This window comes from Hyperoodon ampullatus (assembly GCF_949752795.1).
Source record: "Hyperoodon ampullatus genome assembly, chromosome: X".
Classification (NCBI taxonomy): Eukaryota; Metazoa; Chordata; class Mammalia; order Artiodactyla; family Ziphiidae; genus Hyperoodon; species Hyperoodon ampullatus.
The window spans coordinates 62,283,668-62,427,846 of record NC_136913.1 but is presented as its reverse complement, the minus strand read 5'-3'; positions in this window follow the sequence as shown (position 1 = coordinate 62,427,846).

The window sequence follows — 144,179 nt, the reverse complement described above, 5'->3', positions numbered from 1 at the left end:
TAAAACGGGAGGACACCAAGAACTTTGTGTGCTAGGGTTTGGATTTCTCTTTCTGTTCATTTCAAGGTGGAGCTTTAAAGACATAGGTTCAGATACAGAGACATTCAAAGAGTGTTTGGAGCCGGCCCTGCTCTTCCCATTTTATATGGCCCACCTCCTTCTTCCTTTCAGGAGGGAGTAATAGAAAGGAATGGGGATGCGGTTCAGAGAGCAGGAGAAAAGAATAGAAAATAATGGAAGAAGGTAGGGATGAGGGTGGGTACCAGTGGGGAGAGGGACAGATGAGCTCTATACGTAAAAAATGAATCAAAACACTGAAAACAGGGATCTACATAAAGAAGTCTCTTCCTATGAATTTCTCGTTGACATAGCTGTAGGAAGGATGCTCAGGGGAATAGAGAATGAAAACATACATGTATTTTGTAGTAGGCAAATTGATTGTGTCAATTCACACTGCCCCCAAACTCCCCCGAATGAAAATAATCTTGACATACAGGCCAGCAAAAATAGCAGCCTTAGACTTTTATTTAGGAAGAATTTAGGAAAGTGTTTGGGTGTGTACCCCTGTTATTTAACAAACAAGAACAATGATTATTAAATTGTCTTGAATAAATACAGCACATTTAGCAAATGGTCCTTTGGATCCTCATAAAGTGAAGAGTTAAGGGAGGCAGAGATGTAGGGCAGGGAAGGAATGAGAATTGAGTCAATAGACGTAAGAGCCCCAGGACATCAGGACTTACACACACAAGCATGTTTATCGCCTAAGGATTCACACTGGGCAAACTAGGATACAAAGCAAGCACTCATCAACCAGGGAATGACTGGAGACATTGTGGCACAGCCATTCCATGGATTATTATGCAATCATTACCAAACACGAGTTATGTCCATAGGGTCTGATTTAGGGGGACCTTCAAAATATGCTATTATTAAGTGAGGAAAGCAAATTGCAGAGAGGGGACAGTATATGGTCTCATTTGCATGTTGGGGATCAGGGCACGGGAAGGAAGATAAGAGGTTGTGATCCCATATATATTTGTATGCCTACTTGACATCTCCACCTGGATGTCTCATAGGCATTTCATCCTTAAATGGTATCACCATGCACTCGGGTATTCAAGTGAAATAAAAATGGAGAGGCACCCTTATTTCCTTCCTCTCCCACTCCCACATCTTCCTCTGGCCCCTGCCTCATCCTTCAGCCATTCCTATCACCTCTACCTCCCAAACACCACTTGAACCTCTCCAACTTCACTGGAGTCCACCGTTAAGCCTCTCATGGGATCCTGCCAAACCTCCTAACTGTTCTCCCACTTCCACCAAACTTCCTTGTCCATCCAGTAGCCAGACTGATCTTCCAGAAAAATGAATGGCGCCTTTTGCCTCCCCTACTCAAAACCCCAGAAGGCTTCCCACTTCACTTGGACTAAAAGGCAAACTCCTCAACATGACTTAAATATAATGAGCTGCATGACCTGGCCCTTGCCAACCTCCCCGTTCTCACCTTTCTCTATCTTGGTCACTGTGGGCCTTCTTAGAATACTCTGAGTACTCCATGATCCAATCTCCATCCTTCCTGAGGGCTTCCACCTACCTCAAACTGTCTTTCTCCATCTTTTTAAAATCGTTAACAGGTTTTTAAACATACAAAAATTATAGTGGGTCACAGAACATGCCCCCAAGTACACATCACTCAAACTGAAAAAAATAAAACATTTGTCCTATTTTTGTATCAGTTGGTTAGATTTTTAGGATAATTAAAAAAAACACAAAATACAGCTACCATCCCTTTTGGAGCACCCCCCCCCAATCCCATTCTCCTTGCCACCCCCCATAGGGCACAAACCTTGGTTACTTCTGGGTGTGATTAAAGGCAGGATACAAGTAAGTCCTCAGTTTCTCTCTCTAATTTCTTTTTCTCTCTCTGTCTCTTTCCCTTACTCCTTTCATGAGAATTTCTCTGACCCTTTGCTATTTGTCTCTAAGAAACAGACAGGGTCCACAAAAGGGAACATGATTGGTGATATTTGGGCTCAGGATGGTCATGAGAAATGAAGAAGCCTATACTCCTAGCAGTCCTTGTATGTTCCTGAATTCCTGGGCTTAAATTCCTCAAAGAACATGGGCCTTGGAGTCAAATGGACTCTCTTGTAGGCAGAGTTCCAGAGCAAAACACTTAACCGCTCTGAGCCTCGGTTTGTGCTTTGAGTTTGAATTTCAGAAGTTGTAATTAAGGTTCTTAGGAATTTTTTTAATAACAAGTAGTTTTGCCCAACCCTACTTAGGAACCAAGAACAGAGAACTGACTGATGGTTTTTACATAGAATTTCAGATACTTTTCTCTCTGGGAACCAATTCTCCTCCCAATGTATGCTTAAAACTTTAATGGCCTTCTTTGTCATAATCTTAGGCAGTTTACAGGCATGACCTTATAAAAATATACCTGTAGGTATATCCCCAGTCCATGACTTACTAGCTATGCTTACCTTGGTCAAATTGCTTTGCGTTTTTTGTTTGTTTCCTTAGCTTTGGAGTCCTCATCTGTACAAAGGGATGCATATTTGTAAGGACAAAAAGACGTGATAATGTTTGGAAAATGCTTTTCACAGTGCCCTGCATGCATTCAGTGCCCAACACAAGGGACTCCTTATTAATGTCAGTTCCCTCTGTCCTGAGGATATCCTTGTTCAGCTGGTTTTTGAAGGCCCAGTGTCTCTCCTTTCTGGTGTCCAAGGCAGCTTGGCACTTTCTCTCTAACCAGGAGCAAGGTGTCAGTTCAGAGGGAGTCTGATCCTCTGGGTTATATCCCAGGTTATGGCTGGATTTTACTCTAGGCAAGTGCCTGATTCTCTGGCCTGAACTCACCTAACTTACACTCGCATTCAGGTTTTCCTTTGTTCTCCTGACCTTAGGACATTTTTATGACCCATTTATTTATCTTCCCTAAGATCCAAGGACCTTGCAAGTCAACACATGAACGAATGCCATTTTCTGTCCTCAAGAAAACCCCCTAGAAGATTGGATAATACTGTCTCATAGAATGGGGTGTTGAGTCAGGAGCTGAATTTTCCCTCAGCTGCTATTCATCCCTTTGAGCACACTTTTTGGGGACCATTTTGGAGATAAATTACTATGAGGCACTACGTTCCTTCAAGTTCTTTCCTACAGGACACTTGAATGCATTTTCACGTGTTCATGATGTCTCTGGAACTCTCCTACCAACGTTCATGATTGTGCTAAGACACATGCATGGGTTATTGGCATATGAGTGGCTGATCTTCATTACCATGAGTTGCTGAGCAATTTAAGTTTTCACTGTGTATAATAGATGTAAGATGAAATCTCCTTCCATGTGGTAAAGCCTTGGTAAAGTCATGATGATTAGCTTTGGGACCTCCTTCCATACACACCATCTTTTAGAAACCATGCTCAAAAATAAAAAATTGCTCTTACTGAAAGGAAGTCACACACATGGTAAATAAAATAGTGGTGACCAGAAAGTACAAACAAGCTTGTGATAAAAGGCAAAGGTCTGAGACCCCATCACTTCCCATTTCCCAGTTGTGCTTCCCAGGGTAGATCATTTCAATAATTCCCGCTTGCACTGTTTTGGCAGTTACCATATTACATCTAAATAAAGTGCTTAATCTGCTATTTCACACCATTCATCAACTTTAGCCATCATCAAGTGACCACATTCTTCTTACAGAAGAGAATTTAACTCATTCACTGTGTCTTCATTCTGCCCTCACTTTCTTTCTCTCAGATTTTATACTTTCTTTTGATTTTTAGTTTCTCTATTGATGACTCTAGTAACTTTAAATAATGTACTTAGCCCTCAGTTCCTTGCATACACCTTAGTCACATTAACTTTTCTTTTTTCTTCTATACAATGAGGATATTGGGCTTCCCTGGTGGCACAGTGGTTGAGAGTCTGCCTGCCGATGCAGGGGACACGGGTTCGTGCCCTGATCCGGGATGATCCCACATGGCATGGAGCGGCTGGGCCCATGAGCCATGGCCGCTGAGCCTGCGCGTCTGGAGCCTGTGCTCCGAAACGGGAGAGGCCACAACAGTGAGAGGCCCGCGTACCGAAAAAAAAAATTAGGATATTACCACTTCTATCCTTCCCTTCCTTCAATCTCTCTTCCTCATTTCTACATCCTCTTCTTACCGGGTTCATTATCATTTACATCCATTTTTGGAAACCTAAAAAACACTTCCTGCTTTGAAAAGCAACACAAGTCTTTTACTTTTTATTGAATCTCTAATAATTTTGATCATAGGTCCACATTTCTTCACTGAGTGCAGGCTGGACCAGAGAAGGAGATTAAATCCTGGTGTCAAGTCCAAATCCTCTCTATATCTTTATTCCAGTAATTTCTGAAAGTCCGCCACATTTGAGTTTGACTTATATGGGATCTATGCATCAAACACTCTCTCCTTCTGTCTCTCTCTCTCTCTCTCTCACTCTTTCTCTCTCTCTCTCTCTCTCTCTCTCTCTCTCACACACACACACACACACACACACACAAACACACAAACACCCACACAATTAAATGGTTGCCAGGCAATTGATCATTAAACCACTTAATCTTATAACAATTTATAAAATGCTTGTCCTTATAATCTCTATTTTACACCTGGGAAAATTTGGTAGCACGGACCTAAATAACCAGCAAGGTCTCATATAGTGTAAGCGGTAGAGCCTGGAATTGATTCAAAGAAAGGCAGTCTTGTTCCAGAATTGGTCCTGGTGACCACCATGTTATTATACAATAAGCTTCTCTCTTTCAGTTTTTCAGAATCTCTGACTATTGACAAATTAACCCATGCTGTTAAAACAGGTGGAACAGCTCACAGATGTATGAATAATGGTTGACAATCAATCACCCTACTTTCAAAGCCCCCACCAATCCCAGGCATCAGAGGTTACAGAGAACAAAATTACCTGTTTGATTGTTTTTTTACACTTTCCTCAGGTTCATAGAAATCTATAAAAACAGAATGACCTTATCATGAGTAGATATTCTTTTATTTGGTCAAAAATCATTACAGTTTTCTGTGACTTTCTACATTCACAGAGCAAGTTAACACACATAAATTAAATTAATTTTGTTTTATTAAAATCTGCACTAGGGGAAAAATTGGAATTTATGCAACAATGCCCTGATTGTTTCAAGTGTTTCATTTTAAATTTTTGCAGACAGGAAGAAAAAAGTCATTGTTACCTTTACTCCCCTTTCTGTAGAGCATCTTTTTATTCTCAGTCTGCTTTTAAGTATTTAAACGTGCATTTGTTTTTAAAGCAATTAATTAATGGTGTGCATTAGTGAGATTTTTTTAAAAAAAATCTTTATTGGAGTATAATTGCTTTACAAGGGTGTGTTAGTTTCTGCTGTATAACAAAGTGAATCAGCTATACATAAACATATAACCCAAATCTCGTCCCTCTTACATCTCCCTCCCACACTCTCTATCCCACCCCTCTAGGTAGACAGAAAGCACCGAGCTGATTTTCCTATGCTATGTGGCGGCTTCCTACTAGCTATCTAGTTTACATTTGTAAGTGTATATATGTCCATAGCACTTGCTGAGTTCATCCCAGCTTACCCTCCCCATCCCCGTGTCCTCAAGTCCATTCTCTAGGTATCTGTCTTCATTCTTGTCCTGGCCCTAGGTTCTTCAGAACCTTTTTTTTTTTTTTACTAGATTCCATATATATGTATTAGTATACGGTATCTGTTTTTCTCTTTCTGACTTACTTCATTCTATATGACAGACTCTAGGTCCATCCAACTCACTACAAATAATTCAATTTCATTTCTTTTTATGGCTGAGTAATATTCCATTGTATCCATGGGCCACATCTTCTCTAACCATTCATCTGTTGATGGACACTTAGGTTGCCTCCATGTCCTGGCTATTGTAAATAGACCTGAAATGAACATTGTGATACATGTCTTTTTTGAATTATGGTTTTCTCAGTGTATATGTCCAGTAGTGGGTTTGCTGGGTCGTATGGTAGTTCTCTTTTTAGTTTTTAAAGGAACTTCCATACTGTTCTAAATAGTGGCTGTATCAGTTTACATTCCCACTAACAGTGCAAGAGGGTTCCCTTTTCTCCACACCTTCTCCAGGATTTATAGTTTGTATGTTTTTCGATGATGGCCATTCTGACGGGTGTGAGGAGATACCTCATTGTAGTTTTGATTTGAGTTTCTCTAATAATTAGTGATATTGAGCATCCTTTCATGTATTTGTTGGTAATCTGTATATCTTCTTTGGAGAAATGTCTACTTAGGTCATCTGCCCATTTTTGAATTGGGCTGTTGGTTTTTTTGATATTGAGCTGCATGAGCTGCCTGTATATTTTGGAGAGTAATCCTTTGTCAGTTGCTCCATTTGCAAATATTTTCGCCCATTCTGTGGGTTGCCTTTTTGTCTTATTTCTAATTCTGTGAAAAATGCATTGGTAGTTTGATAGGGATTGCATTGAATCTGTAAATTGCTTTTGGTAGTATAGTCATTTTCACAGTGTTGATTCTTCCAGTCAAAGAACATGGTATATCTCTCCATCTGTTTGTATCATGTATAATTTCTTTCATCAGTTTCATATACTTTTCTGTATACAGGTTTTCGGTCTCCTTAGGTAGATTTATTCATATGTATTTTATTATTTTTGTTGCAATGGTAAATGGGAGTGTTTCCTTAATTTCTCTTTCAGATTTTTCATCATTAATATAGAGGAATGCAAGAGCTTCCTGTGTATTAATTTCATATCCTGCTACTTTACCAAATTCATTGATTAGCTCCAGTAGTTTTCTGGTAGCATGTTTGGGATTCTCTATGTATAGCATCATGCCATCTGCAAACAGTGACAGTTTAATTTCTTCTTTTCCGGTTTGGATTCCATTGATTTCTTTTTCTTCTCTGATTGCTGTGGCTAAAACTTCCAAAACTATGTTGAATAAGAGTGGTGAGAGTGGGCAACCTTGTCTTGTTCCTGATCTTAGTGGAAATGGCTTCAGTTTTTCACCATTGAGAACAATGTTGCCTGTTTTTTTGTCATATATGGCCTTTATTATGTTGAGGTAAGTTCCCTCTATGCCTACTTTCTGGAGGGTTTTTATCATAAGTGGCTGTTGAATTTTGTCAAAAGCTTTTTCTGCATCTATTGAGATGATCATATGGTTTTTCTCCTTCAATTTGTTAATATGGTTTATCACATGGTTTGATTTACGTATATTGAAGAATCACTGCTTTCCTGGGGTAAACTCCATTTCATCTTGGTGGATGATCCTTGAATGTGCTGTTGGATTCTGATTGCTAGTATTGTGTTGAGGATTTTTCATCTATGCTCCTCAGTGATATTGGTCTGTAGTTTTCTTTTTTTGTGACATGTTTGTCTGGTTTTGGGATCAGGGTGATCATGGCCTCGTAGAATGAGTTTGGGAGTCTTCCTCCCTCTGCTATATTTTGGAAGATTTTGAGAAGGATAGGTGTTAGCTCTTCACTAAATGTTTGATAGAATTCATCTGTGAAGGCATCTGGTCCTGGGCTTTTGTTTGTTCGAAGAATTTTAATCACAGTCTCAGTTTCAGTGCTTGTGATTTTCTGTTTAGATTTTCGATTTCTTCCTGGTTCGGTCTCGGGTGGTTGTGCTTTTCTAAGAATTTGTCTGTTTCTTCCAGGTTGTCCATTTTATTGACATAGAGTTGCTTGTAGTAGTCTCTCATGATCCTTTGTATTTCGGCAGTGTCAGTTGTTACTTCTCCCTTTTCATTTCTAATTCTATTGATTTGAGTCTTCTCTCATTTTATCTTGATGACTCTGGCTACTGGTTTATCAATTTTGTTTATCTTCTCAAAGAGGAAGCTTTTTGTTTTGTTTTATTGATCTTATCTATTGTTTCCTTCATTTCTTTTTCATTTATTTCTGATCTGATCATTATGATTTGTTTCCTTTGGCTATCTTTGGGGTTTTTTGCTATTCTTTCTCTAATTGCTTTGGCTGTAAGTTTAGGTTGTTTATTTGAGATATTTCTTGTTTCTTGAGGTAGGATAGTACTGCTATAAACTTCCCTCTTAGAACCGCTTTTGCTGCATCCCATAGGTTTTGGGTCATCGTGTTTTCATGGTCATTTGTTACTAATTGTTTTATGATTTCCTCTTTGATTTCTTCAGTGATCTTTTGGTTCTTTTCTAGTGTATTGTTTAGCCTCCATATGCTTTTATTTTTTACAGATTTTTTTCCTGTAACTGATATCTAATCTCATAGTGTTGTGGTCAGAAATGATACTTCATACGATTTCAATTTTCTTAAATTTACCAAGGCTTGATTTGTGACCCAAGATATGATCTATCCTGGAGAATGTGTCATGGGCACTTGACAAGAATCTGTTTTCTGTTGTTTTTGGATGGAATGTCCTATAAATATCAATTAAGTCCATCTTGTTTAATGTATCATTTAAAGCTTGTGTTTCCTTATTAATTTTCTGTCTTCATGATCTGTCCATTTGAGGAAGTGGAGTGTTAAAATCCCTAACTATGATTGTGTTACTGTCAATTTCCCCTTTTTTATGACTGTTACCATTTTCCTTATGTATTCAGGTGCTCCTGTGTTGGGTGCATAAATATTTACAATTGTTATATCTTCTTCTTGGATCGATCCCTTGATCATTTTGTAGTGTCCTTCCTTATCTCTTGTAATAGTCTTTATTTTAAAGTCTATTTTGTCTGATATGAGAATTGCTAGTCCAGCTTTCTTTTGATTTCCATCTTCATGGAATATCTTTTTCCATCCTCACACTTTCAGTCTGTATGTGTCCCTTGATCTGAAGCGGGTCTCTTGTAGACATTCATTCAGTCTATGTCTTTTGGTTGGAGCATTTAATCCATTTACATTTAAGGTATTTATCGATATGTATTTTTCTATTACCATTTTCTTAATTGTTTTGCATTTGTTACTGTAGGCCTTTTACTTGTCTTGTGTTTCCTGCCTATAGAAGTTCCTTTAGGATTTGTTTTAAAGCTGGTTTGGTGGTGCTGAGTTCTCTTAGCTTTTGCCTGTTTGTAAAGTTGTTAATTTCTCCACCAAATCTGAAGGAGATTCTTGCTGGGTAGAGCAATCTTGGTTGTAGGTTTTTCTCTTTCATCACTTTAAATATGTCCTGCCCCTCCCTTCCCTTCTGCCTTGCACAGTTTCTGCTGAAATATCAGCTGTTAACCTTTTGGGGATTCCCTTGTATCTTATTTGTTGCTTTTCCCTTGCTGCTTTTAATATTTTTTCTTTGTATTTAATTTTTGATAGTTTGATTAATATGCATCTTGGCATGTTTCTTCTTGGACTTATCCTTTTGGGGCTCTCTGTGCTTCCTGGACTTGATTGACTATTTCCTTTCCCATATTAGGGTAATTTTCACCTTTAATCTCTTCAAATATTTTATCAGTCCCTTTCTTTTTCTTTCCTTCTTCTGGTACCCCTATAATTCGAGTGTTGTTGCATTTAATGTTGTCCCAGAGGTCTCTGAGACTGTCCTCAATTCTTTTCATTCTTTTTTCTTTAGTCTGCTCTGTGGTAGTTATTTCCACTATTTTATCTTCCAGGTCACTTATCTGTTCTTCTGACTCAGTTATTCTGCTATTGTTACCTTCTAGAGAATTTAAAATTTCATTTATTGTGTTGTTCATCATTGTTTGTTTGCTCTTTAGTTCTTCTAGGTCCTTGTTAGACTTTTTTTTTTGTATTTTCTCCATACTATTTACAATATTTGGATCATCTTTACTATCATTACTCTGAATTATTTTTCAGGTAGATTGACTATTTCCTCTTCATTTGTTTGGTCTAATGGGTTTTCACCTTGCTCCTTCACCTACTGCATATTTCTCTGTCTTCTCATTTCACTTAACTTACTGTGTTTGGGGTCTACTTTTCACAGGCTGTGAGTCCGTAGTCCCCGTTGTTTTTCGTGTCTGCCCCCAGTGGCTAAGGTTGGTTCAGTTGGTTGTGGACGCTTCCTGGTGGAGGGGATTGTTGCCTGTGTTCTGGTGGATGAGGCTGGATCTTGTTTTTCTGGTGGGCAGGACAACGCCCAGTGATGTGTTTTGGGGTGTCTGTGACGTTATTTTGATTTTAGGCAGCCTCTCTGCTAATGGGTGGGGTTGTGTTCCTGTCTTGCTAGTTGTTTGGCAGAGGGTGTCCAACATTGTAGCTTTGTGGTCAGTGATTCGAGCTGGATCTTTGCATTGAGATGGAGATCTCTGAGAGAGCTTTTGCCTTTTGATATTATGTCGGGCTGGGAGGTCTCTGGTGGACAAATGTCCTGAACTCAGCTCTCCCACCTCAGAGGCTCAGGCCTGACACCTGGCCAGAGCACCAAGACCCTGTCAGCCACACTACTCAGAAGAAAAGGGAGAAAAAAATAGAAAGAAGGAAAGAAAAATAAAATAAAATTATTAAAATAAAAATTAAAAAATTAAAAAGTAATTTAAAAAAAGAAAGAAAGAAGGGAGCCGCCAAACGAAAAACCATATCCACCAACAATCACAAGCACTAAAAACTATACTTAGAAATAAAATAAAATAAAATAAAGACAGAACCCTAGGACAAATGGTAAAAACAAATTCATGCAGACAAAATCACACAAAGAAGCATACACATACACACTCATAAAAGGAGAAAAAGGAAATATATATATATATATGTATTAGAAAAAAAGGAACACAGCAACGAAATGAATAAACAAATGTACCAGTGATAATAAGCTCTAAATACTAAACTAAGATAAACATAAACAAATTAGATGCTGAAAGCCAACCCCAAGTCTACAGTTGCTCCCAAAGTCCACCACATCAATGTTGGGATGATTCGTTGTCTGTTCAGGTATTCCACAGATGCAAGGTACATCAGTTTGATTGTGGAGATTTAATCCCCTGCTCCTGATGCTGCTGGGAGAGATTTCCCTTTCTCTTCTTTGTTTGCACAGCTCCTGGTGTTCAGCTTTTGATTTGTCCCCACCTCTGCTTGTAGGTCTCCTGAGGGCATCTGTTCCCCACCCAGACAGGACGGGGATAAATTAGAAGCTTATTAGGGGGCTCTGGCTCATTCAGGCCAGGGGGAGGGAGGGGTATGGAATGCAGGGTGAGCCTGTGGTGGCAGAGGCCAGCATGACATTGCAGCAGCCTGAGGCACAACGTGTGTTCTCTTGGGGAAGTTTTCCCTGGATCATGAGACCCTGGCAGTGGCGTGCTGCACAGGCTCCCGGGAGGGGTGGTGTGCATAGTGACCTGTTCTTGCACACAGGCTTCTTGGTGGCTACAGCAGCCGCCTTAGTGTCTCATGCCCGTCTCTGGTGTCCACCCTGTTAGGCGCAGCTCACGCACGTTTCTGGAGCTCATTTAGGTGGTGCTCTGAATCCCCTCTCCTCATGCACCAGGAAATAAAGAGGGAAGAAAAGGTCTCTTGCCTCTTCGGCAGGTCCAGACCTTTTCCTGGACTCCCTCCCAGCTAGCCGTGGTGCACTAATGCCCTGCAGGCTGCCGCCAACCCCAGTCCTCTCCCTGCGACCGAAGCCTGAGCCTCAGCTCCCAGCCCCGCCCACCCCAGCGGCCAAGCAGACGAGCCTCTCGGGCTGGTGAGTGCTGGTCAGCACTGATCCTCTGTGCAGGAATCTCTCTGCATTGCCCTCCTCACCACTGTTGCTGTGCTCTCCTCCGTGGCTCCGAAGCTTCCCTGCTCTGCCACCCGCAGTCTCCGCCTGCGAAGGGGCTTCCTAGTGTGTGGAAACTTTTCCTCCTTCACAGCTCCCTCCCAGAGGTGCAGGTCCCATCACTATTCTTTTATCTCTGTTTTTTCTTTTTTCTTTTCCCCTGCCCGAGTACTTGTGGAGTTTCTTCCCTTTTGGGAAGTCTGAGGTCTTCTGCCAGAATTCAGTAGGTGTTCTCTAGGAGCTGTTCCACATGTAGATGTATTTTTGATATATTTGTGGGGAGGAAGGTGATCTCCACGTCCTACTCCTCCGTCATCTTGAAGCTATCTCCTTAGTGAGACTTTTATTCTGTATCCTGCTTGGAATTCATAGGCCTTCTTGGAGCTGTGAGTTAATAGTTTTGCCTCATATTTGGAACATTTTCTACCATTAAAGGCTCAAATATTTTTCTGTGCCTTCCTCACTTCCTCTTTTTTCTTCAGTGACAACAATTACATGTAGGTTTGGTGACTTGATGTTGTCCCACAGGTCAATGAGGCTCTTTCTGTTTTTGTTTGATTTTTAAATGCTTTATTGAGCTATAACTGACATACAAGAAAATGCACATGTTTAAAGGACACAATTTGATATGTTTGGCACATGACCCATGAAATTATCTCTAGAATTAAGAAACATTGCCTCGTGCCCCTTGCAACCCCTCCCTGCGATTCTCCCTGACACTTCCCTCCCCATAACCGGGAACAAACCCTTAGATTACTTTCCATTTTCTAGAATTTTGCACAACTTATGATTGTCACACACAAACACACACACACACATGCATGCACGCATGTGTGCACATACACCATGACATGAACTTTCCTTGGTCTGGCTTCTTTCAATCAGAGCAATTATTTTGAGATTCACTCATGCATCAGTAGTTCATTACAATTTATTGCAAACGAGTATTCCATTTTGTAGATGTACAGCCGTTTATTTATGCCTTCACATGCCGACAGACTTTTGGGATGTTTCTAATTTTTGGCTACTGCATATAAAGCTGCCAAGAACATCCATGTAGAAGTTTTGTGTGGGTGTATTGTTTCATTTGGCTTTGGTGAATACCTAGGAATGGAAAGGCTGTGTAATATGGTAGGTATGCATTTAACTTTTCAATGAACTACAAAAATAGCTTTCCAAAGTGGTGGTGCATTTTACATTTCCATAGTGGTATACAATGGTTTCAGTTCCTTCGAATCCTAGCTCATACTTGCTATGGAGAGTCTTTTTAAATTTTAGCCATTCTAACATTTGTGTAGTGCTATCAAATTGTGGTGTTTAGTTGTAACTCTCTAATGACCAGGGATGTTGAACATGTATCCATGTGCTTATTTCCCATCCATGGATGAATGGTGAAGTATCTGTTCTAGTCTTTTGTCCACTTTTAACTCGGTTGTTTGTATTCTTATTATTGAGTTTCAAAAGTTCTCTCTATATGTTCTGGATAACTGCCCTTGATCAGCTTTATTTATTGTTCTTTCCGAGAATACTTGTCCCAACACAAGGTCACAACAGGTTTTCTTTGAAAGCTTACCTTTAGGTCTGTCATCCATTTTGAGTCCATTTTTGCTGATATATAGTAAGAGATATTAATGCTCATATTTGAGGGGTAGGAATATCCAATGTTGCTAGCACGACTTCTTGAAAAGGCGATCCTTTCTACACTGAACTGTATTTCTAACTATGTCAATAATTAGTTGTCCTTATGTGGGTGGGTTTATTTCTGCATTATCTATTCTGTTCCAGTGGTCCATTTGTCCATGTTCACGCCAAAATCACAGTGTTGTGATGACTATCGCTTTACAGTAAGTCTTGAAATAAGATAGTGTTAACTCTCCAAATTTGTTCATCTTTCTTAAGGTTATATTGGCTGTTCCTGGTCCTTTGTAATCCCATGTGAAATTTAAAATATTCTTGAAATTTAAAATTTCTACCAAAAAAAATCCCTTCTGGAATTTTCAGTGGGTTTGTGTTGTGTCACTTTGGGAAGAACTGACATGGTAAGTATATTGAATCTTCTGAACAATGAGCATGGAATATGTCTCCATTTATTTAAGTCTCCTTTGATTTCTCTCAATAGCAGTTTCATGGCATAGAGCTTGAAGGTATTATCCCTAAGTATATCATATTTTCTGATGTGGTTATAAATTTATTTTAATTTTCCACTGCCTTCTACGAGTACATACAAATACAATTAAGTTTTCTATATTGATATTGTATTATATCCTGCAACCTGGCTAAACTGGCTTATGAGTCCAGTTCCTTTTTTGTGTGGATTCCTTATGATTTTCTGTATATAAGACCATGACATATTCAAAGAGAGATCATTTTTCTTATTCCTTTCCAATCTGTGTGACTTTTATTTCTTTTTTTGTCTTTTTTGCCCTGGCTAGACCCTCCATAAAAGTGGTGAGTGTGGACATCCATACCGTGATCTTGGGGGGCGGGGGGGAAATCATTCAGTGGTTCACCATTAAGTATGGTGTTAGCTGTTAGATATTTGTCAGTGCACATTATATCTGGCTGAGTAAGTTGCCTTCTCTTGCCAGTTTGGTGAGAGCTTTTATCATGAAATGGTGTTGGATTTTTTAAATGCTTTGTGAAGATGATGATATGGTTTTTTTTTTTCCTGGATTTGGTTTGTCAGCATGGTGAATTACTCTCTGATTTTTGAAAATCTGGTGAACCTTGTATTCCATACCCCAAGTGATAATGATGTATTAATTTTAAAATATATTTTGGATTTGACTCGCTGAAATATTGTTTAGTAATTTTGCATCTTGTTCATGAGTGATGTTGGTCTACACTTTTCCTTTCTTGTAAAGTCTTTTTCTGGTTTTGGTGTCAGAGTGATGTTGGCGTCACCAAATGAATATGAAAATTAAATTTAAATTAATGTGAAGTTTTCTGAAGGAGCTTATGTTAAAATGGTATTATTTCTTCCTTGAGTGTTTGGTATATTTCACCAGTAGAGCTATATGGAGTTTTCAACGTGGGAAAATTTTTACTTATGAATTCAATTTCCTTGGTAGATATAAGAATCTTCAGGTTATCTATTTCTTACTGAATGAACTTTGGTAGTTTGTGTATTTCAAGAAATGTGTCCATTTCATCTAAGTCGCCAGATTGATTGGCATAGAGTTGTTCATGGCATTTCTTTGTTATCATTTTAATATCTACAGGCTCTGTCATGATGCCACCTGCCTCACTGTGAGGTTGGCAATTTGTGTCTTCTCTCTCTTTTCCCTGAACTGCTAACCTATAGGTTTATCAGGTACATTGATCTTCTCCAAGGAAATAGTTTTCATTTCATTCATTTTCCCTATTGTCTTCCTCTTTCTGTTTTACTGATGTCTGCTCTGATCCTTACTATTTCTTTTCTTCTTTACTTTGGCTTGAATATGGCCTTTCTTTGGCTTGAATTCTCCCTCCTTTCTTCAAATGGCATCTGAGGTCACTGATTTGAGACATTTCTTCTTTTCTTTATATATAAAGACTATTTCTTGCAGACATTTGCAAGAGTATTTCTGGGGTTTGTTTTTTGTTTGTGATAGTCTTCCTAAATCTTTGATGGATATTGAACTTTGAAAGTTTTAAGATTAATGGCATTTTCTGTATATTTTTATTTATTAATTCTTATTACTTAACCTATCTGTCCAATTTTGAAAGGTTATTTTAAAATCTCCCACTCTAGTTCTTCTTGCGTTTTTAAGATTTCTATGCTACTGGTTTCTGGGGTTTGTTTTTTAAATCCACCCTGACAATATGTCTTTGCATTGGTATATTTAGACCATTCACATTTAAAGTCATTATTAACATAGATGAATTAACATCTACTATATTTGTAATTGTTTCCTATTCATTACACTCGTTCTTTGTCCTTTCTTCCCCTCTTTTTCTGCCTTCTCTGGGTTCACTTGAGCATTGTATATGATTCCATTTTATCTTCGCCTTTAGCATATTGATTATGATTTTAAACAAATCTAAGTGGTTACCCTAGAGTTTGCAATATACATTTATAGCTAATCAAAGTCCACCTTCAAATAGCACTACACCGCTTAATGTGTACTACAGGTACCTTATATCAGAGTCTTCCCCATTCCTTCCTCCTGTTCCTAATGGCAATACTGTCATTCATTTAACTTATCAGTGTGATATAGTTATTGAATACGTTGTTACCATTATTACTTTAAACAAGCAGTTATCTTTTAGAAAAGCTAAGAATAAGAACAGTAAGTGGTTTTATTTTACTTTCATTGATTCCTTCTTCTATGTTCTTCCTTTCCCTACGTAGATCTGAGTTTTTGACTTTTATCATTTTCCTTCTCTCTGAGGACCTTCTTTTAGTATTTTGTGCACAGCAGGTCTGCTGGCAATGAATTTCCTCAGTTTGGCTTTGTCTGAGAAAGTCTTTACTTTGCCTTCATTTTCAAAGGATAATTTCACTGGATATAGATTGCTTGGTTGGTGGATTTTTCTTTCAACATTTTAACTGTTTCACTCCACTCTCTTCTTGTGTGCGTGGTTCCTGACCAGAAGTCTGATATGATTCTTATCGTTGTTCCTCTATAGTTATGGCATTTCCCTGCTTCCCATGGCTTCTTTCAAGATTTCATTCATTGTCTGTTCTTCTGCAGTTTGAATATGATATTCTAGTTTTTTCTGTATTTATATTGCTTGGTGTTTTCTGAGCTTCTTAGATCCATGTTTTGGTGTCTGTCATTAATTTTGGAATATTTTCAGCCATTATTACATCAAATATTTATTCTGCTTCATTCTCTCTTTCTTTCCCTCCTGGCGTTCCAATTATGTTTCTTTTGTACCTTTTAAACTTATCTTACACTATTTCAATGTATGTTATTTTTTCCATGTTTCCTCTTTTTTTTTTTTTACTGTTTTGCAATCTGCTTTTTCTTCTTTTTCTTTATTAGTTTCTGCTTTATAACAAAGTGAATGAGTCATACATATACATCTGTTCCCACATCCCTACCCTCATGCATCTCCGTCCCTCCCACCCTCCCCATCCCACCCCTCCAGGCGGTCACAAAGCCCCGAGCTGATCTCCCTGTGCTCTGCGGCTGCTTCCCACTATCTTCTACGTTACGTTTGGTAGTATATATATGTCCATGCCTCTCTTTCGCTTTGTCACAGCTTACCCTTCTCCCTCCCCATATCCTCAAGTCCATTCTCAAGTAGGTCTGTGTCTTTATTGCCCTTTTACCCCTAGGTTCTTCATGACATTTTTTTTTAATTCCATATATATGTGTTAGCATACAGTATTTGTCTTTCTCTTTCTGACTTACTTCACTCTGTATGACAGACTCTAGGTCTATCCACCTCATTACAAATAGCTCAGTTTCGTTTCTTTTTATGGCTGAGTAATATTCCATTGTATATATGTGCCACATCTTCTTTATCCATTCATCTGATGATGGACACTTAGGTTGTTTCCAGCTATGGGCTATTGTGAATAGAGCTGCAATGGACATTTTGGTACATGACTCTTTCTGAATTATGGTTTTCTCAGGGTATATGCCTATTAGTGGGATTGCTGGGTCATATGGTAGTTCTATTTTTAGTTTTTAAAGGAACCTCCATACTGTCCTCCATAGTGGCTGTACCAATTCACATTCCCACCAGTAGTACAAGAGTGTTCCCTTTTCTCCACACCCTCTCTAGCATTTATTGTTTGTAGATTTCTTGATGATGGCCATTCTGACTGGTGTGAGATGATATCTCATTGTAGTTTTGATTTGCATTTCTCTAATGATTAATGATGTTGAGCATTCTTTCATGTGTTTGTTGGCAGTCTGTATATCTTCTTTGGAGAAATGCCTATTTAAGTCTTCTGCCCATTTTTGGATTGGGTTGTTTGTTTTTTTGCTATTGAGCTGCATGAGCTGTTTATAAATTTTGGAGATTAATCCTTTGACCGTTGCTTCATTTGCAAATATTTTCTCCCATTCTGAGGGTTCTCTTTTGGTCTTGTTTATGGTTTCCTTTGCTGTGCAAAAGCTTTGAAGTTTCATTAGGTCCCATTTGTTTATCTTTGCTTTTATTTCCATTTATCTAGGAGGAGGGTCCAAAAGGATCTTGCTGTGATTTATGTCATAGAGGGTTCTGCCTATGTTTTCCTCTAAGAGTTTGATAGTTTCTGGCCTTACATTTAGGTCTTTAATCCATTTTGAGCTTATTTTTGTGTATGGTGTTAGAGAATGATCTTATCGCCTACTTTTACATGTCCCTGTCCAGTTTTCCAAGCACCACTTATTGAAGAGGCTGTCCTTTCTCCACTGTACATTCCTGCCTCCTTTATCAAAGATAAGTTGACCATATGTGGTTGGGTTTATCTCTGGGCTTTCTATCCTCTTCCATTGATCTATCTTTCTGTTTTTATGCCAGTACAACACTGTCTTGATTACTGTAGCTTTGTAGTATAGGCTGAAGTCAGGGAGCCTGATTCCTCCAGTTCCATTTTTCGTTCTCAAGATTGCTTTGGCTATTCGGGGTCTTTTGTTTTTCCAAACAAATTTTGAATTTTTTTGTTCTAGTTCTGTGAAAAATGCCAGTGGTAGTTTGATAGGGATTGCATTGAATCTGTAGATTGCTTTGGGTAGTAGAGTCAATTTCACAATATTGATTCTTCCAATCCAGGAACATGGTATATCTTTCCATCTATTTGTATCATCTTTAATTTCTTTCATCAGTGTCTTATAATTTTCTGCATACAGGTCTTTTGTCTCCTTAGGTAGGTTTATTCCTAGATATTTTATTCTTTTTGTTGCAATGGTAAATGGGAGTGTTTTCTTGATTTCATTTTCAGATTTTTCATCATTAGTGTACAGAAATGCCAGAGATTTCTGTGCATTAATTTTGTATCCTGCTACTTTACCAAATTCATTGATTAGCTCTAGTAGTTTTCTGGTAGCATCTTTAGGATTCTCTATGTATAGTATCATATCATTTGCAAACAGTGACAGCTTTACTTCTTCTTTTCCAATTGGGATTCCTTTTATTTCCTTTTCTTCTCTGATTGCTGTGGCTGAAACTTCCAAAACTAGGTTGAATAAGAGTGGTGAGAGTGGGCAGCCTTGTCTTGTTCCTGATCTTAGTGGAAATGGTTTCAGTTTTTCACCATTGAGGACAATGTTGGCTGTGGGTTTGTCATATATGGCCTTTATTATGTTGAGGAAAGTTCCCTCTATGCCTACTTTCTGCAGGGTTTTTATCATAAATGGGTGTTGAAATTTGTCGAAAGCTTTCTCTGCATCTATTGAGATGATCATATGGTTTTTCTCCTTCAACTTGTTAATATGGTGTATCACATTGATTGATTTGCGAATATTGAAGAATCCTTGCATTCCTGGAATAAACCCCACTTGATCATGGTGTATGATCCTTTTAATGTGCTGTTGAATTCTGTTTGCTAGTATTTTGTTGAGGATTTTTGCATCTATGTTCATCAGTGATATTGGCCTGTAGTTTTCTTTCTTTGTGACATCCTTGCCTGGTTTTGGTATCAAGGTGATGGTGGCCTCGTAGAATGAGTTTGGGAGTGTTCCTTCCTCTGATATTGTTTGGAAGACTTTGAGAAGGATGGGTGTTAGCTCTTCTCTGAATGTTTGATAGAATTCGCCTGTGAAGCCATCTGGTCCTGGGCTTTTGTTTGTTGGAAGATTTTTAATCACAATTTCAATTTCAGTGCTTGTGATTGTTCTATTCATATTTTCTATTTCTTCCTGATTCAGTCTTGGCAGGTTGTGCATTTCTAAGAATTTGTCCATTTCTTCCAGGTTGTCCATTTTATTGGCATAGAGTTGCTTGTAGTAATCTCTGATGATCTTTTGTATTTCTGCAGTGTCAGTTGTTACTTCTCCTTTTTCATTTCTAATTCTATTGATTTGAGTCTTCTCCCTGCTTTTCTTGATGAGTCTGGCTAATGGTTTGTCAATTTTGTTTATCTTCTCAAAGAACCAGCTTTTAGTTTGGTTGATCTTTCCTATTGTTTCCTTCATTTCTTTTTCATTTATTTCTGATCTGATCTTTATGATTTGTTTCCTTCTGCTAACTTTGGGGGGTTTTTGTTCTTCTTTCTCTAATTGCTTTAGGTGCAGGGTCAGGTTGTTTACTCGAGATGTTTCATGTTTCTTAAGGTGGGATTGTATTGCTAGAAACTTCCCCCTTAGAACTGCTTTTGCTGCGTCCCATAGGTTTTGGGTCGCCGTGTCTCCATTGTCATTTGTTTCTAGGTATTTTTTAATTTCCTCTTTGATGTCTTCAGTGATCACTTCGTTATTAAGTAGTGTATTGTTTAGCCTCCATGTGTTTGTATTTTTTACAGATCTTTTCCTGTAATTGATGTCTAGTCTCATAGCATTGTGGTTGGAAAAGATACTTGATACAATTTCAATTTTCTTAAATTTACCAAGGCTTGATTTGTGACCCAAGATATGATCTATCCTGGAGAATGTTCCATGAGCACTTTAGAAAAATGTGTATTCTGTTGTTTTTGGATGGAATGTCCTATAAATATCAATTAAGTCCATCTTGTTTAATGTATCATTTAAAGCTTGTGTTTCCTTATTTATTTTCATCTTGGATGATCTGTCCATTGGTGAAAGTGGGGTGTTAAAGTCCCCTACTATGATTGTGTTACTGTCGATTTCTCCTTTTATGGCTGTTAGTATTTGCCTTATGTATTGAGGTGCTCCTATGTCGGGTGCATAAATATTTACAATTGTTATATCTTCTTCTTGGATCGATCCCTTGATCATTATGTAGTGTCCTTCTTTGTCTCTTCTAATAGTCTTTATTTTAAAGTCTATTTTGTCTGATATAAGAATTGCTACTCCAGCTTTCTTTTGATTTCCATTTGCATGGAATAACTTTTTCCATCCCCTTACTTTCAATCTGTATGTGTCTCTAGGTCTGAAGTGGGTCTCTTGTAGACAGCATATATGTGGGTCTTGTTTTTGTATCCATTCAGCCACTCTGTGTCTTTTGGTGGGAGCATTTAGTCCATTTACATTTAAGGTAATTATTGATATGTATGTTCCTATTCCCATTTCCTTAATTGCTTTGGGTTCATTATTGTAGGTATATTCCTTCTTTTGTGTTTCTTGCCTAGAGAAGTTTCTTTAGCATTTGTTGTAAAGCTGGTTTGGTGGTGCTGAACTCTCTCAGCTTTTGCTTGTCTGTAAAGGTTTTAATTTCTCCATCAAATCTGAATGAGATCCTTGCTGGGTAGAGTAATCTTGGTTGCAGGTTTCTCTCCTTCATCACTTTAATTATGTCCTGCCACTCCGTTCTGGCTTGTAGAGTTTCTGCTGAGAGATCAGCTGTTAACCTGATGGGGATTCCCTTGTGTGTTATTTGTTGTTTTTCCCTTGCTGCTTTTAATATGATTTCTTTGTGTTTAATTTTTGACAGTTTGATTAATATGTGTCTTGGCGTATTTCTCCTTGGATTTATTCTGTATGGGACTCTCTGTGCCTCCTGGACTTGATTAACTATTTCCTTTCCCATATTAGGGAAGTTTTCAACTATAATCTCTTCAAATATTTTCTCAGTCCCTTTCTTTTTCTCTTCTTCTTCTGGAAACCCTATAATTCAAATGTTGGTGCATTTAATGTTGTCCCAGAGGTCTCTGAGACTCTCCTCTGTTCTTTTCATTCTTTTTTCTTTATTTTGCTCTGCATCAGTTATTTCCACTATTTTATCTCCTACCTCACTTATCCGTTCTTCTGCCTCAGTTATTCTGCTATTGATCCCATCTAGAGTATTTTTCATTTCATTTATTGTGTTTTTAATCGGTGCTTGATTCATCTTTAGTTCTTCTAGGTCCTTGTTAACTGTTTCTTGCATTTTGTCTATTCTATTTCCAAGATTTTGGATCTTGGAAATAGAATCTTGGATCAGCTTTACTATCATTATTCTGAATTCTTTTTCAGGTAGACTGCCTATTACCTCTTCATTTGTTAGGTCTGGTAGGTTTTTATCTTGCTCCTTCACCTGCTGTGTGTTTTTCTGTCTTCTCATTTTGCTTATGTTACTGTGTTTGGGGTTTCCTTTTTGCAGGCTGCAGTTTCGTAGTTCCCGTTGTTTTTGGTGTCTGTCCCCAGTGGCTAAGGTTGTTTCAGTAGGTTGTGTAGGCTTCCTGGTGGGGGGGACTAGTGCCTGTGTTCTGGTGGTTGAGGCTCGATCTTGTCTTTCTGGTGGACAGGTCCACGTCTGGTGGTGTGTTTTGGGGTGCCTGTGGCCTTATTATGTTTTTAGGCAGCCTCTCTGCTAATGGGTGGTGTTGTGTTCCTTTCTTGCTAGTTGCTTGGCAGAGGGTGACCAGCACTGTAGCTTGCTGGTCGTTGACTGAAGCTGGGTGCTGGTGTTGAGATGGAGATCTCTGGGAGATTTTCGCTGCTTGATATTATGTGGAGCTGGGAGGTCTCTTGTGGACCTGTGTCCTAAAGTTGGCTCTCCCACTTCAGAGGCACAGCACTGACTCCTGGCTGCAGCACCAAGAGCCTTTCATCTACCCGGCTCAGAATAACAGGGAGAAAAAGTAGAAAGAAAGAATTAGTAGAAGAAAGAAAGAGAGAGGGAAAGAAAGGAAGAAGGGAAGAAAGGAAGGAAGGAAGGAAGAAAGAAAGGAGGGTGGGAGGGAGAAAGGATGGAAAGAAAGAAAGAAAGAAAGGAGGGAGGGAGGGAGGAATGAAAGCAAAAGGAAGAGTGAATGGAAGAAGGGAGGGAGGGAGGGAGGAAGGAAAGCAAAAGAAAGTGGAAAGAAGAAGGGTGGGAGGGAGGGAGGGAAGAAAGAAAAAGAAAGAAGGAAAGGAGGAGTGGAGGGAGGGAGGGAGGAAGGGAAGGTAGGAAAAAAGAAAGAGCAGGTAAAGTAAAATAGAATAAAGTATGAAATATAGTAGCGTTATTAAAATTAAAAAGTAATTATTGAAAAAAAACGGACAGATAGAACCCTGGGACATATGGTGGAAGCAAAGCTATACAGAGAGAATCTTACACAGAAGATTACACATACACATTCACAAAAAGAGAGCAGGGGGAAAAATCAAAAATCTTGCTCTCCAAGTATACCTCCTCAATTTGGGATAATTCGTTGTAAAAAGAGGAAAAAGGGGGGAAAGTCTTAAATCTTGTCCTCAAAGTCCACTTCCTCAATTTAGGATGATTCGCTGTCCATTTATGCACTCCACAGACGCAGGGCACATCAAATGGACCATGGAGCTTCAATCCGCTCCCTCCGAGGCTGCACAGAGAGATTTCCCTGTCTCTGCTCTCACAGCTCCCGGGTCTCAGCCTTGGACCTGGCCCCGCCTCTGCGCGTAGGTCGCCAGAGGGCGTCCGTTCTTCGCTCAGACAGGACGGGTTTAAAGGAGCCGCTGATTCGGGGGCTCTGGCTCACTCAGGCAGAGGGGAGGGAGGGGCGCGCAGTGTGGGGCGCGCCTGCGGCGGCAGAGGCTGGCGTGACGTCGCAGCAGCCCGAGGCGCTCCGTGCGCTTTCCCGGGAAAGCCGTCCCCGGGTCCTGGGACCCCGGCAGTGGCGGGGTGCACAGGCCCCCCGGAAGGCGGGGCGGACAGTGACCCGCGCTCACACACAGGCCCCGCGGCGGCGGCGGCAGCAGCAGCCCCAGCGTCCCACGCCCGTCTCCGAGGTCCGCGCCTTTAGCCGCGGCTCGCGCCTGTCTCCGGCGCTTCCGCAAGCAGCCCTCTTAATGCCCTCTCCTCGCGCACCAGGAAACAAAAGGGAAAAAAGTCTCTTGCCTCTTCGGCAGCTCCAGACCCTTTCTCCGGACTCCCTCCGGGCTAGCCGTGTTGCACTAACCCCTTCAGGCTCTCTTCTTGCCGCCAGCCCCAGTCCTCTCCCTGCGCTCCGACTGAAAGCCGATACCCCAGCCTCCGCTCCCAGCCCCGCCCGCCCCGGCGGCCAAGCAGACAAGCCTCTCAGGCTGGTGTGTGCCTGAGGGCACGGATCCTCTGTGCCGGAATCTCTCCGCTTTGCCCTCCGCACCCCTGTTGCTGTGCTCTCCTCCGTTACTCCGAAGCTTCCCCCTCCGCCACCTGCAGTCTCCGCCCGCGAAGGGGCTTGTAGTGTGTGGAAACCTTTCCTCCTTCACGGCTCCCTCCCACTGGTGCAGGTCCCGTCCCTATCCTATTGTCTCTGTTTATTCTTTTTTTCTTTTGCCCTACCCAGGTATGTGGGGAGTTTCTTGCCTTTTGGGGGGTCTGAGGTCTTCTGTCAGCGTTCAGTAGGTGTCCTGTAGGAGTTGTTCCACGTGTAGATGAATTTCTGATGTATCTGTGGGGAGGAAGGTGATCTCCGCGTCTTACTCTTCCGCCATCTTCCTCCGGAGTCCATGTTTTCCTCTTTGTATTTCAGTTTACAAAGTGCCTGTGACCATATATTTTAGCTCACTGATTACTTCATCAGTTGCAGTACACATCAAAGGTATTCTTCATATCTGTTAGCATTTTAAATTTTCAACATTTACTTTTGATTCTTCCTTAGAGTTTCCATCCTTCTGCTTACAATACACATCTGTTCTTGCATGCCGTCTATTTCTCCCATTAGGTCACTTAATATCTTCATCATAATTGTTTTAAATTCCCTGTCTCTGTGTGTCTTTTAATGCATAAGTTTTGACTGACGTTAGGCTCAGGGGAAAGACCCTAATCCTGTGACCAGCTGGTTGTGTGTCTAACAAGCCTTTACCCTCTGTTTTGTTGAGTTCTCAAGGGAAAGACTTATACCCTGTGCTATATACAGGCCCATCAGGTGGTTGCTCATGAAAAAGCAGTAATTAGAGGATTAAAAAAAAAAGAAAGAAATGAGTCTAAAAAGCAGCCATGCTGAGCTCTACATTTACAAGTGCAGAAGCTCACTAGGACTCTTAAATCCCTCTGATGCTGCTGCTCAGGTTTCTTTCACACATATCCTGATCCTCAGGCTTGTACATTGTCGGAGAAAACACCCATGTTGTCCTGTGGCACAAATGTTTATGAAAATTGGCACTGAATGCCTTATCTCAGAACCTCCTAATAGGCCAGAGGGCGCTATGATCATACTGCTTAATTGTAAAACAAGCAGTGAATGTGGGTCCTCTTAAGCACTGAAGAATATCAACAAGCCAGAGGGCTACTCTGCACTCTGCTCTCTGCTTAAGACCAAGGCCTCTAAAGCTAATTGTGTGGCAACCACAGAGGAATTTCCTAATCCTGATGATATTAATTGGAACTCCTTGGAGGAGGATGCTGCTGTAGACTGAATAATGGCCACCCAAGATATACACATTCCACTGCTGAGCGTTTGAATATCACCTTATATGGCAAAGGCTTTGCAGAGGCAATTAAGTTAAGGATCTTGAGATTTGGAAACTGTGTCAGATTACCAAAGTGGGAACTTGTGTAAGTGAAGCCACAAGCGACATTATAAGAGGGGGCTTAGAGATATTTGAGACAGAAGAAGAGAAGGCAGTGTGATCACAGAGGCAGAGATTGGAGTGATGTGGCCAGAAACCAGGGAATGCCAGTAGCCATGAGAAGCTGAAAGAAGCAAGAAGACATTGTCTGGTAGAGCCTCTTGAAAGGAGCACAGCAACCCTGCAGACACCTTGATTGTGCTCCAGTGAAACTGATTTCAGACTTCTTGCCTCCAGAACTCAGAGAAAACAAATTTCTGTTGTGCTAAGCCATTAGGTTTGTGGTAGTTTGTTACAGCAGTCTCAGGGAACTAATATAGACGTTTACCAACATGAGTTGGGTAGAGACGATCCCTCTGAAGCATATGTTATAACCACTGCAAAATAAAAAATACAAGGGAGAGGAAACAAAAACAGGGGTCTAGGTTTGATTTGACCAGAAATTCAAATTTCATCAGAAGATTTAAGCAATTATCTAATGGAAAGTGTGCTGATTGGCTTCTGTGCCTATATAATGCTATCTTTGAATTAATTTTAAGTTCTGCCAAGATGAGCCAATTGTCTGTCATATTTGTGTTCCTTAATAATTTATTATGGGTTCCACTAAACTCATGGAAATAGGTGCACGGTGTCCATTCACCTGAACATTCATGGGCATGGTTTGTGGCCTCTTCCTTGCTCCATTGGGTGTCCATAGCATATAAATTAACTCACTCTACCTTTTCAGTAGAAAATGAGCATGCCTTCATGAACTAGAGTACATCGAGGGGGGATGATTATTAAGGAAAATTGGTATAGTTCAATCAGTATATCATTATTCTAAGCACTCCAATGGGCAGGAAACCAAAGCTAGTCCTGAGCAAGCTCCTTTTGAAACCAACACCTGGAGGTTATTTCTCATGGGAGCACCACCAAATTATAGGGCTTCCCCACTGCCTTTGATTATTCGAGTGGTTATTAAGGTGGCCTAGCTGGTCTAGAATCAATTGACTGCTCATGACGAGGGTCCTGAGACCTAGCTCGTTGCTTGCCACGGTAACTACTACTGAGGTGAGATGCCATTTCAGGTTTTTCCTGCACCACCTCCCACCACTGTGGAGCCCTCACCGAAAGACTTGGTATTGGTGAGTCTGTGACCTGGGCTTCCCCACTTATCTGATTTTGGGTAATATCCCTGAGGAGCTCCAGCTCTTCTATGACAAGCTGCACAAAATATCCAATCTCCTTCTCTCTTGAACACATCCCCATGGCACAGGGCCAACTGCCCTATTCTGTAACATAAGGCATGTCCGCAGGTGCCCAGTGACTTCCTGAGGAAACTCTCCAGTGCTAGTCCATTAGTTGTCATACAATACCTTTTATGGCCTTGATTGATACTGGTTCCCAAATTACATTGGTGATCCCCAGAAATCCCACTAAATTTAAAGGAAGAACTCTCTAAGTTTTCCAGGGCATTGCCAGACATAAGATGGAAAGTAAAGAAGTCTGCCTTACATCAACCATTTGCCCAATAATTTGAATAAATTTTCAGTGGTCACAGCTCCCACCCCACATGGATTTCCCCTTAATGGTTTGGATGTTCTAACTAGCTCAGTGGCCTCCTGGAATAACATTAACACTTAAGTCCATAAGGTTAGCCTCACCAAATAGGACCCTGTAGATCTATCCCAACTCCTTACAATTGTTAATATGGCCCAATATAAATTGAAATAGTGCTTTCAAGGATTGGGACCCATTACACAGGATGTATAAAGCAGGGGGATAAGTATCCCCACTGTTTATGTTTCACAGTCCAATTTTGCCTGTTGATTAACCTGAAAAAAATAAATGGTGTCTCACAGTGGATTATCGCAAACTTAATGCCACTGCCTCACCCATTAAGGACCCTACATCTAACGCCATTGATATGACTGAGGCCATTCAATCTTCAACTGACAGATATTTGCTGTTATAGACCTGGCTGATATGCTCTATTTTCAAGGCCTACTGTAACACCTTCTAAGCCTCAGGTCACACTCATCCTTGAAATGACACAATACACCACTAGTCAGTTGTCCATGGGGAACCTCAGTAGCTCAGCCATAGCATACCACCTCTGATGGCAATACTTTAACCCAATCCACTTGTCCCCCGATACCCAGATCTGGAACTACAATGCTGACATCCTCCTGCAAGGAAAATCAGTACAGGCTCTCATAGCAAGATAGTCACCATGGCAGTTACTGAGAGGAAATGGGCTGGCATTTGTGTCAAGGGCTGGGCACCTCAGCTAAGTCCTTAGGTATCCCTTAGCCTGCTGAGGGTTGCTCCATTCCTGATGTAGTTAAAAAGCAACTCTTAGCTTTGTCATCCTTAACTACTCTCATGAAGGCCCAGCACTATTAGGTCTCCAGCTCCTGGAGGTCACATAGCCCTCATTTACAAACACTATTATAGCCTATTCGCTCAATCTCTCATAAGTTGGCCCACTGTGAGTGGGGCCCTTTAAAACAGAAGTCTCTAGAATCAGTGTACCTCATTTAGTGCTCTTTGGAGTCTCTTTTATGGTGGAAGCTCTGGCAACCACCTCCTTTGATTCTTGGAGTTTATGAATCACACATGATAGCCACCACAGATTTCTGGTGCAATAGACTGCCCCTTTGGGCCCCACATTACATATCATTAGAGCAACTTCTGCTTGCATATTAAGCCCTTCTGGAAATGGAGGCTCTCACAGGACTTGAACTTGTGACCCTCTGCACCCAGCTGCCCATTATATCCTGGCTCATGGAAGCAGAACCACACAAGCTTTGCATTGCAACCAAGGCCTTCTTGCTGAAATGGAATTAGTACATACAGAGTAGAGCTATGCCTGGCCCTCTACCGTGCAAGAAGATGTGGTCTCCCCTATTATCATTTCCTTGCCAGATGCCACAGTGCTGGAGGAGGTCACCTCTCTCTCTCAAAACCCCTGGCTACCTGAGGATCCCCTTGCGATCAACTGGGTGAACAGCAAAGGAAGTTTATATACTTTATGACATCAGTGCCATCACCAAATGTGATGGAACTTGTTGGAGGTATGCTGTTTTTTTAATCTCTTAACCAGAACATCCCTGACAAAGGATGGCACCCAGAATTCACACAATTGACCAAACTCCTCGAAGTTGTATTGGTTTTGGAGGATACGCTGACCAACAACTGGTCTCAATTACACATCTTTACAGACTCCTGGGTCACTGCCAAAGGTCTAATGATTTGGTCTGGCCACTGGCAACAACAACAATTTTCCATTCTAGGGTACCCCCATTGAGGTAAATAATATTGTACATTCCCTGCCTTTCAAATAGAAAAGATATATATTAAGGTGATGGATATCTCTGCCCACCCCAAGGGTTATTCTACTGATGCCCAAACTAATGCCCAATCTGATAGATAAGTACAAGTTTTAGAGACTAGGGTCAGACTTCCTTAGACGACACTGCAAATACCATTTTCTTAAATTTGACCCAATGGGCCCATGAGACAGGTCATAGAGGATTCTCTGCCCTTGAAGCTTGGGCTGAATGCAAAAGGTTTATCCCTCTCCTCTGCAATGGCCCACAGGGTGACAAGCTAATTCACTCTCTACAGGAAAACCTAACATTAGCGATATAATCCCTGCAGTGCCACCCCATGGGGAACCTTCCAGTATCGTTGTTGACAAGTAGGTTTTATTGGGCCACTCCCCCCCACACCCCCATCACAGGTGCTGCTCATTATGTCTTGATCATGGTGAAAATATATACTGACATCTTACCCACCCCACTAGACATGCTACTGTTGAAGTGAACAGGGCCTCACAAAAAGACTCCTCATTCCCTATGGAGTTCCAGATGTTACTGACAGTGTTCAGTGCGCTCACTTTAATTTTCAGAATACACAACAAAAATACAAACTCTTGAACAAAGCGTTCTATGGAACTTTCACTTTCTCTGTTGGCCCAAGGCCGTCACTCTTATAGACTGTCACAATCCTGTGCTTAAACCTTATGGAAAGAAGAAGAAGAAATGTGATGATCTAAATGGGTCTCTCTCCTTCCATTGGCCCTCATTATACTTAATCACCAGTCTTGGTGTCCTCTACTTCATGTCAAAATGCACTGAAAACACATCAGTTGCCTTTTCTTGCTCTCTGTGGTGACACTTGGCATATCAGGGTTTGCAAAGTTCATATTGCGGTAGGCATTGCTCTTTGTCTTTCTTCTCCTTTCAGCTACCCCTTTTTCTTTCTCTCCCACATCCCAAGTCAGATGACAGCTCCACCAAGGATGGATGGTTAGTTCTGATCCACAGAGTACTGAATGCCCTCTGGCATCTGCGACAAATAATCTGGCACCCTGATAATGATATTGATGATATACCTAAGGCACAAGCTTTGTCAAAGTTTTCTGGCTACCAAGCATATTTAATTAATAATGACATGATGATCTCACTCAGGAAGTAGAGATCATCACTCCAGGACCCACATCCACAAGAGTGTGAATAGCAGAGAGCGTCAAGAAAGAATAAAATCGTTGTTACTCAAGAGCACCCTCTGCCAAGGAATGCAGGCTATCCCTAACCACACAGACCAGGAATGGGGACATCAAGCGATCCACACTGTGCCCATCCTGGTTCAGCGCCCCACGTGCCCCAGGTTGTAGCATCCACATGGCTCATATGCTATTATCTGGCCTTCTGGCTTTTCACAGCCTAGCTATGCCTACCTTGGGTAAAGTTCTGGGCCTGGGGCTCCACAGGTTATTGAGACAACTACACCTGGAGACAGTAGATACAGCCATTGGACTGAGCTACAGCCATGCTGACTTCCACACTTACATGACCTCTTCAATATCACTGCCATAGCCAATCACTAGATGGAACAACATTTCATCCCCACCTGACTGACAACATTTTCTACAATGTTTAAAGCAGACTCTACAGGCTATTCAAAACTGAAAAGGTGTCATACACTCAGGAGGAAGCCTACATATTTGTGGCATGCCGTACTCTTAAGCTTCTTGAATTAATGCCAAGCCCTCACCTCTCAAAATACATGTCAAAATATAAGCCTCATGTGGGGACATATGAAACAGGCTCCTTGGAGATTATTATATCCCCAATATGATGCCAAGATAGCGATCTCTTTTGTTGTTCATTGTGTGCCTCGTTATCCCAGTACATTCATACATTTCTGTGACTCTGTGACCAACAACACTTTATGCCTTAATGTCTTAAATTGGGCCCAACATTATGACAAACCCAAGTGAGGGTTATGACCTTGCCCTCAACCAACTCCCGGATGGCCTAGTGGATCATCAGGTGACCTCAGCTCAGCTGGTGGACTCATCCCCACTTATTACCTCAGCCCACAAATGGACTCATTCCCCATCCGACTCTTGGACTCATCCCAGATCGAATCTTCCATGACCCCAAGCCCTCATCCCACCTCCTATCAAACATCTCCTGCACCCCTCATACCTCTTGCTGCTCTTCCCAACTTTCATTCTTCCCCAATTCAGCTCCAACCACCACAAGCTACTCTCCCTTCTGCTTTTCTATTCACACCCCCTAATATACCATTATCTGCAAGTAATTTTTATTTAAGCCTCAGTGAGCAAACAGCCCATGTCTTAAAGCATACCAATTGTTGGGCATGCCATAAAGGCACCTCTCAACTGCCTGGCCATATTGCAGTCTGTCCGGCTGATCTTAAGGAAACCTTCACAACAGCACATTCCATCCTTTATCAAACAAAATGCCCGGCCACATCTCCAAACCTAAACGGTAATAGTTCTCCTGGACTTCCCTTTAAAATACTAACTGCAGCTATTCAAAATGGCTCCCTATGATGCCCTGATCAAAATGCTTACTGGCAACACATTAATTCTAGGTTGCTTGTGCAAAATGCGAAATCTAAGATTTAGCCTCTGAGGTTTATTGGTTTCATTGTCCAAAATACTTTTTGCTTCTGCTTTTCCTTGTCCTTCCACCTCAAACTTCTCCTCTTAATTTGACTTATACCATCTGTAATTTGGAGCCAAATGTGCTCTTTTAAGGTCATGCCCCTAAACAAACTGAATCAATCTTGTCGCCATGCGTGAAGCGTGCTATATTCTTACCAACTGAGCTAAATCTGCTGACTACTTTGGGAATCACTGATGCCACCTTAGGAGCCCACAATATTCTACAACACAATTAAATAATGGATGCCATTTACACAATGTTCAAAACAATATCCAACCATGTGATTCAAAGTGCCATGGCCCTCAAAGTCCTAATTGAATGCCAAGCCTCTTTGGCGGATATGGTTGTTGATAATCACCTAGCCTGGGACTCTCTACTGGCCAAACAATGAGGTGTTTGTTTTCTCAATGGTACTACTTGCTGCATGTGGATAAACGACACAGGCAAAGTTACTCAAATAGCTCAACAAATAAGACAACAGGTTAAGGTCGTTAATATCACTCAGATGACTTTTAAATTATGGTCATTTATACAAAACATTAAAAATACCCTTGTAAGCATTTTAAAGTGTAGAATTCAGTGGCATTAACACAGTCATAATATTGTGCAACCATACCCACTACACATTTCCATATCTTTTTTGTCATCCCAAACAGAAACTCTGTATCCATTAACCAATACCTCCCCTTTCACCCCTCACCCCAACCCCTCATAACTTCTACTCTAGTTTCTGTCTGTAATGAATTTGCCTATTCTTGGTATGTCTTATATTAGGAATCATACAACATTTGTCATTTTGTATCTGACTTATTTAATTTAGCCTAAAAATTTCAAATTTCTTCCATGTTGTAGTATGTACCAGAATTTCCTTTTAAAATTTAAATAATATACTATTGAATACATATAGAATATTCTGTTTATCCATTGATCTCTTCATGAACATCTGGGCTGTTGCCATATTTTGGCTATTATTTATAATACTGCTATGACCATTGGTATACAAGTGTTTGAGTCCCTAATTTCAGTTCTTTTGGGTGTATATATAGAGAATTGGAATTGCTGTATCATATGACAATTCTAATTTAATGTTTTGAGGAAAAGCCTAACTGTTTTCCGCAGTGGCTGCACCATTTCACAATCCTACCAACAATGTACAAAGTTTCCAGTTTCTCCAAGTCCTCCTCAGTGCTTGTTTTTCATTTTGTGATGATTACAATTCTAATACATGGGAAGTGGTAGCTCATTGTGATTTGATTTACATTTCCCTAATGGTTAGAGATGTTGAACACCTACCTTTTCATGTGCTTATTGACCATTTGTATATCTTCTTTAGAGAAATGTCTATTCAAATCCTTTGCCCATTTTTGAATTGGGTTATTTGTTCTTATATTGTTGTTGAGTCGTTGGAGTTCTTTATATATTCTGGAAATTTATCCCTTATCAGTTATATGATTTGCAAATATTTACTCCTATTTTGTGGGGGTTTTTGCTCTCTCTTGATAGTGTCCTTTGATGCTCAGAAGACTTTGATTTTTATTAAGTTCAATGTATTTGTTTTTTCTTTTGTTTCCTGTGCTTTTGGTGTCATATCCATGAAATCACTGTCAAATCCAAGGCATAAAGATTTTCCACTACATTTTCTTCCAAGAGTTTTACAGTTTTAGCTCTTACATTTATGTTCTCAATCCATGTTGAATTAATTTTTATAGGTGGTGTTAGGTCAGTGTCTAATTTCATTCTTTTTCCTGTAGATATCCAATTTTTCCTGAACCATTGGTTGAAAACATTGTCCTTTCCTCTTCAAATGGTCTTGGCACCCTTGATGAAAATTAATTGACCATATATGCAAGGGTTTAATCTTAGGCTCTTTATTCTCTTACAAATATGTCTGTTTTTATGACAGTTCCACACATTCTGATTGCTTTAGCTTTGTAGTAAGTTTTGAAAACAAAAATTGTGGTCCTCCAACTTCGTTATATTTTTTTGCAAGATTTGGGTCCCTTGAAACTTCATATGAATATTCTGATGGGGTTTTCTATTTCTGCAAAAAAATCATTGGGGTTTTAATATGGATTGAATTGAATTTGTAGAACAGTTTTCACAGTATTGACATTTTAAAAATATTAAGTCATCCAATACATGAACATGGAATAGCTTTCCATTTATTTCTGTGTTCTTTAACTTCCTTCAGCAATGTTTTATATTTGTCAGTGTGCAAGTCTTTCAGCTCCTTGGTTAACTTTATTCCTAAGTATTTTATTATTTGGGGTGCTATTTTATTTTATTTTATTTATTATTATTATTATTTTTATTAGTTTCTGCTTGATAACAAAGTGAATCAGTCATACATATACATCTGTTCACACATCCCTTCCCTCATGCATCTCCCTCCCTCCCACACTCCCCATCCCACCACTCCAGGCGGTCACAAAGCACCGAGCTGATCTCCCTGTGCTCTGCGGCTGCTTCCCACTATCTATCTACCTTACGTTTGGTAGTGTATATATGTCCATGCCTCTCTTTCGCTTTGTCACAGCTTACCCTTCCACCTCCCCATATCCTCAAGTCCATTCTCAAGTAGGTCTGTGTCTTTATTCTTGTATTACCCCTAGGTTCTTCATGACATTTTTTTTAAATTCCATATATATGTGTTAGCATACAGTATTTGTCTTTCTCTTTCTGACTTACTTCACTCTGTATGACAGACTCTAGGTCTATCCACCTCATTACAAATAGCTCAATTTCATTTCTTTTTATGGCTGAGTAATATTCCATTGTATATATGTGCCACATCTTCTTTATCCATTCATCCGAGGATGGACACTTAGGTTGTTTCCAGCTCCGGGCTATTGTGAATAGAGCTGCAATGAACATTTTGGTACATGTCTCTTTTTGAATTATGGTTTTCTCAGGGTATATGCCTAGTAGTGGGATTGCTGGGTCATATGATAGTTCTATTTTTAGAATTTTAAGGAACCTCCATACTGTTCTCCATAGTGGCTGGACCAATTCACATTCCCACCAGCAGTGCAAGAGTGCTCCCTTTTCTCCACACCCTCTCCAGCATTTATTGTTTCTAGATTTCTTGATGATGGCCATTCTGACTGGTGTGAGACGATATCCCATTGTAGTTTTGATTTGCATTTCTCTAATGATTAATGATGTTGAGCATTCTTTCATGTGTTTGTCGGCAGTCTGTATATCTTCTTTGGAGAAATGTCTGTTTAGGTCTTCTGCCCATTTTTGGATTGGGTTGTTTGTTTTTTTGCTATTGAGCTGCATGAGCTGCTTATAAATTTTGGAGATTAATCCTTTGTCAGTTGCTTCATTTGCAAATATTTTCTCCCATTCTGAGGGTTCTCTTTTGGTCTTGTTTATGGTTTCCTTTGCTGTGCAAAAGCTTTGAAGTTTCATTAGGTCCCATTTGTTTATCTTTGTTTTTATTTCCATTTCTCTAGGAGGTGGGTCCAAAAGGATCTTGCTGTGATTTATGTCATAGAGTGTTCTGCCTATGATTTCCTCTAAGAGTTTGATAGTTTCTGGCCTTACATTTAGGTCTTTAATCCATTTTGAGCTTATTTTTGTGTATGGTGTTAGGGAATGATCTAATCTCATACTTTTACATGTCCCTGTCCAGTTTTCCAAGCACCACTTATTGAAGAGGCTGTCCTTTCTCCACTGTACATTCCTGCCTCCTTTATCAATGATAAGTTGACCATATGTGCGTGGGTTTATCTCTGGGCTTTCTATCCTGTTCCATTGATCTATATTTCTGTTTTTGTGCCAGTACCACACTGTCTTGATTACTGTAGCTTTGTAGTATAGTCTGAAGTCAGGGAGCCTGATTCCTCCAGCTCCGTTTTTCATTCTCATGATTGCTTTGGATATACGGGGTCTTTTGTTTTTCCAAACAAATTTTGAAATTTTTTGTTCTAGTTCTGTGAAAAATGCCAGTCATAGTTTCATAGGGATTGCATTGAATCTGTAGATTGCTTTGGGTAGTAGAGTCATTTTCACAATATTGATTCTTCCAATCCAGGAGCATGGTATATCTCTCCATCTATTTGTATCATCTTTAATTTCTTTCATCAGTGTCTTATAATTTTCTGCATACAGGTCTTTTGTCTCCTTAGGTAGGTTTATTCCTAGATATTTTATTCTTTTTGTTGCAATGGTAAATGGGAGTGTTTTCTTGATTTCATTTTCAGATTTTTCATCATTAGTGTACAGGAATGCCAGAGATTTCTGTGCATTAATTTTGTATCCTGCAACTTGACCAAATTCATTGATTAGCTCTAGTAGTTTTCTGGTAGCATCTTTAGGACTCTCTATGTATAGTATCATGTCATCTGCAAACAGTGACAGCTTTACTTCTTCTTTTCCAATTTGGATACCTTTTATTTCCTTTTCTTCTCTGATTGCTGTGGCTAAAACTTCCAAAACTAAGTTGACTAAGAGTGGTGAAAGTGGGCAGCCTTGTCTTGTTCCTGATCTTAGTGGAAATGCTTTCAGTTTTTCACCATTGAGGACAATGTTGGTTTTGGGTTTGTCATATATAGCCTTTATTATGTTGAGGAAAGTTCCCTCTATGCCTACTTTCTGCAGGGTTTTTATCATAAATGGGTGTTGAATTTTTTCAAATGCTTTCTCTGCATCTATTGAGATGATCATATGGTTTTTCTCCTTCAACTTGTTAATATGGTGTATCACATTGATTGATTTGCGTATATTGAAGAATCCTTGCATTCCTGGAATAAACCCCACTTGATCATGGTGTATGATCCTTTTTTTTTTTTTTTTTTTTTTTTTTGCGGTACACGGGCCTCTCACTGCTGCGGCCTCTCCCGTTGTGGAGCACAGGCTCCCGACGCGCAGGCTCAGCGGCCATGGCTCACGGGTCCAGCCGCTCCGCGGCATGTGGGATTTTCCCGGACCGGGGCACAAACCCGTGTCCCCTGCATCGGCAGGCGGACTCTCAACCACTGCGCCACCAGGGAAGCCCGTATGATCCTTTTAATGTGCTGTTGGATTCTGTTTGCTAGTATCTTGTTGAGGATTTTTGCATCTATGTTCATCAGTGATATTGGTCTGTAGTTTTCTTTCTTTGTGACATCCTTGCCTGGTTTTGGTATCAAGGTGATGGTGGCCTCGTAGAATGAGTTTGGGAGTGTTCCTCCCTCTGCTATATTTTGAAAGAGTTTGAGAAGGATGGATGTTAGCTCTTCTCTAAATGTTTGGTAGAATTCGCCTGTGAAGCCATCTGGTCCTGGGCTTTTGTTTGTTGGAAGATTTTTAATCACAGTTTCAATTTCAGTGCTTGTGATTGGTCTATTCATATTTTCTATTTCTTCCTGATTCAGTCTTGGCAGGTTGTGCATTTCTAAGAATTTGTCCATTTCTTCCAGGTTGTCCATTTTATTGGCATAGAGTTGCTTGTAGTAATCTCTCATGATCTTTTGTACTTCTGCAGTGTCAGTTGTTACTTCTCCTCTTTCATTTCTAATTCTATTGAGTTGAGTCTTCTCCCTTTTTTTCTTACTGAGTCTGGCTAATGGTTTATCAATTTTGTTTATCTTCTCAAAGAACCAGGTTTTAGTTTTATTGATCTTTGCTATCATTTCCTTCATTTCTTTTTCATTTATTTCTGATATGATCTTTATGATTTCTTTCCTTCTGCTCACTTTGGGGGTTTTTTGTTCTTCTTTCTCTAATTGCTTTAGGTGCAGGGTCACGTTGTTTACTCGAGATGTTTCCTGTTTCTTAAGGCGGGATTGTATTGCTAGAAACTTCCCCCTTAGAACTGCTTTTGCTGCATCCCATAGGTTTTGGGTCATCGTGTCTCCATTGTCATTTGTTTCTAGGTATTTTTTTTATTTCCTCTTTGATTTCTTCAGTGATCACTTTGTTATTGAGTAGTGTATTGTTTAGCCTCCATGTGTTTGTATTTTTTACAGATCTTTTCCTGTAACTGATGTCTAGTCTCATAGCATTGTGGTCGGAAAAGATACTTGATACAATTTCAATTTTCTTAAATTTATCAAGGCTTGATTTGTGACCCAAGATATGATCTATCCTGGAGAATGTTCCATGAGCACTTGAGAAAAATGTGTATTCTGTTGTTTTTGGATGGAATGTCCTATAAAAATCAACTAAGTCCATCTTGTTTAATGTATCATTTAAAGCTTGTGTTTCCTTATTTATTTGCATTTTGGATGATCTGTCCTTTGGTGAAAGTGGGGTGTTAAAGTACCCTACTAGGAGAGTGTTGCTGTCGATTTCCCCTTTTATGGCTGTTAGTATTTGCCTTATGTATTGAGGTGCTCCTATGTTGGGTGCATAAATATTTACAATTGTTATATCTTCTTCTTGGATCGATCCCTTGATCATTATGTAGTGTCCTTCTTTGTCTCTTCTAATAGTCTTTATTTTAAAGTCTATTTTGTCTGATATAAGAATTGCTACTCCAGCTTTCTTTTGATTTCCATTTGCATGGAATATCTTTTTCCATCCCCTTACTTTCAATCTGTATGTGTCTCTAGGTCTGAAGCGGGTCTCTTGTAGACAGCATATATATGGGTCTTGTTTTAGTATCCATTCAGCCAGTCTGTGTCTTTTGGTGGGAACATTTAGTCCATTTACCTTTAAGGTAATTATTGATATGTATGTTCCTATTCCCATTTCCTTAATTGCTTTGGGTTCGTTATTGTAGGTATATTCCTTCTGTTGTGTTTCTTGCCTAGAGAAGTTCCTTTAGCATTTGTTGTAAAGCTGGTTTGGTGGTGCTGAACTCTCTCAGCTTTTGCTTGTCTGTAAAGGTTTTAATTTCTCCATCAAATCTGAATGAGATCCTTGCTGGGTAGAGTAATCTTGGTTGCAGGTTTCTCTCCTTCATCACTTTAATTATGTCCTGCCACTCCCTTCTGGCTTGTAGAGTTTCTGCTGAGAGATCAGCTGTTAACCTGATGGGGATTCCCTTGTGTGTTTTTTGTTTTTTTTTTCCCTTGCTGCTTTTAATATGATTTCTTTGTGTTTAATTTTTGACAGTTTGATTAATATGTGTCTTGGCGTATTTCTCCTTGGATTTATTCTGTATGGGACTCTCTGTGCCTCCTGGACTTGATTAACTATTTCCTTTCCCATATTAGGGAAGTTTTCCACTATAATCTCTTCAAATATTTTCTCAGTCCCTTTCTTTTTCTCTTCTTCTTCTGGAACCCCTATAATTCGAATGTTGGTGCATTTAATGTTGTCCCAGAGGTCTCTGAGACTGTCCTCTCTTCTTTTCATTCTTTTTTCTTTATTTTGCTCTGCATCAGTTATTTCCACTATTTTATCTTCCACCTCACTTATCCATTCTTCTGCCTCAGTTATTCTGCTATTGATCCCATCTAGAGTATTTTTCATTTCATTTATTGTGTTTTTAATCGATGCTTGATTCATCTTTAGTTCTTCTAGGTCCTTGTTAACTGTTTCTTGCATTTTGTCTATTCTATTTCCAAGATTTTGGATCTTGGAAATAGAATCTTGGATCAGCTTTACTATCATTATTCTGAATTCTCTTTCAGGTAGACTGCCTATTACCTCTTCATTTGTTAGGTCTGGTGGGTTTTAATCTTGCTCCTTCACCTGCTGTGTGTTTTTCTGTCTTCTCATTTTGCTTATCTTACTGTGTTTGTGGTCTCCTTTTTGCAGGCTGCAGGTTCGTAGTTCCCGTTGTTCTTGGTGTCTGTCCCCAGTGGCTAAGGTTGTTTCAGTAGGTTGCGTAGGCTTCCTGGTGGGGGGGACTAGTGCCTGTGTTCTGGTGGTTGAGGCTCGATCTTGTCTTTCTGGTGGACAGGTCCACGTCTGGTGGTGTGTTTTGGGGTGCCTGTGGCCTTATTATGTTTTTAGGCAGCCTCTCTACTAATGGGTGGGGTTGTGTTCCTGTCTTGCTAGTTGCTTGGCACAGGGTGACCAGCACCGTAGCTTGCTGGTCGTTGACTGAAGCTGGGTGCTGGTGTTGAGATGGAGATCTCTGGGAGATTTTCGCCACTTGACATTATGTGGAGCTGGGAGGTCTCTTGTGGACCCGTGTCTTGGAGTTGGCTGTCCCACTTCAGAGGCCCAGCACTGACTCCTGGCTGCAGCACCAAGAGCCTTTCATCTACCCGGCTCAGAATAAAAGGGAGAAAAAGTAGAAAGAAAGAATTAGTAGAAGAAAGAAAGAGAGAGAGAAAGAAAGGAAGAAGGAAAGAAAGGAAGGAAGGAAGGAAGAAAGAAAGAAAGGAAGGAGGGAAGGAGGAAGGACGGAAAGAAAGAAAGGAGGGAGGGAGGGAGGAAGGAAAGGAAAAGAAAGAGTGAAAGGAAGAAGGGAGGGAGGGAGGAAGGAAAGAAAGAGAAAGAAAGAAAGGAGGGGCGGAGGGAGGAAGGGAAGGTAGGAAAAAAAGAAAGAGCAGGTAAAATAAAATAGACTAAAGTATAAAATATCGTAGCGTTATTAAAATTAAAAAGTAATTATTGAAAAAAAACCGGACAGATAGAACCCTGGGATATATGGTGGAAGCAAAGCTATACAGAGAGAATCTTACACAGAAGATTACACATACACATTCACAAAAATAGAGCAGGGGGAAAGATCGAAAATCTTGCTCTCCAAGTCCACCTCCTCAATTTGGGATAATTCGTTGTAAAAAGAGGAAAAGGGCAAGAAATCTGAAATCTTGCTCTCAAAGTCCACCACCTTAATTTGGGATAATTCGTTGTAAAAAGAGGAAAAGGGGAAAAAGTCTTAAATCTTGTCTTCAAAGTCCACCTCCTCAATTTGGGATGATTCGCTGTCCATTCATGCACTCCACAGACGCAGGGCACATCAAGTGGACCGTGGAGCTTTAATCTGCTGCCTCCGAGGCTGCACAGAGAGATTTCCCTGTCTCTTCTCTGCTCTCAAAGCTCCCGGGTCTCAGCCTTGGACCTGGCCCCGCCTCTGTGCGTAGGTCACCGGAGGGCGTCCGTTCTTCGCTCAGACACGACAGGTTTAAAGGAGCCGCTGATTCGGGGGCTCTGGCTTACTCAGGCAGAGGGGAGGGAGGGGCGCGCAGGGTGCGGCGGGCCTGCGGCAGCAGAGGCCGGCGTGACGTTGCACCAGCCCGAGGCGCTCCGTGCACTTTCCCAGGGAAGCCGTCCCTGGGTCCCGGGACCCCGGCAGTGGCGGGCTGCACAGGCTCCCCGGAAGGGGGGGTGGACAGTGACCTGCGCTCGCTCACAGGCCTTGTGGCGGTGGCAGCAGCTGCCCCAGCGTCCCACGCCCGTCTCCGTGGTCTGTGCCTTTAGCCGCGGCTCGCGCCCGTCTCTGGTGCTTCTTTAAGCGGCGCTCTTAATGCCCTCTCCTCGCGCACCAGGAAACAAAAGGGAAGAAAAAGTCTCTTGCCTCTTCAGCAGCTCCAGACTTTTTCCCCGGACTCCCTCCGGGCTAGCCGTGGTGCACTAACCCCTTCAGGCTCTCTTCCTGCCACCAGCCCCAGTCCTCTCCCTGCGCTCCGACTGAAACCTGATACCCGAGCCTCAGCTCCCAGCCCCGCCCGCCACGGCGGCCGAGCAGACAAGCCTCTCGGGCCGGTGTGTGCCTGAGGGCACCGATCCTCCACCCGCAGTCTCCTCCTGCGAAGGGGCTTCTAGTGTGTGGAAACCTTTCCTCCTTCCCGGCTCCCTCCCACTGGTGCAGGTCCCGTCCCTATCATTTTGTCTCTGTTTATTCTTTTTTCTTTTGTCCTACCAAGGTATGTGGGGAGTTTCTTGCCTTTTGGGGAGTCTGAGGTCTTCTGTCAGCGTTCAGTAGGTGTTCTGTAGGAGTTGTTCCACGTGTAGATGAATTTCTGATGTATCTGTCGGGAAGAAAGTTATCTCCGCGTCTTACTCTTCCGCCATCTTCCTCCGCTCCCCCGATTTGCAGGCTGGGGTGCTATTTTAAGTGTAATCATTTAAATGTAATCATTTTCTTAATTTCCTTTTATGATTTTTTTCTTCCTGGTGTATTGAAATGAAACCAATTTCTTTTGTATTGTCTTTGTATCCTGCAGTTTTGTTGAATTCATTCATTAGTTCTAACAGTTTTATTGTGGAATTTTAGGGCTTCCTACATATAAGATTAAGTGGTCTGTGAACAGAGATGATTTAACTTCATCCTACATCATGTGGATGCCTTTTACTTATTTTCCTTCCCTAATTATTCTGGATAGAACTTCAAATATTCTGTTATATAGAAGTGTCAAAGCAGATATTCTGTCTGTTCCTGGTAAGAAGGGAAAAGCTTTCAGACTTTTACCACAAAGTCTGATGTCATCTGTGGGTTTTTCACATGGCCTTATCTTGTTAGGAATGTTTCTTTGTAGTCACAGTTTATTGAATGTTTTTACCATTAAAGGGAGTCGAGTTTTTCAAACACATTTCTGTACTGATTGAGATGATCAAGTAATTTTTTTTTTACCTTTCATTCTATTAATGTAGTATACTACATTTATTTTATTTTCATGTGTCAAGTCATCCCTGCCTGCATCCAGGAATAAGTCCCACTTGGTCAAGTTGCAGAATCCTTCTAAACTCTTGCTAAATTCAGCTTGCTAGTATTTTGTTGAGGATTTTTGTGTCACTATTTATAAAAGATATTGCTCTGCAGTTTTCTGGTGGTATCCTTGTGTAGATTTGTATCACGATGTTTGACCCATAGAATGTGTTAGGAAGTGTTCCCTCCTCTTCACTTTTGGGAAGAGTTTGAGAACGACTGGCTTTAATTCTTTAAATATTTGGTAGAATTCACAAGTGAAATCATCTTGTCTGTATTTTTCTTTGCTGAGAAATTTCTGGTTAGTGATTCAATCTCCTCACTAGTTATAGAGATGTTTAGATTTTTTATTTCTTCATGATGTTATTTTAGTAGGTTTTGTGCCCTTAGAGGAATTTGTTCATTTTATCTAAGTTATTCAATTTGCTGTACCAATTTGCAAAGCATCCAGTTTGAAGTCTGGTGTACAATGTTCATAGTATTCTCTTATAATCCTTTTTATTTCTGTGAAATCTGTAAATTTCAAAAAATTCTGTAAAGTTCCCACTTCCATTTCCAATTTCAGTAATTCAAGTTTCCTCTATTTTTTCCTAGTTAATGTAGCTAAAGGTTTGTCAATTTTGGTGATCTTTTCAAAGAACCAAAATTTAGGTTTGTCAATTTTCTTTATTGTTTTTATATTCCTGATTTTATTAATCTCCAGTCTCATATGTGTTATTTCCTTCCTTTCTAGTAGTTTTGAGTTTAGTTTATTACACTTCTTCTTGTTCCATAATAGGTAAAGTTAGGGTATTGATCTGAGATCTTTCTTCTTTTGTAATGTAAGTGTTTAGATCTGTACATTTCCCTCTTAGCAATGCGTTCACTGCACCCAATAAATTTTAGTATGTTGTATATATCTCTTCATGTGTTTCCTAAATTATCTTGTGATTTCTTCTTTAACCCAATGGTTATTTAAGAGTGTGTTATTTTCCACATATTTGTGAGTTTTTCAGTTTTCCTTGTGTTATTGATTTCTAGTTTCAATCCATCAAAAAAGATACTTTGTATGATTTCAATCTTTTAAAATGTATTAAAACTTGTTTTCTGGCCTAATATATGGTTTATTCTGGAAAATGTATCATATGCCCTTGAGAAGTTTTTGTATTCTGCTCTTGGGTGGAGTCTTCCATATATGGTTGTTAGGTTAAATTGGTTTATGTTGTTAAGTCCTCTCGTTCTTATTGATTTTCTTTCTGTCTTTTTGTTCTATCCATTACTGAAAACGGGATATAAAATCTCCCTCCAATTCTCTCAACTATTGCTTCATATATTTAAGGGGACTGACGTTTAGTGCATACATGTTTATAATTGTTATATCTTCTTGATAAATGACCTTATTATCAATATAAAATGCCCTTCATTGTCTCTTATAACAGTTTTTGACTTGAAGTCTCTATTGTCATATATTAGTGTAGCCACCCGAGCTCTCTTTTGTTTACTATGTGCATGAAATATCTTTTTTCACCCTTTTATTGGAGAATTTATCCAATCATCATATGTAACACCTCTACTTGTCACTTGTAAAATTTTTGACCCAAAGTCTATTTGTTTGATATTAGTATAGCCACCCCACAATTTTTGGTGACTATACATGGAATATCATTTTCATTCTTTCACTTTGAACCTATTTGTGTCTTTAGATATAATGTGAGTCTCTTCTGGAAAGTATATAGTTGAATTAGGGTTTTCTTCTCCTATTTTTCCAATTTCTGCCTTGTATATGACAGTTTAATTCATTTACATTTATGATGATTACTAATAAGGAAGGACTTACTTCTTTCCTGCTATTTTTCTGTATGTCATATAGCTTGTTTTCACTCATTTTCTCTGTTACTGCCTTCTTCTATGTTAGTTGAGTTTTTGTGGTGACATTCTTCAATTCCCTTTTAATTTCCTTTTCTGACATATTCCATAGATATTTTCTATGTGGTTACCATGGAAATTACATATAACATTCTCACATTATAACTACTTGTTTAAGATTATTACCTATTTAACTTCAGTTGCATACAAAAATTCTACTTCTATATAGCTCCAACCCCCCTCTTGAGGTTATTAATCACTAATTATGTCTTTACACATTGTGTGTGTCCAAAAATATATATTTTGTCATTCCTATAGAAAATAAGAGGTGGAAGAACAAAGCCAGAGACATCATGCTCCCTGATTTCAAGTAATGTTAAAAAGCTATAGTAATCAAAAGAGTATGGCACAGGCATTAAGCAGACACACGGATCTGTGGAACAGTATAGAGAGCCCAGAAATAAACCCACACATATATGTCAATTAACTTATGACAAATGTACCAAGAATATAGGATGGGAAAAGGACAGTCATTTCAAAAAATGCTGTTGGGAAAACTGGACATCCCATGTAAAATAATGAAACTGGAACACTATCTTACACCACATGCAAAAATTAACTCAAAATGGATTAAAGACTTGAATATAAGACTTAAAACCATGAAATTCCTAGAAGAAAACATAGGGGAAAACTCAGTGACATTGGTATTGGCAATGATTTTTAAGATCTGACACCAAAAGCAAAGGAAACAAAAACAAAAATTTTAAGTGAGAATATTTTAAACTGAAAAGCCTCTGGACAGCAAAGGAAAACATCAACAAAATGAAAGGGCAACCTACTGAATGGGAGAAAATATTTGCAAATCATATATCTAACAAGGAGTTACTATCCACAATGTAAGAAGTACTCATACAACTCAATAGCAAGAAAAGAAAAAATCAGATTAAAAATAGGCAGAGGGGGATTCCCTGGTGGCGCAGTGGTTGAGGGTCTGCCTGCCGATGCGGGGGACGGGGGTTCATATCCCGGTCCAGGAGGATGCCATATGCTGCGGAGCAGCTGAGCCCGTGAGCCATGGCCGCCAGGCCTGTGCGTCTGGAGCCTGTGCTCTGCAGCGGGAGGGTCTGCAGCTGTGAGAGGCCTGCGTACCACAAAAAAAATAAAAATAAAAATAATAAGCAGAGGATCTAAAAAGACATTTTTCCAAGGAAGACACACAAATGGCCAATAGATATGTGAAAATGTCCTCAAGATAACTAATCCTCAGGGAAATTCAAATCAAAACCACAATGAGATATAAACTCAAACCTGTTAAAATGACTACTATCAAACAGACAAGAAATAGTAATTGTTGGCAAGGATGTGTAGAAGAGGGTACCCTTGTGCACTGTTGGTGGAAATGCAAATTGGTGCAGTCACTGTGGAAAACTTCATGAAGGTTCCTCAAAAAATTAAAAATAGGGCTTCCCTGGTGGCGCAGTGGTTGAGAGTCCGCCTGCCGATGCAGGGGACACGGGTTCGTGCCCCGGTCTGGGAAGATCCCGCATGCCGCGGAGCGGCTGGGCCCGTGAGCCATGGGCGCTGGCCCTGTGCGTCCGGAGCCTGTGCTCTGCAACGGGAGAGGCCACAACAGTGAGAGGCCCACATAACGCAAAAAAAAAAAAAATTAAAAATAGAAGTAGCATATGAACCAGAAATCCCACTTCTTGGTATTTATCTAAAGAAAACAGAAAAGTAATTCCCATGTTCATTGCAGCATTATTTATAATATCCAAATATGGAAATAACGTAAGTTATTTTAGTGGATGAACGGATAAAGAAAATGTGGGATAGATACAATGGAGTATTATTCATCAATAAAAAAAGGAGGAAATCTTAATATCTGTGACAATATGAATGGACTTTGAGGGCATTATGCAAAGTGAAAAATGTCAGACAAAGTTAGGTACTGTATGTTCTCAGTTATATGTGGAATCTAAATAAACCAAAAATCAATTTTTAAAAAAAGAACTCCAGATACAGAGAATAAATTGTTGGTTGCCAGAGGCAGGGAGTAGAGCAATGGGCATATATGAGTGGAGGAAGTCAAAAGGTACAAACTTGCAGTTATAAAATAAATAAGTCACAAGGATGTAATATACAGCATTAGGACTAGAGATAACAATAGAGTACTCTGTATCTGAAAGTTGTTATGAAGGCTAATCTAGCTGTTGGCCATTTGTGTGTCTTCCTTAGAAAAATGTCTTTTCAGGTCCTCTGCCCATTTTTAATCTGATTGTTTCTTTTCTTGCTATTGAGTGGTATGAGTACTTCTTACATTTTGGATAGTAATTCCTTGTTGGATAAATGATTTGAAAATATTTTCTCCAATCAGTAGGTGCCTTTTCATCTTGTTCATGGTTTCCTTTGCTGTCCAGAGGTTTTTTTGTTTCTTTGTTTGTTTTAAACATCTTTTTTGGAGTATAACTGCTTTACAATGGTGTGTTCGTTTCTGCTTTAAAACAAAGACAATCAGTTATACATATACATATATCCCCATATCTCTTCCCTCTTGCATCACCCTCCCTCCCACCCTCTATATCCCATCCCTCTAGGTGGTCAAAAGGCACTGAGCTGATCTCCCTATGCTATGGGACTGCTTCCCACTAGCTATCTACTTTATATTTGGTAGTGTATATATGTCCATGCCACTCTCTCACTTTGTCCCATCTTACCCGTCCCCCTTCCAGTATCCTCAACTCCATCCTCTAGTAGGTCTGTGTCTTTATTCCCATCTTGCCCCTAGGTTCTTCACGATGACTTTGTTTGTTTGTTTTTTAGATACCATATATATTTGTTAGCATACACTATTTGTTTTTCTCTTTCTGACTTACTACACTCTATATGACAGACTCTAGGTCCATCCACATCACTACAAATAACTCAATTTCGCTGCTTTTATAACTGACTAATATTCCATTGTATATATGTGCCACATGTTATCCATTCATCTATCGATGGACACTTATGTTGCTTCCATGTCCTGGCTATTATAAATAGAACTGCGATGAAGATTGTGGTACATGACACTTTCTGAATAATGGTTTCCTCAGGGTATATGCCCAGTAGTGGGATTGCTGGTTTGTATGTTAGCTCTATTTTTAGTTTTTGAAGGAACCTCCATACTGTTCTCCATAGGGGCTGTATCAATTTACATTCCCACCAACAGTGCAAGAGGTTTCCCTTTTCTCCACACCCTCTCAGCATGTATTGTTTGTAGTTTTTTGATGATGGCCATTCTGATCGGTGTGAGATGATATCATGTTGTAGTATTGATTTGCATTTCCCTAATGATTAAGGATGTTGAGCATTCTTTCATGTGTTTGCTGGCAATCTGTATATCTCCTTTGGAGAAATGTCTATTTCGGTCTTCTGCCTATTTTTGGATTGGGTTGTTTGATTTTTTGCTATTGAGCTGCATGAGCTGCTTGTAAATTTTGGAAATTAATCCTTTGTCCGTGCTTCATTTGCAAATGTTTTCTCCCATTCTGAGGGTTGTCTTTTGGTCTTGTTTAAGGTTTCCTTTGCTGTGCAAAAGCTTTTAAGATTCAATAGGGCCAATTTGTTTATTTTTGTTTTTATTTCCATTTCTCTAGGAGATGAGTCAAAAGGATCTTGCTGTGATTTATGTCATACAGTGTTCTACCTATGTTTTTCTCTAAGAGTTTTATAGTGTCTGGCCTTACATTTAGGTCTTTAATCCATTTTGAGATTATTTTTGTGTATGGTGTTAGGCACTATTCTAATTTCATTATTTTACATGTAACTGTCCAGTTTTCCCAGCACCACTTATTGAAGAGGCTGTCTTTTCTCCACTGTATATTCTTGCCTCCTTTATCAAAGATAAGGTGACCATATGTGCGTGGGTTTATCTCTGGGCTTTCTATCCTGTCCCATTGATCTATATTTCTGTTTTTGTGCCAGTACCATACTGTTTTGATTACTGTAGCTTTGTAGTATAGTCTGAAGCCAGGGAGCCTGATTCCTCCACCTACGTTTTTCATTCTCAAGATTGCTTTCGGTATTCGGGGTTTTTTCTGTTGCCATACAAATTGTGAACATTTTTGTTCTAGTTCTATGAAAAATGCCAGTGGTAGTTTGATACGGATTGCATTGAATCTGTACATTGCTTTGGGTACTAGGGTCATTTTCACAATGTTGATTCTTCTAATACAAAAACATGGTATATCTCTCCATCTATTTGTATCGGATTTAATTTCTTTCATCAGTGTCTTATAATTTTCTGCATATAGGTCTTTTTACTCCTTAGGTAGGTTTATTCCTAGATATTTTATTCTTTTTGTTCCAGTGGTAAATGGGAGTGTTTCCTTATTTTCACTTTCAGATTTTTCATCATTAGCATATAGGGAATGCAAGAGATTTCTGTGCATTAATTTTGTATCCTGCTACTTTACCAAATTCATTGATTAGCTCTAGTAGTTTTGTGGTGACATCTTTAGGATTCTCTATGAATAGTATCATGTCACCTGAAAACACTGACAGCTTTACTTCTTCTTTTCTGATTTGAATTCCTTTTATTGCTTTTCCTTCTCTGATTGCTGTGGCTACAACTTCCAAAACTATGTTGAATAATAATTGTGGTAGTGGGAAACCTTGTCTTGTTCCTGATCTTAGTGGAAATGGTTTCAGTTTTTCGCCATTGAGAAAGATGTTGGCTGTGGGTTTGTCATATATGGCCTTTATTATGTTGAGGTAAGTTCCCTCTATGCCTACTTTCTGGAGGTTTTATCATAACTGTGTGTTGAATTTTGTCGAAAGCTTTCTCTGCATCTATTGAGATGATCATATGGTTTTTCTCCTTCAATTTGTTAATATGGTGTATCACATTGATTGATTTGCATATACTGAAGAATCCTTGCATTCCTGGCATAAACCCCACTTGATCCTGGGGTATGAACCATTTAATGTGCTGCTGGATTCTGTTTGCTGGTGTTTTGCTGAGGATTTTTGTGTCTATGTTCATCAGTGATATTGGCCAGTAGTTTTCTTTTTTTGTGACATTTTTGTCTGGTTTTGGTATCAGGGTGATGGTGGCCTCATCGAATGAGTTTTGCAATGTTCCTCCCTCTGCTCTATTTTGGAAGAGTTTTAGAAGAAGAGGTGTTAGCTCTTCTCTAAATGTTTGATAGAGTTTGCCTGTGAAGCCATCTGGTCCTGGGCTTTTGTTTGTTTGAAGATTTTTAATCAGAGTTTCAATTTCAGTACTTGTGATTGGTCTGTTCATATTTTCTATTTCTTCCTGGATCAGTCTCGGAAGGTTGTGCATTTCTAAGAATTTGTCCATTTCTTCCAGGTTGTCCATTTCATTGGCATATATTTGCTTGTAGTAATCTCTCATATCCTTTTTATTTCTGCAGTGTCAGTGGTTACATCTTCTTTTTCATTTCGAATTCTCTTGATTTGAGTCGTCTCCTTTTTTTTCTTGATGAGCGTCACTAATGGTTTGTCAATTTTTTTTATCTTCTCAAAGAACTAACTTTTAGTTTTACTGATCTTTGCTATCATTTCCTTCACTTCTTTTTCATTTTTTTCTGATCTGATCTTTATGATTTCTTTCCTTCTGCAAACTTTGGGAGTTTTTTGTTCTACTTTCTCTAGTTGCTTTAGGTGTATGGTTAGGTTGTTTATTTGAGATATTTCTTGTTTCTTAATGTAGGACTGTACTGATATAAACTTCCCACTTAGAACTAGTTTTGCTGCATTGCATAAGTTTTGGGTTGTCGTGTTTTCATTGTCATTTGTTTCTAGGTATTTTTTGATTTCCTCTTTGATTTCTTCAGTGATCTCTTTGTTACTAAGTAGTGTGTTGTTTGGCCTCCATGTGTTTCTATTTTTTACAAATTTTTTTCCTGTAATTGATATCTAGTCTCCTAGTGTTCTGGTTGGAAAAGATACTTTATACAACTTCAATTGTCTTAAATTTACCAAGGCTTGATTTTTGATCCAAGATATGGTCTATTCTGGAGAATGTTCCATGAGCACTTGAGAAGAATGTGTATTCTGTTGTTTTTGGATGGAATGTCCTATAAATATCAATTAAGTCCATCTTGTTTAATGTATCATTTAAAGCTTGTGTTTCCTTATTTATTTGCATTTTGGATGATCTGTCCATTGGTGAAAATTGGGTGTTAAAGTCCCCTACTATGATTGTGTTACTGTCGATTTCCCCTTTTATGGCTGTTAGTATTCACCTTGTGTATTGAGGTGCTCCTATGTTGGGTGCATAAATATTTACAATTGTTATATCTGTTTCTTGGATTGATCCCTTTATCATTATGTAGTGTCCTTCCTTATCTCTTGTAATACTCTCTGTTTTAAAGTCTATTTTTCTTATATGAGAATTGCTAGTCCAGCTTTCTTCTGATTTCCATTTGCATGGAACATCTTTTTCCATCCCCTCACTTTCAGTCTGTATGTGTCCCTAGGTCTGAAGTAGGTCTCTTGTAGACAGCATATATATGGGTCTTGTTTTTGTATCCATTTAGCCATTCTATGTCTTTTGGTTGGAGCATTTAATCCATTTATGTTTAAGGTAATTATCTATATTTATGTTCCTATTACCATTTTCTTTATTGTTTTGTGTTTGTTATTGTAGGTCTTTTCCTTCTCTTGTGTTTCCTGCCTAGAGAAGTTCCTTTAGCATTTTTTGTAAAGCTGGTTTGGTGGTGCTGTATTCTCTTAGCTTCTCCTTGTCCATAAAGATTTTAATTTCTCCATCAAAACTGAATGAGATCTGTGCTGGGTAGAGTAACCTTGGTTGTAGATTTTCCCCCTTCATCACTTTAATTATGTCTTGCCACTCCCTTCTGGCTTGCAGAGTTTCTTCTGAAAGATCAGCTGTTAACCTTATGGGGATTCCCTTGTATGTTATTTTTTGTTTTTCCCTTGCTGCTTTTAATATTTTTTCTTTGTATTTAATTTTTCATACTTTGATTAATATGTTTCTTGGCGTGTTTCTCCTTAGATTTATCCTGTATGGGACTCTCTGTGCTTCCTGGACTGGACTATCTATCTCCTTTCCCATGTTAGGGAAGTTTCCAACTATAATCTCTTCAAATATTTTCTCAATCCCATTCTTTTTCTCTTGTTCTTCTGGGACCCCTGTTATTCAAATGTTGGTCCATTTAATGTTGTCCCAGAGGTCTCTGATACTGTCCTCAACTTTTTCATTCTTTTTTTCTTTATTCTGCTCTGTAGTAGTTACTTCCACTATTTTATCTTCCAGGTCACTTATCCGTTCTTCTGACTCAGTTATTCTGCTATTGATCCCTTCTAGAGAATTTTTAATTTCATTTATTTGTTGTTCATCACTGTTTGCTTGCTCTTTAGTTCTTCTAGATCCTTGTTAAACATTCCTTGTATTTTCTCCATTCTATTTCCAGGATTTTGGATCATCTTTACTATCATTATTCTGAATTCTTTTTCAGTTAGCCTTCCTATTTTCTCTTCCTTTGTTATGTCTGGTGGGTTTTTACCTTGCTCCTTCATCTCCTGTGTGTCTCTCTGTCTTCTCATTTTGCTTAACTTACTGTGTTTGGGGTCTCATTTTCGCAGGCTGCACATTCGTAGTTCCCATTGTTTTTCGTGTCTGCCCCCAGTGGCTGAGGTTGGTTCAGTGGGTTGTGTAGGCTTCCTGGTGAAGGGGAGTAGTGCCTGTGTTCTGGTAGATGAGGCTGGATCTTGTCTTTCTGGTGGGCAAGTCCACACTTGGTGGTGTGTTTTGGGGTGTCTGTGGCCTTATTATGATGTTAGGCAGCCTCTCTGCTAATGCGTGGAGTTGCGTTCCTCTCTTGCTAGTTGTTTGGCATAAGGTGTTCAGCACTGTAGCTTCCTTGTGGTTGAGTGGAGCTGGGTCTTGGCATTGAGATGGAGATCTCTGGGAGATTTTTGCCATTTGATATTATGTGGAGCTGGGAGGTCTCTTGTGGACACATGTCCTCAACTTGGCTCTCCCACCTCAGAGGCACAGCCCTGACGCTTGGCTGGAGCACCAAGAACCTGTCATCCACACGGCTCAGAATAAAAGGGAGAAAAAGAAAAGAAAAAAAGAAAGAGGGAAATAAAATTAAATTGAATTAAATTAAGAAGTTATTAAAATAAAAAATAATTATTAAAAAACATTTTTAAAGTAATAATAAAAAGAAAGAATGAAAGATGAGAGCAACCAAACCAAAAAACAAATCCACGAATGATAACAAGTGCTGAAAACTATACTAAAATCAAAGCAAATCAAAAATCAGATGGACCAAACCCAGGACAAATGGTAAAAGCAAAGCTATACAGACAAAATCACACACAGAAGCATACACATACACACTCACAAAAAGAGGAAAAGGGGAAAAATATATATATATATATATCGTTGCTCCCAAAGTCCACCTCCTCCATTTGGTATGATTTGTTGTCTATTCAGGTATTCCAGAGATGTAGGGTACATCAACTTGATTGTGGAGATTTATTCCACTGCTCCTGAGGCTCCTGGGAGAAATTTCCCTTTCTCTTCTTTGTTTGTAGAGCTCCTGGCGTTCAGCTTTGGATTTGGTCCTGCCTCTTCATGTAGGTCGCCTGAGGGCGTCCGTTATTCACTCAGGCAAGACGCGGTTAAAGGAGCAGCTGATTCGGGGGCTCTGGCTCACTCAGGCCAGGAGGAGGGAGGGGTACGGTGTGCAGGTCGAGCATGCGGCGACAGAGCCTGGAGTGACGTCGCAACAGGCTGAGGCGTGCCGTGTGTTCTCCTAGGGAGGTTGTGCCTGCATCACGCCACCCTGGCAGTGACGTGCTGCACCGGCTCCCAGGAGGGAAGGTGTGGATAGTGACCTGTGCTTGCACACAGGCTTCTTGGTGGCTGCAGCAGCAAACTTAACGTCTCATGCCTGTCTCTGGGTTCTGTGCTGATAGCCGCGGCTTGCGCCCGACTCTGGAGTTCCTTTAAGCAGCGCTCTTAATCCCCTGTCCTCAAGCACCAGGAAACAAAGAGGCAATAAAAAGTCTCTTGTCTCTTCGGCAGCTCCAGACATTTTCCCCGACTCCCTCCCGACCAGCTGTGGTGCACTAGCCGCCTTCAGGCTGTGTTCACGCAGCCAACCCCAGTCCTCTCCCTGGGATCCGACCGAAGCCCAAGCCTCAGCTCCCAGCCCTGCCTGCCCCGGCAGGTGAGCAGACAAGCCTCTCGGGCTGCTGAGTGCTTGTTGGCACCGATGCTCTGTGCGGGAATCACTCCGCTTTGCTCTCCACAAGCCTGTTGCTTTGCTCTCCTCCGCAGCTCTGAATCTTCCCCCCTCCGCCACCCGCAGTATCCGCCTGCAAAGGGGCTTCCTATTGTGTGGAAACCATTCCTCCTTCATGGCTCCTTCCCACTGGTGCAGGTCCTGTCCCTATTCTTTTGTCTCTGTTTTTTCTTTTTTCTTTTGCCCTACTCAGGTACGTGGGGAGTTTCTTGCCTTTTGGGAGTTCTGAGCTTTTCTGCCAGTGTTCATTAGGTGTTGTGTAGGAGTTGTTCCACATGTAGATGTATTTCTGATGTATCTGTGGGGAGGAAGGTGATCTCAACGTCTTACTCTTCCGCCATCTTGAAGCTCCTCCCTGTCCAGAGGCTTTTTAGTTTAAAGTATTCTCACTTAAAATTTTTGTTTTTGTTTCCTTTTCTTTTGGTGTCAGATCTTAAAAATCACTACCAAGACCAATGTCACTGAGATTTTTCCCTATGCTTTCTTCTAGGAGTTTCATGGTTTTAAGTTTTACATTCAAGTCTTTAATTCATTTTGAGTTAATTTTTGCATGTGGTGTAAGATAGGGTTCCAGTTTATTTTACATGTGGCTGTTAACTAGATATACTGTGGTGATCATTTTTCAATTTATACAAAGATCAAATCATTATACTGTAAAACTGAAACCAATATAATGTTTTATGTCATTTACCACTCAATTAAAAAAATAAGTAATGACATTTATTTCTATCATGTGATTACATTTACCAAAGATCTTTATATCTTCATACAGATCCTAGTTATTGTCTAGTGTGTTTTTTACCTTTTATTTAACCTAAAGGACTCCCTTTAGCATTTCTTTTAGGGTAGTTCTAGTGATAACTCCTTCAACATTTGTTTATCTTGAGATGTCTTAATTTCTCCATCTTTTTTGAAGAACATTTTTGCTGGTTATAGAATTCTCCATTGACAGGTTTTTTTGCTTTTTGTTTTTTTCCATTAAGCACTTTAGTTTCTGATAAGAAATTGGCTGATAATCTATTGAGAAGCCCTTGTATGTGATAGGTCACTTCTTGCTGCCTTTTATATTCTCTGGTTTTGGCTTTTGACAGTTTTATTATAATGTGTCTTGCTGGGTTCTCTTTGTGTTCATCCCGCTTGTATTTGTTTGTGCTTTTTGAATTTGTAGATTCATGTGTTTCATTAAATTTGAGAAGATTGCAGCCATTATTTCTTCAAATATTTTTTCCACCCTTTCTCTCCCTCTTTTACTTCTGGGACTCCCATAATACATATGTTGATCTAGTTGCTGATATCCCACTCATTTCTTAGACTTTGTTTCCTTTTTTCTTTTTTTTCCTCTCTGCTCCTTAATATCAATAATTTCAATTTTTGTGTCCTCAGGTTCCCTGATACTTTCTTCTGTCTGTTGAAATCTGCTGTTTGTCATTTCAGTTATTTTACGTTTCAACTTCAGTTTCCTTTTATAATTGCTATCTTTTGGTTGATATTCTTATTTTGTTCATAAATCCTTTGTGCAATTTCCTTTATTTTTTTGTCCACGTTTTCCTTTGGCTCTTTGTGCATATTTAAGATAGACGATTTAAATACTTTGCATAGTAGGTACAGTGTTTGTGCTCCATCCAAGATAGTTTATTTCAATTTATTAAAACCATTTATCTTTTTGATAAATTAAGAATAAGAAAAAGTTACAAATTTTATTTTACCTTCATTTATCCCTTCACCAATGCTCATTTATCATTCATGTAGATCCAACTATTTGACTTTTTGTGGTGGCTTCTGGAGATTGGGATCAGCTCTTATTTACACAAAATTGGATCTAATGTGGCAACTGAGGATATCATAGATATATAAAGTAAAAATTAATAGGTTGATTCTTCACACACTGTAACTTTCTGAGGATAGTAGGGTAGGCAGTCAAGATGGTCTAGATTGGCTTCAGTGAAAGGAGGAGCAAGCGACCTTGTTTTTTATTGTGTTTAGGGAGTGGGACCAGATGAGGGTTTCCACACATGGGCTGGGGTTTTGCATAGTTTGAACATCCCCACAGGCACCATGGCACAGAGCACTCAGACATTCTTACTTGTTTGCCCAGATGCAGGGCAAGAGGGAGAAGGAGAGGTGTGGGGCCTAAATATTCTCAGTAATCAAACATGAAAAATGAAGTCAGATTATTTATTAAAATTCACCTCTGATATTTTACTTATGACTGAAATGTGTTATATTGCATTTAATTGAAGTCAAACCTGTTTAACTAAGCATTATGGCACTCTATGGGACTTGTGGCCTGAGGCCAGTAAATGTTCAAGTTACTCTTTTAACTTCTCAAAATATACAACATTGAGTTCTTGAATAAGCCATTCAATAGAACTTCTACTTTCCATCAGTGATGTCTGGAACTCTGAAGGGAATTAGAAGAGTTTTGGTATAGTTTTGTGTTCTGACTCCACTATGTACAGAGAAATGTGCAACCTTGATTTATATTTTGGTTATCTGTATCTATAAGGCAAGAAATTTGCAGAGTTCTTTGCCCCAATTGGGGCAACTTTGGACCAGGAATTGTTGCCATTGCTCAGACAAGATGGCCAGCAAATGACTGCCTGAAGTTTGGCCAATTATCCTGACCTTTAGTTACCATCCTTTATCAGTGATATCTCAGTTATGGGATGGATAGCATCAGTTCTCCAGCAGGCACTATCATATGCAATGGCAGCAATACCACCATGTAGCACATCGACTCCCATTTCTAATCATTCAGTTGTTCCCAACGGGGTCCCCAGGTGGCCAATGTGTTCTAAGAGAAGTGGACCCCCTCTGGCACCACTGGATCTGTCAAGGGACTGAGGAGAAGGAAATCATTTCCTCTTGTCGGTGTGATACACCAGAGGGCTCAGGTTTGGATCTATCATGTAAGTACCACTTTATTTCAATAAAAGGGCCTCTGTGGCCATATAAGTTCTGTAGAGTTCCTATATCCATGAATTGAGGCATAATGGGTAACTAGATGTAGAAAGTCATAAGTGCAGTCCTGTGATACCCTCCATTCCCAGAAGGGTTCAGTATTTGGCCAGCAGTAGTCACTTTAAGGCTGTGTAGCATGGGTTGGAGAAGAGCAGATTTTTGCACCAGAAATGTGTGGGAAACTTATGGCCATCTTTGTCAGAGACTCCAGAAGGCATGAAAGGAATGTACACAAGCCTCTATAGTGAAGAAGTTTCTGCAGTCACTAATGGGAATACCTGTTGTATTGCAAATTGTATAGAGTCTAGAACTTTTTATTATAGGAGGTTACACTTTGTAGTGAGTTTATTTGCAAATAAGAGAACAAATGAGCTTAAGTAAAACTTGTAAATGAGATATCTGTTGCTTCTAGAACCAAAAGGACCTAAAAGATGTTGTGTTTGTCTTAACATTGTGAGTGCTGAGTGCCAATAGCTGTTTTTTTGACAATGCCAGAGATAGAGCAGCCCTCAGCTTATCAGATAATTTTCAAGAATTTAACTGAAGTAGTGAGACCCTGTTATGTGTGTGACAATGGCCCATCTCCTTTTTTGTCCTCCTTTATCAATGTTTTATGTCCTGAATGAGTCAAATGATATGCTTGGAGGAGTATGACATCGTTGTAATGTCACACCTGTGCTCTTGGAGAAAATTGGATGTAGTTAATATCTTGCACTCTGGTATGCAGTACCATGGCTCCCCCCACAAAATGTCCATGTCCTAATCCCTAGAAACTGTGAATATGTTATCTTGCATGGCAAAAGGTTCAGATATGGGGATACATGTATATGTATATGTATAGCTGATTCACTTTGTTATAAAGCAGAAAATAACACACCATTGTAAAGCAATTATACTCCAATAAAAATGTTAAAAAATGATTACTGTTAATTAAAGAAAACCAGACATCTCAAAAAAAGGGGGGAGGGGGTTTCAGGTGTGATACAAGTTACAGATATTGAGATAAGGAGGTTATCCTGGTTTATCCATTTAGGTGGGCTCAGTGTAATCATTTATTTATAAGTAAAAGAGGGATGTAGGAGAATCAGAGTCAGAAAAGTTGTAATAATAGAAGCAGTGGTTGGAGTGATGCTATTTCTGATTTTAAGATGGAAGGGGGCCATGAGCCAAGGAATGTGGGCTGCCCCTAGAAACTGTAAAACGCAAACAAACAAACAAAAAAACCCCACAGATTATCCCCTAGAAAGAATGCAGCCCTGCTGGCACCTTGATTTTAGCCCTGTGAGATACATTTTGGAAATCTGACCTCTGTAACTGTAAGGTAATAAAGTGTGTATTGTTTTAAGCCACTAAATTTATAATAATTTATAATAGCAGTAATGGGAAATAATACACCTGAAAAGATTGTGTATGATGGCAAAGCTGTTGAGGTGTCCATGGATAGCCAGGTAAATTTGTACTGTGTCCCTTTGAAGGTGAATGCAAACTGCAGCTGAAAAGCTGTTAAAATAGGCATTAAGCAGAATATATTAGCCAAATCTGTAGTTGAAAATTATTTACCAGTTTTTGGTTGGATGGAGTCAGTAGTTTCAATAATATCCGGTGTTGGGGCCTTATTAGGTGGGTCGTGGAAATTCACCAAAGTGTACCATTTGTATTTTCCAGGTTTAAGAACAGGCCAAATTGGGCTGTTAAGTGGAGAAACAGTAGAGATAATGACTCCTTCTCTAAATAGGTGTTGTATAGTGAATTTCAATCCTGAAGACCCTACACAGCTAAAAGCATAAGCTTGCCAGCAGATAGCAACATAACTCAAAAAGCATGCTAGCCAGCAGATAACAGAACCAGTTAGCAAGCCAAAGTAAGAGAAGAAAGGCCTAGTGGTGATGGTCATCTTCTAGCTACCCTTCTCACGGTGTCAATTGTTGTGGTCATCCTGAAGAATCAGGGTGAACCCATTCCATCCAAGACTGGTTTAGATGGTGAGACTGATGATGCCACACGTGCATTAAGAGGGTATAAAGAGATTTTTTTTTTATTCAAACAATGGACTTTCATGGGAGAACAGGGCAGGCTCCCATGTAGGTCTGGAAATGACTTGATGGAGCAAATATAAGAGACTGGTTTTGTGGTAAAAGGGTGAGACTGGGGTGAGGGTCCCCTGCATGGTTTAAACTTCCCACTAGCACAAAAGGAGGGAGCTCCTAGGCTTTCTTAGCACCTTGCCCAGATGTGGAAGAGGAAGAGGTAAGTGTGGAGCTTGAAAGATGTAAGCAGTCAAACATCAGACTCTTTATTACAGTAAGCATACTATATTTACATCTTAACTTTTGGAATTCTGACTTATTTGAGATTAGCTTTATTGTATAGGCACATGACCTGTTGGTAGTTGTTTGCTTGGGCTATATGATACTTCCCAATGTAAGTAGTCAAAGGAATTAATTCTACTCATCTAAAATTTATAAGAATATAGATGTGTGTTTGTTTGGGTATGTGTGTGTGTTTCTGCATGTGTGTGTAAAGCTTGACATTCTAGCACAAACAGTGTAAATCATTCCTTCCACACCTTGCTTATAATGGGTCTCCCTAACTTGCTGTACTTGAGTTGACACATTAACAAGTGGTTATATCTAAACAAGTCATTTGAAAAGAGTAAAATTATTTAATTCAAATCAATATTGTAGAGTCTTTGGCCTTCTGGAGAGGCCCTAGAACCTTGGAATAAAAAGGAGATTCATAGAATCACCACCACCCACTCAACTACTACCCACATCTGTGCTCAGGATTACACAAGTATGTAGTATTTGTGCAAAGCTTTCATCAGGATTTGAACAAGGAAAAGAGAAAAGAGGTGCCAACCTGGAAAAGTGGCAGTTAGTCAACCTTGAGAAAAAGGAATAAGAAAGACATCTGAGCAAAGAGACTTCTTTTGACCTATGTGTGACAAAGGAATGACAGAGAAGGCTCACATTAAGGTAAGTGTATAAAGACACTTGTCTTAGTTTGGGCTGTTAGAATAAAATACCATAGGGTAGGTGGCTTAAACAACAGATATTTATTTCTCACAGTTCTGGAGACTGGGATGTACAAAGTCAAGGATCTGGCAGACTCAGTGGGTAATATCCCACTCCCTGGCTTCTAGACAGTTGTTGCCTTCTTGAAATATGCTCACATGGTTTCCTTGGTGCATGCATATGGAGAGAGAGGGAGAGATCTCTTCTCTCTTCCTCTTCTTACAAGGGCACTAATATTATTATGAGGGTCTCAACCCTCATGACCTCATCTAAGCCTAATTACCTCCCAAAGGCTCCGTTCCGAATACCATCACATTGGGGATTAGTGCAAGACATGAACTTGGTGGGGGGATACATTTAGTTCATAATATTTTATACCTGGCTCCCCAAAATTCATGTCCTCACGTATTAAATACTTTCATTCCATCCCAATAGACCCAAAGCCCTAACCCATTCCAGCATCAAGTCTCAAGTCTGAAGTCCAAAGGCTCATCTAAATATTATTTAAATCAAATATAGATGAGACTCAAGGTATGATTCATATGGATGAAAATTCCTCTCCGGCTGTGAACATATGAAACCAAACAAATTACATGCTTCCAAAATGTAACAGTGTCATGAACATAGGATAGACATTTCCACTCCAAAAGGGAGAAACAGGAAAGAAGGAAGGGGTGATAGGTCCCAAGCAAGTCCAAAACCCAGCAAGGCAAATATGATTAGATCTTAAGGCAGGAGAATAATCCTCTTTGGCTCCACCCTTCAGGCCCAATGGGGAGGCAGCATCACCCCTATGACTCATTGGGGAAGCTCCCCCCCCTTCAGCTAGGCAGGACACAGCCCACATGGCTCTCTATGAAGGCCCAGCCCATGCTGCAGCTCTCTGTAGTGATCCTGCCCTTTGAAACCAAGGTGGAGACAGCTGTATACTCCGGGCCTGTGCACTCTGGGCCTGTGGTGGGAGTAGCAGCCCTGATGATCTCTGAATTGCCTTTAGGATCCTTCTTCCTTTTTCGTCAGTTCTTGGTGAAGGCCTACTTCCTGGCTTGTGGGCAGACACCTTCTTTTTTGATGATTGATTGAAGTATAGTTGATTTACAATATTGTATTAGTTTCAGGTATACAGCAAAGTGATTCAATTATTCAAAACATATAACTGAATATATATATATATTCTTTTTTCCCATATTTTTGCATCACAGTTTATTACAAGATATTGAATCTAGTTCCCTGTGCTATACAGTACATCTTGATTGCTTATCTATTTTGTACATGGTAGTGTGCATCTGTTAATACCATACTCCCAGTTTATCTCTCCCCCACTTCCCCTTTGGTAACTATAAGTTTGTTTTCTATATCTGTGAGTCTGTTTCAGCCAGCCACCTTCTTGATGTGTGTTCACATGGACATTCTTCAGTGCGTGTGTGTAGAGAGAAAGAGAGAGAACTTTTCTCTTTTCCTCTTCTTATAAGGGCACTATCAGATTCATGAGGGCTCCATCTTCATTACCTCATATAAACCTGATTATCTCCCAAAGGTCCCACCTCCAAATACTATCACAATAGAGATTATGGCTTTAATGCATGAATTTGGGGAGGACACAGACATTCAGTACATAACAGTGCCTCGGAACCTAGAATGAGACAGAGGGCTGAACCAAGAGGAGGAAAACCAGAGACAGGGTGAGATGCAATAGGCATGCTTGTGAGTTTCAGTGATGGGAGCAGGGAGGAGGAAAATAGGGCTGTCCGATGAGCTATCTGATTCTATCCATATGGTCAATCCTCTTGTGATTCACAATTAGAATCCCCTTCACCCCCAGCATGGTGGGAGACCCTTATTTATGGGGATCAGTGCATTGCTACAGCAAGAGACAGTAAAAAGATTCCTTCCTCCTTCATTCTAAGAGGGAGAGAATGAAAAATTGCCTAACCTGCCAGTATGAATCTTCTTGCATAAGCTATCTGTCCACTTTGCCACAGTCATAAGGCTGTCAGATTTTAAAATAACCTCTTCTCTAATTTCTACTTGAAGGTTTTAATTATAAATTTAAGCAGCGACACAGGCACTGACTTACCTCCCTGTTTATCAACCAGCAACTCAGGAGAGCACTGTGGTGCAAAGCATCAGCTTTAGAGTTAGACATATCTGAGTTTGAATCCCACTTCAGCTATCTTCCAGCAGTGCACCCTTGTGCAATTTCCTTTAATCTTCCAACCAGAGTTTCTTTATCAGTAAAGTGACAGGTAAAATAAAATGTAGTAGCAGATTTAAAATCCACGCTTGATGCAGCAGAAAAAAACAATGTACCATGTATAAAAAGGAAAAGCATATATTAATGGTGTCAACGAAATTAAACAATCTGTTGCAAAAAGTAGATAGGTGAAAAGGATGACAAGAACAATGATCACAAGGGAGAACAGGGAAAGAGCCATAGATTAGTGGTGTCCTGAGGAGGATTCACACTTGCTGCAACTGGAGCAATACTCAAAAGTGTAAGTAAGGAACATCTGGCCAAGTCAGAAAAAGTTGTGAACATGCAGGGATTCAAGAGAACTAAACGCATTCTAGGGGAAAAAAATCAATGAAAGAGCCATTCTTGGACATATTAGACACACCTTTAAAAATCTTCATGTGTAACCCTATAGCAAATCAAATGAAAACAGCACCCACAGATTATCTGAATATCATTAAGGATATTTTAGGCAGCAAATAACAAAAAATCACTCAAATTGGCTTAAACCATGAGGAGAGTATTATCTTGAATAATAGGAAGTCCAGAGGTTAGGAAGGATTTAGATTTTGTTGCTCCAGTGGCTTGATGAAACCTTGGAGGGCCAGGTTCCTGAAATCTTTCTCCTTTGCTCTCCACCATATCTACCTGGGTTGCAAAGTGACTGATAGTAGTATTAAGAGCAATATAACATCCAGCAAGGGATGAAGGCCAGCTTTCAATGTCACCTTTTTTTAAATTAAACTTTTATTTTTAGATAAATGTAGATGCCTTTTTTAACATCTTTATTGGAGTATAATTGCTTTACAAAGTTGTGTTAATTTCTGCTGTATAACAAACTGAATCAGCTTTATGTATACATATATCCCCATATCTCCTCCCTCTTTAGATGCATTTTTAAGAAATAATACAGAATGGTCCTTTATGCATTTTGCCCAATTTACCTCAATAATAACATCTTGAAAAACTATAGTACCCTATCACAAACAGGATATTGTCATTGATGCAATCCACTGATCTTAAACACATTTTCCTAGTTTTACATCTACTCGTGTATGTGTGTGTATGTGTGTGTGTGCGTGTGTGTTCGTTTCTTTTAGATTTTGCCACATTCGATTTCAATTTTTTAAGTTCACGAGTCCACACTACCACAGTCAAGATACAGGGTATTTCTATTATCACCAGGATACCACAAGTTGCTCTTGTATAGCCACACTTCCCTGTCCGCCACTCTACCCATAACCCCTGGCAACCACTAATTTGTTCTTCATTTCTATAACTTTGTCATTTTGACTTTCATAACTTCAAGAAAATTATATAAATGAACTCATACAGTATATGATCTTTTCAGACCAGCTTTTACTTTGAGCATAAAGCCCTTAGATAAATCCAAGTTGTTGTGTATATAAACAGTTCATTCTCTTTTATTGCTGACTAGTATTCCACAGTATGGATATACCACACTTTATTTACTGTGGCATTTATCTACCTAGGACATTTTGGTTGTTCCCAATTTGGGGCTATTATAGAAACTTCCAAACTGTTTTCAAGAGTAACTGTTCCATTTTACATTCCTACCAGCAATGTATGAGTAATTCAGCTTCTCTGCTTCCTTGTCAGCATTTGTTGTTGTCACTAATTTTATTTTAGCCATTCAGAAAGATGTGTAGTGATATTTATTGTGGTTTTAATTTTCATTTCCCTAATGGCTAATGAACATCTTGTCATGTGTTTACTTGCCATTTATATATCCTTTTCAGTGAAAGGTCTGTTCATGTCTCTTGCCCATTTTCTAATTAGAGGATTTTTTTACTGTCAATTTTGAGTTTTAAAAAAATATGTATTCTAGATACAAGCCCTTTGTCAGATATGTGCTTTGCAAATCTTTTCTCCTAGCATGTAGCTTTCTTTTATCCTCATCACAGAATCTTTTACAGAGCTGAAGTTTTCTATTTTGATTTTTAATGTTGAACCAGTCTTCCATTCTGAGTTAACCTTCACTTGTTCATGATGTATTATCCTCTTTTATGTAATAGTAGATTCAATTTGATAGTATTTTGTTAAGGATTTTTGAATTTATGCTAATGAGTAATATTGACCTGTAGTTTTCTTTTAATATCTTTGTGAATTTTAGTATCAAGATAATGCTGGTCTCATAAAATGAGTTAAGATGTGTTCCCTCCTTTATCTTCTTATAAGTTTTGTGTATGTTTGGTATTAATTTTTGCTATGTATTGATTGAATTCTCCAGGGAAATTCTGTGCAAAATATCGTGGACTGCCTATGAACTGTTCTGTGATGAGAGTTCATAGTTTGCATCAGATTATTGAAAGAGTTTTTTCTGTGTTCTCCAAATTGTAAATAACTGCTACTCATTTACAGATTTATATGTATAAGTGGCTGATTGTGGCATGTGCTTTTGGCTTGTTAATTTTATCTAGTAAGTAATATACATGTTTACTCTGGAATATGTATTTTGAAAATTCCTAAAACAAATTCTCTGGAGGTCTCCTCCAGGTCTGTGGGAGTTAGGTTCAGTCATGCTCCAAATTCTTTCCTCTTTCTTTGGAAAATATTATATTTCAATACCTACCAAGGGCAGCTGAGGAAGGGGAAAATCATCCTAATATGAGAAAGAACAACCTGATGTTGGGGGTGGTGTGCTATGTTGGTGGGGTTCAGTTTAAGGATATAGTGGAGATGATTGTCAACTGATTACAATAAAAAGTTTAAGGCCTTTCTCTAGAATCCTGAGACAACTTGTCTCCTAATGGCCCCCTCAAATCACAGCTTATCTGCCTACTATATGATGTGCTGGTATATCTAGAGAGTTAAGGGTTGGGGAGAGATTATTTCTTCCTAACTTCTACATGGAATGGTCATACTCAAGGTGAGAACTGACATCTGTGGGAAAAATAAACACTGCCTACTGGTCACAGTCCTAATCCATCAATGACTCAGGAACAGGCAGTACTGCCCCTAGATGGTGGAAGTATAGCCTCATAGGGCTAAGTAAAGTGGTAGCTCCTGATGGTTAACTCCCCACCCTCACCAATCCTGACAACCCCATCCCACCTGAGGTTGCTGCCTGTATTGATAGACACTACAAATATGATGAAGCAAAAATAAGCAAGCATGCCAGCATTTATTATAAAACAACCGATGGAACAGAAGAGGGGAATGTGGCTGTAGAGGTGTATTTATATCCATTCATGGGTCTGTGTTTGCAGCATGCATGGTTTCAGGCCATGGAATTTTTATGTGTATTATATCCTACAAAGGAAAACAGAAGGTCAGCTGATCCAGGAGAACCTTGAAGTCAGGAGACCTGGGAATTCTCCTGTTTTATCAGAAAGGGGAGACATTTTGGAAGGGAGAAATCAGAGAGTTAGAAGTTGGGGCATAGCTCTCACCCAGAGCATCTTGTGAAGCAATCCAGGATTCTCCTGAATGGGGTCTTCCAAGACTCATGGGGAGCATCAGGTTGGCTTGACAAGCCACTGACTTGAGATTTGCCCTCAATAATATCAATCAAAACAATAAAGGCCACGGGTTCCTCATCTGGGTCATTGACAGCCTGCAGAAAGAAAGGAAATATCATCACTCTAGTAGTCCCTATAAGCCCTATTATTTGTCTCTTCACTCAACCATGGAGAAGACTCCCAGGGTTCTTCCTTAAGTGATGTCCCAATGCATATACAGGGCATGGTCTAGGGTTGAAGTCTGTGGTGGGTATTAAGATATGAACATCTGTCCTCTCCTTAACCCCCCCATTAGATCCTCGAGCTAGGAGACCCTTTTCACCCCACTCTGTTTGAGCTTGGGTTGCTTTTATTTGGAAATTATCTTCAGAAACACAATGTGACAAGTAGGTGAACCCATTAAGTCTAAATCTCCTAAATAATATAATTGCTACATTTAATAGCTTCATCCTACTTCTACGCTCCTAAGTGAAGAGGAAAAGTCCTCATGCCATTTCCATTAGCTCAGAAACTATCCTAACAAATAAGGAGAAACATTAATTTCTATATTTGTCTTTATTAAAATAGAAAAAAGTTTTGTGACAATTGTAGGATCTGTCCCAACAAATTGAATAATGCTATGATAAAATAAACCTTTCTTAGAGAGTGTTCAGCTAGGCAATTCAGAGCTCTTTGAATGATCCAAGATGTCACTGCCAGATGTAGACAACCCTTTTTATACTTGCTCCTTCATTTGTCAACAAATGTTTATTGAGTGCTTACCATGTGGCAGTCTGTCATTGTGAAAGTCAAAAGGCTGTTTCCTATTGTATAAATTAAAATGTCTTAGATAATTAGGAGGTTTGAACATTTTTCCTCTGTTTACTGAATTTCTTCCTTTATCAATTTTCTATTCTTTCCATTTTCCCTTCCTGGGCAGTAGTAAATATCTGTTTTTTCACTTCATTTATAATGTTGCATACACCAGACCACGTCTGTCTAAATGCTTATTTACTGTTCAGTCTTGTCTGGTTCAGCTGCTATTCTCTGATTCACTTAAGCTGTCTTTTGGACAGTGACTGCACTAGCACTGTTGATCTTGCCCTATCAGGCTGTCCTTTCTCTCTGTTCCATTCCTTTCTGTTCACACAGTGACTCTCCACGATGTTAGAAACATATTTAGCCAGATCCCAAGGTTCATCTTGTACTTAAACAATGACATGCCACTTTTCTTCAACAAGAAAAATTAAAGGGGAAAGATGGAGAACTAATCAGTTCAGTTCTTTCTTCTATCCACTGTTAGTATAAGTACAAAACTCAGGTTACACAACATGAAATGAAAAAAAATACCATGAATTAAAATACTAAAACATCATATCCTAAGTTTAAAGACAAAGGGCTCAGTTCATTGTGCTCCTCGGTCCCCTTATTTTAACCTGTAGTTGTATACCTTGGAGGTCCATGAATTGCGTGGATGTCTTCTCCCTCCAGCTCCTGAAACACAAGACACTGATTAAGAAAGCCTTTTCCTTTAATCTCATGTACTTTGATTTTTGCTCAGTTTTATGTCCTATGTTGTAGTTGAACCCTTGGAAATCAAGAAAATGAAGAGGCACAAAGTATAATGATGAGTCTACTAGACAGAACATTGGTGCCAAAGTCAAGAGATCTGAGTTCCCAGGGTGTGGCCAATCATGAACAGCACCTTGAATAAAACAATATCACATCATCTGGCCCTTGCAACCCAAGAAGAACTGGGTTGCCATACTCACACTGCCATATGTAAACATGCATTCATCTTGACACAAGGCCTGTGAGTAGAAGCTAAATACAAGAAACAGTAGCAACATCACACAAGTATTAGCAAAATGATAAATAAGACATTTTCAATCACTGGGGAGAATAAGCATTATTTCAGTAAATAGTTTTGTAACCACTGTTTAACTATATGGGAAAAATCAAGGTGACTTCCCAAAGCCATGAGACAAACCTGAATCCAAATATTGTTTAATAATTAAAATCTCAGTTTTCATGGCTACACAGCAGAAAGAAGAGAAGAAACTATCAGTATCTTAGCAATGATTTATTTTTGGTGTGTGTTGGTGAAGGAGAATAGATAATTTGTGTCTTCCTATTTAAACTTTCCTATGTTTTTAAATAAAAGGAAAAAATGGAATTTTAACATCTTCAATAGGTTAATTAAAGGTAATTAAAAATTTTAAGCATACTTTCCAGTTTTATAAAGAATTACCATTTCTTGCCTTCTTGACAGACAAGGAGAATCTTTGCTAAACCATGGACACTAGAGAAAAAATATAGGTAATTAAATAAAAATCACTTCAATTCCACTGTTCAATAGTATCACTATCGACATTCTCTATTGCCTCATTGCACCTCTGCATTGTGTGTGTGTTGGGGGGATGCGGGGTGTATGTATAGTAAGATTTTTTTTTCAGTTTCTAGTTTATTATTTTCATTGCCCTAATATCTTACATTTTATTTTTGTTAAAGTGCTTGTTCTTTTAAATTATTTTTCCCTATTAAATAATAAAGTATAAGAGGTTATGTGTTTGCCTCCATATAACTTTGCCATATCTTCTACATTTTAATAGAACGAGTTCTTATTTTTAAAAATGTTCTCAATATTCTTTACCGGTAGCTTGGGATTTCTTTTAACCAAACAATTACTTAGGACATGTTTTTTTTTTCCATTTTACACAATGGTGAGCCTTTTTGTTTAAACTGTTGTCATTAAATTACAGCTCTATTATTGATACATTGTAGTCAGAGAATATGACTTTTACCATTTCCACCCAGGCTTAGTTGAGGTTTTGTGTCCTAGTAGTTGATTAGTTTTTGTTTCATGCATTCTTTTTTTTGAATTTTATTTTATTTATTGTTTCTATACAGCAGGTCCTTATTAGTCATCAATTTTATACTCATCAGTGCATACATGTCAATCCCAATCGCCCAGTTCAATGTATAGTAAGATTTTATACATTGAGATCTCAATGCATATAAAACATAAAAATCATTTTATAAGGTTCTTTGCAAGTATACTTCATTTACTTGCTCTCCTCCAGACAAATCAACTCCCTTTTGTGATACAATGCCATGTACTCTGGGTGTTGGAAAAGAAACAAATGCTTTAGAAATCATGAGAGAATATATAAAGATGTGAACATAACTAAAATTTTCAAATTTCATCCAGTAATCTTCTTCTCAAGTGATATCTGTTAGCAACTATGTAATGATGACAACTCTGAATGTGGAGGCTGAAAAAAATCTACAAACAATAAATGCTGGAGAGGGTGTGGAGAAAAGGGAACCATCTTCCACTGTTGGTGGGAATGTAAATTGATACAGCCACTATGGAGAACACTATGGAGGTTCCTTAAAAAACTAAAAAAAGAACTAGCATATGACCCAGCAATCCCACTGCTGGGCATATACACTGAGAAAACCGTAATTCAAAAAGAGTCATGTACCACATTGTTCACTGCAGCTCTATTTACAATAGCCAGGACATGGAAGCAACCTAAATGTCCATCAACAGAAGAATGGATAAAGAAGATGTGGCACATATATACAATGGAATATTACTCAGCCATAAAAAGGAACGAAATTGAGTTATTTGTAGTGAGGTGGATGGACCTAGAGACTGTCATACAGAGTGAAGTAAGTCATAAAGAGAAAAACAAATACCGTATGCTGACACATATATATGGAATCTAAAAGAAAAAAAGAGAAAAAAATGGGCAGAAGAACCTAGGGGCAAGATGGGAATAAAGATGCAGACCTACCAGAGAATGGACTTGAGGATATGGGGAGGGAGAAGTGTAAGCTGGGACAACATGAGAGAGTGGCCTGGACATATATACACTACCAAATGTAAAACCGATTGCTAGTGGGAAGCAACCGCATAGCACAGGGAGGTCAGCTCGGTGCTTTGTGACCACCTAGAGGGCTGGGATAGGGAGTGTGGGAGGGAGGGAGATGAAAGAGGGCAGAGATATGGGGACATATGTATATGTATAACTGATTCACTTTGGTATAAAGCATAAACTAACACACTCTTGTAAAGCAATTACACTCCACTAAAAATGCTGAAAAAAAAAGAAAGAAAGAAAGAGTCATGTACCACAATGTTCACTGCAGCTCTATGTACAGTAGCCAGGACATGGAAGTAACCTAAGTGTCCATCGACAGATACATGAATAAAGAACACGTGGCACCTATATACAATAGAATATTACTTAGCCATAAAAAGAAATGAAATTGAGTTATTTGTAGTGAGGTGGATGGACCTAGAGTCTGTCAAACAGAATGAAGTAAGTCAGAAAGAGAAAAACAAATACCATATGCTAAAACATATATATGGAATCTGAAAAAAGAAAAATGGTTCTGAAGAACTAGGGACAGGACCGGTATAAAGACGCACATGTAGAGAATGGACTTCAGGACCCAGGGAGAGGCAAGGGTAAGCTGGGGCGAGGTGAGAGAGTACCATTGACGTATATACACTACCAAATATAAACTAGATAGCTAGTGGGAAGCAGCCGCATAGCACAGGGAGATCAGCTCGGTGCTGTGTGACCACCTAGAGGGCTGGGATAAGGAGGGTGGGAGGGAGGGAGATGCAAGAGGGCAGAGATATGGGGACATATGTATATGTATAACTGATTCACTTTGTTATAAAGCAGAAAGTGACAGACCACTGTAAAGCAATTACACTCTAATAAAGACGTTAAAAAAAATCAGTGTGGTACACCATATTAAAAAATTGAAGAATACAATCCACATGATCATCTCAGTAGATGCAGAAAAAGCTTTTGACAAAATTCAACACATATTTGTGATAAAAACTCTCTATAAAGTGGGCATAGAGGAAACTTACTGCAACATAATAAATGCCATATACCAGTGGTCCCCAACAACATTTGTGGCACCAGGGACCAATTTCATGGAAGACAATATTTCCACGGACAGGGGGTGAGGGTGGTTCAGGCAGTAATGTGAGCAATGGAGGGGATGGTTCAGGTGGTAATGTAACAATGGTTCAGCTGGTAATGCCAGCAATGGGGAGCAATGGGGAGCGGCAGATGAAGCTTTGCTCACTCACCCACCGCTCACCTCCTGCTGTGCAGCCGGGTTCCTAACAGGCCATGGACCGGTACTGGCCCACTGCTGGGGTTGGAGACCCCTGCCATATACGACAAACCCACAGCAAACATCATTCTCAATGGTGAAAAACTGAAAGCATTTCCTCTAAGATCAGGAACAAGACAAGGATATCCACTCTTGCCACTATTATTCAACATAGATATGGAAGTCCTAGCCATGGCAATCAAAGAAGAAAAAGAAATAAAAGCAAACCAAACTGGAAAAGAAGAAGTAAAACAGTCACTCTTTGCAGATGACATGATACTATACATAGAAAATCCTAACGATGCCACCAGAAAACTACTAGAGATCATCAGTGAATGTGGTAAAGTTGCAGGATACAAAATTAATGCACAGAAATCTCTTGCATTCCTATACACTAACAATGAAAGATCAGAAAGATAAATTAAGGAAACAATCCCATTTACCATTGCAACAAAAGGAATGAAATACCTAGGAATAAACCTTCTTAAGGAGGCAAAAGACCTGTACTCAGAAAACTATAAGATACTGATGAAAGAAATCAAAGTTGACACTAACAGATGGAGAGATATACCATGTTCTTGGATTGGAAGAATCAATACTGCAAAAAAGACTGTACTACCCAAAGCAATCTACAGATTCAGTGCAACCCCCATCAAATTACCAAGGGCATTTTTCAGAGAACTAGAACAAAAAAATTTACAGTTTGTATGGAAACACAAAAGACCCCAAATAGCCAAAACAATCTTGAGAAAGAAAAACGGAGCTGGAGGAATCAGGCTCCCTGACTTCAGACTATATTACAAAGCTGCAGTAATCGAGACAGTATGGTACTGGCACAAAAACAGAAATATACATCAATGGAACAGGATAGAAGGCCCAGAGATAAACCCAGGCACCTATGGTCACCTAATCTATGACAAAGGAGGCAAGAATATACAATGGAGAAAAGACAGTCTCTTTGATAAGTGGTGCTGGGAAAACTGTCTTCACTGGTTTCAGCCATGATGATTAACAGGCACAGCCAGCTAACTTCCTGAAATTTTGTAGGGGTGTGACAGAAATTGGAAAGGAAAGTTAATCAGTGTTCTTGTAATGTGAACTTATTGTTTCCTTCAGAAGTGTACCCATGACACTTAAAGAATGTTTTGGTCCCCTGGTAGGGTTTGGGTATTATAGGGGCCATTGAAGAAGTGTATGCTGGTTGTATCTCTTTGGGTCACTTCTGCCAAGGGCTGAAAACTTTTTTGGATCATTTTTAGTTTAAACTAGTTTGGGTGACATGCAGCTAGGCCAGTCTGCAGCTGACCCCAAGAGTTTCTAGAAGATCAGATATGATTCATAGGCTAATAAGACTGCATCAGCAAAACAGATATCCCTGCCTGGGGTGGTAGGTACCTGTGAGTTCTCTGGCAGCTAAGAGGACTGCATAGCCTGCACTGGTCAACATTAAGGGTTTTGAATTTCAACTAATTCCCTTGGGTCATGCTTCACCTCACCCTCCTCTATGTCTGGTATACCTAAGCCCACAGCTTCCCTAAATAAATCTGTCCAGAACGTAAACCTCCCATGTTCCCCTGGGTTCAGAGAGGAGCAGTTATCTGACTGAGTAGGTCATAGAAAGGATGTGGGGGTCTAAATACCCCTTTAATAAATTGGTGTTCGTACTTACTCCACACCCCTGTCCTCAGAGATGCCTGGTTCCTCCACTTCCTTAACATTTCTGAGGTATTCTGGCTCCAATCTGCTTGCTCCTCATTGGCTGTAGAACTACATTGCATCATAATGGGTCTGCTGGAGAGGACACAGGAGTACTGTCAGGAGATATGGGTCGCTGTGCCAGTATCATTAGGGTCTTGGCTTAGGTTTTCCCTCTGCCCTGGTGTCTTCTGTGAAACAGAATAATACCTAACCCTGCCATCCACCTAGAAATGTTGAGAGGCATAAGAAGATGTCAGCTGTGAAAACCATCTGTGTTTACAGAAAGGAATGAAAGTCAAATTCAGTCACCATCAGCAATAAGTGAAGCACAAAGACAGAGACTTATCTTAGGCATATCAATTGAACACAATGCTGACTCTCTATATTTTAAATAATCCACTGTTGGGCTGAGACAGATGTCTGTACCATAAGATTCCTATACAATATCACTGCCCCTTTTGTTTTTGCCTTATACATCAGTTGACTGGCAGTGTTTTCCTTCCTACTGTGGGACATCCCATGAGACACACCTACCTCTTCCTAATGTCTCTTTATTTTAACCTAGCATATACATGTATCCAAAATAATTGTTAATACAAAGAAAATTTCCATAGGCTATGATGAAATACATAGGACCATATGAAGGTTAATTTAATGTGTCAACTTGGTTAGGCCACGGTACCCAGATATTTGACTGAAGAGTATTCTAGATGTTTCTGTGAAGGTATTTTTAAGATGAGATTAATATTTAAATCAGTAGACTTTGAGTAAAGTAAATTACACTCCATAATGTATGTGGGGCTCATCCAATCAGTTGGAGGCTTTAATAGAAAAAAAAAAAGATTGATCTCCCTGGGGAAGACGGAATTCTGCCAGAAGACTGCCTTTTAATTCAAACTGCAACTCTTCCCTGGGTCTCCAACCTGCCAGCCTACCTGCAAATTTTGGACTTGCCAGGCCTCATAATCACATAAGCCAAATCCTTAAAATCAATCAGTCAATCTATATATAGATAGATATTGATGATGATATATATATGTGTATCAATCAATCAATTCAATCAATCAATTTTGATAGGTAGATAGATACATATCTCTCTATATCTATATATACCTATATGTATCTATCTATATCTAGTATCTATCTATATCTATATCTATCTATCTAGAGAGAGAGACAGAGAGAGAAACTATTGGTTCTATTTCTCTGGAGATCCCTAATACAGACCACAATTCCTGACTATCACAAATGAACTGTTAAATACACTTCTCGTTCTTTTATTCATATTAAGTGTCCCTCAGCAGCTTTCCCAATGGAAGTAAATCCCATGATGATATGGATTTTTGATGATCATCTCTCTATATAGGTGATAGATTCTTGGAGCCAATATCACACAAAAAAATATCTTCTGTTTGGTTTAACATGTGTATAGCTATGCTCATTCTCATCCTGTTGTGACTGTAGCAATCAAACGTTCCTATACTCAATAGCCATTGATCAACCCATAACATATGAGTCTGGATTGGGAATACCTATATTTTCTCACTGAAAAATCATAGACATGAACATGAACTCATATCTTCCCATTCTTTAAAAAAAATTCAAAACAGTCAAAGAAGGCAGAGTGACAATCCCCCTATAATTAACCACCTGGTTATTATAATCCCTGTTTCCTTTCAATGTATTGCTGTGTAAAGTGTCTGGCACATTGTAAGCCTTCAAGAAATATTGTTGCTTCCAGTCCTGTCTTGCACCTCCCATAGAAGACATAAGTTCTGTCTGAACTAAATATCAGAGTTTGCAAAACAAGCACTTGAAAATATAAGCCCAAGAAGTGAAACAAACATATGTTAACATTATACCTGTCCCTCTGGCAGGCACTAGAGTGAAGCCCAAGACAGACCTGCTTTAGAGAAACCCACAACTTGATGAGTATTCTTAATTCCTGCCTTATGTCTCAGCTCTCCTTTCAAGGCAGAGAAATTATTTCCTACTGTATTACATGACAGGAAGAATGGCTATGTACAGCATTATTTCATTCTCTCCCAGATAAAAGGCAAGCAGTCTCAAACAGGCTGTCTCAACCTTCCTTTAAAATCAGGACTCATCTATAAATGTAAGTATGCACCCAAACTATTTCACATGTTAAAACAGCAGCAGGTCCCAGAACTTTGGTTTTCTTTATTATGTATTGCAGAAATTTGAAAAGGAAGAGTAAAACACACTATGTGGTATTGAGTGGAGGAAATAGATTCTATCTACTCTGACATTATTTCAAACTAGTGGTTCTGCATTGGATACCTACAATGTTCCAGGCACTGTGTGATCTTTTTCCTGCATGACCTCAACTACTCCTCACAACAACCCAATCTAGTGGGTTTTAGTATCCTTATTCTCCTAATGAGGAAGTTGAGTTTTGTGCTGGTGAAGCAGTTTGCCTAAATTCACCCAGAGCTAGGCAATGCCTGAACCAAGAATTATCTAAAGTATTTTCTGCCTGCAAGTTCTATGTACTTTCCTCTAAGATGTTCTGCCTGAAGGACACATGGGTCCATATGGTAACGAGATGAGATCTCTCAGTCCAGGGAGACACATGGGGCCTCCATCATCACCATCAGCAAGAAGTTGTGTTGAGTGGGATCCACACATGTGTGAATGACACACTATGATCAGAGGAAAGATGGTGTAATTGGGGACATCCAGTAGACCCCGAGGCTATATATTCAAGGAAAGGGCCAGTTGTTTCATTCTTTCTTGACTTTTGATATTGTCAACATGCCTAAAAAATGTTGAATGTGATAATACAGTGTATTCTTCTCACTTAAAAAATTTTAACAGGAATAGATTCAGTATTTTGTCATTTGAAAGGCAGTTAACTCATGGATTCTGGTATTTCCATCCAGATAACCTACCTGACCACTTGAAGGTTTCTTTAGGATTAGCTGTTGGTAGTTTTCCAGAGAGGCAGTACAGTGTAGTCTTTGGATGCACAAATGCTAGAACTGAGGTGCCTGTGTTACTATATCAGGATCTGCCACTTAGTTAGCTGTGTGGGTTGGCAAGTTACTTATTCCTCCACTCTTCCATTTCTTCATTTCCAAAATAAGGATAAAGACACTACCAACGTCATAGGATTTTCGTGGGGATGAAATTAATAAATATATAGAGAGTTTTTATTAATTAGAGCTCTATAAAAATGTTAGGTCCTGTTATTATTGAATGCATTTACATTATGTATTGACATGTGTATGATTTTCCTCCTTTTACTTGTTCATCAAGTGAATTACCTTGCATAATTTCCAAATGGTCTATCATGCATTGATTTGAAAGACATTTATTGTACACTAATATGATCTAGCTGGAGATGCTAGGATAAAATAGTGAGCAAAGTTGGCACTCTTGAACGTTGGCCTTTTGGAGCGTTCAGGGGAAGGGGTCAGTTGTGAATCTTTTATTGAGGATAGCCTCAGGTTTCAGGATATCAGTCCAGCTCAATATAGCAGATACCTTTTGAGGTCTTCTGTGTTTTAGTCATTCTTCTAAGCACTTGAGGTAGAGCACTAAACAAGATGGACACAAATCACTGCCCTCATAGAGCTTACATTCTAGTGGAGTGAGAGAGAAGCCATAAACAAACTAAGTCTTTAAGGTAAAAATTATATTAGATGGTAAGTGCTATGGAGAAAAGAAAACATTTAGCTTTCTAAACATAGAAAATTTTATAAAGCCCTTCAGGATCCTTGCCAGTCTGGTCAGAGAGTATTATGCTTTAGCTGACAAATTAAGGCAGCAGTGTGATGAGACAATGAAGAGAACCATAAATGTGAAAAGTGTACATAGCTATTACACATGTGCTGCAACCTACACTTTGCATTTTGTAAAGGCAGTAAACTTTGGATGGTTTCTCAACTATTTGTTGACCCATCAGAAAAGATCACTATATCATTTCCAAAAAGTCAGTATAAACCTCATGAAACAGCTTGTCTCCTATTCTGAACTACCTGTAATGCAAAAGCAAATGGAGAGAAACAGGGCTCTCGAAATGGGATGTTCCTGAAAGAGTGATGTCATGTCAACAAGAGGACAGACTAGGAAACTCTAGGCCATTGCTTTCATATGGAAATACTAAGTAAACAGCAACATACAGACCAAAGCATCTTTGTAGGAACTTTAGAAACAGGTTAAAGAGTTACAACAACAAAGTAAACCCCCAAATTAAAAAAAAAAAGTCCCACTAAAAATTATAGGAAAGTCCATGGCATTTTTTCTTACTCTTGCACAACCACCTTCCCAACAGAGCACAAGATGATCAGGAGGTAGCCTCCCAAATTCTCACTGAAAGATCACAAAGCATATGAAGATACACAGATACCTGGCCCATTCAAAGGAATAATATAAATCTCTGGAAACTCAACATAAAAAACCACATGCCTAAGTCTTGCTTGACAAAGAATTTAAAGCAACCACTTTAAATGCTTGATGAGCTAAAGAAGAACACATACAGTAGATTAAAAGAAATCAGGCCTCTAGAATTTCTAGTGCTGTTTGTCAAGTTATGGCCCTGTTTGTCCACTGGATCATTTGGCGAGTGGCAGCATCACAACCAGGGGGCCCCTTCCAAAAACTGTCCTGAAGTGAAAGAGGGAGTGAAGAAGCCTCAGAACTTTGTCCCCTGGGCCTGGGATCTGTCAGCTGTGGTGGCAGCTACGCCCATCTCTGTATCCCCTGTGGTCACACACCTCTGCGGTCTGCCCTACCTACATTGGGCCAGACCAGATTAATTTCAGGAATGCAGGAAAGCTCTTGACACCTCCAGGAAGGCTGATCTCAGCCCAGACTTGGGAAACATCTAGCTCCTGTCGGGCAGGAGGCTCTGGACTCCATGCTAGAGGAAATAAAAGGATACTGCTCAACATCGTCCCAGATCAGAGAGTATAGGCACAATAAAGACTTAATGAAAACGTTCTCATTGACTCATTGCTTTTTCAATAAACATTTATTGGGTCCCCACTGTATGTGAAATCCCTGTGTCAGGTACTGGGTGTTCCAGAACAAACAAGGCACAGCTCCTGCCCCAGAGGTGAGAGTTTGGGTGGGACAGTCATGCAAATTAACTTACCAGAGGTGACAGTTCAGTTGTGCAAAATGTTGTGATGGGGAAAAGTACCTGGCATGTTTGTGTGCACAGCAGAGCGGGGACAGGTGACCAAAGGGCTGGGGTGATCTGGGAACAAGGAAGGGTTCCTTATGGGGGTAGGAATATCAGAGACCAGAAGGACAAGTGGAAGGTCAAATAGGGAAATAGTGTTTTCAGAGGAGAGCTGTAAGTGCAAAGGCCCTGAGGCAGGGCAGAATTGAAAGGTTTGGGGGTTTTTTTTGGTGGGGGGGGCGACTGAAGGCAAATTTTAGACATGCTGTAGAGAGAGATGAAGCTGTAGGAGAAAAGCAGAGTCGAGATGTTCAGGGGGAAGGTCTGAGGGATGAGAGACAAAAACCTGGATGGAAAGGGGCTCTAACCAAATCATCTCATTTGGGATCTGGGTGATCCAGAAAGAAGTCTCCACTCCTGGTCTAGAATGTGTCTTGAGCTCCTGTCCTGTACAGATTTCTATCCCGTATAAACTGGGCCTTCTAAATGCACCGTCTCTAGGGGATAATGGGGAGGCCAGGGTGATATCCACCTCAGCTGTTCCCCAGAAGTCAGTGGCCAGGGACTTTCCTCTGTGGCCTGAGGGAGCCAGAGACCAGTGCACAATAAGAATGCTGATATGAGTTTATCCAGACTACAACAAGGAAAACATAAGGAAGTGTTGTGTATTTAGTAGACATGAAATGAGTGAAAAAAGGCAGACTTGCGGAGATAGGATCTTGAAAACAGGCAACTGAGAGAGAGGAATGGAAGGAGGGAGGGAGGGTGGAAGGGAGGGAGGGAGAAATGCAAGTATTTATTCCTTTGTATAAGGGCCTGCCTCTCTCACCCCAGAATTTTTAGAAAAGTATCTACTCAGATAAGCCTCTCTTCCTGGGAGGAACAAATGCTTCTGTACTACTTGATAGGGAGATACTTTTCCTTGGATTGGGTTTTTGAGTACTGGAACACTCCAGGATCTCTGGGGAGCTTCTGCGAGGTGTATGCAGGGTTCCAAATTAACTATGTTAATACTCATGGCTGCCATTCACTGAGGGCCTGGTATGTATCAGACATTCTGTCATGTGAATTACAGATAAATTGACAGTTATCTTTCCAACAGTCCTGCAAGTTGAGTATCAGTTAAATGTTACAGAAGAGGAAACTGAGCCAGAGACTTCAAGTGATTTGCCCAAGGTGACACAGATGCTTAGTGACAAAGCAGGAGAAGCCCCCAGGCTAGACCAAGATGTGGGCACACGCTGCACCACCCCGGCCTCTAAGAAGCTCTCTCAGCCTGAGTCAGGCCTCTGTCTCCTGCCCCCAGTCCCCAGAGATTCCTGCTGTCTTCATTATTATTGACTACTGCATAACAAATTACCCCAAAACGCGGCGGCCTAAAATGATACGCAGTTATTATCTCCAGTGTTTGTACGTTGGGGACCTGGGCATGATTTAACCAGATCCTCCTTTTTTCCATCTCTCACGAGGCTGCAATTGAGGTGTCAGCTCATGGACTGTGGTCTCATCTGAAGGCGTGACTGGGGGAGGGTCGACTTCCAAGCTCACTTGTGTGGCTATTGGTAGGATCCAGTTCCTCGTGGGTTATTGAACTGGGGGCCTCAGTTCCTCTCTGGCTGTTGGCCAGAGACTATCATCAGCTCTTTGCCATGTGGCCTTCTCCATCAGAGCAAGAATGCAAAATGAGCCAGAGAGAAAGAATGAGTGCCAGCAAGACGGAAGACACAGTTTTGTTATAGCCTAACTTTAGAAATGACATGCCATCATTTTTGCCAAATTCTGTTGGTTAGAAGCAAGTTACTAGGTCCAGTCCACACTCAAGAGGAAGGGATTATACAGGAGCAGGAGAGCCAGGATGCAGGGGTCTTCAGAAGGCCTTTTAGAAGGCCGCCTACCACGCCCGCCTACCACGCTTGCTCTCTGTATCCACCTCGGTATAGTGAGCCCCTGCCGGAATCAGCTGCTTTGATGGAGCTAATGGTTGATGGGTCACCTTGGACAGTGCTGCATGGTCTGGTGATCCCAGCTGGCTTCCAGTAGACCCATTGGATGGGTCTCACCAGGACTTGGGCCTGCATGGTCCTGCCTTCCTCCCTATCCCCACCAGCCATACCTGGTCATTGAGCCCATGGGGTATGACAGCAGTTGGCAAGGGACCAGCCCCCTGTGTGAATGGAACACTCCTATCCCTTGAGCAGGGCTGGGACTGAGGGTGGTGCTCTTGGCCTCTCTTGGTAAAACAGATGAAGAGCTCAGCTCCACCACTGAGACAGGGCCCACCTCAAGAGAAGAAAGTTATAGATGGGAGGGGGCTGAGTCCTCGGTTATCTGTAAAAGCTGCTGAGGTGTTATTTCTTTTGCCCTCTGAGTTGGGATTCAGGGGTGTAGAATCCCCCACATTCACCAGAAGGCATCAGGGGACCTTTTCTAAGGCGATGTGGTGTCAGCCATACAGGAGGGGGAACTGCTCTGAAGCTGCATGAAGACCTAGGATTATTCAGAGACCTGGGAGGGGGACCTACTTTAGGGAGGAGATGAGTGAGTATGAGTCGGGGGTGCTTTATATGTGTTCAAGATATTTAATTCAAAACTAGAGAGAGTTCTGAAGCACTTATGGCAAAGTGTTATTAAATAGGGGTGGTAGCTGTTGTACTAGTCTGTTTTTCTGCAGGTTTGAAATATTATAGTAAAAATACTGTAAAAAGTGGAAAACTGAAGAGGAGAAACTCTCAGAGCCCCTGCACCCCACATTTCCTTGGTGTGGCTCAGAGCCAAAGGCAGAAAGTCAAGGGGCCTGGTGGACTTGGAGTTTCCAAGGAAACAATCGGTTCTGTCAGGCCATCGGGGTGTGGACTGCTTGCGGCTGGACTTCCCAGCAGAGCCTTAGCCAGGAGAACAGTCCCAGAAAAGCCCAGGCTCTTCTCAGTTCTGGGAAGCACTCGTCAGACTCAGCTCTTCCCGTACTGCTATTTTACTGCAATATATACCAAGAGCAGCTTACAAAAGGACATGGTGTCATAATATGAGATCAACAACCTGAGGTTATGGATGAGACCATGTGCTGGAGGGATTCTTTTTAAGGGTGGGGTGGGGGTCATTGGGGTCAGTGGCTCTAATGCCTCTAAAAGCCTTGAGTTCTATGACATCTTCTCTCCTTTTGACCCAGCCTCCCTGTCCCTCTACTCATGATCCTTGACCCCTCCCCCCACGGCCCCTGGCCCCAATGGCTATCACTCAGTCACACCCAACAGCCACCCTTTTTGAAACGTTTGAAACCAGTAGAACCATTACTGTCCATCAAACACAGTCCTATCCCAACAGTGGCTGAGAAATAAGCAGTTCTGCTCCAAGGTACAGGAGTACTGACTCATATGGCTAAGTAATGTGGTAACTCCCTCCCCCAATGCATCCCCCCTCACAATGCCCCCACCAAAAGAGGCAAACCATAAACCACAGGAGGTGGATGTTGGTGTGGAAAGGGACAATAAATATCATGGAGCCAAAAGAATCAAGAGTGCCACATTCATTTTAAGTCCAGTGACAGAGAAACTGGGGGAAGCAGGGACAGGTAGCAGCAGAGGGGGCTTGATCACTGTTCATGGGTCTGTGTCTGTGGGTCCTGAGGTCTCATCTTCTGAGTGTCTGATATCCTCTCCTACAAAGGAAAGCAGAGTGACTGCTGGACCCTTGGGAACGCTGAGGGAAGTCAGGCGTGGCCTGGGGACTCTCTGGGTCGGGGAGGAAGGGGGAGCATGTTGGCTTGGCTGTGGGCAGTGACAGAGGCAGAGGCTTGCTCTGAGCTCTCACCTGAAGGACTTGGTGAAACAGGCCAGGGGTCTCTGGAACTGGCTCCTCTAGCAGGCTCCCTAGGTGAGCCTGTGTCATTGAATGGATTCTCCATGGTGCTGACAAAATACATGAAGGGCACAGTGCCTTTAGCTGAGCCAGTCCTGTTCTGGAAACTAGAGAAAAACCATCCTGGCTAACACTGACATTCATTCCTTCTTTCAGCGAGTGTGTTGAGGGCCTGCTATGTGCACACCAGGGTCACTTCTAGGCACTGGGGATACAACAGTGAACTCTAGAGACCTAGATCCAAGCCTTCCTGGAGCTGATGATCTGGGATGTTGGAGAGAAGCCATAGTCACCTGGTCGGGATTCAGCAGCAGCAAGATGCCAGTGAAGTTCATGTTTTCTGTGAGGTTCAATGGGCATGTCATGTCTGAAAGGGCTTATTGTCAGAGGCCAGCAGAGCTCTTCATCATTTTACTGGGTGTAAAGAGGCCTAAGAGTCTGAAACCCCATCCCTGCCTCCCTCGCCCGGATTTCCACTACCCCATCCTGGAGAGGAGTACACTGTGTTCAAGCAGTTGATACATTCTCTGGCTCTCCTTCAAGTACTGAGATGCCTCATTGACTAATATCATTGTTTCCCTTTCCTCTTCCTCGCTCTCCCTCAAACCGACTCTAATCAGGCTTCCAGCCCCACCATTGCACTTTAGCATAGATGCTTAAATGACTAATTGAGAGTGATGCCTCCCAATTTTTACATTACTCTATTTATGAATATATAAGCCTGAAGGCTTAAGGAAAGACTGACGTGTGCCTTATTTTATTCAAACCCAGTTAATTGTAGATTGTACTTCTCTTCACCAGACCCATCCTCATATCCAGAAACTCAGTTTGTAGACAGGAAGGCGCTGCCAAATCCCTGAAACTGACCTTGAATTCGCAAAGAGTGGAGCCACAGCTATGCTGGGGATGCATAATCAAACACCAGATTTCTCTTGCATACGGTAGTGGAAGCCAAGGTAGTGCAATCGAGGGAAACACGGATCTAGAAATGTGTGTTTCCCAGAGGCCCGGAGAATTTTGGCTGTAATTCTTAGAAGTCAGGCAGCTCAGTCAAGGCTCAGGCTCAGCCCTGGGGACGGCCCCAAGGTCCTGAACTTGAGGGTGCCCAAAGGTGTGTCCAGGGCTTGAAATAGGTTTTGTAGAACACTGCGATGGGTCTTAAGGCCATGACACCTAAGCCTCCAGGGCTCTGGTCTAGGAAGTAACGGTTGCCCCAGTCTGCTTCTACTTCTGGTCTGTGGCAGGAGGAAGAAGGAGAATGTGGAGATGTACTGTAAGGTCAAGAGATTAGAGTCAATCAACCCCTGCTTAATGGCTCTCCAAACAATCTACACCAACGCACACTCACAACATCAGTGTATGCTACTCTTTTGATATCATTAATTTTTAAATGTTTGTCAATTTGCAGTTCGAAAAGTGTAACCCCATTGTTATTTTGTTTCCATTATTGCCTGTGGTGTTGCGCTCCTATTCCTTTTGTATCGCCATTTGTATTTCTGTAAACAACCTGTTCAGGTTCTCTGCTAACTTTCCTATTGTTATTTGTTTGTGGGTGTGTGTTTCTTGAGCTGTTTCATCAGAGTTCTCTGTATAATGTAACTATGATTCTTTAATGTGTTATAATTGAAGAATGTGTTTACTCCCAGCCTCTCACTTCTCTTTTCGTTTTATTTCCTATGTCTTCTCATATGGCTTTTCATTTGGGCTGTACATACTGGCTGCTTTATGTAGTCCTCACCACAACCACGCAAGGTTGGTAAGACTCACCCCAATTTTTAATAACCAAAAACAAGTCTTTGAGAAGGTGCAGAGATGTGCTCCCTGATGCCAACCTGAGATCCTAACTTATGTGTGTGCAAGAATCGAAAACTATGTAATGAGTTGGGCCCATGATGGGTTGTCAGCCAACACTAAAGACCCTTCACACCTGTCTCCTCCCAGGCATAGAGGGAATAAAGTACATAGCAAAACTAGACCGTTATACCCGTAGAGGAACATGCCTATTTTAAGCCCCCACGACAAGGTATTTCAGAAGAACGGGACATGACAATGGGCCAGCTGGACAGAAGAACACTGTACTGAGGGTCTGGAGATCTGGGGGCCAGGACCAGACCCATCCCTGACCGTGACTTTGGCTGACTGTGATTCTCTCCTGGTCACTTCTCTAAAACCAAAATGACAGTTCTGACCCTCACTTCACAGAGTTGGGGTGGGGAGAGTTCTTTGACCCTAGCTGGGTTAAAAGGGAAGGAGATGTGCTGTATCGCCAGCAATCATTTCAGCAGTCCATAGCCCTCCTCGTTGCAAGCTCTCAGCTCTTGCTAGTGTATTCATGATTTTCATGCAAATGGCTGCTGGGGCAGGTTGGGGGGAAGGGGGGACAAATGAGATCCAAAGTCTACCCCAAAGTGCCTGACCTCGAAGAAACTGCTCTGTCGGCTCTGGGCCCGGTTCAACACCTGCTGCTCTGTGGAAGGGGCATCCCACTCAATCCTCACAGCCCTTCTGTGAGACAGAAGCTATTATTCCTATAAGCCCCTGGACTCATCACCGCCCACCAAAGTCCTTCTCAACCCTTCAGGAATGCTGTGGAGATTGATGAGGTAAATCCGACAGCACTGGGAGATATTAAGAAAGCACTGAGGGTGATACAAGTCCAACCCAGTTCAGTCAACTGCAGAAAAAACAGGGCTGCTTCTAGTCCACTGAGATGAATGGTAACTGTTACAAATATTCATTATTAAATGCCTTGTAGAGTTACCGCAGAGTTTGAGCCCTATCTTCACAACATACACCAAAACATAACACACTTATTATGTGGATAATCATGCATGTAAAAAACTTAAATAAATGAAACAGCATACGTATCCACTCCCCAATTGGCATAGGATTTTGTTGATCTCCTTTGTCATCGTGAGCATATTTAAGGTAGCTTCCCACCATCCCATCGGCTCTGTGAATTTTAGCAGTGTCTACATCCAGACTTGATGTCTTCAGCTTCCCGCTGAATCCTGCTTCTCCACTTGTGATCCCTATCTTGGTGAATGGCAACCCCAGGCCACAGGTCACTCAAGCTGGAGACCTGGGTATCATTCTCGGCCCCTCTTTGCCCCTCCGTCCTGGTCTACCTCCAACCTACGACTATCCGGATGGGTCTTTTGTGGTTGTGGTCCTTGAGAGTGTGCTCTCCATTGGGAAGGCTGAATGACTGAGCTCCCTGCCTTGGGAAGTTGAGGGCTACACACATTATTCTGTGCTTGAAAGGCCCACCATTAGACTCCATCTTTTGCACGAGACCAGTGGTTTTCAGACAATGCTCAGGAGTGTCCCGGAGGTCTGTAGAATTGCCTCAGGGAGCAACAGGTGAAGGGTACAGCAGATGTCATTCTTTTTCCATTGGATGACCACCATCATTCTATTAATATAAATAATTCCCCAGTGGGGTGTGGCATGGTATGAGATTGGACCTTGAGCAGTGGCAACTGTCTCCAGGTGATCCTGTCACCTAGGAACCCTGATCCCCTTAGTGTTTTAGCTTTGTTGGGTGTAGGACTGCATGTACAGAATCCCTGTCCCTAAGAGGATGAACTGTGACACAGAGAACCCAGGGCTCCTAGCTGGGGCCAATGGCGTGTAGGCTGCACTGCTGTAATGGAAGGGCCCTTGCCTCAGATCAGCCAGGGACTGAATCCTGGCTCTGTCCCTTGCTGGTGATGTGACCTCAGAATGGCGTTCACACCACTCCCCTTGTTTTGGAAGACTGGAGAATAAACTGTCCACGTGTGAAGCCCCTGTAACACAGCAGGCTCTGTAATGTTTGGCAGAGCTGAAGACAAATGTTGCCACCTTCCAAAGGTTGCCCAGGATTTCACTGGGACACAGCACCAGAGAGAATGAGGGTGGATGGGGTGGGAAAAGAAAAAAACCAATCAAACCAGGCTTAATCTCTTCTATTTTTTTAATTTTAATAATATATTTTATTTAACTCACTATGTTAAAATATCATTTCACCATGCAAATGATATAAAATTATTAATGAGATATTTCACATTCCTTTTCTTAATCATAGGCTCCAATGGTCATCTGTTCACCACAAGAGCTGGGAGATCCTGCTGACCCATGCCCTCTCCTGAGGAACTGTCCACTTTCTTCACCTACCTGAGCCATCCCTAGGGTTCAGGGATTGTGATATGATGTACTTGGGTTTGGGGGGAAACATATGCAAAGGAGGAGAGCTCAGAACTTGGGCTCAGTAATGTTTGAGAACCAAAGATGGAAAACTGATGACCCACACCTCTCCCTACTGCTGAACTGTCTGTCCACTTCCTCCACACAACTGTCCTGTGTGCTCTGACTGTTCACCTGACTGTTCAAGGGGTAATGAGGCCCCTCTTGAGATGCACAAGTTCACGTGTTCCTAATCATGGCTGACAAGAAAGGGAGGCATATTTCCGGCAGATTCTGAGCCCTGCACAAACAGGCAAGGATCAGAAGGCTTAAGGATGCACACAGGTAGGAGAACATGACTTACTGAAAACACAGGCAATCACTTCCGGAAGTGCCAAGCCCAAAGGAGAGGAAGGAGTTGCCCAAGGTCAGCCAGAAAGATTATGGTTCTCCCAGGCAGGGAGTGTTCTTGGGGAGGCATATGGGGAATACCTTATGAATCTGGGGCTGGCAGGGGAAACTATCTCCTGCTGTGAGGCTGCAGAATGCAAAGGCCTGTACAAAGTGGGATGCAGGTAAGGCCATGTGGTGCATCAAAGCCCCAAGAGGGTCTGAGAGTGGTGTTGGCAGCCTGAGGTCAAATCGACAGCAGAGGTGTTCCTTCCAGGAGATTATGTATAGTGCTGTGTGGGTGTCAGTCGGAGTCTGGACAGTAGTGGGCAGGTGGCTCTGGGCCCAGGGGGCTTCAAAAATGTTAGGGTCAGATTTGAGAAACCTGGAAAGGGTGAGGTTGTTCTGAGGGTGAGGATCAGAAGTGAGGACTCCTTGATACCACATCCTGCTACATAAAATCCCATCTCTGCTGCTTGGATTTCAATTGTGGCCGCTGAACCCCTCTCCATGTTTATCCACCAGATTTCTTTTACCAGATTTCATCATATAATGCCTTGTTTCCACAAATATTCACATCCTAAACACACACACACACACACACACACACACACACACACGCATGCATGGGCAGACATTCTCTGTAACCCTCAGTCGTGTCTAGTGACTGATGTGAGAGGTAACAGCAGCTACAAAGGAGTGAAAGGCCAGCAGGCTCCCCAGACCCTGGGAGTTGGAGATACTCTCATCTTTTGGACAGGATAGAGCCCCAGGATGTGAGATCCCAACCTCTTTTGGAGAAGCAGCGATATGGAACTGAGCATCCCCATGAGACAGGGCCCAGCCTAGGAGAACACAGCCATGTGGGGAAATGGGTGGTTCCTAGGCCACCAGGAATAGCTGCTGAGACACTAGACCTAAAGAAAACCAATCACACTAAGATTCTGTACCTGTGGGTTCCACCTTCGCTGCCCTCCAGGGACGTAGGAAAAGGTCTATAAAACAGCTATCTATTTGGGACTCCCAAATGTTTCCTACCGGAGCCCTATTCCACCTGGGATTCATTAGTGCTTAAAGACACTGGACCTCTGAACAGCTAAAGGACAATTAATTCACACAGCAGGCACTGTCCAAGGCCTTTTTCCACTCCTGGCCTTGAATAGGGGACTACGTGGAGAAAAGGATATTTTGGTGTGTGTCAGTTAGGCTCTTTGATATGAAGAGCACATCCTGTATCTTTATCTGTTGCCTGTTGATTTTTGGTGTTGCAACATCTAACAGGGCCTTCACATGTTGTTGGGCTAAAGGGACAAATATGGTCCAACCCCCGAGATAGACTTTCCCTGCTGATATTATGTTGCAATACATATCAAGGTCACCTTAGAAAGGGAAAAAAAAAACACAATCATCTTATGAAAATGAATAATCTGTAGTTAGAGACCAGGTTGCCTTTTGGAGGGGCTGTCTTGTGGTGTAGTGGGGGTGCTTGGGATCTGACTCTATGTGTGCGGGGCTAAGAGTTTTTCTTCGGATCCAGAGATTCTTTTTCCATGTGTACCTCTCCCATCCACTTCTATACAACCACTGCCCAGTGGTCCTCAGATATGAAGACTCCGTGTGGTGTTAGGAGAAGAGAGATGTTATTCCTTTCTCATTCCTGCAGTCCTTTCCCCTCAGGCTCAGAGCTGTCGGCTGTGGAAAATTCACTCCTCATTGGCTGAAGTCTCTTGCAACCATGACTGAGGAACTAGCGGCACTGCCCCAAGAATGAGGGTGTACAGCCTTATAGGGCTAAGTGAGATGCTAGCTCCCTCCCTCCGCCACGGCCCCACACAACTGACAGCCCCCAATTCACCTGAGGCTGGTGTCAGTGTTGAAAACTACACTGTTGAAAAGATGAGGTGAAAAGAGTCGAGTGTGGCAGCATTTGTTTCGGGCCCAGCGACTGAGAAACTGGGGAAAGCAGGGACAGTTGGCAGCACAGGGGGCTTGATCACCGTTCACGGGTCTGTGTCTGTGTCCTGAGGTCTCAGCTTCTGAGTGTCTGATATCCTACCCTACAAAGGAAAGCAGAGTGACAACTGGACCCTTGGGAACGCTGTGGGAAGTCAGGCATGGCCTGGGGACTCTCTGGGTGGAGCAGGAAGGGGAAGCCTGTTGGCTTGGCTGTGAGCAGTGAGAGAGGAAGAGGCTGGCTCTGAGCTCTCACCTGAAGGACTTGGTGAAACTGGCCAGGACTCTCTGGAACTGGCTCCTCCAAGACCCCTGGGGACCAGCAGGCTCCCTGGGCAATCCTGTGCCATTGGATGGGTTCTACATGGTGTCAGACAAAACAACAGATTCCTCAGTGTCTTTAAGCTGACCTTTCCCGCTCTGCAGAGGGAGAGGGAGAGAGGGAGAAGAACAGCCTCATCCTAATGGTCCCTGCCTTCCCTGATATTCAAGTTAGTATGTACATCTCGGCCTTGTTCCAGGTGCTGGGTATATAGCAGTGACCTCTACAGAGCACATCCCAGCTCCTGGGGCTGACAAACCATGACACCAGAGGGAAAGCAGACTCACCAGGTCAGGAGGTGGAAGGAAGGGAATGAAGATCATGCTTCTAGGAGGGTGTGATGTGCTTGTAGTGACCGACGGGACTTCCTTGAAGAGACCAGCTAAGCTCCTGACTCTGCTGTGTGCAAAGAGGCTGAGGGCCTGGCCCTCCACACCCCTCCAGCCCCTCTGACCCCGCCCTGTCTTTCCTCCCTCCTGCAACCACCGAGTGCACTGTGCTCAAGCAGTGGATACATTTCTGGTATGTGACATTCCCTCTGTTCCTTTATCTCTTACTCCCACCCTTCCCCTCTCTCGGTCTCTCTTTTTCTTCTTTCCTCTGAACCTCCCAGCAGGCTTAAGCCAGGTTTCTGATTGCTGAACAAATAAAGCAGAAGTGTTCAGGCGGATGGTGAGTTGTCTTTTGGTGGGGATGCCATGGACAGGGGTGTTCGTGTGGACCCTCTCCACATTTAGATTCATAGGATTGTGTACTTTAAAGCCCTGGGGAGGTGTATGGGTCTAAATGGGTTATGAAAGCAAGGAGGGTGAGCTGGGTGATGGTATCCACAGTCCAAATCAACAGCAGAGGTTTACCTCTCAGTGGGTCATATGAGATGCTGACTGTGGGACAGTCAGCATCTGATGGGTAGTGGACAGGTGGTTTGGGGACTGGAGGGCTTGAAAAATGTGAGGGACAGAGGGGAAGGACATGGGCTGGGCTAAGTTGAAATCAGAACAACTGAGGTGAGAGCTCCTTGTTACCTAGTCCTGTTATATGAGAGCCCATCTTTGACGCTTGGGTTTCAAGAGAAGCTGCTTAGTTTTGCCCCCTGTTTATCACCCAGAACTATGAGGTTCTGCTCCACTGACTTCAAGGGAGCTCTCTGCAAACAGTACCTGGAAGGAAGAGTGGAAGTAGGTGGCCTAAGGGTCTTTACTTGGTTTTTGAAATAATAATGTTGCTTAGGGAGGCATCTCTTATATACATGTGAGGATACAGGACTGATTGTCTCTCCAGGAGTCTATCATGGGACATGCATGGCCTGACGTTATAAAAACAGATGAGGTTTTGTTGCTGCTTCAAGTCATTCCATGGGAAAGAAGCCAAAGAAAAAAGGATGATTACAATAGAGAGAGACAGAAGGAAGTTTATATGGCTATGGGAGGATGGAGGAGGGACAGCCACCCCGCCTCGAGTGTTGGAATATAGTCTTGGAGATTTCCCAGAGAAGATATGCCTGAAATGAGTGAGGAAAGAAGTTGGCCAGGAAATAGACAATGGGGGGAGCTTTGCAAGAAGATGCTCAAGACAATAAAGTACGTTTTTGCAACTGAAAATAAGTAGACCCAGTTTTCTCTTCTAGGGGTTAAGTAGAAGTCAAGGTCAGTCATGAGGTTCCAGCATAGGAGTAAAAAGTGGTGCCACACAGAGATACTGAACCCTGGACTTTGAGAAGCAAACGTTTTCAGGTTTTGTTTTAACTTTGTTAATGGTACATTGATTGTTTTTTCTTTATGATTCATAGTTTTTGAATGAATGTTCTACCTAAGATATCTTTGCCTAACCTCACAACATGGAAGTTTTCTCCCATGTTTTCTTGCAGGTTTTCTATTGTAGGTAGCTCTATTATTTATTTGGAGGGTTTTTTTTTTGCCTATAGTGTGAGGTATTCATGTTTGTTTGCGGTTTCCATATGGAGATCCACTTTCTCCAGCTCTGTTAGTTAATTATCAGTTAATTGAATTATCTTAGCACCTTTGTCACAAATCAACTGACCATATTTTTGTGTACATCTATTTCTAGGCTTTCTATTTTATCCATTGATCCATACGTCTATTTTTATGGTAATACCACACTGTCATGACTACTATACCTTTACATTAAGTCAGGGAATTTGGTAGTGTAAGCCCTCCATCTTTGTTCTTATCCAAATGGCTTTGGCTATTGTATGTCCTTTGCATTTCCATATAAGTTTTAGAAATAGCTTTTCATTTTAATTATGATTATGGCAAATGTAGAGATGAATTATTAGAGACTTGACATCTTAAACCTTTTGGAGTCTTCTGACCCATGAACATAGTATATCTCCATTTATTTGGGTCTTCCTTAATTTCTCTCAGCAATATTTTATAGTTACCTGCATACAAGTCTTGCACATATTGCGTTCAACTTCTTAGTAGGTCTTTCATTCATTTTAGTGCTATTGTTAGTGACATTATAATTTTTTTCTTCATCTCCAATTATCTGTTCCTACTATATTGAAATAGGACTTTTTTATATTGAATTTCTGTCCTGTGACCTTGTGAAATTGCTTATCTGATCTGGGAGATGATTTTTGTTTTTTGTAGACTACTAAATATTTTCTATGTAGATTATCATGCCTTTTGAAAATGAAGATCATTTTTTACTTCTTCCTTTTCTATCTGTATGCCTTGTATTTCTTTTTCTTGCCTTAACTCATCAACCAGGGCCGCAAGTATAATAGTGAATAGACATGGTGAGAGTGGACATCCTGGCACAGTCCTAATCTTATGGGAGAAGCATTCAGTCTTTCACCGTTAAGTATGATGCCAATAGCAGGTTTTTGGTAGAAGCACTTTATCTGGTTAAGTATGTTCCCTTTGTTCTTAAGTGATCAGGTTTTTGTTTGTTTGTTTTAATCATGAATGGATGTTTTATATTACCAAATGACTTTTCTGTCTTATATTGTGATAATCATTTTTTTTCTTTCATTCCCTTAATATCACAAAAAATACATCGATGCACTTTTTAATGTTAAAATGACCTTGCTTTCCTAGGATAAATCTGCTTGGTCATGGATTATACTTATTATATATCACTGGATTCATATTTCTAAAATTTTATTAGGTAGTTTTACATGTACATTCATCAAGGATATTGGTCTATGGTGCTTTTTTCCCCTTGTAGTGTCTTTTTCTATTTTTTTCTGTGAAAGTAATGCTGCCCTCATAAAATGTATAGGCAAGAGTTCCTCCTGTATTTTCTGGAAAAGTTCTGCCATGCTGTCACTATTTTTTCTTTTAAATGTGTGATCTTGTTCATCAGTGTAGCCATGTAGAACTGAAGTTTTCTTTTTGGGAAAATTTTGAAATACAAATTCAATTTTAAAGATTATAAATGCATACACTATCATTGGTAAATCCCTACCTATATTCCTAATGAAAATTTTGCCTTTGATACATAAGAAATTTCCTGACAGGGCAAAGTAATTTTCCATGAGACTGAGTCTTTCTTTCTTTCTATATTTTTACTGTGGTAAAATATACATAACATACGTAAAACTTACCATTTTAACCATGCTAAGTATAAAATGCAATGACATTAAGTACATTCACGTGGATGTGCAATCATCCCCATCATCCACATCCAGAACTTTTTCATCACCCCAACCTGAAACCCTGTACCTATCAAACAATAATTCTCCATGCCTCTCTCCCACCAGACCCTGGCAATCACCATTCTACTTTCTATCTCTATGAATCTGACTACTCTACTTACCTCATATAAGTGAAGTCATAAGATAACTGTCATTTTGTACCTGGTTTATTTCATCCAGCACAATGTCTTCAATGTTCATCCATGTTGTGGCACGTATCAGAATTTCATTTATTCTTAAGCCTTAGTAATATTGCATTGTGTGTATATACCACATTTTGTTTATCCTTTCATTGCTGATGGACACCTGGGTTTTTTCACCTTATCTGATTGAGCCCGTTTTTGCAATTCCTAGAAGTGTAATTGCTGAATCATATGGTATTCCCAAACCTAATTTTCTGGGGATCCACCATATGGTCTTCCACAGCAGCTACAGCCCTACCAGTAATGCCCAAGGGTTCCCATTTTCCACCTTTTGTCAACAGTTTTGTTTTCTGTTTTTCTTTCTTCCTTCCTCCCATACTCCCTCTCTCCCTTTCCCCCCCACATTATAAAATAATAGACATCTAGATGGCTCTGAAGTTGTATCTCGTTGTGCTTTTTATTTGAATTTCCCTATGGAATTTTAAATTGTATTGAGCCAATTTTCGTGATCTTATTGGCCATTTCTATATCTTTTGGGAAGAAACACATCTTTTGCCCATTTCTCAATAAGGTTATATATTTTATTATTGTTTTTCTAAATTAATTTTTATTGGAGTATAGCTGCTTTACAATGTTGTGTTAGTTTCTCTTGTACAGCAAAATGAAGCAGCTATACATATACATATATCCCCTCTTTTGGGGATTTCCTTCCCATTCAGGTGCCCACAGTGCATTAAGTACCATCTCCTGTGTTATACAGTATGTTCCCATTCGTTGTCTATTTTATACATAGCATCAGTAGTGTATATGTGTCAATCCCAATCTCCCAATTCCCCCCACCCCCACTTTCCCCCTAGGTATTCATACATTTAAAGCCCAGAGATAAACCCACCCACCTATGGTCACCTAATCTATGACAAAGGACACAAGAATATACAATGGAGACAAGACAGCTTCTTCAATAAGTGGTGCTGAGAAAACTGGACAGCTACACGTAAAACAATGAAATTAGGACACTCCCTAACACCATACACAAAAATGAACTCATAATGGATTAAAGACCTAAATTTAAGGCCAGACACTATAAGGCTCTTAGGGGAAAACATAGGCACAACACTCTTTGCCATAAATCACAGCAAGATCTTTTTGACCCACCTCCTAGAGTAATGGAAATAAAACCAAAAATAAACAAATGGGACCTAATGAAACTTAAAAGCTTTTGCACAGCAAAGGAAACCATAAACAAGATGAAAAGACAACCCTAAGAATGGGAGAAAATATTTTCAAATGAAGCAACTGACAAAGGATTCATCTCCAAAATATACAAGCAGCTCATGTAGCTCAATATCAAAAAACCAAACAACCCAAACCAAAAATGAGCAGAAGACCTAAATAGACATTTCTCCAAAGGAGACTACAGATGGCCAAGAGACACATGAAAAGATGCTCAACATCACTAATAATTAGGGAAATGAAAATCAAAACTACAATGAGGTATCACTTCACAGTGGTCAGAATGGCCATCATCAAAAAATCTACAAACACAATAAATGCTGGAGAGGGTGTGGAGAAAAAGGAACCCATTTGCCCTGTTGGTGGGAATGTAAACTGATACAGCCACTATGGAAAACAGTATGGAGGCTCCTTAGAAAACTAAAAATAGAACCATCCTATAACCCAGCAATCCCACTACTGGGCATATACCCTGAGAAAACCATAATTCAAAAGGACACATGCACCCAATATTCACTGAGGCATTATTTACAATAGCCAGGACGTGGAAGCAACCTAAATGTCCATCGACAAATGAATGGATAAAGAAGATGTGGTACATATATACAATGGAATATTACTCAGCCCTTAAAAGGAATGAAATTGGGTCATTTGTAGAGACATGGATGGACCTAGAGAGTGTCATACAGAGGGAAGTAAGTCAGAAAGAGAAAAACAAATATTGCATATTAACCCATATACGTGGAATCTAGAAAAATGGTATACATGATCTTATTATTATATTTTTTGTGTGTTTTTTTTTTTTTGCGGTACACAGGCCCCTCACTGCTGTGGCCTCTGCTGTTGCACAGCACAGGCTCCGGACGCGCAGGCTCAGCGACCTTGGCTCATGGGCCTAGCCGCTCTGCAGCATGTGGGATCGTTCCTGGACCTGGGCACGAACCCATGTCCCCTGCATCGGCAGGCAGACTCTCAACCACTGCGCCACCAGGGAAGCCCTTATTATTGTTTTTTAAAACTAATTTATAGCATCCGGATATACGTCCCTTATAAGTTACATGATTTTCCAACACTTTCTCCCATTCTGTAGGTGCTCTTTCCGTATTTATTATGGTATGATTTGCATCAAATAAAGTTTAAGATTTGACCAAGTCCAATAAATCAGTTTTCCTTTTGTTCCTTGGGCTTTTGGTATATATCTAAGAGGCCATTCTCTAATCCAATGTCAGAAATATTTACTGCTATGCTTTCTTCTAAGAGGTCTATACTTTTGGTGTTTATATTTAGGCCTATAATCCAATTTGAATTAATTTTTGTATACGGAGTGAAATGAGGATCAGGTCCAATTTCATTATTTTGCATGTGGATATCCAGTTGTCCCAGCATCATTTGTTGAAAACACCCTTCCTTAACCCATAGAATTATCTTGCCATCCTGTTTGAAAATTCAATTGACTATAAATGTGAAAGTTAATTGATGGGTTTTCAATTCCATTCCATTACTCTATATAACTACCGTTATGCCAAACCCACACTCTCTTGATTGCTGGAGCTTTGTAGCAAGATTTGAAATTGGAAAGTGTGAGCCGTCCAACTTAATATTCTTTTTCAAGATTGCTTTGGCTATGCTTGGATGCTTCAATTTCCGTGTGAATTTTGAGATCAGCTTATTTATTTCTTCAAAGAAGTCAGCTGAGATTTTGTTGGAGATTGCGTTGAATCTGTAGATAATTTGGGGGTGTATTGCCAAATTAACAATATTAAGTTTCCCAATCAATGGGCAGGGGATGTTTCTCCATTTTTTCCTTTTTATAAAGAAAAAAATAAAATAAAACATAACATAAAATTTAACATTTAACCATTTTTAGGCATAGAGTTCTGTGTCATTAAGTATATTCACACTGTTGTGTAACGATCACCACATTCATCTCCAGAACATCTTCATTTTCCCTAAATGAAGCTCTGTTCCCATTTAACACTAACTCCCCATTCCTCCCCTCTCCCCCCAGCCCCTGGCAACGACCATTCTGCTTTCTATCTGTATGACATTCTGCCAATATCTGCTTTACCTTTTAGTGTTCATTCTAGTTACACTTAATGTGATTACTGTTAAGGTGGGATTTATGTCAACCATTTTTGTTTTTTTCCCTTGTGTCTTTATGTTCCTCTCTCTTACCACTGAGGTGCCATTTTGTGTTAAATAGATATTTTCTGACATACCACTTTCATCCTCTTATTGTTTTTGAATTATTTTCTTAGTGGTGAGCTCATAGTTGAAAATTAAGGTCTTAACTTAAAAGAACCGAACTCAGAATAATAGCAACTTAATTTTAATATTATACAAAAACTTTGCTCCTGTATACCTCTGGACCCACCACCTCCTTTGTACTATTATTGCCCCCCAAATTTGCATCTTTATACCTTAACTTTAAGCCCATCCAGATTGTTTTATAATCATTGCTTTATGCACTTCTCTTCTAAACCAGACAAAGGTAGAAAAGAGTTACAAACAACAATACACTGATGTTGTCTTTTATAAGTGCCCACTTAGTTACGCTTAGTGATGCTCTTTGTTTCTTCAGGTGGATTCAAGTCACTCTCTAGTGCCTTTTGGGGATTTCAGCTTAGTAGTTCTTCTAGGGCAGGTCTGCTAGCAATACATTCACTCAGCTTTTCTTTGTCTGAGAATGGCTTTATCTTCCTTTCGTTTTTGAAGAGAGAGTTTTGTTGGATAGAATAGTCTTGGTTGATGGGATTTTTTCTTTCAGCACTTTGAAGGTGACTTCCTGCTCTCTTCTGTTCCCCAAAGTTTCTGATGAGAAGTCAGCTGCTAATCCCTTGTATGTGATGAGCTGCTTGTCTCCTTGCTTTCAACATTCTTTCATTGTCCCTGACTGTCATCAGCTTGAATAAGCTGGTTCTAGGTACAGATCTCCTTGAGTTTATCCTCCGTGGCGTTTCAGATCTTTTTGTTTAACTAGATTAATAATTTTAATCAAATTTGGGGAGTTTGGGGCCATGTTTTCCCCTTATTCTTTCTTCCCCTTTTTCTCCTCTTCTCTCCTCCAGGGACTCTCATTATGCATAAGATGGTGTGCTTAATCATGCCCTACAAGGCCTCTGAGGCTCTGTTCATTTTTCTTCATTCTTTTTTCTTTCTTTTCCTCAGAGTGCACAATCTCAATTGTCTCTAAATTTCATGCTTGATGATTTTGTTTCATCATGCCAGTTCTAATTTCTGTAGAGACTCTTTAGTGAATTTTTCATTGCAGTTCATATATTTTTGAGCTCCGGAATTTCTAGTTGGTATTTTTAAAACGATTTCTATCTCTTTGATGATATTCTCTATTTGATGAGCTATCATTCTCATGCTTACCTTTAATTCATAAGACATGGCTTCCATGTTCATTAGATGTTTGAACATGTTTACAATAGCTGATTTAAAGTCTCTTTCTAGTCAGTCCAATGTCTGGACATCCATGTGGTGTATCTCCCACACTTTCCTGCTTCTTTGCATGTCTGATACGTTTTGGTGGAAAGCTGGACATTTTCAATGATAGAATGTGGCAACTCTGGAATTCAGATACTGCCTCCTTTCCAGGTTTTGTTGTTGCTGTTTGTTGTGGGTATTTTTGCTGTCATTTGATGTTTTAGTGGCTTTTCTGGACTTCTGTATCCTCTGTTGTGTGTGGTTACCAAATTCACCACTTGGTTAGCTTGGTGGTTACCAAACGATTGCACAGAAATGTCTTCAAATGCCTGTAACTGCTAAGTTTCCCAGCCTTTGCCAAGGAGGTCTGTGTGTATGGCTTCAAAACTCTGCCTGCTATTTGTCAGTTCTGTTTTAGCTCTCATTTCTCCTCGTTTTTGGGTCTTTCCAGAGCTTGCCATCATCCTGGAAAGGTACCAGGCCTCCAAGTTTCCTAAGGATATGTCATAGCTTTACAAACTCCCTATGGACATCTCATTACCTAGGTTTCCCTTATAAGATATTGGTTTGTCTATTGTTTGCCCCAAGTGTGGCCCACTGCCTGAGGCAGCTGCAATGATAATTAATTGCCTCTAAATGTTTTTTTTCCCCCTCAAGATTGTTTTGACTATTCAGGGTCTTTTGTGTTTTCTTACAAATTAAAATTTTTTTTGTCCTAGTTCTGTGAGAAATGCCATTGGTTTTTTGTTTTTGTTTTTGTTTTTGTTTTTGTGTGTGGTATGTGGGCCTCACTCTTGTGGCCTTTCCCGTTGTGGAGCACAGCCTCTGGACACGCAGGCTAAGCAGCCATGGCTCACGGGCCCAGCTGCTCCACAGCATGTGGGATCTTCACGGACAGGGGCACAAACCTGTGTCCCCTGCATCGGCAGGTGGACTCTCAACCACTGCGCCACTAGGGAAGCCCTGCCATTGGTATTTTGATAGGGATTGTGTTGAATCTGTAGACTGCCTCGGGTAGTATGGTCAATTTAACAATATTGATCCTTCCAGTCCAAGAACACGGTGTACATTTCCATCTGTTTTTGTTGTCTTCAATTTCTTTCTTTAGCATCTTATAGTTTCTGGAGTACAGGTCTTTTGCCGCCTTAGTTAGGTTTATTCCGAGATGTTTTATTCTTCTTGTTGCGATGGTGAATGGGATTGATTCCTTAATTTCGCTTTCTGATACTTCATTGTTAGTATACAGAAATGCAACAGATTTCTGTGTATTAATTGTATCCTAAAACTTTACCAAATTCATTGAGAAGCTCTAGAAATTTTGTGGTGGTGTCTTTAGGGTTTTCTATGTATAGCATCAAGTCATCTGCAGACATTCGCAGTTTTATTCCTTCCTTTCCAATTTGAATTTCTTTTATTTCTTTTTTTCTTTTATGATTGCTGAGGCTAGGACTTCTAAAACTATGTTGGATAAAAGTGGTGAGAGTGGGCAGCCTTGTCTTGTTCCTGATCTCAGAGGGAACGCTTTCAGCTTTTCACCATTGAGTATGATGTTAGCTGTGGGTTTGTCATAAATGGCCTTTATTATGTTGAGGTATGTTCTCTCTATGCCCACTTTCTGGAGAATTTTGATCACACATGGGTGTCGAATTTTATCAGAAGCTTTTTCTGCAACTTTTGAGATGACCGTGTGGTTTGTATTCTTCAGTTTGTTAATGTGGTGTATCACATTGATTGATTTGTGGATATTGAAAAATCCTTGACCACCTGGGATAAATCTCACTTGATCATGGTGTATGATTCCTTTAATGTATTGTTGGGTTCTGTTTGTGGCTCTAAATGTTTTTGACAAATGCCCTCAGGGAAAAAGAATTTCAAACGGGGTAAGCTCTGAGTCAGAGACAGCCAACCAAGTGGGTTGTTCCAGGGAACGACCAGACAGGTCAGATGGTGACAGTTCTCTGGGAATGAGGCTTTGCAGGAGGCCCATGCCATTTCTCTCCCTCTGGTGGCTGCCAGGCGGCCAGTTTTCACCATGATTGCAGGCTGTTAGTAATCAAAGCTACCACAGAGTTGGATAGAGGGACATGAGAACAGGATTAGTTGAAATGCCACCTAGCTCACTCTTCCTACTGAGATTCAGCTGTTTTTCTAGAATAAACATATCTGTGGTTGTTGCATACTTTTGGTGAATTCCTAGAGTTCTGAAAACATTGATTCTGAACATTTTGGCGAGTTTTCTCATTGCTTTAAGGGAGCAGAGAATTTTCAGAGGTCCTTCTTCTGCCATTTTGGCTGACTTCCTGTACAATCTTTCACTGTGCTTGTCTATCAGGGTGCTTGTTGCTGGGCAGTAAACTGTGCTTGTACTTACATGTCTCCCAAGGAATAACTTTTTGGGTCACCAACCATGTGAAACGGACCACAACAGGTGCATTAAGCAAAGGTGTATAAGACACCATCTTTGCTCTCAAAGTTGTCACTCTCAAATAGATTCACTTTCAGTGGAACCTTTGAGGCATAATGATTGCCAAGCCAGTGTTTGGTCACCAAATTATCTCCTAATTCGGTTTAATGGGGAGTATTTTTGGCCACCATGGCTTAAATATAACCAGGTTTTCACCTGGATATTTGGCAGCTAGCCTGACTAATACCTCCAGGTCACAACTAATTTCACCTCTAGTCACTTCAGGAAGCTGAGAGCTTCAAGGGAGTAAGAGTGCAGATGGGGGCGGGGGCGGCGGTGGAGCTGCAGCTATCTCCCATATGAAGAGTGAGAATCAGATTCATTTGAACAACCAATCTTGGTTTTCATAATTCCATAGCACCAAGTTAGTATTTTCCACTGAAATGGCTTGTTTTTATATTGACGCAGCCCACAACCCTTTTGGTTACTGATAGAATTTGGGGTAAAAAGTAGGAGGGACCCAAGAGACCACTCTTCACACTATGGTGTGGAAATAGAGCTCCGTCCTTCTCCTTTTGAATCAATCTCTGCCTATCCAACAAATATCACTTGGTCATTGATCAAAGATCCTCAATGGCAGCCTAAAACCCGAGTTTACATACAGTATGTGGGCCTGTAAAGCCCTTTGAACTGTAGGGGATGCCTGCTAATTTATTCACAGCCAGTTTGTTCAGGGCTTGACTTCTCAAGATATTCTGGTGTCTTCGATAAATATGTCTGGAAAGTTGCCAGGAGCCCCCAAATAACACTATAATATTTAAGAGAGGCAATTTTTAATTTGAAACTTGGCTCTACCACTACTTAGCTATGTGACTTTGGGCAAAGTACTTAGTCTCTCTCAGCCTAAGATTCCCAATTGGCCAAACTGAGGATAATAATAGGGGGGTTGTAGGGATTAAATGGGACAATGTTTGCAAAGCATTTAGTGCGTTATCTACACTAAATAGCAAAGAGCTAAGGCCTACCCGAAATATTAGCTCTCATTACTATTGATCAATGTCCGAAAGGCCATAAACACAAAATCTACAAGAGTGACCCACAGTAAGAGGTTCAGAATCCATTTGTCACATTTGGCCAGCAGTGAACTCCTCCTTCCATGCATTTTCACAGATGAACAGTGGCTCGGAGAGACAGAGAGAGCCCCTTTGTTCAGAATTTTCCCTGTTAAGTTTTGTGATGCTGGGTGACCACAAAATTTGCGTCTCTACTAAAATTAGTGAGTTTACCAAATGACCAATCTGCCACATTTACTGGATTTCCTGATTGTCATGTTCGCAGCTTTTACAGGCATAATCATTTTTATTTTGAAGATGAAGTGTATATTTCTGAATATTAACTCAACAAAGCAGATATACCTTAGAAATTTGGTAAAACATCCAAAATTAAGGACTGAACACTATCCCCAGGAAACTATCATTCCAACACAAAATTTGGGTTTTACCTATGATGAAGTTCGTTTAATTATTCCTGATTTATCTGGGAATGTTCTGAATGTTATTTTCTATTTTTTCAAGCCACACGTTTGTTTGTTCTGTGTATTTTCAAATGGATTCTCAGAGAGAACTGCTTACTTCTTGTTATAATTTTTAATCAAAGATAGATGTATTAAACTCAACACTATATTTAATATTTTTAACATCTTTATTGGAGTATAATTGCTTTACAATGGTGTGGTAGTTTCTGCTGTATAACAAAGTGAATCAGTTATACATATACATATGTCCCCATAACTCTTCCCTCCGGCATCTCGCTCCCTCACACCCTCCCCATCTCAGCCCTCTATGTGGTCACAACCCACTGAGGTGATCTCCCTGTGCTATGTGGCTGCTTACCACTAGCTATCCATTTATCATTTGGTAGTGTATATATGTCCATGCCACTGTCTCACTTTGTCCCAGCTTACCTTTCTTCCTCTCCGTATCCTCAAGTCCACTCTCTAGTAGGTCTGAATCTTTAGTCCCGTATTGTCCCTATGTTATTCTGACCATTTTTTTCTTTTTTCTTTTTTTAGATTACATATATATCTGTTAGCCTACGGTATTTCTTTTTCTCTTTCTGACTTACTTCACTCTGTATGACAGTCTCTAGGTGCATCCACCTCACGACAAATAACTCAGTTTCGTTACTTTTTATGGCTGAGTAATATTCCATTGTATATATGTGCCACATCTTCTTTACCCATTCATCTGTTGATGGACACTTAGGTTGCTTCCATGTCCTGGCTATTGTAAATAGAGCAGAAATGAATATTTTGGTGCATGACTCTTTTTGAATTATGGTTTTCTCAGGGTGTATGCTCAGTAGTGGGATTGCTGGGTCGAATGGTAGTTCTATTTTTAGTCTTTTAAGGAACCGCCATACTGTTCTCCATAGTGGCTGTATCAACTTACATTCAGATCAACAGTGCAAGAGGGTTCCCTTTTCTCCACACCCGCTCCAGCATTTATTGTTTGTAGATTTTTTCCCCCTCTTACTGCTGTGGCCTCTCCCACCACGGAGCACAGTCTCTGGACACGCAGGCTCAGCGGCCATGGCCCATGGGCCCAGCTGCCCAGCGGCACATGGGATCCTCCCGGACCGGGACATGAACCCATGTCCCATGCATCGGCAGGCGGACTCCCAACCACTGCGCCACCAGGGAAGTCTGGTTTGTAGATTTTTTGATGATGGCCATTCTGACCGGTGTGAGATGATATCTCATTGTAGTTTTCATTTGCATTTCTATAATGATTAATGATGTTGAGCATTTTTTCATGTGTTTCTTGGCAATCTGTATATCTTCTTTGGAGAAATGTCTATTTAGGTCTTTTGCACATTTTTGGATTGGATTTTTGTTTTGATATTGAGCTGTATGTGTTGCTTGTATGTTTTGGAGATTAATCCTTTGTCAGTTGCTTTATTTGTAGACATTTTCTCCCATTCTGAGGGTTGTCTTTTCGTCTTGTTTATCGTGCCTTTGCTGTGCAAAGGCTTTTAAGTTTCATTAGGTCCCATTTGTTTATTTTTGTTTTTATTTCCATTTCTCTAGGAGGTGGGTCAAAAAGAATCTTGCTGTGATTCATGTCATAGAGTGTTCTGCCTATATTTTCCTCTATGAGTTTGATAGTGTCTGGCCTTCCATTTAGGTCTTTAATCCATTATGAGTTTATCTTTGTGTATGGTGTTAGTGAGTGTCCTAATCTCTTTCTTTTACATGTAGCTGTCCAGTTTTCCCAGCAGCACTTATTGAAGAGGGTGTCTTTTCTCCACTATATATTCTTGCCTCCTGTATCAAAGATAAGGTGACCATATATGCATGGGCTTATCTCTGGGCTTTCTATCCTGTTCCACTGACATATATTTTTGTTTTTGTGCCAGTACCATGCTGTCTTGATTAGTGTAGCTTTGGAGTATAGTTGGAAGACAGGGAGCGTGATTCCTCCAGCTCCGTTTTTCATTCTCAAGATTGCTTTGCTTATTCAGGGTCTTTTGTGTTGCCATACAAAGTCTGAAATTTTTTGTTCTAGTTTTGTGAAAAATGGTAGTAGCTTGATAGGGATTGCACTGAATCTGTAGATTGCTTGAGGCAGTAGAGTCATTTTCACAAGTTTGATTCTTCTAATCCAAGAACATGATATATCTCTCCATCTACTTGTATCATCTTTAACGTCTTTCTTTGGTGTCTTATAATTTTCTGCATACAGGTCTTTTGTCTCTTTCGGTAGGTTTATTCCTAGATATTTTATTCTTTTTCTTGCAATGGTAAATGGGAGTGTTTTGTTGATTTCACTTTCAGATATTTCATCATTAGTGTACAGGAATGCAAGAGATTTCTGTGCATTAATTTTGTATTCTGCTACTTTACAAAATTCATTGATTAGCTCTAGTAGTTTTCTGGTAGCATCTTTAGGATTCTCTATTTACAGTATCATGTCATCTGCAAACAGTGACAACTTTACTTCTTCTTTTCCGATTTGGATTCCTCCTATTTCTTTTTCTTCTCTGATTGCTGTGGCTACAACTTCCAAAGCTATGTTGAATGATAGTGGTGAGAGTGGGCAACCTTGTCTGTTTCCTGATCTTAGTGGAAATGTTTTCAATTTTTCACCATGCAGGATGATGTTGGCCGTGGATTTGTCATATATGGGCTTTATTATGTTGAGGAAAGTTCCCTCTATGCCTACTTCCTGGAGGGTTTTTATCATAAATGGGTGTTGAATTTTGTCAAAAGCTTTCTCTGAATCTACTGAGATGATCATATGGTTTTTCTCCTTCAGCTGTTTCATATGGTGTATCACATTGACTGATTTGCGCATATTGAAGAATCCTTGCATTCCTGGGATATATTCCACTTGATCATAGTGTATGATCCTTTTAATGTGCTGTTGGATTCTGTGTGCTAATACTTTCTTGAGGATTTTTGCATCTGTGTTCTTCAGTGATATTGGCCTGTAGTTTTCTTTCTTTGAGTCATCTTTGTCTGGTTTTGGTATGAGAGTGATGGTGGCCTTGTAGAATGAGTTTGGGAGTGTTCCTCCCTCTGCTATATTTTGGAAGAGTTTGAGAAGGATAGGTGTTAGCTCTTCTCTAAATGTTTGATAGAATTCTCCTGTGAAGCCATCTGGTCCTGGGCTTTTGTTTGTTGGAAGATTTTTAACCACAGTTTCAATGTCAGTGCTTGTGATTGGTCTGTTCATATTTTCTATTTCTTCCTGGTTCAGTCTCGGAAGGTTGTTTATTTCTAAGAATTTGTCCACTCCTTCCAGGTTGTCCATTTTATTGGCATCGTTGCTTGTAGTAATCTCTCATGATCCTTTGTATTTCTGCAGTGTCAGTTCTAACTTCTCCATTTTCATTTCTAATTCTATTGATATGAGTCTTCTCCCTTCTTTTCTTGATAAGTTTGGCTAATGGTTTATCAATTTTGTTTATCTTCTCAAAGAACCAGCTTTTAGATTTATTGATCTTTGCTATCGTTTCCTTCATTTCTTTTTCATTTATGTCAGATCTGATCTTTAGTATTTCTCTCCTTCTGCTAACTTTGGGGGTTTCTTGTTCTTCTTTCTCTAATTGCTTTAGGTGTTAGGTTAGATTGTTTATTTGAGATGTTTCTTGTTTCTTAAGGTAGTCTTGTGTAGCTATAAACTTCCCTCTTAGAACTACATTTGCTGCATCCCATAGGTTTTGTTTCTTTGTGTTTTCATTGCCATTTGTTCCTAAGTATTTTTTGATTTCCTCCTTGATTTCTTCAGTGATCTCTTGGTTATTTAGTAGTGTGTTGTTTAGCTTCCATGGGTTTCTATTTCTTACAGATTTTTTCCCTGTAATTGATATCTAGTCTCATAGAGTTTTGGACAGAAAAGATACCTGATATGGTTTCCAGTTCCTTAAATTTACCAAGGCTTGATTTGTGACCCAAGATATGATCTATCCTGGAGAACATTCCATGATCACTTGAGAAGAATGTGTATTCTGTTGTTTATGGATCGAATGTCCTATAAATATCAATTAGGTCCATCTTGTTTAATGTATCATTTAAAGCTTGTGTTTCATTATTTATTTTCATTTTGGATGATCTGTCCATTGGTGAAAGTGGGGTTTTAAAGTCCCCTACTATGATTGTGTTACTGTGAATTTCCCCTTCTATGGCTGTTAGTATTTGCCTCATGTACTGAGGTGCTCCTATGTTGGATGCATAAATATTTACAATTGTTATATCTTCTTCTTGGATTGATCCCTTGATCATTATGTAGTGTCCTTCTTTGTCTCTTGTAATAGTCTCTGTTTAAAGTCTATTTTGTCTGATATGAGAATTGCTACTCCAGCTTTCTATTGATTTCCATTTGCCTGGAATATCATTTTCCATCCCCTCACTTTCAGTCTGTATGTGTCCCTGATAGAAAGCAGGTCTTGATTTTGGATCTATTCAGCCAGTCTGTGTCTTTTGGTTGGAGCATTTAATCCTTTTACCTTAAAGTTAATTAACGACATGTGTATTCCTAGTATCATTTTTCTTAATTGTTTTGAGTTTATTATTGTAGGTCTTTTCCTTCTTTGTGTTTCCTGCCTAGAGACATTCCTTTAGCATTTGTTGTAAAGCTGGTTTGTTGATGCTGAATTCTCTTAGCTTTGCTTGTCTGTAAAACTTTTAATTTCTCCCTCAAATCTGAATGAGATCCTTGCTGGGTCGAGTAATCTTGGTTGTAGGTTTTTCTGTTTCATCACTTTAAATATGTCCTGCCAGTCCCTTCTGGTTTGCAGAGATTCTGCTGGAAGATCAGCTGTTAAACTTTTGGGGATTCCCTTATGTGTTACTTGTTGTTTCTCCCTTGCTGCTTTTAATATTTGTTCCTTGTATTTAATTTTTGATAGTTTGATTAGTATGTGTCTTGTCGTGTTTCTCCTTGGATTTACCCTGTATGGGACTTTCTGTACTTCCTGGACTTGATGAACTATTTCCTTCCCATATTAAGGAAGTTTTCAACTATAATCTCTTCATATATTTTCTCAGTTCCTTTCTTTTTCTCTTCTTCTTCTGGGACCCCTATAATTCGAATGTTGGTGCATTTAATGTTGTCCCAGAGGTCTCTGAGACCGTCCTCGATTTTTTTCATTGTTTTTTCTTTCTTCTGCTGTGCAGTAGTTATTTTTACTGTTTTATCTTCCAGGTCACTTATCCGTTCTTCTGCCTCAGTTATTCTGCTATTGATCCCTTCTAGAGAATTTTAAATTTCATTTGTTGTCTTGTTCATCTCTGCTTGTTTGCACTTTATTTCTTCTAGGTCTTTGTTAAACCTTTCTTGTATTTTCTCCATTCTTTTTCCAAGGTTTTGGTTCATCTGTACTATCATTATTCTGAATTCATTTCCAGGTAGACTGCCTATTTCCTCTTCATTTGTTAGGTCTGGTAGGGTTTTGCCTTGCTCCTTCACCTGCTGTTTCTTTCTCTGTCTTCTCATTTTGCTTAACTTACTGTGTTTGGGGTCTCCTTTTCGAAGGCTGCAGGATTGTAGTTTCCATTGTTTTTGGTGTCTGTCCCCAGTGGCTAAGGTTGGTTCAGTGGGTTGTGTAGGATTCCTGATGGAGGGGATTAGTGCCTGTGTTCTGGTGGATGAGGCTGGATCTTGTCTTCTGTTGGGCGCTATATTTAATTCTAATTTTCATTTAAAATACAATTCAGTTGGATTCAAATTGAATTTAAATTTAATTTTAAATTCAGACTGATGCTAAAGATTAGAATTTATGATTAAATTCATATAGGCAATTCTGCTTCATGGAAAATAGAGTGGATGTGCATTTCCCTATTCTCCCGTGTACAACTTAAAACCCTGGGGGCCATATATAAAATAATCATAAGACTCTGCAGTGTGGGTAGGAGAAGGCAGAACAACTAAGGATCTCAGAACCAGAGGAAGGACACAGGTGGTGTGTTCCCTGGGTTTTCTTTCTGCATCGCATATCCCAGGCTTGGAGCTGAAGCCAGGTAGGGAGAGAAATGCCAAAAGGCACAGACAAAACAACGACAACAACAATAACAACAACAACAACAACAACAGCAACAATAACGAAACCCAGCCGAAACAAATGTCTGCTCTCTCTAGCATAAGAATCAGGAATAGGGAAGCCAGCAAGACAGAAAGGTTTTTTTTTTTTAACATCTTTATTAGAGTCTAATTGTTTTACATTGGTGTGTCAGTTTCTGCTTTATGAAAACGTGAATCAGTTATACATATACATGTGTCCCCATATCTCTTCCTTCTTGCATCTCCCTCCCTCCCACACTCCCTATCCAACCCCACTAGGTGGTCACAAAGCACTGAGCTGATCTCACTGTGCTATGCGGCTGCTTCCCACTACCTATCTCTTTTACGTTTGGTAGTGTATATATGTCCATGCCACTCTCTCACTTTGTCCCAGCTTACCCTTCCCCCTCCCCGTATCCTCAAGTCCATTCTCTAGTAGGTCTGCATCTTTATTCCCGTCTTGCTCCTAGGTTCTTCTGACCCTTTTTTTTTTTTTTAGAGTCCATATGTATGTGTTAGCATACGGTATTTGTTGTCAGAAAAGGTTTTGACTGTAACTGCTCTACACCAGCCAAATGGTACGGGGTTAAAAAAAAAAAAACAGATTATGGCCTGACACCCCTCAAGCCAGCAAAGGTCCAGTGGGGAGCCAAGAATTTTACAATGTACTGGAGGAAACAGGGACCAGCCTGCCCGTGCCCCACAAGTCAGTGGAAACCAATCACGTGGAGATTCTGGAATTATATATACCTCCACTAGGTAGTAAGACAGAACCCCTCCCCCTCCCTCCTGGGATGATTTCAGGACTTTCACTACCACTCAGTGGTAAGGAGTCCACTTGATCCAGCACATCACGAAGTGAATTGAACTGAATGGAAATGATTACAAAACATATCCAAATGTGTGGGATGAAGATAAAGCGTTCCTGGAAGGGAAATTTACATCATTAAGGGCGTACCTTAAGGAAAAGGAAAAGTATCAAGTCAGTAATCTAATTTCTCACCTCAGGAAGCTAGAAGAAGAAGAGCAAAATAAATCCAAAACAAACCGAAGAAAGGGGATACTAAAGATAAGTCCAGTAATCAATGAAATTGAAAACAGAAAAACAATAGAGAAAATCAATGAAACAAATATCTGGTTCTTTGAAAAGATTAGTAAAAGTTACAAACCTCTAGTGAGACTGACAAAATAAACCTACAATGATTCACTGCATTTACTGAATGACTTCAATAACTATATTCATGACATAGTCTACTTTAGAAACCTAAGTACCTATGTTCTCCATATGTATCATACATTGGAAAGAAAAATAAGAGAAAAATCGGACCCTTGATTTAAAACATCTATGAAATTTGATTTCTGAGATAAGAGCTGGATTGCTGTCCTTCATACAGACACTACATTGGGGGAATTTTTTGTGTATGTGAGATTTGCTCAAATTCTTTTCTAAGTGATAGAAATGATTCCCTGGACGTTACGCCACAAGTTCAGATTTGTAGGATACAATCATATCTATGCAAATTGGAAAGTCCTTGGAGAAAACTTAAAGTATTAATTGGCCAAGGTTTCATGTCTCATGACTCATGAGAAGGTATTTGAAAAATAAGGTATTTGAATTTTTTTTCATGTTTTGAATCAATTACTCTTTCATATTGGTGCAAAGTTGCTGTATTATATGGGCTTAGTTGCAGATCTTGTGCTTTCCGTAAAATGTTGCATATGGTTTCGCTATTCTCTAGCATACATTCTGTAACTGTAATAATACTGTATTGATTTATTTATTTTTACTATATCTCCATTTAAAATGTCTGTGTGTGAGAGAGAGAGTGCATGTGTGTGTGTGGGCACGCCCAAGATCCAAGCTACTTTATAGCTGGCCAAATTTATAACCTCAGGTTCTCTTAATAACTGTTAAGAACTGTTTTTAGTTGTTGCTGAACAGTTACTTCCAATTTCAGGCAACAGATTTTGCCATTCTGTTTGCACTGTTAGAGGAAATTCTTGTCAAATTCATCTTATAATTGCTTACGTTTCTCTTAATATTGTTCACTTTGTTTTCTTCATATTTCTTTGAACACAACAAATAAACAGGTTTTCATCTTTTTTGTTGCTGCAGACACAGCAATGCGACAACAATAAGGGAGGGTCTTGGGAGGCTGGGATGCTCATCTTTACAGCAAAATGCCCACTAACAAAAATAGAAAGGAATGCTAGAAATAGAGAATCACCACGGTTTCAACCACCAAAGTAATATAATCAAACCGGACCCAGAACCCTGAAAGAAAATTAAGGCCAAGAGCTGAGAATGATTTTGGAGAACAGGATATCCACATGGTATCAAAATATAATGCCACAGACTGCTTATTCTTGCCAAGAATATTAAACCTAAAGACATAAATCTAAACAAGAGGAAAATATCAGGCAAACACATATTGCGGACACTTTACAAGCAAACAAGCTGAGGCTCTTGGAAAATGTCATTGTCATGGAAGATTTAAGTTGAGGGACTGCTCGGGACCACAGGATACTAAAAAGACATGACAGTTGAATGCAATGTATGATACTTGATAGAACTGTTGGTCCTCAAAAGGATATTATTGGGACAATTGGGGAAATCTGAATATGGACTGTACATGGACTTTGATAACATTATCATGTCATTGGTAAATCCCTTCGACCTGATAATAGTACTGTGGTTAGACAGGAGAATATCCTATTACTTAGGAGATACATTCTGAAATAATTGGATAAAATGTTTGGAACTGTTAAGTGATTAAGCAACAAAGAAGAAAAAAAGAGAGAGAAACCAATGGGATAATAAGACTCTGAGTAAAAGAATGTTCACTCTTAAACCTGGTGCGTTTTCAAAATGAAAAGTTGAGGAAAATGGATTGCTCATATTTTACAGCTATGCGTTGAAATAGTTCCCAATAAAATAAGATGAGTTCTGATGTTTTCCTGAAAATAATCTGGGAGAGGGGTAGGGGAGAAGATATATGTGAATTGAGATTGGCTATGAGTTATTGATGGTTGCGGTTGGGTGATGGATAATTGGAGGCTCCTTTGCTCTTCTCACTTGTACAATGGTTCTCAAAGTGCAGTTCCCTTCCAGCAGCATCTGCATCACCAGGGAGCTAGTCAGAAAAGGAAATTCTTTGTCTCACCCCAGAATTTTTCATCTGAGACTATAGATGTGCAGCTCAGCAATCTGTGCTTTAGCAAAACCCTCTGGGTGATTCTGATTCAAGCTCATGTTCCAGGACCACCGATCTACTGCCATGAAGTTGGAGATTTTAAGTTTGTGTACAAACTCTAAGTGTATATGTTTGACATCACCCACAGTACAATTTTTTAAGTAAATAAAACAAGCATCCTAGCTGTTTAATGGTCAAGTCTTAATAAAAAGTGTCATTCTATGAAACATTTAGAGAGGAGCTAACACCTATGATTCTCAAACTCTTCCATACTATAGCAGAGGGAGGACCGCTCCCAAACTCATTCTACAAGGTCATCATCACCCTGATACCAAAGCCAGACATAGATGTCACAAAAAAAGAAAAGTAGAGGGCAATATCACTGATGAACATAGATGCAAAAATCCTCAAAAAAATACTAGCAAATGGAATCCAAAGGCACATTAAAAGGATCATGCACCATGATCAAGTGGGGTTTACCCAGGAATGCAAGGATTCTTCAACATACGCAAATCAATCAATGTGATATACCATCTTAACAAATTGAAGGAGAAAACCCATATGAAGATCTCAATACATGCAGAAAAAAGCTTTTGACAAAATTTAACACCCATTTATGATAAAAACTCTCCAGAAAGTAGGCATAGAGGGAACATACCTCAACATGATAACGGCCATTTTTGACAAACCCACAGCCAACATCATTCCCAATGGTGAAAAACCGAAACCATTTCCTCTAAGATCAGGTGCAAGAAAAGACTGCCCACCCCCACCACTCTTATTAAACATAGTTTTGGAAGTTTTGGCCATGGCAATCAGAGAAGAAAAAGAAATCAGAGGAATCCAAATTGGAAAAGAAGAAAAACTATCACTGTTTGCCGATGACATGATACTATACATACAGAATCCTAAAGATGCTACCAGAATACTAGTAGAGCTAATCAATGAATTTGGTAAAGCAGCAGGATACAGTATTAATGCAGAGAGATCTCCTACATTTCTATACAATAACGATGAAAAATCTGAAAAAGAAATTAAGGAAACACTCTCACTTACCATTGCAACAAAAAGAATAAAATACATAGGAATAAACCTACCTGAGGAGAAAAACGAACTGTATGCAGAAAACTATAAGACACTGACGAAAGTAATTAAGCACAATACAAACAGATGGAGAGATATATTATGTACTTGGATTGGAAGAATCAACATTGCAAAAATGACTATACTACCCAAAACAATCTACAGATTTAATGCAAAAGCTATCAAACTACCAATGGCATTTTTCACAGAAGCAGAACAAAAATTTTCACAATTTCTATGGAAACACAAAAGACCCCAAATAGCCAAAGCAATCTTGAGAAACAAAAATGGAGCTGGAAGAATCAGGCTGCTGGACTTCAGAATATACTACAGAGCAACAGTAATCAAGGCAGTATGGTACTGGCACAAAAACAGAAACATAGATCAATGGAACAAGATAGAAAGCCCAGAGAGAAACCTACGCACCTATGGTCAACCTATTTTTGATAAAAGAGGCCAGAATATGCAATGGAGAAAAGACAGCCTCTTTAAAAAGTGGTGCTGGGAAAACCCGAGAGCTACACGTAAAAGCATGAAATTAGAACACTTCCTAACACCATACACAAAAATAAACTCAAAATGGATTAAAGACTTAAATGTAAGGCTAGACACTATAAAACTCTTAGAGGCAAACATAGGTAGAACACTCTGTGACATAAATCACAGCAAGATCCTTTTTGACCCCCCTCCTAGAGAAATGGATATGAAAACAAAAATAAACAAATGGGAACTAATGAAACTTAAATGCTTTTGCACAGCAAAGGAAACCATAACCCGGATGAAAAGACAATGCTTCGATTAGGAGAAAATATTTTCAAATGAAGCAACTGAGAAAGGATTAATCTCCAAAATTTACAAGCAGCTCATGCAGCTCAATATGAGAAAAAACAAACAACCCAATCCAAAAATGGGCAGAAGACCTAAATAGGCATTTTTCCAAAGAAGATAAACAGATTGCCAACAAACGCATGAAAGAATGCACAACATCACTAATCATTAGAGAAATGCAAATCAAAATTACAATGAGGTATCACCTCACACCTGTCAGAAGGGCCATGATTAAAATATCTACAAACAATAAATGCTGGAGTGGGTGTGGAGAAAAGGGAACCTTCTTGCACTGTTGCTGGGAAAGTAAATTGATACACCCACTAAGGAGGTTCCTTAAAGAACCAAAAATAGAACTACCATACGACACAGCAATCCGACTACTTGTTGTATACCCTGAGAAAACCATAATTCACAAAGAGTCATGTACAATAATGTTCACTGCACCTCTATTTACAAAATACAGGAGATGGAAGCAACGTAAGTGTCCATCAGCAGATGAATGGATAAAAAAGTTGTGGCACATATGTACAATGGAATATTACTCAGCCATTAAAATGAACGAAATTGAGTCATTTGTATTGAGACAGATGGACTTACAGTCAGTCATACACAGTGAAGTAATTGAGAAAGAGAAAAACAAATGCTGTAGGCTAATATATATATATGGATTCTAAAAAAAAAATGGTCCTGAAGAACATAGGGGCTGCACAGGAATAAAGACGCAGACCTACTAGACAATCGACTTGAGGACACAGGGAGAGGGAACGGTAAGCTGGGACAAAGTAAGAGAGTGGCATGTACATATATACACTACCAAATGTGAAACCCATTGCCAGTGGGAAGCAACCGCATAGCACAGGGAGATCAGCTCGGTGCTTTCTGACTACCTAGAGGACTGGGAAAAGGAAGGTTGGAGGGAGGGAGATGCAAGAGTACAGAGATATGGGGACATATATATATGTATAACTAATTCACTTTGTTATAAAGCATAAAGTAACACACCCCTTTAAAGCAATTATAGTCCACTAAAGATGTTAAAAAAGAAAAAAGAAAAAGAAAGCGTCATGTACCACAATGTTCATTGCAGCTCTCTGTACAATAGCCCAGATATGGAAGTATTCCAACTGTCCATGGACAGTTACATAGATAAATAACCTCTGGCACCTATGTACCATGGAATATTACTCAGTGCTAAAAAGAAACGAAATTACATTATTTGCAGTGAGGTGGATGGACCTAGAGTTTGTCATACAGAATGAAGTATGTCAGACAGAGGAGAAAAAATAACATATGCTAATACATATATATGAAATCTAAAAAAAGCAAAAATGGCTCTGAAGAACTAGGGACAGGACCTGGATAAAGATTCACACGTAGAGAATGCACTTCAGGACCCAGGGAGGGACAAGAGTAAGCTGGGGTGAGGTGAGAGAGTACCATTGACGTATATACATACCAAATATGAACTAGATAGCTAGTCGAAGCAGCCGCATAGCACAGTGAGATCAGCTCGCTGCTTTGTGACCAACTAGAGGGCTGGGATAGGGAGGGTGGGAGGGAGGGAGATGCAAGAGCGCAGAGATATGGGGACATATGTATATGTATAACTGATTCACTTTGTTACAAAGCATAAACTTACACACCTTTGTAAATCAATTCTACTCCACTAAAGATGGTAAAAAAGAAAAATCATGTACCAAAGTGTTCATTGCAGCTCTATTTACACTAGCCAGGTCACTGAAGCAGCCTAAGTGTCCATCAAGAGATAAATGGAAAAAAATTATGGCACAGATATACAATGGAATATTACTCAGCCATAAAAAGAAACGAACTTGAGTTATTTGTATTGAGGTAGATGGATCCAGAGTCTGTCATACAGAGTGAAGTAGGTGAGAAAGAGTAAAACAAATACCGTATGCTAACACGTATATATGGAATCTAAAAAAAAAAAATGGTCCTGAAGAACGTAGGGGCTGGGGACTTCCCTGGTGGCACAGTGTTTAAGAATCTGCCTGCCAGTGCAGGTGACACGGGTTTGAGCCCTGGTCCGGGAAGATCCCACATACCGCGGAGCAACGAAGCCATGCACCACAATTACTAAGAGAATGCTCTACAGCCCATGAGCCACTAACTACTAAGCTGGTGTGCTACAACTACTGAAGCCCGTGCACCTAGAGCCCATGCTCTGCAATAAGAGAAGCCACGGCTCGAAGCAACTAGAGAAAGCACGTGTGCCGCAAGTAAGACCGAACACAGCCAAAAAAACAAACAAACAAATAAATTTACTAAAAAAAAGATGCTAAAAAATAAAGAACCTAGGGGCTGGAAAGGAATGAAGACACAGACCTACTAGAGAATGGACTTGAAGACACAGGGAGGGGGAAGGGTAAGCTAAGACAAAGTAAGTGAGGGGCATGTACAAATATACACTACCAAGTGTTAAACAGATTGCTAGTGGGAAGCAACCACATAGCACACGTAGATCAGCTCGGTGCTTTGTGAGCACCTAGAGACCTGGGATAGGGAGGGTGGGAGGGAGGGAGATGCAAGAGAGCAGAGATATGGGGACATATGTATATGTATAACTGATTCACTTTGTTATAAAGAGTAAACTCACACACCCTTGTAAAGCTATTACACTCCACTAAAGATGTTTTTTTTTAAAAAAAAAAAAAGAGTCATGTACCACAATGTTCATTTCAGCTCTATTTCCAATAGCCAGGACATGGAAGCAGCCTAAGTGTCCATCAACAGGTGAATGGATAAAATACTTGTGACACATACATACAATGGAATATTACTCAGCCATAAAAAGAAACTAAACTGAGTCATTTGTATTGAGGTAGATGGACCTACGGTCTGTCACACAGAGTGAAGTAAGTGAGAAAGAGAGAAACAAATGCCATATGCTAACACATGTATATGGAATCTAAAAACAAATGGTCCTGAAGAACCTAGGGGCTGGACAGGAATAAAGACGCAGGCCTACTAGAGAATGGACTTGAGGACACAGCGAGATGGAAGGGTAAGCTAGGACAAAGAAATAGAGTGGCATGTACATATATAAACTACCAAATATAAAACCGATTGCTAGTGGGAAGCAACCGCATAACACAGGGAGATCAGCTCGGTGCTTTGTGACCACGTAAAGGGCCGGGATAGGGAGGGTGGGAGGGAGGGATATGCAAGAGGGCAGAGATATGGGGACATATGTATATATATAACTGATTCACTTTGTCATAAAGCATAAACTAACAAACCCTTGTAAAGCAATCATACTCCATCAAAGATGTTAAAAATAAAAAAGAAAGAGTCATATACCACAATGTTCATTGAAGTTCTATTTACACTAGCCAGAACATGGAAGGAGCCTAAGTGTCCATCAACAGATGAATGGATAAAAAACTTGTGACACATATATACAATGGAATATTACTTAGCCATAAAAAGAAACGAAATTGAGTCATTTGTATTGAGGTAGATGGACCTAGAGTCTGTCATGCAGCGTGAAGTAAATAAGAAAGAGAAAAACAAATTCCGTATGCTAACACATATATATTGAATCTAATAAAAAGAAAAATGGTTCTGAAGAACTAGGGACAGGACCAGAATAAAGACGCTCACATATAGAATGGACTTCAGGACCCAGGGAGGGGCAAGCATAAGCTGGGGCAAGTTGAGAGAGTACCATTGACCTATATACATTATGAAATGTAAACTTGATAGCTAGTGGGAAGCAGCCGCATAGCACAGGGAGATCAGTTTGGTGCTTTGTGACCACCTATAGGGATGGGATAGGGAGGGTGGGACGGAGGCTGATGCAAGAGGGCTGAGTTATGGGGACATATGTATATGTATAACTGATTGACTTTGTTATAAAGCAGAAACTAACACACCCTTTTAAAGCAATTATACGCCACTAAAGATGCTAAAAAAAAAAAGGAGTCATGTACCACAATGTTCGTTGCAGCTTTATTTACAATAGCCAGGACATGGAAGCAGCTTAACTGTCCATCAACAGATGAATGGATAAAAATGTTGTGGCACATATATTCTGTGGAATATTACTCAGCCAGAAAAAGCAATGAAATTGAGTCATTTGTATTGAGGTAGATGGACCTAGAGTCTGTCATACAGAGTGAAGTAAGTGAGAAAGAGAAAAACAAGTAAGAGAGTGGCATGGACATATTTACACTACCAAATATAAACTAGATAGCTAGTGGGAATCGACTGCATAGCACAGGGAGATTAGTTCGGTGCTTTGTGACCACCTAGAGGGCTGGGATAGGGAGGGTGGGAGGGACATGCAAGAGGGAGAGGATATGGGGATATATGTATACATATAGCTGATTCACTTTGTTATACAGCAGAAACTCACACACCACTGTAAAGTAATTATACTCGAATAAAGATGTTAAAAAAATTGTTGTGATGAACCTAGGGGCAGGACTGGAATAATGATGCAGGCATAGAGAATGGACTTGAGGATACGGGGAGTAGGAGGGGTAAGCTGGGACGAAGTGAGAGAGTGGCATGGACATATATGCACTACCAAGTGTAAAGTAGATAGCTAGTGGGACGCAGTTGCATAGCACAGGGAGATCAGCTTGGTGCTTTGTGACCAACTAGAGGGGTCATATAGGAGGTTGTGAGGGAGATGCAAGAGGGAGGGGATACGGGGATATATGTATACATGTAGCTGATTCACTTTGTTATACAGCAGAAATTAACACAACATTGTAATGCAATTATAGTCCAATAAAGATGCTAAAAAGTAAATAAATCGTTTCAAGACAGATAATCCTAATCTTATATGAACACTGCCAGAGGATAGCAAAGAGGGACTTTTGTCCAACTTAGTCTATGAAACAAGAAATCCTTGACCCTGGAACCAGCAAAGATGCTATGAGGAGAGAAACATCAAGTCAATCTTCCTCGTGAACAGAAGATGCAAAAAATTCTAAGCAAACCTTTAGCAAACTGAACCCACCAGTGTACACGAAACATGATACACCATAACTAAGTTACATCTATCCTAGGAGAGCAAATCTGGTTTAACATTAGAAAAACTATAGATGGAAGGGGGCATGAGAGAGGTTTGTGTGTTGCCAATATATTCTGCTGTTTGCTCCAGGTGCTAACTGGATGCTTATGTTTAGTTTTTGGAAACTCACTAAGATGTGTACTTCACTAAAGATTTTGAAAAAAAAATCTTATAAATAACCCTCACTGTGTTAACAGATTAAATGATTAGAGTCTTGATCATTTCAATGGAGGCCAAAAAAGTATAATCCTATATCTATTCATGATTTTTAAGAGAATCTTATTAAGCCAGAATACAAGGGATGTTCCTTAATCTGATAAAGGGAAAGAAAGAAAGAATGAGAAAAGAGAGAGAGAACAGAAGAAACAAAAGAGAGAAGGAAGGAAAGAAAGAAAGAAAGAAAGGAAGGAGAAACAGAGAAAGAAAGAAAGAATTGAAGAATTAAAGCAAACAATGAAACACAGCAAGCCCATTTTAATATGGAAATGTTGGCATCATTCTGTTTAATATTAGGAATAACCCAAAGATGTCCAATTTTGCCATCTTTATTTGACCCTGTAGTGGATGTCCTAGCCAGCCAGGAAGAAACCTGTAAATTGATTACCTTACTTCTGTTACTCACAGATTCACAGAAAACTGTGCACCACTTATAGGCACATGATTCGATATCACAGAGTTTAGCATGGTGGCTGACTTTGAGATCACTATATACATATATTTTGTGTGTGTGTATGTGTCTGTGTGTGTGCGGTATGCGGGCCTCTCACTGTTGTGGCCTCTCCCGTTGCGGAGCACAGGCTCCGGACGCGCAGGCTCAGCGGCCATGGCTCACGGGCCCAGCCGCTCCGTGGCATGTGGGATCTTCCCGGACCGGGGCACGAACCCGTGTCCCCTGCATTGGCAGGCGGACTCTCAACCACTGCGCCACCAGGGAAGCCCAAGCATAATTGTTGATGTTTGGAGAAAGAGTGCCAAATGTTCCCTGGGGCTGCAAAATCTGACTGTGAATTAAGAACCCCTGCCTGAGAATCCCTGACATAGGAATACGGAGCGACCGTAGAAACACACGCTGAATTTTGTAAAAGTAAGTTACAGAATACCAAGGACGTGTGTTTAAAAGGCATGCGTGTACAATATTTCACATCCAACAAGGTTTGGAAAGCACAGAGCTCTACTTCACTCCCGGAGTTAAGTGGCCGGCCGCCCAATAAAGCCAGCGTGAGGAGAACGGGGAGGGAAGCGACGAATCGGGGGGGACTTTGGTCAGCGACCTTTGAATAAGCATGAAGCTCATTGGTCGCTGGCCATAGCAGTGGGAGGTGAAAGGCAGAGCTGGAAGCTCATTGGCCTTTGAAGGCAGAGCGGGAAAGGGAGAGACGGGTGAGTCTTCCTTCGGGTCTACTGTCCCAGCAGATTGATTCTGACGTGGTGGAGGCTGGGGTAACCGCAGACTGGCATCAGGAATAGGACCGTCATTCTCCACACCTCTTCTTTCCTCCCTCCCTCCTGCTATGGATCCCCAACCCCTTCTCTTCTCCTCCACCTCAGCCTGGTACCTCATATTCCGCCCCGCCCCACCCCCACCCTCACGTCCTACTCCTCACCCAGCCCCTCCCCCCTTGGCTGAAGCCCTGTGGTATGACCCCTCGCTGAGGCCTCCTGAACCCTGGCCTCTGGCCCCTGGGGCAGGGCTTATGCCCCTCCCTTTGATTCTGAGGTGGGTGTGGCAGGGAATGGTCCGGCAGCCTGAGAGGAGGTGGTGCACTCTGGAGGGGAAGGTGTGCTCAAGCATAATAGCATAATTGTTGTAGTTTTTTGTGTGTGTGTGTGTGTGTGTTTTATGTTTTTTTTTTTTTTTTGCGGTACATGGGCCTCTCACTGTTGTGGCCTCTCCCATTGCGGAGCACAGGCTCCGGACACGCAGGCTCAGCGGCCATGGCTCACGGGCCCAGCCGCTCCGCGGCATGTGGGATCTTCCCGGACCGGGGCATGAACCCGTGTCCCCTGCATCAGCAGGCAGACTCTCACGCACCGCGCCACCAGGGAAGCCCAAGCATAATTGCTGAAGCTTGGAGAGGAGCATGGAAGATTGTTGGGAGGCTGTGGAGGGAATGCACGGGTTTGCATGAAAGCTGAGAGGGTGTTTTGGTGCAAGAGAACAATTAGTATAGTGAGGAGTTGGCTGTTGACTAGATCAGGGTCTGGCATTCAATAGGGGGGATCAACAAACATCTACTCGATAAATAATTGAGGGAATGAATGAAAATAATGATTGAAACAGGGGCTTGAGATCCAGCAGAATGATATGATTTCATGAGATGCAAAGGGGTGTCAGTTTAAAGAGGGAGCAAGAGAATAATTAAGATTTCGATGGGGTGCAAGAAAAAAAACTCGGAATGGAGGGTGAGAGGAAGATTGAATGTAGGGCATACAGGAGACTAATAATAGAATTGAATGCAGAGGGGCATAGAATCATGAGTAGGGAGTGAATGAATGCAGGAGGTTAGGAAGACAATTGTGGAAGTGGATGCCAGGAATAATAGCTGGGCATAGCAGAGTACAAGATGATACATAAGAAAGGGAAGTAGTAATTCTCGAAGGGGGCATGAGAGTGCATGTGCATGCCTGAAAAGGGTGTCTATGTGGAGTGAAGGTAAGCAGAGGGACTAGTAATTGGATTGAAAGTATACAAGACCCATGCCCACAGTTTCTTGGAACCTGCCTATGCATGAGTGGAGCTCCCTGGGAAGGAGGCTACACAAAGTAAGAAGGGAGGGTACAATCTCATTTCAGCGGTGAGCTGGGTGGAGAAGAATCCAGCCACCTCAGATGGGGTTTTCCAAGGGCAGAGGAAGTACGTTGTGGGTAGGGGATCATGTGGCCACCCTGACCTCCACTCCTTGCTCTAGAACCATGGATCCCTATGAAATGCCTGCTGTGCCCTGCGGCACCCCCGACTCCAACACTGGACTTGAGACCGGAGCCCCATGGGGGATTGAACTTGACCCCAGAAGAGCTATATGTCGCTGTTCCCGCTGCCACAACCACGGCACCACTGACCAAATCAAGGACCAGGAGCACTTCTGCCTCTTCGAGGTCTGCGAGTGTCACAAGTGTGCCCTCTTCTCGTGAGTATGGTGTCTGACAAGCGGAGGGGAGTGGGCCTCCTCTAAAGGTGACTGACTTTAGACCTGCAATCCCCCACTTTAGGGAACACTGCAGCATCTTGCCTGCTGAGAGTGCCTTGAAGTCGGAGCAGGGGCCACGCCGAAAGAGGCACCTGACTGAAGGACTGATAAAGAGTGGGACCACCTCTCCCAAAGCTCACAGCCATGTCAACAAGTTGGCCATTCAAGCAGGAGTCCCCGGTGAGTATCTCTGGCCAGGGAGGGGGTCTGAGTTTTGGGTGTAGAGAGCATGAGTAGTTCTGTCACCAGTCCTACCACCCAATTTCGATGTGGCTTTGGGCAAGTTACTCCTTGGGCCTTAGCTTCCCCAACTATAAAACCTCATCAATATTATCTACCAAGTGTTGGTGGGCTGGAGAGATCTGAGTGGGGGGCTGTGCGGTCAAAAAGGTCCACAGTGGGATGAGGCCTCAGATTGGGAGGGAGGTAGGGTCAGGGGGGATGTTCAGGGGGAAAGGCTCACCTAAGCAGTCCCCAGTCTCTCACAGTTGGGAAGGAGAACATCAGCTTGAGGCCCACCCCTGTGCAACCCCTGGGGAGGAGTCTGGGGACAGTGTGGGAAGCTTCCACCTCAGCCACTGCCCAGACCCCTTCCTGTGTCCTGAAGACCTGGGTACCATCTCTAACCCTACTGAAACTTGCCATATGACACTGGGGAAAAAATATTTCTCTCTGGGTCTCATAGTCCCCAGTCCCAACATGAAGAGTAGGACTATCTGGTCTTCAAGGTCTTCCCAACTCTGACATCCTGGGCTCCTATCCTTGTCCTAAAACATGCCCACATCTCCTTTCCATGGCCGGCTTGGTCCCTGACTCCAACCTGTGCTCTCTGCTCCTGCAGGCAAGCTCCCAAGGAGCTCTGCTGATCGGTCTGGTCTCGGAATCTTTGTCTCTATCCTGGACTCCAGCACCCTTGAAGAAGCAACTAACAATTTCTCTTTCCAGGAAGTCACACAGAGCCCCTGCCCTGCCCAGCAGGTGAGTAGAGTGAGAAGGACCATGGAGCTAGTTGTATATTTTGTTGTTGAGTGCCCAAACTTCTTGTTAAAGCCATGGGAGCAAGAAAGAGGAAGTGGAGGCAGTGCGGTGCAAGTGGAGGAGGAGCAGGAGGAGGAGGAGGAGGAGGAGGAGGTGGCATCTCAGACTATGGGGCAACGACAGAGCTCTCCCAGCTTTGCCGTTTCCAATTTGTGAGACTTTGGACAAGTAACTTTACATCTCTGAGCCTCTATTTTCCTATCAGTGTACTGAGAGGGGACAATATTCTACACCTATAACATTGACAAGAGGACTAGCACAAGGCCTGCCACATAGCAGGCCTTTGACAACTGGAGGCTGTTATTCCACATGAAACAAATCGATGGGATAGAAGCTCCTGCTGAGAAGGGGGGCCATGATGGTGAGGCCCACCATCTCACCCAGGCGAGAGTCTAATAACGGCCAGAGAAAAGTTCCTGGAGATGAGCCAAGCTGGCCCTTCAAGTGCCTTGGGGAACTTGATTGGGGAATATGGAGGCAAGAACCAGTCCTTGGACAGGGACAGTAATCACGTCACTCCAGGTGCCTTGCAGATTAAAACACACACACCTCTGACTTCCCATAATCTTTACTGTTGCCTTAGGAGTTTTGAAAAAGCTGGGAGGAATTAGTGTCTCAGGAAAGATATAGAAAAATAAGATACAGAAAAGAAGACAGTCCAAGCAGGGGAACCGACTTGTCCAAGCCACGACGATTAATGGCCAGCTGGCATCCAGACTCCCACATGCAGATATTGCAAAATCCTTGCTCTTCTCTCTCTACTGGTAGTATGTGCCTGCCAGAGGGATAAATCCCCTGGCCTCTCCTTTCCTTGTTCCTAGATGCTCAACTCTGATCCTCCAGCCCTGTGCCACCCTTAACCCCCTTCTACTGCAGCCATGGATTCTGGGGAAATTGTGGGGTCCAGAACCCTGGCAGGGGCCAAGCTTAGTGAAGGAGAAGAGCAGAAGGCCTCAGGGTGGCTGGGGACTGAAGGGGCATGGGGCAGGTGTGGGTTCCCAGCTCCCATTCTCTCACATCCTTTGCTTTGCAGGCTCCCAAAGCTTCCGACCAGGCCTCGGTTGCTGCCTCCTCAGAGTGGCAGCAAAAACTGGAAGCGGCCGTGGCTCTGCTGGCTCTGCGAGAATCATCCCAGGCCCCTTCTGGCTCCATCTCCGTGCTCCAGCCCTGTGTTGCACCAGGTAGCCTGGTCTTTGAAAGGAGAACATGGGGGGTTGGGGATAGTTGGGAAATGGGAGGCGGTTGTGTTAAGCAGGGCCTGACTGGGAAGTCAGAGTTGGAGGGGGGTTGGGGGTTGAACCTCTTTGGGCCCAGGCAGCCAAGCTCCTCAGTCTGACTCTTGAAGTGGCAGTAGATGGTTGTTCAGTGAATCATCGGTTCATCGAGCGTTGTGCTCAACAGCAAATGTGCAGTGCCCTGATGTCAAGAAATAAGGAAACCAAGTCCCTAAGAGTAGCAGGAACTTACCCTAGGGCATGCAGCATATCAAGTGGAAGAACCAGGTCTCCTGACTCCCAGCCCAGGGCTTTCTATCCAGACCCCTGAAGTCTGCTGTGACCTGGGAAGGACATACATAGGTGGTAAGAGCCTAGTCCAGAAGGAGATCTTGTTCCTGCCTTCAGGGAGCTTCCAGTTTCAAGGTGGAGCACGGATGCCTTCACAAGTCGTGTTTTTTGGCTGCATCTCACTGATGAGCCTGGGGAGGAAGGACTGGAGGCGAGATAGACACTTGGGTAGGCTGAGAGGGTAGGCTGGGCACGACCAGACCAAAATGGTGCATTCGGTATGGAGTGTGAGTGAAGCAGCCACCCTGAGGGAACTGCTGGAACAGAGGGGATGAGGGTGGAGAGGCTACCAGTCACGAAGGTCTGGCATGCCAGGCTTAGGTGGTTAGATCAGCAACTGTGGTTGATGAGGAGCCAGGGAATGTCTGAACTAGGGAGGAGCATATTCAGAGATGCTGGGCTTGACAAAAAGAAATGTGGTGGCTGTGATGGAGGGTTTGGAGGAGGCAGGACTTGAGATGGGCAAACCAGCAAGGAAGAGCTCTGTGCAATACAGTCCAGGTGACAAAGCCTTGATTGGGTGGAATAAAAAAGAGGGGAGAGCCGGGAGGGGAAATGGATGTGACCGGACCCTGACCCCTTGCTTTTTGTCTACAGCTCCTGCTGGAGATAGAGGACTTCAGCCTCCTAACCCCTCTCTTGGACCCGCACCGGCCAGCTCCGTTTCTCTGCCTGATGGACACCTGGGGTGCATCTCCCCCTTGAGCTAGAAGCCCAGAGGGGGAGAACTCACTAAAATACTGCCTATGTATGCATTTGCAAATTGCTTAATGTCCAAAATTCTTACTGTCTTTTTTTAAGCCTGTAGGCGCTTATATAAACTTTCAGACCCGTTTTTTTATATGGGGCAATTCCTTGACTGAGGATGGATATTCTTGTACCTCCATCCTTTACTTTCTTGGATCCCAGGGCCTTTTAATGTCTCTTATGAAAACAGGGTTGTACAATCTAAGCTGATCAGTCTCTAAATAGGGTTCTGTGTGAGTTCATATGTTCATCTGCCAGAGTTTTTATTTGATTCATGATTGTGAACATACTGGCACGCTCATATACTTATCCATGCATGTGAAAATCTGAGGATGTTTTCATTTTGTGTCTAGGTTTGTGTGTGTGAGCAAATAATAAACCCTTGTTGTAAGGCACTAAGATATAGGAGTTGTTTGTTACCACAGTATAACTTAGACTCTCCTGACTCTAACAGACTTGTTCAATTCACTTTTCAAAGGGAGAAGCTCTTTACTCAATAACTGGGATTTCTTAACATGGCTAGATAAGCAAATGGTAGAGAGAGAAAAAAAAGGGGGTAGGAGATTTATTCATTCCGCCAGTAAGTGCCTATGCCTTTCCTGGCATAGACTGCTTCCAGTTGTCCAGAGGGCCACAAATTGAGATGTCTGCAGAATCAAGCAGTAGAGCAGGCCAGATGGGGTCTGGCCAATTGACAGTGCATGCTCTACCTAAGGGGGCAGCTGTCACTTGGCTCTAGCCAATTGTTGCCATGCAGGAATGTGGACTCATTGTTGCCCCATCTCCTGATTTTTCAAGAGAAGATGAAATTCTAGATTTCTATGTAAAATATCTCAATTTTCAAATGTTGGCTCTGGTTTCCTCTTTAAGCCCTTTACATGGGCCAAACAACACGTCCAAGCAGGCCAACTTTGGCCAACGGAATGCCGGTTTGATTCTACTCCAGTATGTATTTTACAGTGGGGGGAAACTGAAGCCAATCAGGACAAGAAGAATCAAAGAGCAGAGATGAATTAGACCTGGGGACTACTTTTGAAGGACCCAGGAAATACAAGGAAGAATCATTATCATTTCGTTATTCTGTGTTCACTGTATGCTAAGCACATATAACCTCACAACAGCTCTGTAAGCTAAGCATTATTATCACCCTTTTACATATGAGGAAATGCGCTCAAAGAGTTGCAGAAGTGTTTGAAGGGAAATGTTTAGCCAAAGATGCGTGGAGACTCCCTTCTCTTTGCCTTGCCCTAAATTAGCTAATAAGTTTACTTTTTTACAAAGTGTCAAGTGAGAAGTTCAAAACTTGAAGCCGCAGACACCCAGTCAGAAGGGTCTTTCAAAAATTATCCCTTTATTTCATACTCAAAGTAACAATCTATAGGAATTGGTCAGATCTTACCTGCACTTGCCTCTCAGTCCTCTGCTGATGTTCATGATCCTGCCCACCCACCCCCACCACATCCCAACACGTGTTGAGCTATACCTTTTTAAAAAGTCTCTTAATGGCATAGTATGGGCGTCTTAGGACATTGTTATAAATGGCAGACGTTAAACATCTTTTGTGAACTATCCTTTGGTCACAGGTTTAAAATATCACTGTACATAACTGTGTGAGTTAGCTCTTGTCTCTGGTATGGTATATAACAACACTGGTTGGATCTGAGGATATCCACCACACCAGGGTATCTGCAGAGTGGATCAATCTCAACCAGTGCCATGCAGGTAAATATTTAACCACAGGCTCTGTGGGGGAGGACGAGGGTTGGAAGAATCGCCCTGTGTTGTAGCATTTGCTGATTTCAAGCTACCAACTTGATGTCCTTTGATGCAGAGTTGGGAAGAGATGCATTTCCATCATTCAGTTACGATAAATATGCACAACCTCAAGAGCATAGCTAATAGTAAAATGTAGGAAAATAATTAGGAATCGATGACTTCTGATCATGTATTATGTTCGTTTTCAATATAATGTATGTAATGTAATTGTTACCGTATACGATTTAGTTTTAGTAACAGCTGTGTTTAAAAGCTGGCTCACAGAATTCCCGACAATGTGATAGTCGCCTCTGGAGTTCCAGTAAGAGTACCCTCCAGCACTCCATTGCTTGAGGCTCTTGCCCAGAGAGGCACCTCCTCCAAAACAGGTCACACTAACACCACAGGACTTTAGAGGGCTGCTACCACTGCTTTTTGACCAAGAACAGCCTAAAGTGAGGGGAGAGTATTCGTCATTGATTTCTTTTTCTTTTTTTCACATGTTTATTGGAGTATAATTGCTTTACAATGGTGTGTTAATTTCTGCTTTATAACAAAGTGAATCAGTTATACATATACATATGTTCTCATATCTCTTCCCTCTTGCGTATCCCTCCTTCCCACCCTCCCTATCCCACCCCTCTAGGTGGTCACAAAGCACCGAGCTGATCTCCCTGTGCTATGCGGCTGCTTCTCAGTAGCTATCTATTTTACGTTTGGTAGTGTATATATGTCTATGCCACTCTCTCACTTTGTCACAGCTTACCCTTCTGCCCTCCGCATATCCTCAAGGCCATTCTCTAGTAGGTCTGTGTCTTTCTTTTTGGTTATTTATTTATTTTTTACATCTTAATTGGAGTATAATTGCTTTACAATGGTGTGTCAGTTTCTGCCCTACAACAAAGTGAATCAGTTATACATATACATATGTTCCCATATCTCTTCCCTCTTGCATCTCCCTCCCTCCCACCCTCCCTATCCCACCCTTCCAGGTGGTCACAAAGCACCGAGCTGCTCTCCCTGTGCTATGCGGCTGTTCCCCACTAGCTATCTGTTCTAGGTTTGGTAGTGCATACATGTCCATGCCACTCTCTTGCCCCGTCACAGCTTACCCTTCCCTCTCCCCATATCCTCAAGTCCATTCACTAGTTGGTCTGTGTCTTTATTCCTGTCTTACCCCTAGGTTCTTCATGACATTTTTTTCTTTAATTCCATATGTATGTGTTAGCATATGGTATCTGTCTTTCTCTTTCTGATTTACTTCACTCTGTATGACAGACTGTAGGTCCATCCACCTCATTAAAAATAGCTCAATTTCGTTTCTTTTTATGGCTGAGTAATATTCCATTGTACATATGTGACACATCTTCCTTATACATTCATCCGATGATGGACACTTAGGTTGTTTCCATCTCCTGGCTATTGTAAATAGAGCTGCAATGAACATTTTGGTACATGACTCTTCTTGAATTATGGATTTCTTAGGGTATATACCCAGCGGTGGGATTGCTGGGTCATATGGTAGATCTACTGGTAGATTTTTAAGGAACCTCCATAGTGGCTATTCCAATTCACATTCCCACCTGCAGTGCAAGAGTATTCCCTTTTCTCCACACTCTCTCCAGCATTTATTGTTTCTAGATTTTTTAATGATGGCCATTCTGAGTGGTGTGAGATGATATCTCATTGTAGTTTTGATTTGTATTTCTCTACTGATTAATGATGAGCATTCTTTCATGTGTTGGTTGGCAGTCGGTATATCTTCTTTGGAGAAATGTCTATTTAGGTCTTCTGCCCATATTTGGATTGGGATGTTTGCTTTTTTGTTATTGAGCTGCATGTGCTGCTTGTAAATTTTGGGGATTAATCCTTTGTCAGTTGCTTCATTTGCAGTTATTTTCTCCCATTCTGAGGGCTGTCTTTTGGTCTTGTTTATGTTTTCCTTTGCTGTGGAAAAGATTTCAAGTTTCATTAGGTCCCATTTGTTTATTTTTGTTTTCATATCCATTTCTCTAGGAGGTGGGTCAAAAAGGATCTTGCTGTGATTTATGTCATAGAGTGTTCTACCTATGTTTTCCTCTAACATTTTGATAGTTTCTGGCCTTACATTTAGGTCTTTAATCCATTTTGAGCTTATTTTTGTGTATGGTGTTAGGGAGTGATCTAATCTCATACTTTTACATGTACCTGTCCAGTTTTCCCAGCACCAATTTTTCTGTTTTTTTTTCTTTTTTTTTGCGGTATGCGGGCCTCTCACTGCTGTGGCCTCTCCCGCCACGGAGCACAGGCTCCAGACACGCAGGCCCAGCGTCCATGGCTCATTGGCCCAGCCAATCCATGGCATGTGGGGTCCTTCCGGACTGGGGCACGAACCCGTGTCCCCTGCTTCGGCAGGTGGACTCTCAACCAGTGCGCCACCAAGGAAGCCCCCAGCACCACTTTTCAAGAGGCTGTCCTTTCTCCACTGTACATTCCTGCCTCCTTTATCAAAGATAATGTGACCATATATGCGTGGGTTTATCTCTGGGCTTTCTATCCTGTTCCATTAATCTATATTTCTGCTTTTGTACCGGTACCATACAGTCTTGATTACTGTAGCTTTGTAGTATAGTCTAAAGTCAGGGAGCCTGATTCCTCCAGATCCATTTTACGTTCTCAAGATTGCTTTGGCTATTCGGGGTCTTTTGTGTTTCCATACAAATTGTGAAATTTTTTGTTCTAGTTCTCTGAAAAATGCCAGTGGTAGTTGGGTAGGGATTGCATTGAATCTGTACATTGCTTTGGGTAGTAGATTTAGTTTCACAATGTTGATTCTTCCAATCCAAGAACATGGTATATATCTCCATCTATTTCCATCATCCTTAATTTCTTTCATCAGTCTCTTATAATTTTCTGCATAGAGGTCTTTTGTCTCCTTAGGTAGGTTTATTCCTAGATATTTTATTCTTTTTGTTGCAATGGTAAATGTGAGTGTTTTCCTGATTTCACTTTCAGATTTTTCATCATTAGTATATAGGAATGCCAGAGATTTCTGGGCATTAATTTTGTATCCTGCTACTTTACCAAATTCATTGATTAGATCTAGTAGTTTTCTGGTAGCGTCTTTAGGATTCTCTATGTATAGTATCATGTCATTTGCAAACAGTGACAGCTTTACTTCTTCTTTTCCGATTTGGATTCCATTTATTTTCTTTTCGTCTCTGATTGCTGTGGCTAAAACTTCCAAAACTATGTTGAATAAGAGTGGTGAGAGTGGGCAACCTTGTCTTGTTCCTGATCTTTGTGGAAGTGGTTTCAGTTTTTCACCATTGAGGACGATGCTGGCTGTGGGTTTGTCATATATGGCCTTTATTATGTTGAGGAAAGTTCCCTCTATGCCTACTTTCTGGAGGGTTTTTATCATAAATGGGTGTTGAATTTTGTCAAAAGCTGTCTCTGCATCTATTGATATGACCATATGGTTTTTCTCCTTCAATTTGTTAACATGGTGGATCACACTGATTGATTTGTGTATATTGAAGAATCCTTGCATCCCTGGAATAAACCCCACTTGATCATGGTGTATGATCCTTTAAATGTGCTATTGGATTCTGTTTGCTAGTATTTTGTTGAGGATTTTTGCATCTATGTTCATCAGTGATATTGGCCAGTATTTTTCTTTCTTTGGGACATCCTTGTCTGGTTTTGGTATCAGGGTGATGGTGGCCTCGTAGAATGAGTTTGGGAATGTTCCTCCCTCTGCTATATTTTGGAAAAGTTTGAGCAGTATAGGTGTTAGCTCTTCTCTAAATGTTTTATAGAATTCGCCTGTGAAGCTATCTGGTCCTGGGCTTTTGTTTGTTGGAAGATTTTTAATCACAGTTTCAATTTCAGTGCTTGTGATTCGTCTGTCCATATTTTCTATTTCTTCCTGATTCAGTCTTGGTAGGTTGTGCATTTCTAAGAATTTGTCTACTTTTTCCAGGTTGTCCATTTCATTGGCATAGAGTTGCTTGTAGTAATCGCTCATGATCTTTTGTATTTCTGCAGTGTCAGTTGTTACTTCTCCTGTTTCATTTCTAATTCTATTGTTTGAGTCTTCTCCTTTTTTTCCTGATAGGTCTGTCTAATGCTTTATCAATTTCGTTTACCTTCTCAAAGAACCAGCTTTTAGTTTTATTGATCTTTGCTATTGTTTCCTTCATTTCTATTTCATTTATTTCTGATCTGATCTTTATGATTTCTTTCTTTCTGCTAACTTTGGGTGTTTTTTGTTCTTCTTTCTCTAATTGTTTTAGGCACAAGCTTAGGTTGTTTATTCGAGATGTTTCTGGGATAAAGATGCACACTATGAGAATGGACTTCAGGACCCGGGGAGGGGCAAGGCTAAGATGGGGCGAGGTGAGAGAGTACCATTGACGTATATACATTTCCAAATGTAAACTAGATAGCTAGTGGGAAGCAGCCACATAGCACAGGGAGATCAGCTTGGTGCTTTCTGACCACCTAGAGGGCTGGGATAGGGAGGGTGGGAGGGAGGGAGATGCAAGAGGGCAGAGACATGGAGAAATATGTATATGTATAACTGATTCACTTTGTTATAAAGCATAAACTAATACAACCTAGAAAAGCAATTGTACTCCACTAAAGATGTTAAAAAAAAAAGAAAAAAAGAGAAAGAGTCATGTACCACAATTTCATTGCAGCTTTATTAACAAAGACCAGGACATGGAAGCAACCTAAGTGTCCATCAACTGATGAATGGATAAAAAACTTGTGGCACATATATACAATGGAATATTACTCACCCATAAAAAGAAATGAAAGTGAGGCATTTGTATTGAGGTAGATGGACCTAGAGTCTGTCATAAAGAGTGAAGTAAGTGAGAAAGAGAAAAACAAATACCGTATGCTAACACGTACATATGGAATCTAAAAAAAATTAAAATGGTCCTGAAGAACCTAGGGTCTCGGGACTTCCCCGGTGGCACACTGGTTAAGAATCTGCCTGCCAGTGCAGGGAACATGGGTTCAAGCCCTGGTCCGGGAAGATCCAACATGCCACAGAGCAAATAAGCCATGTGCCACAACTACTGAGCCTGTGCTTTAGAGTCCACGAACCACTAACTCCTGAGCTCGTGTACTGCAAGTACTGAAGCCCATGCACCTAGAGCCGGTGCTCTGCAATAAGAGAAGCCACTGCTCAGTGCAACTAGAGGAAGCACGTGTGCCACAATGAAGACCCAACATGGCCAAAAAACCAAACAAAAAATAAATAAATTTACTAAAAAAAAAAAAAGAACCTACGGGCCGGACAGGAATAAAGATGCAGATTTACTACAGAATGGACTTGAAGACAAAGGGAGGGGGAAGGGTAAGCTAGGACAAAGTAAGACACTGGCATGTATATACATACACTACCAAATGTAAAACGGATTGCTAGTGTGAAGCAACTGCATAGCACAGGGATATCAGCTTGGTGCCGTGTGACCACCTGGAGAGCTGGGATAGGGAGGGTGGGAGGGAGGGAGATGCACGAGGTCAGAGATATGGGGACATATGTATATGTATAACTGATTCACTTTGTTATAAACATAAACTAACACACCCTTGTAAAGCAATTATACTCCACTAAGGATGTAAAAAAAAAATTATGAGTCATGTACCACAATGTTCATTGCAGCTCTCTTTGCAATAGCCAGGACATGGAAGAAACCAAAGTGTCCATTGACAGATACATGAATAATGAACAAGTGGCACCTATATACAATAGAATATTACTTAGCCATAAAAAGAAATGAAATTGAGTTATTTGTAGTGAGGTGGATGCACCTAGAGTCTGTCATACAGAATGAAGTAAGTCAGAAAGCGAAAAAAAAAAGACCATATGCTAACACATATATATGGAATCTAATAAAAAGGACAATGGTTCTGTAGAACTAGGGATAGGACCGGGATAAAGAAGCACACGTGTAGAATGGACTTCAGGACCCAGGGAGGGGCAACGGTAAGCTCTTGCGAGGTGAGAGAGTACCATTGACATATATACACTACCAAATGTAAACTAGATAGCTAGTGCGAATCAGCCACATAGCACAGCGAGAGCAGCTCAGTACTTTGTTACCACCTAGAGGGCTGGGATATGGAGGGTGGGAGGCAGGAAGATGCAAGAAGGCAGAGATATGGGGACATATGTATATGTTTAACTGATTCACTTTGTTACAAAGCATAAAGTAACACACTCTTGTAAAGTGATTATACTCTACTAAAGATGTTAAAAGACAAAATAAAAAAATAAACAAAGAGTAATCTACCACAATGTTCATCGCAGCATATGTACAGTAGCCAGGACATGGAAGTAACCTAAGTGTCCATCGACAGATACATGGATAAAGAACATGTGGCACCTATATAAAATGGAATATTACTCAGCCATAAAAAGAAATGAAATTGAGTCATTTGTATTGAGGTAGATGGACCTAGAGTGTGTCATACAGAGTGAAGTAAGTGAGAAAGAGAAAAACAAATACAGTATGCTAACACGTATATATGGAATCTAAAAAACAAAAACAGGTCCCGAAGAACCTAGGGGATGGGGACTTCCCTGGTGGCACAGTTGTTAAGAATCCGCCTGCCAGTGCAGGGGACATGGGTTTGAGCCCTGGTCCGGGAAGATCCCACATGCCGCGGAGGAACTAAGCCATGCACCACAATTACTGAGCCTGTGCTCTAGAGCCCACAAGCCCCTAACTACTGAGCTGGTGTGCTGCAACTACTGAAGCCCGTGCACCAAGAGCCTGCGCTCTGCAATAAGAAAAGCCGCCGCTCGAAGCTAATAGAGAAAGCACGTGTGCCGCAATGAAGACCCAACACAGCCAATAAAACAAACAAATAAATAAATAAATTTACTAAAAAAATAAGGGGCTAAAAAAAAAAAAGGACCTCGGGACTGGACACAAATAAAGATGCAGAACTACTAGGGAATGGACTTCAAGACACAGGGAGGGGGAAGGTTAAGCTACTACAGAGTAAGAGAGTGGCATGTACATATATACACTATCATTTGTAAAACCAATTCCTAGTGGGAAGCAACTGCATAGCACAGGAAGATCAACTCGTTTCTTTATGACCACCTAGAGGGCTGGGATAGGGAGGGTGGGAGGGATGGAGATGCAAGAAGGCACAGATATGGGGACATATGTATATGTATAACTGATTCACTTTGTTATAAAGCATAAACTAACACACCCTTGTAAAGCAATTATAATCCACTAAAGATGTTAAAAAAAAAAAGAGTCATGTACCACAATGTTCATTGCAGCTCTACTTACAATAACCAGGACATGGAAGTAACGTAAGTGTCCATCGACAGATACAGGCATAAAGAACACATGGCACTTATATACAATGGAATATTACTCAGTCATAAAAAGAAACGAAATTGAGTCATTTTTACTGAGGTAGATGGACCTAGAGTCTGTCATACACAGTGAAGTAAGTGAGAAAGAGAAAAACAAATATGGTATGCTAACACAAATATATCGAATGAAAAAAAAAAAAGGTCCAGAAGAACCTAGGCTCTGGGGACTTCCCTGGTGGCACAGTTGTTAAGAATCCGCCTGCCAGTGCATGAGACACGGGTTCGAGCCCGGTCCCAGAAGATCCCACATGCCGTGGACCAACTAAGCCATGCGCCACAATTACTGAGCCTGTGCTCTAGAGCCCACGAGGCACTAACTACTGAGCTCGTGTGCTGCTACTACTGTAACCCGTGCACCAAGAGACCATGTTCTGCAATAAGAGAAGCCACCGCTCGAAGCAACTGGAGAAAGCCCATGTGCAGCAACGAAGACCCAACACAGCCAAAAAAACAAACAAACAAGTAAATAAATTTACTTAAAAAAAGTTGCTAAAGAAAAAAAAAGAACCTAGGGGCTGGACAGGAATAAAGACACAGACCTACTAGAGAATGGGCTTGAAGACACAGGGAGGGTGAAGGGTAAGCTAGGACAAAGTAAGAGAGTGGCATGTACATATGTACAGTACAAAATGTAAAACCGATTGCTAGTAGGAAGCAACTGCATAGCACAGGTAGATCAGCTCGGTGCTTGTGACAACGTAGTTGGCTGGGATAGGGAGGGTGGGAGGGAGGGAGATGCAAGAGGGCAGAGATATGGGGACATATGTATATGTATAACTAATTCACTTTGTTATAAAGCATAAAGTAACACACGCTTGTAAAGAAATTATACTACACTAAAGATGTTAAAAAAGAAAAAAAAAAGAGTCATGTACCACAATGTTCATTGCAGCTCTATTTACAATAGCAAGGATATGGAAGTAACCTAAGTGTCCATGGACAGATACATATATAAAGAACATGTAGCACCTTATACCATGGAATATTACTCAGCCAAAAAAAGAAACGATATTGCTTTATTTGTAGTGAGGTGGACGGACCTAGAGTCTGTCATACAGAATGAAGAAAGTCAGAAAGAGAAACACAAATACCATATGCTAACACATATATATGGAATCTAAAAAAAAGAAAAATGGTTCTAAAGAACCAGGGACAGGACTGGGATAAAGATGCACACATAGAGAATGGACTTCAGGACCCAGGGAGGGTCAAGGGTAAACTGGTGCGAGGTGAGAGAGTACCACTGACGTATATACACTACCAAATTTAAAGAAGATAGCTAGTGGGAAGCATCCACATAGCACAGGGAGGTCAGCTCGGTGTTTTGTGACCACCTAGAGGGCTGGGATAGAGAGGGTGGAAGGGAGGGAGATGCAAGAGGGCAGAGATATGGGGACATATGTATATGTATAACTGATTCACTTTCTTATAAAGCATAAACTAACACACCCTTGTAAAGCTATTATACTCCACAAAAGATGTTAAAAAAAAAAAAAGAAAGAGTCATGTACCACAATGTTCACTGTAGCTCTATGTACAGTAGCCAGGACATGGAAGTAACCTAAGTGTCCATCGACATATACATGGACAAAGAACATGTGGCACCTATATACAATGGAATATTACTCAGCCATAAAAGGAAATGAAATTGAATTATTTGTAGTGAGGTGGATGGACCTAGAGGCTGTCATACAGAATGAAGTAAGTCAGAAAGAGAAAAACAAATATCTTATGCTAACACGTATATATGGAATGTAAAAAAAAGAAAAATGGTTCTGAAGAACTAGGGACAGGACCGGGATAAAGACCCACACGTAGGCAATGGACTTCAGGACCCATGGAGGGGCAAGGGTAAGCTGGGGCGAGGTGAGAGAGTAGCACTGACGTATATACACTACCAAATATAAACTAGATAGCTAGTGGGAAGCAGCCGCATACCACAGGGAGATCAGTTTGGTGCTTTGTGACCACCTAGAGGGCTTGGATAGGGATTGTGGGAGGGAGGGAGGTGCAAGAGGGCAGAGATATGGGGACATATGTATATGTATATCTGATTCACTTTTTTATAAAGCATAAACTAACACAGCCTTGTAAAGCAATTATACTCCACTAAAGATGTTTAAAAAAGAAAAGAAAGAAACAGTCATGTACGACTGTGTTCATTGCAGCTCTATTTACACTATCCAGGACATGGAAGCAGCCTAAGTGTCCATCAACAGATGAATGGATTAAAAACTTGTGACACATATATACAATGGAATATTACTCAGCCATAAAAGGAAACGAAATTGAGTCAGTTTTATTGAGGTAGATGGACCTAGAGTCTGTCATACAGAGTGAAGTAAGTGAGAAAAAGAAAAACAAATACCGTATGCTAACACAAATATGGAATCTAAAAAAAAAATGGTCCTGGAGAACCTAGCTGCTGGGGACTTCCCTGGTGGCACAGTGGTTAAGAATCTGCCTGCCAGTGCCCGAGACATGGGTTTGAGCCCTGGTCTGGGAAGATCCCACATGACGTGGAGCAACTAACCCGTGTGCCACAATTACTGAGCCTGGGCTCTAGAGCCCACAAGCCACTAACTACGGAGATCGGTGCTGCAAATACTGAAGTCCCTGGACATACAGCCCGTGCTGTGCAATAAGAGAAGCCACTGCTTGAAGCAACTAGAGATAGCCCATGTTCAGCAACGAAGACACAAAACAGCCCAAAAAAAGGAAAAAAAAGAAATAAATTTCCTTAAAAAAATAGTTGCTGAAAAAAAAAAGAACCCAGAGGCTAGACAGGAATAAAAACGCAGACTTACTAGAGAATGGACATGAAGACAAAAGGAGGGGGAAGGGTAAGCTAGGACAAAGTAAGAGAGTGTTATGTACATATATACACTACCAAATGTAAAACCAAGTGCTACTGGGAAGCGACCGCATAGCACAGGGAGATCACCTTGGTGCTTTGTGACCACCTAGAGGGCTGGGAGAGGGAGGGTGGGAGGGAGGGAGATGCAAGAGGACAAAGATATGGGGACATATGTATATGTATAACTGATTCACTTTCTTATAAAGCATAAACTAACACACCCTTGTAAAGCTATTATACTTCACTGAAGATGCTAAAAAAAAAAAAAAAGAAAGAGTCATGTACCACAATGTTCATTGCAGCTCTATGTACAATAGCCAGGACATGGAAGTAACGTAAGTGTCCATCGACAGATACATGGATAAAGAACATGTGCCACCTATATAAAATGGAATATTACTCAGCCACAAAAAGAAACAAACTTGAGTTATTTGTAGTGAGGTGGGTGGACCTAGAGTCTGTCACACAGAATGAAGTAAGTCAGAAAGAGAAAAAGAAATACCATATACTAACAAATATATATGGAATCTAAAAAAAAGAAAAATGGTTCTCAAGAACTAGCAACAGGACCGGGATAAAGATGCACACGTAGAGAATAGACTTCAGGACCCAGGGAGGGGCAAGGGTAAGATGGGGCGAGGTGAAAGAGTCCCACTGACGTATATACACTACCAAATATAAACTAGATAGCTATTGTGATGCAGCTGCATATCACACTGAGATCAGCATGGTGCTTTGTGACCAACTAGAGGGCTGGGATAGGGAGTTTTATGAGGGAAGGAGATGCAAGAGTGCAGAGATATGGGGACATATGTATATGTATAACTGATTCACTTTGTTAAAACGCATAAACTAGCACACCCTTGTAAACCAATTATACTCCACTAAAGATGTTAAAAAAAAAAAAGGAAAAGTCATGTACGACAATGTTTTTGTAGCTCTGTTTACACTAGCCAGGACATGGAAGCAGCCTAAGTGTCCATCAACAGATGAATGGATAAAAAACTTGTGGCACATATACATATATGTGTATATACATATACAATGGAATATTACTCAGCCAAGAAAGAAACGAAATTGAGTGATTTCTATTGAGGTAGATGGACGTAGATTCTGTCATACAGAGTGAAGTAAGGGAGAAAGAGAAAAACAAATACTGTATGCTAACACATATATATGGAATCTAAAAAAAAAATGGTCCTAAAGAACCTAGGGGCTGGGGACTTCCCTGGTGGCACAGTGGATAAGAATCTGCCTGCCAGTGCAGGGGACACGGCTTCGAGCCCTTGTCTGGGAAGATCCCCCATGCCGCGGAGCAACTAAGCCATGTGCCAAAATTACAGAGCCTGTGCTCTAGAGCCCACAAGCCACTAACTACTGAGCTCGTGTACTGCAACTACTTAAGCCCGTGCACCTAGAGCCCGTGCTCTGCAAAAGAGAAGCCACTGCTCGAAGCAACTATAGGAAGCCTGTGTGCAGCAATGAAGACCCAACACAGCCAAAAAAACAAACAAACCAATAAATAAATCTACTAAAAAAAAAAAGGTTTCTAAGAAAAAAAAAACCTAGGGGCTAGACAGGAATAAAGATGCAGACCTCCTATAGAATGGATTTGAAGACACAGGGAGGGGGAAGGGTAAGCTAGGAAAATGTAAGAGGGTGGCATGTACATATATATACTACCAAATGTAAAACCGAGTGCTAGTGGGAAGCAACAGCATAGCACAGGGAGATCAGCTCAGTGCTTTGTGTCCACCTAGAGGGCTGGGATAGGGAGGGTGGGAGGGAGGGATACGCAAGAGTGAAGGGATATTGGACCAGATGTATATGTATAACTGATTCACTTTGTCATAAAGCAGAAACTAATAAAAATAAAATAAAAACAATCTACAGATGTAATGCAATCCCTATCAAAATCCCCATGACATCTTTTGCAGAACTAGAATACTCCTAAAATGTATATGGAACCACAAAAGACCCAAAATTGGTAGAGCAATCCAGGTAAGAATGAACAAAGCTGGCGGTATAACTCTTCCAGACTTCAGACTATGCTACAAAGCTACAGTAATCAAAACTGCATGGTATTGGCAGAGAAACAGACATATAGATTAATGGAACAGAATAGAGAACCCAGAAATAAACTCACACACCTACGGTCAATTAATCTATGACAAAGGAGGCAAGAATATACAATGGAGAAAAGATCTCTTCAATAAGTGGTCTTGGAAAAGCTGGACAGCTACATATAAATCAATGAAACTAGAACACTACTTTACACCATATACAAAAATGAACTCAAAATGGTTTTCTTTGTTTGTTTGTTTTTTTAATTCTTTGGCCTTGCTGCATGGCATGTCAGTATGTGGGATCTTAGTTCCCCAGCCAGGGATTGAACCATGCCCCCTGCAGTGGAAGTGTGACGTCCTAACTACTGGACCTCCAGGGAATTCCCTCAAAATGGTTTAAAGGCCTAAATGTAAGACATGACACCATAAAACTCCTAGAAGAGAACACAGGCAAAACATTTTTTGACTTAAATCATACAAATATTTTTTAAATCAGTCTCCCAAGGCAAAAGAAATAAAAGCAAAAATAAACAAATGAGACCTAATTAAAGTTAAAAGCTTTTCCACAGCAAGGAAACCATCAACAAAACGAAAAAATGACCTATGGACTGGGAGAGGATATGTGCAAATGATGCAACTGACAAGGGACTAATTATACAAACAACTCATAAACTTCAATATTGGAAATACAAACAACCCAGTCAAAAAATGGGCAGAAGATCTAAATAGACATATTTCCAAAGAAGACATACAGATAAATGGCCAAAAGGCACATGCAGAGATGTTCAACATCACTAATTATTAGAGAAATGCAAATCAAAACTACAATGAGTACATGCTCAGGCCACTCAAGATGGCTGTTCTCTTGTTCTCTGTATATCACCTGCACGACCAGTGCCTGCTCCACCTAAACCCTACTCACATGACTGACCTTCCTACATGCTTGCCTTAGGCCCCAGCTGGTGATTGTTCTTATCAAAGGTGGGGTGAGGGGCGTGTCCCACCCCCTCTACTGGTTTCCCTGGTAACTAATGAGCCCACCTGATGTCAATTCCCTTATAACTGGTAATCTCCCCTTCCCCCCACCCCCACCCCCAGCAAAGACTGCCACCATGCCCTATGTGCAGTCAGCCCCACATGGTGCGGTGTCACTCCAGGACCTTGCTTCAGATGTGTAATCTCCCCTATCCATTAAACCACTGATGTCTCTGTTACTGACTCCAGGCTCTTTCTTCAGTCTTAAAGCTGGGTGAGCACAGGCCCTGTAGGCCTGTGGGGTGCAGCCCAACAATGAGGTATCACCTCACACTGGTCAGAATGGCTATCATCAAAAAGTCTACCAATAACAAATGCTGGAGAGGGTGTGGAGAAAAGGGAACTCTCCTACACTGTTGATGGGAATGTAAATTGGTGCAGCCACTATGGAGAACAGTATGGAGGTTTATCAAAAAACTAAAAGTAGAGCTACCATATGATGCAGTAATCCCACAACTGGGTATATATCCAGAAAGAATGAAAACTCTAATATGAAAAGATATATGCACCCTAATGGTCATAGCAGCACTGTTTACAATAGCCAAGACATGGAAACAGCCCAAGTGCCCATCAACAGACAACTGTCTTAAGAAGATGCTGTATACATATATAATGGAATATTACTCAACCATAAAAAAGAATGAAATATTGCTATTTGCAGTAACATGGATGGACCTAGAGAATATTATACTTAGGGAAGTAACTCAGACAGAGAAAGACAAATACTATAGGATTTTGCTTATATGTGGAATCTACAAAATAATACTAATACTAAGTACAAAAAATACAAAAAAATACTAATACAAAACAAATAGACTCACAGACATAGAAAATAAACTTATGGTTACAAAAGTGGGGGAGGGGCAAATTAGGAGTATGGGATTAATAGATACAAACTACTATACATAAAACAGATAAGCAACAAGGATTTACTGTAGAGCACAGGGAATTAGACTCAATGTCTTATAATAACCTATAATGTAATATAATCTGCAAAAAAAAACCTGAATCACTATGCTGTAATCTGAAACTAATGCAATACTGTTAGTCAACTAAACTTCAATAAAAAAATTAAAAAGACAAAATGGGTTTGGTAAAACCAACCCCACAGTGTTGATCTGTATGTAAAGCACAAAACACACTGCTGACACATATAAACAACAGCTATTTGGGAAATATTATAAAAAGCGAATATTAACAGACATAAAGTGAGAAATTGGCAACAATACAATAATAGTAGGGGACTTTAACCCCCTATGGACATCAATGGACTGATCAAACAGATGTCAATAAGGAAAGAGTGGCCTTAGATGATACAGTAGACCAGTTGAACTTAATAGATACCTACAGGACATTCCATCCAAAAACAGCATAAACACATTCTTTTCAAGTACACATGAAACATTCTCCAGGATAGATCACATGCTAGCCACAAAACAAGTCTCAACAAATTTAAGAGGACAGAAATTATATCAAACATTTTTTCTGACTGCACAGTATGAAAGTAGAAATCAATTACAGGAAGACAAATGGGAGAAACACAAACACATGGAGATTAAACAACATGCTACTAAAAAACCAGTAGGTCAGGACTTCCCTGGTGGTCCTGTGGTTTAGACTGAATGCTCCCAATGCAGGGGGCCTGGGTTCGATCCCTGGTCAGGGAACTAGATCCCACATGCCGCAACTAAAAGCCCGCATGCCACAATGAAGATCCCGCATGCCTCAATGAAGAGCCTGCGTGTGGCAACTAAGACCCAGTGCAGCCAAATAAGTTAATATTTTTTAAAAATTAAAAAAATAGGTCAATGAAGAAATCAAAAAGGAAATCAGAAAATACTCGAGACAAATGAAAATAAAAACACAACTTTCTAAAATATATGGGACACAGCAAAAGCAGTTCTAAGAGGGAAGTTTATGGTGATAAAGGCCTACCTTAAGAAACAAAAAAATATATAAAATAACCTAGCCTACCATCTAAAGGAATTTAAAAAAGAAGCACAAACAAAGCCCAAAATCAGCAGAAGGTAGTAAACAGTAAAGATCATAGAGGAAATAAATAAAACAAAGACCAAAAGAAACAATAGAAAAGATCAATGAAACCAAGAGCCAGTTTCTTGAGAAGATAAATAGAATTGATAAGACTTTAGGCAGGCTCATCATGAAGAAAGGATTGAGGACCCAAATAAACAAAATAGGAAATGAAAAAGGAGACATTACAACCCAATATCACAGATACAATAAATCATAAGAGAATACTATGAACAGTTACATGCCAACAACTTGGACAACCTAGAAGAAATGGATAAATTTCTAGAAACACACAATCTCCTAAGACTAAATCAGGAAGAAATAGACAGTGTGAACAGACCAATCACCAGGAGTGAAATTGAATTAGTAATAAAAAAAAATACTCCCAGAGGGACTTCCCTGGTGGTCCAGTGGTAAAGAATCCGCCTTACAATGGAGGGGATGCGTTCGATCCCTGGTCAGGGAACTAAGATCCCACATGCCTTTGGACAACTAAGCCCGTGCCCCACAACTACTGAGCTCACACACCTCAACTAGAGAGCCTGTGTGCCACAAACTACAGAGCCCACGCACTCTGGAGCCCGTACACCACCACTAGGGAAGAGAAAACCCGCACATCGCAACTAGAGAGAAGCCTGTGTGCCTCAACGAAGAGCCCGCGCACCGCAACGGAAGACCTGACACAGACAAATATATAAATAAATAAATGAATGAATGAATGAATAAATAAATAAATAAATAAATAAATAATCTTTTAAAAAATACTCCCAGCAAACAAAAGTCCAGGACCGGACGGCTTCACAGAGGAAGTCTACCAAATACATAAAGAAGAGTCAATACCTATCCTTCTCAAAAGGACACAAAAATTGAACCATAGATCAACAGAACATAATAGACAGCCCAGAAAGCAACCCACACACTTATGGTCAATTAATCTATGACAAAGGAGGCAAGAATATATCACTACGATGGATAAAAGATAATCTCTTCAATAATTGGTGCTGGGAAAACTGGACAGCTACATGTAAAAGAATGAAATTAGAACATTTTCTCACACCATATACAAAATAAACTCAAAATGGATTAAGACCTAAGTTTAAGACCAGAAACTATAAATTTCCTAAAGGAAAACATAGGCAGGACACACTTTGACATAATATTTTTTTTGGATTTGTATCCTAAGGCAAAGGAAACAAAAGAAAAATAAACAAATGGAACCTAATTAAACTTAAAAGCTTTTGCACAGCAAAGGAAATCATCAACAAAAGGAAAGACAACCTAATGAATGGGAGAAAATATTTGCAAATGGTATGATTGATAAGGGGTTAATGTCCAAAATATATAAACAGCTCATACAACTTTATATCAAAAAACAAACAATTTGACTGAAAAATGAACAGAAGACCTGAATAGACATTCTTCCAAAGAAGACATACAGATAGCCAACAGGCACATGGAAAGATCCTCAACATCGCTAATCGTCAGTAATAGCTATTAGGTGTACCATAGAGGGTGCTGTGAAAACAATAGGTGGGGCACCCATCCAAGATTCAGCTGAGGAACTATGGAAGTTTTCCTAGAGAAAATGAGGTCTAAGCTTAGACTTGAAATGAATAAGAGGTATAAAGTGAAGGGGGAACCCTAAAACGGAGTTAGCGGGACTCCCCACACATGGGGGACAGTCTTCCTGGGATATTTCTCCTTTGTACTCTGCCTCTTGGTGGGGCAGGATTTGTAAATATCTGGATGAGAGTAGCCCACCACTTTCAGGTACAACCTAGACTGTCCAGCTTATTTGTCACACCAGGGTAAACCTCCCCTATTCCCATAAGCCACATCTGTCCCCATGGGCCAGTGTTCGGCTGTGGGAAGGCTTGGCAGGCAGAAGTCAGATCTCAGTCTGACTGAAACAATTGGAGTACCTTTTGCAAATATGAGAGTGAAAATGCCTGGGGTTCCCTAGCCTCTGGGAAAGGAAATTCTGGTAAACTGAAAAATACCCCTCCCCCAAGTATCCACATCCTGATTCCAGACCTGTGGATGTTACCTTATATGGCAAAAGGGACTTTGCAGATGTGATTAAGTTAATGATCTTGACATGAGAAGATTATACTGGGTTAGCCAGGTGGGCACAGTATAATGACAAGGGTCCTTATAAGAAGGAGAAAGAAGGGTCAGTGAAGAGAAGATGTGACAATGGAAGGAGAGGGGGGAGGGAGAGCGAGAGGGAGGGAGAGGGGGAGAGAGAGAGAGACAGAGAGAGACAGAGAGAGAGAGGGAGACAGAGAGAGAGAGAGACAGAGAGAGAGAGACTATGCTATTGGCTTTGAAGATGCAGCAAGAGGTAGGCAGTCTTTAGAAGTTGCAAAAGGAAAGAAACAGATTCTCCCCTAGAGCATCAAAAGGAACTTAGCCCTGTGGATCCATAAGTGTGAAATAATAAATTTGGGTTATTTTAAGGCACTAAGATTGTGGCAATTTGTTACAACAGCAATAGGAAACTATGCTAGAATCCCACAGCCTTTCTTGACCATCAGGCCCAACTCAGTCCTCAGTGAATGATATGAAGTTATCAAGGACATGATAACTAAGACACTCATCTGGAGAGAAATTAGTCTGATAAAAGTGAGTAGAGTTCAGGTGCTACTCCTGTAAAGCCCTTGAAAGTAGTATAGCAGTTTTGCCTGCCCCACCTGTCTGGAGGACACCTGATGGCTACTGACCTCAATGATAGTAGTGGGTGTTGGAGCAACAGTTGCTTCTGTTTTGCTCCCAAGTTCATGGCTCCTCTTGGGAATCCTGTTTCCTTTTTGGCGACCCATCTCAAGTCCATCCCAGTCTTCAACCTTTTTCTTTGTGTCTCTCTTGTGCAGTCTCACAATACCCCTAAAAGACTGATAATTCTCATGTAAAGCCTTTTCTTGTAATTTGTGTGTCTGCCTACCACACTAGACTGGAGAAAAAGGATCAAGCTATGTTGGCTTTTATGCATCCAGCATCCAGAACACTTCCTGAATCTTGGCACTGCAGGAAACTAAAATAAATCCAACAAAAGTTTTAAAACTTAGGAAGTTATTGGAAAATGAATTTAGAAATAATATAGTCATAATAAATCCAATTCCCTTCTGCTGTATTAAATAGTACTTCAAATACATTTTTGACTTTACTACCCACCACTTCAGAATATAGCATATTATTCCCCTTTTCTCATATGAGATAACTGGGAGCCAAGAATTTCAGGACCATTTCCATGGTCGCAGGGCAGATATGTAACAGAATGGGCATGGATACAGGCAATCTCCAGGTGTGTATGGATGATCTAAAAAATCTCTTTGGAGAAAGGGCTACAATATACAGTTCGCCAAAATGTTACAGCAGTAAAGTTGTTTTAGGTTCAGGGTGATGAGCCTCTTGGCCTCATTTCCAATAAGTGGTCAATCTTGGTAGTGCAGACAAAGGGGCGACCTGGTAAGTTCTTAGAACCTGAGCACACCCCCCACCCTGTGCTGCAGGGTGACGCCCTGGCCAGATTTGCTTTTATGGATGAGGATGCCACAGGCAAGGTAAGGAAGAGAACTGCGGCTCAATCGCACAGCCAAGAGCAGCCAGGGATCCCTGATCCCCTTGCTCCCCGCCCCCCAACCACACCCTCACCCTCACTGCCCCCACCAGCGCAGCCACTTTGGTCTTGGTGCCAGGCGCGTGCAGCCACCGGCTTGTCTAAGGTCAGGAGCCCGGCGGCGGCAAAGAACACTACTGAAAAAAGTCGGCAGGCTAGGGAAGCGGACTCCAAAAGATCCATAGCCACATGCGCCACCCTGGCACTCGCCGTGTCCTCAAAGGAGATAAACTGAGCGCGCAGCCAGAGCCCTGGGAGACCTTGGGGAAGCTGTGAGGTCTCGGCTGCATGCATACGGCCAAGTTTGCTTGACACTTCGAGTCCCCAGGCCTGGTGAACTACACGGGGGGCTGCCACTGCTTCACGGTTAAATTTGAGCCTTGCCCCTGCAAACCTGTGAGTTCTGGTTTGCAGCTGCAGGCTGTGCAGGAAGAATCAGCACAGATACTCCCTCCTCCCAGTCTCACGCTTCATGCTCCTCCTGGGCGCTGAGAACATCATTATTTACCTATCCCACACCCACCCGGCGCTGCACAGCTTCTGCAGCAGGTGCAGGGTGCAGAGTTTCCACGCGTCCATCTCTGACCCGGGGATTTACAGCGTCGCCTCACACTGCCTGGACGAGGGGAAATTTTCCTGAAGGTAAAGTTCACAGACACGTGGAGGCCCCCTTACTCTCGTACTATTCCATGCTCAGCTTTAATCAATCCAGCAAATTTACCATTTAAGTGTTGTATGTTTATGGCTCTAGAGACATCTCCAGGTAAGCTGATCTCCATCGTGACTCTGAATCTGTCTTTCGCGGTGGTGGTTTGCTCTGCAACCTCGGCTCGCCAATGATTTTTTTTTAATGTTGATTCAGTTTGTCCAGCTTCTTCTTGTAAGAAAGGGGGTGAGGATTTCCAACCTCTTTACACGAGGGAGCTAGAACCAGAAGCCCTCACCTGTGGTCATTTTTGCAATATGCTACAATCATTATAAGGCTATAATTTAGAAATATCATGGTAAATTTCAGAGAAACAGAAAAGATGAAAGTTGTCTCAGGGGGCCGGAGCAGCAGGAGTGGGTAGGTTATGTGTGTGTAAGAGAATTTAGAATCAAATGATTTCTGATTTCATTAAAGGCTAGTG